General features: G+C 30.6%; 2 protein-coding genes and 1 long non-coding RNA gene across 4 annotated transcripts; 1 reads left to right on the forward strand and 2 right to left on the reverse strand.

Annotated features, from left to right (window-relative positions):
• Positions 1 to 4139: 4139 nt before the first annotated feature.
• LOC129959506 (anoctamin-8-like) lies at positions 4140 to 90973 on the reverse strand. Of its 2 annotated transcripts, none has more exons than XM_056072372.1 (17): positions 90735 to 90973; positions 72954 to 73236; positions 69439 to 69520; positions 68608 to 68711; positions 64077 to 64146; positions 56694 to 57012; positions 54500 to 54606; positions 40411 to 40622; positions 35352 to 35504; positions 30598 to 30634; positions 22557 to 22666; positions 21223 to 21383; positions 14924 to 15095; positions 13559 to 13688; positions 7559 to 7692; positions 6292 to 6372; positions 4140 to 4329 (listed from the first exon to the last, which is right to left on the reverse strand). In XM_056072372.1, the coding sequence occupies exons 2-17, from the start codon at positions 73200 to 73202 to the stop codon at positions 4156 to 4158; spliced, it is 2295 nt and encodes a 764-aa protein (XP_055928347.1). In that variant the 5' UTR covers positions 73203 to 73236; positions 90735 to 90973; the 3' UTR covers positions 4140 to 4155. The 2 variants fall into 2 exon arrangements, with proteins under 2 accessions (XP_055928347.1, XP_055928355.1); XM_056072380.1 differs by lacking the exon at positions 90735 to 90973 and adding an exon at positions 78319 to 78490.
• Positions 90974 to 97037: 6064 nt separating this feature from the next.
• On the reverse strand, positions 97038 to 101681 carry LOC129961913 (uncharacterized). Its single transcript, XR_008783852.1, has 4 exons — positions 101592 to 101681; positions 99914 to 100120; positions 98844 to 99100; positions 97038 to 97516 (listed from the first exon to the last, which is right to left on the reverse strand). It is a non-coding gene; the product is annotated as an uncharacterized LOC129961913 (long non-coding RNA).
• A 27204-nt stretch (positions 101682 to 128885) lies between these two features.
• On the forward strand, positions 128886 to 133395 carry LOC129960242 (alpha/beta hydrolase domain-containing protein 17B-like). The gene is made up of 2 exons (XM_056073509.1): positions 128886 to 129847; positions 133156 to 133395. The coding sequence occupies exons 1-2, from the start codon at positions 129201 to 129203 to the stop codon at positions 133370 to 133372; spliced, it is 864 nt and encodes a 287-aa protein (XP_055929484.1). The 5' UTR covers positions 128886 to 129200; the 3' UTR covers positions 133373 to 133395.
• The last annotated feature ends 1537 nt before the right edge of the window (positions 133396 to 134932 follow it).

Raw genomic sequence — 134932 nt, forward strand, 5'->3', positions numbered from 1 at the left:
TACATTTTCGATGTAAAATCTGTGTACGAAATTTTATCCGTCCGACTCTCCACTTATATTTGACAGATAAGCTTCGTCTGAATGGAGTTTGCACAGAATTTGATAGAAATCTGGAAATTTAGTGTTAAGATGATAAACCAAATTTCATCTGTCGAGCTCAAAGTATTATTCAGTAACCATGTTCACCGACAGACAGATACAATGCAAAAATGTATTTTTTGGATTCTAAGAATTCTGAAACTTGGAGATACGTTAAAATATCGAGTCTGAATTTTTTGACGATTACAATACTTTCTCTATAATTCGTATACAAGAAAGTAAAAAATGAAAAAAATTATTGAAACATTTATGATTTTAACATTTTTATGTTTGAGTTCTGAATCAGAATTCCCAATTTCTACATTTAATAGAATTAATGAGTAACTTCCTATAGAAGAATTGAGACTCTAATTAATATTTTTCGGATGTTTCTTCAATGCATTTCATGTGAATTCTAATTTAAAAATTCACCTCCGGGTAGTCAAAATTTGCATTACAATATAAAATTGTTGTCACATGATAACTTGAAATTTGTGATAGTATCACAAATCATTTCATCATTTTTACACGCTTAATTTTACATGTTATTTAATTAACTGTTTCATGTTGCAAATATGGAAATTTGTGGCCAATTTTTCACTTAGTTTCTAATGTAAAATATTCTAATTTTTTTTCAAAACTTGTATAAGTTAACTGGTTGATTTTAATCGCATTTTGATTCAATATAAGTCGTGCCATTTGTGGGCAAATGTAAGAAAATCGATTTATGATATTTGCCAAAATAAATTATAAAATAAAGTAGGAACTAATAAAAATAGAAAGTTTCTAAAAATAAGCCTTATAAGTGTATTAAATATGAAGTGATTTTATCAAAAGTATGGACATCAAAACAGTTGTAATATCGTAAGTGTCGGAAAATTAAACTTGACCAAATTTTATTAAAAAGATTATGCATTAATTAAAAATTATAAACTAATTAAAATTCCGATTTGCTTAGAATATTTCTATAAGTAGACATGCTTTAGTGATATTGTTTTAGTGTCCATATTTTTGATGAAAGTGTTACTGTTTACTTTTTAATATATAAATAAAAGTGTGCTTTAAAACTTTTTATTACTTTTTTTCCAAACATAATACTCACAAATTTACAAACATTTATTAAAAGTGTGTGAGTTCCCAACACACGCTTTTAAATTGCATTATTTTTTTTTTCTTTCATTAACAAATAAACTATATGAAATTTATTATGTAATGGAAAAGAATGTTTCACCATTTTATAAAAATAACAAAACATTTGCTCTATATGTTTTATTTTATTTTATTTTTTAACTTGAACACATTTTTTTTTTTTATAAAACGAAATTATTTTTAAAATGCACTCTAAATGTTGCAATATTATAGATAGAAATATACTGGAATCAACACATTGAGATGGTATAAATAGCACAGATATTTATGTTGCAAGCTGCAGTTAGCAAAGTTATTGTTCGGTATGAAATATTGTGAAAGTTTTCTTCAAATTTTAAAAATATATATTATTTAAAAGGTATCTTCGAAATTAGCAAATCATTTTCTATCCAGTAAAGTACACTTTCTTATTAATCTGTTTTAAAATGTCATTAATCGATAAGATAAAATATAGCAAGATTCATTCAAAATCTTATTTCGTTTTAATTTCCTGGGTGTTTTATCTTTTTTTTTTTTTAATTTTAAGTAAATGAATATTCATTTACATTCTTTTAAAGAAATATGATCTTTTTCAATCCATAATTTCGTCCAGGGGAAAAAAAATAATTATACACCAGTTTTTTAATATTTCTAAAATATCGGTAAGTTATGCGATAATTGCAAGAATACAGGTAGCGGCGGATTTCCAATTAAGTGGACTAGATAGTCACCTGATACCGCAGTAGGCAGATTTATAAAAAGGAGTTAAAATTAACTTAACTTAATTGTGAAATAAGCTTCTAAAAAATAGAATTTCTATGAATTATAAAATTTTGGTATTATGAATAATTTTTTTAAAGTAAAATTAATCAAATTCCTATCTGTTTCATTACGTTCACTTAATTATTGCAGAACTATAAATTCAATAAGTTTGTTGTTTTATTGAATTGAAATATTGTTGTTTTGAATAATTATTTCAATTTAATAACTGTTGTTTTATAAATTGAATAAAATTGTTATTACCTTATATAAATTGAATAAAATTGTTCAATTTATATAAACTTATTTGTATAAATTGAAAGTTTATTTAAATCGATTTGTTTATAAAAACAAATGTTTCGCAGTCACAAGTCTGAATAATTAAACAAGCAAACAAAACTATACATTTTCTTGAAATCACAAAATTAAGAAGAAAAAAAAAAGTTAACCTAAAATAAAGCATTAGTGAAATGTTTTTAAAAGAGGAACTTCACAATCCGAACTACATAAGGTCGTACAATTCACGAAATCCGCCATTAATTATAGGTGTGAATTCTGATAAGTTATTTTAAAACATGAACCTGGATTCATTTTTCAAAACGGATAGATTTTTTTTTTAATAACTAAGGCTTTTTATGTCAGTTTTTATTTTTGGAATATTTTGGTCAGTTGAATGTAAATGGATGAATATTAGTAATAAAAATTTTCAATACAATCATTATATTCCTTTTCCCATTAGTATGAAAACATAAATTTATGAATAACAAATTCTTCAATTTATTAAAACGTTCCTTTCTGTCTGAGCATTAGAATTATTTTAATGCTAATGTTAATTAACTATTTTTATTAGTTTTTTTTAAAAATGTGAGTGTTTCTAAGAGAAAATTCTTTTGCACGGTGAACGGCATGCTTCATAATATATTTATAACTTAAAATTGAATTTCTTGCAAAAGTATCTTATTAATATTAACATGCTTAAAAACTAAGTGAAAATAATTAAAATTATATACATTCGTACATACACACACACACACACATATATATAATGTGCAAAGCATTAACAGTGACATTTGTCCAAACATTTTTTATACATATTAAGGTACAAATATTTACATAAAAATTTATACAGAAATATTTAAGGAAAATTAAATATAAAAAGGGAGCAAGTTACGAATTTGATTTGAGAAAAAAAGTCATTTAACAGTCAACACTAAAAGCTATAAAATTAAACTGTAACGAAAAGAGTTTCTTCATCAGTTGCCCTACATTTAATATTAAAAGTTTAAATGATCTGAGAAACATGGAATGTATTCAAAATTTTAGCAAAAATGCTTTAGATATAAATTTTTCACTAATGTGCAAGATTTAAGAATTTGTAAGCAGTAAAATTTAGCCTCTGTCAAATACCATAAAAATATAATTTCAATATTTATTTTGAAAAGAAAATCTGATTTTTGAATTTAGTGTTTTTCTAACACTAAATTCAAAAATTTAGTCGGATGGAATCAGATTCTAAATTGTAACTTGAACAGGAAGTTATTATTTGATTCAATAACTTTCAGAATATTATCCGTTCATCAGGAAACTATGTTTTAAAATTGCGAGTAATGCAATAAATATATCGCCGGCAAATGACTTAGAAAATTTGTTGATTTAGAAATTAGAATATTTTTAACAATTTAAAAAAATACATCTAAAAGTATCTTTTAATATTTCCACTCTAAGTCGAATAATGTATTACTAATTTTCTTTAGTAATATTTTTTATATTTCTATAAACATTTTATTAAATAGATATAAACAATATTCCTCTTTAATCATACAAATTTTTCTCCATAATTTACAAATGGCAGTGTCTGACGACTGCTTTGTTATTATAATTATTTACAAATATCTCTTAATTTCATGATAAAAAGTATATTTGGAATAAAAGTATTGATATTATTTTAATAAAATTAAATCTCTTTTTCATGGATTTATAAAACTATTCAAAGATGAAAATTTTCGATCTTTAATTTTAAAATATCGAATTGACGGATGAAGCAATCGCACATTTACATCAGTAAGAGCACTTAATCTATAAGCGATACACTTTTACATTAAGATTTTTTAAATATAAGTTTAAGTTAAATTATAAATTCCGACGAGGTAGATCAGGCACATTAGTTTAGAATATAGCTGTTAACGGGATTTAATAACTCCAACGTGAATTCGACTGTCTACATCCCTTATTTTCGAACACATTCAATTGGACATCTCCATTTTGTGAATTTTCCAACATGGTGCACTCTGCAGATGTTTGAATAATTTCACTATTGACATCTGGATTCAATTTCTTCAATAAATAGGAGACTAAATATCGATCCTGCAAGAAATAATGGCGAAGTGAGAAAAGAAGTAATTTCCAATTTAGTATAGATTGAGTGGTAAAAAATTATTTTATAACAAAAATATACAGAAAAAAATAGAGTGCATATTCCAGACAAAATGTCTAAGGTAAAATAAGAGTATTGTTCTCAGGCTTAATAAGACTTACATGAGCTATGAGCGCAATATCAATTTTCGTCATAGTGTGTATTTATACTCAAGTCGGGATACTGAATGATATATATATATATATATATATATATATATATATATATATATATATATATATATATATATATATATATATATATATATATATATATATATATATATATATATATATATATATATATATATATATATATATATACCAAGGCTTACCATATAACCACTGTTTTCAGAGGCATAGTACGGATTTAACTGAGGTTAGAAGTGTAATTTTTAAATTGCAATTTTGTACGCAACGACACTGTGTCTGGTGCCTTGATATTTATATGTCGAACATTTATAGTTCTGTATCATAATAACTAATTAAAACTTTCCTGCGGTAAAAATCAGTTCAAACTCGTTTTCTGTGATTGTTACCTCAATATTGATGTTCCTAATGATTAACAGAACCAAAACTTAACACTCTTAAATAGAACATGCAGGGTTAATCAATAACTAATTTCTAAAATGCAAAGAGAAATGTTAGCTCTTGTTTTTGTGACGGATAGACAGACAATATTAACCATTTCGTTCTTAAAGGTACAATGCAATATTGTTACGATAGTAAACATCACCATGAATATTGAATAATATAATGATAATATTTTACCACATCTTTGCGACACTGGAGTATAGATGGTATAGATATTGTTACAGTTTTGCTACTCCATAACAATAAATATACTGCTTTTTTTTTTCTATACCTGGCAGTACAGCTATTTTAATCTCCTAAATGGAATTAATAAATTGGAGATTAACCAACTTGAAGATAATGATGCTTCTCTGTTCCAACTGTATCAGTCCATATGCGAGTTCTAAATTTATACCAATGAGGAGTTTGGTTTAGTTGAAAATTTATATTAATTTCTCATGTTGAAACAACACGACAGCTATTTTAGAACGAATTTCATCCTCTAAAAATGTGATGAAATGACGTCTGTGTAGATTTCCCTCTCGTTATGCGTTTATGCCACGTCAGCGGAAGGATGTAGACATACATGGGGGTTGAATTCAGGATTCGAATATTGAAACCTGCAATACCGTAGCAGTATATTACTACCAATTCGAAATTTCATCTAAAGTAAGCTTAAAGCCAATTACCTATGTGTCTACTACCTTCCCTCAATAACATACCATCTAATGTGTATGCTATACAATCTTAAAATCTAAATACTTATGGTATATAAAAATAACAAATATCTGAATGAATTGATGACTTTCAGTTTGATTCTAAAAGCAAAGCCTAAACCTTAAGGATAGATCAAGTATAAATGAATAAATCATTTTTTATATTAAAAAAAAAAAGGAGTTGCAAATACAAAGATAGGCGAGGGATTCATTATCAGTAAATTCAATAAACAAAACAACTGATACGAGAGATAAAAAGTACAATACAGTATTAGTGTAATACAAATTTGAAACTGCACAGTAATAAAATTACATGAATAACAAGGAAATTAGCTTTAGATATCAAATCTTTTTTTTTTAAGTACTCCAAAAGTCCACTATTTATACCCATCCTATTTGACACTACTAGCAAGCAGCCTTTGGGTGAAACCATGTTTTGTGTTTACTTTACTTGCTTTCGTGTTTCCTATGTATTTTTTAAAAATGATTTGTTTCTATTTGCTTATATTTAAAGTTAGTTCCATATTTTTAGAATCAGTCTATATAGTTCTTTTATAAATTAAACGAATGTTAAAAAATATATTTTTTATTGTCATTAAAAAGGTATTAAATACAGTTAACTTACCTTCTTTTGTGAATTCTTAACCCATGTTGGCACATCCGGTATTAACAATGATATAATAAATTTCATTAAAAATATAAAATGCTGTAAATAGAAAGAGAACGATAATTATGATTTTGAAGCAGAAATACAATGTCTGTGTTAAATGTATCCAAAAATAATAGTTTAAAGAACCCCAGGTGTAATTAAATAGATCAGCCACCGATAATGAATTATTTAATTTTTTAAAATCTGTTTTCTATCAGATTTTAAAAACTAAGATTCTTGATAATCTTAAGTTTTTTTAGATCTGATAGAAAATAAACCCAAGATTCGTGATTCGGACAGTGGAATTATCAACTACAGTTGCATGGTATTCATAATTAACAATATCTGCCTATCTTCTCAGATCTCTGAATATATCACCATCGGAATTTCTTGCTAGAACTTTCATTATAATGACAGCGAGCATTAAAAAAAAATCTCGCTTTAGATGACTTGAAATAGTATATCTTTTCAAAAAATACACACAACACAAATTCTACTGAATGCTTGCAAAATGATTACAGCTACGACGTGAAGAACCTCAATTAGTATTCATATTGATTTTTCAATGAAACTTGAAAAATTGCCCGCTTAATGCAATTCACTTGTAATTTAGTGATTCTGACAATAAAAGCTACAACTTAAAATTTATTAATACTTTGGGATACATATAATTCATTTCAATGTTTGTATACAATATACAATGTTCAATATGCAAAATAATAAAATATGCATTAAAATAATTTTATTATTTTAATTGTAATTAAAATAATAAAAAATTTATCTTCTTGAAAACAAATAAAATTTTTCTTTGAATAAAAGTAATTTTGGAGAAACAATTAACATTCAAATCAAAGCCGAAATCCTTTTAAGATTTCTCAAGTGTGACATTTTTTTACCAAATATCAGAAAAGTTAAAACTGCTTTATTTTCTATAAAATATCTTTTTTAAAACTCATAAATAATTGTCAAAAGCATATATTTCATTAAAAATACTAGTTCCAAATTGCTTCAATTATTGTTTGAAACAAACAAACATTTCAATCCATTTTCAGCCAAGTAACAAGAAATACCTATTCTTTTTCTAAATTTCTATTAAATCTGACCATTTCTAAATTCTTGATAGTACGAGATAAAAATTATTTCACAATTTTAGTAATAATTATTTAAAAAGAAACCGGAAGTAGTACCAAAATTAGTTCAGAATTTTAGTAATAATTATTTAAAAAGAAACCAGAAATAGTACCTCGAATCCTATTATGATAGCAAATTTAATCTCATAAGATCTATCACGCCCCAGTTTCGAGTTGAATGCTATGAGGAAAGCATTACTTATGACTCCACACACATTGATGAAATCTATGATGTTGAACCAAATTCCTGAAATAAACAGATAAAGGTAATTAAAACAACTGAAGCCAGACAGATCCATTGTTTTTTGGTGCTTTCCATAAAGATAAAGAAACATTCACTGACTACTAATAGTATTAAGTTTTACATATTCTTCAATGCTCACAATATGGCAGAAGTATCAATAACAATAATCTCTATCCCTAATAACAGCAAAAAGGAATATGTGTGTGTTGGCGCTCTATAGCCAGATTGTTTGATCTAGGACTATCAGACTTGGCATGTAAACACTTTAGAGGATGGAAATGTGTACATCGAAGCGATTATTTTTGCAATTTTAATTAATTAAAATGAAGTAAAATATGGCGTTTTGCCCTGATAACTTCTAAAAATATTATAGAACAAAAATTATTTTTGCATCATCTTAAAATTGAGAAAAATTATCTTTTCTCTGATATCAATTTAATATTTGTAAATTCTTTTTTCTGAATTTCGACATTTTGTTGAAATTTTTGTCTAATTCTCAACAATATATTATATTGTTACTCTGTGGTTTAAATCTTTTTTATTGTTTCATCAAGTATGTAATCGCGATGTTCTTTAACATTATTAATTTTTTTTCTTTTTTTTTGTATACGTAGTATAGAGAAAACATAGTAATGGTCAAAATATTCGAATTCGAGATTTTGACGAATCTACATCTTTTAGACTACCTTGAATTCTAAAAATACATTTTTGGAAAATGTCTATCTGTCTGTGACAAAGATAACTCAAAAACGCCTTCAGCTAGAGGGATGAAATTTGGTATACGGTCTTTTTTGTAGAACCAAATTTGCAGATTTCTACCAAATTTTAACCAAAATCCGTTCAGAGAAAGTCTATCCGTCCGGCTGTTCGAATATAATTTAACACGATAACTAAAAAACGAAGAGAGCTAGATAGATAAAATTCATACACGAACATGTATAATCTAGAGACCTATTACATTTTGAGTCAAATCCAGTCTGTTGATCTTTGCTTTTAAAAACGTATAAGCAAGGTAATTCAAAATTTCAATGACTTAAATGCATTAAATTTTGTGACTATGAATGTAATTTTGTGTTAAATCTTTATTTCAATCGGTTGGAGAGAAACGTGTCTGAGACAGTAATTCGATTGTCGAATACTATTAACTGTATGTCGAAAAATAACTTGCCAAAGATGACACGACAGATTCAGTTCACGTCAAAAGTTAATATTTCGTAACTATTGAACGACAGTACTATGAAAGGCCTTCTCTGGGATGACACCTTCATTAGAGAGTAAGCGAGAAAGACCACTCCCACTGGTTAATATTTATAATTTGCATGACGACATATTTACGTTTTTAATAGAACTATGGAGTAATTAGACCAATAGAAAAATCCAAGAAAATAAACATAGCATATGTAAGAACATTTCATGCTTATAAATATTTTTCTGTCGAAATTTATAAAATACGTTTGCTACGAAGTTATACATAAGATATTTAACTGATATTAAATTGAACCCATATCTCCGTTGAACCAACTGGTCGCCAAAAGCGTCTAGTTATCAATAAATAAAGGAATTATATATATATATATATATATATATATATATATATATATATATATATATATATATATATATATATATATATATATATATATATATATATATAACGAATTTCAAAATGTTCAAGGACTGTACAATTATTCTTTAACCTCTCTCTAACTCAGCTTTCATGTCATCATATAACCAAAACAATGCAGTAAAGAATATAGAGACCTTTGATACCAGCCTTGGGAAACTTAGATAATATTCATGAATGCACTTTGCTTTTATAATAGCAGAAGTCGATAAATTAAGACAAAAAGTAGATATTTGGCTCTGGGAAGAAACATTTATCTTCTCTACAATGCTGTACTATGTGATACTCTAGAATATTACTGTCAGATAATAACAATATTGCAGACTAGTAGCATTACCCAGAATATTGATTTTACTTCAGATAAATCGTTTGATATAACTTCATGTCCATGATTCTAGCCTTATTTTAATTGCGTTACTTAAGTTATATTTATTGTGTACATGAACCATCCTAATGGAGGCAGTACCATGATATCAAAAACGTATATATCCGATTCATCTATCTTTTAATTTCGCGATATTGTAACTTCACTTTTTTATTTGTCTTGTAAACTATACAGATATTAACAGAAGCCTTCTTCTTTTGCTTTCAGCACTGGATAAAAATCACGAGATTTAATATTTGATTGAACAATGAAAGCGATATCAGTTTCATTCGCAACAATGAAAGTATTGCTTTGAAATATCCTTAAAATATGTTTAAAAGCTAACTAAATCTAAACAAAAATACTTTACAGTAACTAAATTAGCATTATTGAAAAGACAAAATTAAAACAGTGTAAAAAGAAATTTTGTGCGGGATTATTTTCGGAAATTATGTTAAAAAAACACACCAAATTGTAACGCACTTTAAAATTTTTAAAAAAGTCGCTCCGAAATGTATATTCCCATTTTCCAAAGTATATCTGAGCTAAATTTGGTAGCCCTCCTAGGTTAAACGATCTGGACTATACAGAGCCACCACATACACACACACGTATTGATTTGTGTTGTGTTGTGACTTATGGCACTTTACAAACTCGCTGACAGATCTGTCAGTGATTTAAACCGAGTGTGAGTCTGTTGTTTTTTCAGTAGCGCCAACTAGGGCCAAGAGTACGACTTAGCTACTTCGTGCGTCACAATCGCTTGCACAACCCCTTTTTACGGGGGGGGGCACATTCACACACCTCACAGATAGAACACAGAAGAAGAACCATGCCCGAACCGGCACTCGAATCCGGGACGCCCACATCACTGGGAAGACGAGCTACCCCTATGCTAGGACACCGGCACCTATTGATCTTTATTATGAGTAGAGATAAAAACCATGATTGACAACTCTAGTTCATTTATTTTGTTCATTTTAGTTTCGAAAATAAGTTTAACTAAATAGCTTGTCTACTGTTGGCGCATTTTGCCGCTAAAGGAAAAATAAAAGAAGTAGAATTTGGAACACTAACTCTTGCTGATGACACTAGTTCTTAAAATCCTGAAACTTCCACATTTCAAAAGAAAAATTAAACCAAGGAAGCATAGAAGGAAGGAAATCCAAACTGTGCAAAAGCGAACACAGTATTCATTCACAAAATAAGGAAGAACAAAAGATTTCTCTGAGAGATACGTGCTATCTACGATCAGAGTAAAAGCCGCACCCTTATTAAACAAAACATCTCAATAACATCCTTTCCCCCAGGCAAAAATGATTTTGAGAAAGAAGATAGTGCCAACTGCAAGCTTCCTTTTTTTATAATTATACTTTTACGTTTATATGGTCAAGTCTACTTTCAAAACTAAAATCTTTATCATATTCTAAATCAAAATTTAAAAAAAGTGAAGATATGTTCCGATATGTTTTACTTTCCCTATCCTTTCAATCTGGTGATTAAAAATGTCAAATTTATATTAGAATTCAAGAATACAAAAATGTGCAGAAGTCAGAAGAAAATTTTTAAAAGAATCATTAATTCTTAAACGGATGAAGATGTCGGTATCCCTCCCCTTTTCGAAATCATAATTTATTGGCCGGAATATACAATTCAAACCAACGCGTCATATTCCAATTCTCAGAGTAATGCGTTGCTTTGGATTAGTCATTGTTCGGAGTAATAACGGCTTACAAATATTCAAAGTACAATTCTTCATTTAGGAACTTAGTTACCAGACAGGAAAACACGCACTTTTAGCAGTACTAAACTTATATCTGATGATGTATTAGGACATTAGCCTAATACATAATGTCACTTGCTACTGCAAAAAAATGTGATTTATTTCTTATCTGACATTTGAATCGTAATTTAAACGGTGGACTACACACTGAATGTTATAAGCCATTTCTCAGCACTTTTGATGAAAACACGACACTCTATAAGTGAATACAAAATTCATACATTACAAAAGAAAATATTTATAAATAAGTATATGCTCAACTCACACAGTAGTCCACAAATCTGGGCCTGAAACAGTTACAATTTGATAATATTTATTTTATTTTACACAAATCATTCTCTCTTGCACAGAGAAATGATCCAGAGACTCTTCTCTTAACAGCGTTGTTAACTGTGCCCACGGCAAAAAACAATATATTTTCGCCTCTCACGAGTTTCATTCCTCGATTTTTGATTGAAAGGAGTAGGAATAATCACCCAGAAACTTTCTCGCATATTCTCTAATAAAGATAATGTCCCCCCCCCTCTCTCGCTTAACATTGTGGACTATTGCCTTAAAAGAATTCAAACAGTTAATTCATTGCCTTAAAATTGTTGAGCAAGGCAATGAACACCAAGAATGCTCAGATTTTTATTTTCAAAATCCAGCATATAAGATGTGCATGCTTCTTAATATAGTAAAGAAAACTGGTACTTATTAACAGCATGCCATCGACGAACCATAGTTATGAAAGAACCCATTATTAGAAAGCAATCTTTGGCGATTAATCGATTGCTAGCATATGATTACAACATAAGTACCAGAAATTCGAATATTTATTTTGGACAAAATGAAATCAAAATTTGAAACGGAACTACAATATCAGTAACAAGATTACATAATAAATTTCATTTATCTAAGTCGTAACGTTCTTGAATTATCATGTTTACATACGTAAGAAAAAGCCTAACCGTTTGAGAAATTTGGTTCAAAATTTGTTAATGGTCTATAGTAAAGCTGTTAAAACGGCATATTAAATTTCATTTATCTAAATTGTTGTGTTTTTGAGCTATCTCGTTTATTCGTTACGATAGTACAAACTGACAAACGATCAATCCCTAAGCAGATTTACCTCAATCCGATACAGATCTATACTTCAGATGCCAAATCCGTGTACGGAATTTTATCTATTTGGTTCTTTACATTTTGTAGTTACTATGTGTTCGTTTCTATTCGGACAGTAGGACAAACAACTTTCTTTTGAATGAATCTCGTTCAAAATTTGATAACGGTCTAGAAATTTTGTTTAAATGCCACATACAAATTTCATCCGCTAACCTCGAGGCGTTTTTGATTTATTGTGTTCATGGACAGACAGACATAATTCCAAAAATATGTTTTTTTTTTTGTTTTTTTTTTTTACTTAGGGGGCGGGGGTGCCTGAGACGTTAAGATTCGTCAAAATCTCAAGTTCGATTTTTTTTTTCTAATTATAATATCTTATTCTTGTAAACTTTGCATATGAGAAAGTGAAAATGTAAAATAAATTCGAAAATGTCGTCTTCTTGGCCTCTCCCGAGACTAGCCCCTGGAAATACATATCCTTTGCGCTTAACAATTGCTATTACTGGTTCCTGTTTATAATATAAACGGAAAAACTGAAGAAGGAGCCAATCTAATTATTTTTATGCCCTCTGGTATTTAAGATTCCAGATCCTCAATTGTATTCTGAGCTAGATGCTGTTGTATAACTTGGAACCAATTTAATACTTTAAGGATTTAGGGTTAACTACGATATATTCTATTTAAGTATGTGTAATTTGTTATGCAAAATTGTACTCTAACGCTGTACATTAAATATAAATAAACTTTAGAAAAACATTGCAAGTACAATTTCTCTGAAATATTTTATAAAGCAGCTTTACATTAAAATAAGCATTTTGAAGCTGTTTCTCGGCTAAATTTTGACTTGTTTCCTGACATCTATTTAAATTCAAAATTTGAAAATAATGACAGTAATGTCAGTTTTAAAAATGAAATTCATTCACAATGACATAGAATTCTAGACAAAACTGAGACGACTGAGATTTTACTTAGCGTGCGTTAAGATCCTACTTACCTATATCATTATCTCTGTAAGGTGTTGGCCTCCGATTCCACCATAATAATCTGCGGGAGTCTACTCTAAAATCAATGAGATTGAAAATTAAGGCAAGTGCTGGTGCTAATGGAAAAGAGGCAGCAAACAGCTGAAACAAAATAATTTGAACAGTATTATTATTAGTTAATAAGGGTGTTGAAATTAATTTTAATTGATGAAACTAATTTAAAAATAAACTAACAGGTACATGCACAGTAACGGTTTCATTATTTATAGAGTTTCAGCGTTATTTCTAAGAAATGCGGAAACATTTGGTGGTTTAAATGGTGTTTTCCTTCTAATAAATTATGGGTTTAAATAAAAAGAAAATATCTAATTTCATTCCATTCTCTCTGCGATAGTCAATCTTGGCGACCAGCTGCTTAGCAAGGAATATTATTCGCGTTTAATTTCAATTAAATCTTTTATGCATAATTTGACTTTTATGGTTGTCCAAAAACGTATTTTTAAAGCATTATATTGCGATAGACGAAAAAGCCGAGACATTTTAATATCCTTCCTAATGACTGCTCCATTTATTATGCAATGAAAGTTTCTAATGTAGTCCTTACTAATGAAATCCTATGGTATCATAAGTTTCCATTAAGAACTTAGGGATCTTGGGATTCTATCTTCGAATTGCGTATTGTCTTTCGAGGTATCGCCACTCCACTTTCTTAGTCATGCGCAAATAATAAACAGAAATTTATTTCTTTAGTTTTAAACAATGGAAAACAAAGCATGTAAAATGGCTTTAATTTTATTTGAAACAATGAAAATTATGCAGAAATATATAATTTAAAAATGTATTAAACATTCAAGAAAAGTTTGCATTGCAATTAAATTAATTAAAAAGACAATTTTTTTTTTACGGTATAATGGTATAATGATCAGTTATTTGCAATAATTCTTTCGATGATTGCTGGCATGCACAAATTCTGTTATGCTCAAAAATAATTAAATAAGTAAAAAAAAAAAAAAATCAAACGTTATTCATGAATAACTTGGTGAATCAAACATTATTCATAAATGACTTGGTAAATCAAACATTATTCATAACTTAGTGAAGCAAATATACAAAAAAATAGCACCAATTCTAAGTTAAATAAACGCCTTCATCCACTGCTCACTTTTTAAAACTTTTTATGGATTTTAAAGAGTTTAATGCCTTTTCGAAAACTTTTTGTCGTGTTAATAATATCCATAACTTTTCAAATTAGTAACATTCACTGATAATTTTAATTGAACTTTCAACTGCTTGATTTAAAGTTAATTTGATACTGTTTTCCTCGAAATTTATTTCACAAAACCCTTTTAAAGGAAAGAGAAAAAAAACTAAGTTACCATTAGATATCCATATTGTATGACTTTTTCGGTAAATTCACCGAGCCTGAAATCTTCTGCGGAAGGTTTCATCATTTCTCTGAGTAGATAACTTTGCTTAGAGATTCCTTCGTCAGTGGTGAAATCATCAATTTCGTTCACTTTGCAATGGTGAAGGGCTTTTTTCAGACATCTATTGAGAGAAAAAAAAAACGTTATTTAAAATCATGAGCAGTAGGAAGAAAATATACATTTAAATGAGACACACACATCTGCAGACACAAATAGCTCTTTATCATTTAAACAGATGTGCAGTATTAGCAGCTAAAAGAACAACTAATTCTTTTTTCGCCTATTTTTTGATCATTTTTTGGGGGGTACTAGCTGTTTTAGACAATTAGTAACTTTGAGAGAAATATTACAATCTTACAACTTTTGGAAAGCCGGAATAGCTTGGTTGGTAGGGCGTTGAATTCATGCCCCTAAGGTTGTGAGTTCGAGCCCCGCCGACCGAAGACTCTCCGTGTACATGGTGGCTGGTGCACGTACAAATTTGTTGCAGCAACAAAGTCCTCCAAGTCGAGACAATACAACTGGGGGTACAGGATCAAAGGTGATCGTTCTCTGATTCAGGTCTAAATTACTATCTGTGAATGAAATGTATGAATAAAATCCGACCATGAAAAGGGCTGTGACGCATGAGTAGTTAAGCCGTACTCTTGTCCCTAGATGGCGCTACTGAAACAAGAGACGCTTAAAACCGCTGACTTCGTCGCAAGAGTCATAAGCAACAACAGCACAATTTTCGAAGCATTAGGACAGTTTCATTTCTTGCATTCATGCGTTTTCCTGATCAAACTCTGTTATGTCTTCTAAGGTTTGAACTTTAATATCAAACCAGCGGGAGTGGTTTCCCCAAAACTTTCTCGCATAATCTCTAACGCACTCGTCATGTCAGAGAATGCCTTAATTGACATCGGTGTAAAATAGTTACGAAACATTAACTTTGGATGTAAATTTAGCATCTATGATGAATCTTTCCCGTCATACTTGGAGAGTTTTTTTGGTGATTAATCTCTGGCATGTGATTAGTATTATCCAAAAATCGGATTTGCGTTTTAGACACGTTTTTCTCAACCGATTGAAACAAACATTTGACACAAAATTGCACTTATAGTCATAAAATACCATACAAAATTTAATATATCTAAGTCATAGCGCTTTTTAATTATAGCGTTTACATATATCTGAAAAAAACAGGCTTACAGACTGCCAACCCGTGGTTGGATTTGGTTCAAAATTTGAACAGGTGACTATATTATAGATGTTAAATCAATGTACCGACTCTTATCTATCTAGTTCTCTTCGTTTCGTATATGGATGTTCTTCGCTTTACTTATATTCTAACAGCCGGACAGACAACCTTTCTTTGAACGGATGTTGCTCAAAATCTGATAGAAATCTGCAAATTTGGTGTAAAGATCGTGCACCAAATTTCATCTGTCTAGCTCAAAGCGTTTTTGAGTTATTTTTGTCACAGACAGACGGACATTTACCAAAAATGTGTTTTTCAAACTCAAGAAGATTAAAAACGTGGAGATTCCTCAAACTCTAGTTCGAATTTTTTGACGATTACTATACTTTCTCCATACTAAGCACACGAAAAATCCAAAACTAATGATGCGGAAATTATATTCCTGAGCGTCAGCAAAGTTGAACTATGAACATAAAATAGAACAACAAAATGATATATACCGGTTATATTTCATTGTTGAATATAAGTACCTCAAAAGAAATTTATATACATAGATACAATAAAAAAGTAAACTTGAAGAATACCAATAAAGACATTTAATATCATCGAATAATCTCAATTATCCAAATCCCTATCAACTGAGCTTTCTATTAACCCAGCCAGTACCATAAAATCGAATTGGGAATTCATTTATTATTAATTTTTATTGAATTTCTAAATCGGAATGACAAGTTTTACTTTCTCTTATGAGGCCGGGATAGTCTGGTTGGTAGAGTGTTAGATTCGCGTCCCTAGGTTGCGAGTTCGAATCCCGCCGGCGTGCTTGGTGGCTGACGCGCGTATAAATCTGTCGTGGTCACAAAGTCCTCCATGACGAGAGCAATACCACTGGGGGTACTGGATCAGGGGTGATCGTTCTCTGATTCAGGTCTAAATTACGATCTGTGGATGAGTGAATAAAATCCGCCCCGTAAAAAGGGTTGTGACGTATGTGTAGCTAAAGTCGTTATCTTGGCCCTAGATAGCGCTACTATAGAAATAAGAGGCGCTCCCCCTCAGGCTTAAATCGGCTGTCTTCGAACAGCGGGCTTGTCCGTGGCAAGTGCCATAAGAAACAACAACTTTCTCTTATATATATAGTATAGAGATAGTATAATAATTGTCAAAAAATTCGAACACGAGATTGTGACGAATGTCCTCGTTTCAGAACTCCCTGAGTTCGAAAAACACAGTTTTGGAAAATGTCCGTCTGTCTGTGACAAAGATAACTCACAAACACTTTGAGCTAGACAGATGAAATTTGGTGTACGATCTTTATACCAAATGTGTAGATTTCTATCAAATTTTAAATCTGTTTAGAGGAAGTACGTCTGTCCGGCTGTTCGAATAGAATATAACACGATAATTACAGAACGAATAGAACTCGATAAATAAAATTCAGTACACAGATTTAACATCTATAGTGTAGACACCTGTCAAATTTTGAGTCAAATCTAGCTACGAGTTGATTGTCGGTCTGTACTTTTAGAAACATATAAACGCGTTAATTCGAAAACGCAATGACTTAAATATATTAAATCTGGTAAAGCATTTTGGGACTGCAAGTTCAGTTTTGTGTCAAACTTTTGTTTCAATCGTTGTGAAAAACATAACTAAAGCACAAATTCGATTCTTGGATACTTTGAGCGCACGCCAGGGATTAATCGTCAAATACCTCACCAAGAATGACACGATAGATCCAGTAAAAACACTAAATTCACTCCAAAAGTGAATATTTCGTAACTATTGTATGCCAATGTCATGTAAGGTATTTTCTGCCATAGAGTTTGCCAGAAAGTTTGGGGGAGACCAGTCTTGCTGGTTTTTAATAAAGTCAGTTAATAAAATCAGTCATTTTTCTATATAGACAATTTTCGCGATGCGAATACTGTACAATAGCGTTAAAGGAAAAAAATGCTTCATAGCTAAAAAAAAAAAAAAAAAAAAAGGTATTTATTAAAGGAAAAAAATAAAATAAAAATGTAATCCCATTCTCCAGGATTTCAGTAGTGATGTGAGCAAATTCCTTGCACTTTCAAGAAAAAGGGAACAAAACTAGCACAGTTTGCGAAAATGCAAAAAATAAATAATAATAATCTATACTTATAATAAAGCTCAATGTGCGTGTGTGTGTGTTGGCGCTCTACAGGCCAGACGGTTTGACCTACAACTACCAAATTTGGTGCCTGCATACCTTGGAGGTCGGGATTGTGCACCTGGGGTCCTTTTTATTTTGAACTTTTAATTAGAATTTTAATTATTAATTAAAAACTAACTTTCCCGCCAAAAACTCTTTTCATTTACCCATCGCCAAATGAGTAAGGCTTCAATTTTTTCCCCCACGCTAACGAGGATAGGCTTAACACGCTTTCAAACGATTATTTCAAACGATTCTGTTTATTTTCGTAATGTTGGATGCATTTAAAATGAAACATTATTAATTAATACATTTTTCGGATTCATTCTGAAGTACTTTTGAATTAAAATAAAACAAACTAAAAATTCTATTCTGCATAGCGTTGCCCCAACTGGCGTAGAAAATTCAAGCATTTGCGATACCGTAACTGGCGTTGAAAATTCACGCATGCGCATTGTGTTGTGATTGTTGACAACAGATTTACTGTTTTGTTTTATTTCAGGTACACACTGTAAATGAAATGTTTTAGATTAGTTGTGTGTTTTTGTAATTAAATTGTGAATTGCTGAAAATGCGTTCGACCGATTCTGTTTATTTCTTTAATGTTCGATGCATTTAAAACTAAACATTGTTAATTAATAGATCTGTTCATGATGAATCAGAGAAAATTTTGTTGAAAAATTCTTGAGATATTACATAAATTAAGAAAGATATTCTTTAGTTTAAATAAATGCTCAGTGACTCTGTTTGCAGTGATCATATTTTTAAAAAAAATGCTTTGTTACAGTAAAAAATGGTCTTATATTAATTGCAGTTTATCATTTCCACTTTAATTTAAAGCATAAAGCTAACAGAAAATTAGAGATATTCATATTACGTTATGGCTGAAGGCCTTTATAATATTATGAGTGAATTATATGACTTTCAAAATTTGAAGTTTTAAAATATTTTGATGAAGAAGCTATTAAAATAAGAGTTACATAAAATCTTTAATTATTAAAATTTTAACGAGCATTAAGATGGGCGAACCGGCTGGTCGCCAAAGGCGGCTAGTAATAAATAAGTTAAAAACGGAATCAATAGCTTACATGGATTTTTTTTATATAATCGGTCGATCCTTGAGTTTTTAAGAATGTTATACCTAATAGTACTTGTAGATTATTTAACTATTTTACATTTAAACACTTTTACTAACTTTGTATGTTTCAGATTTCTAAAGACGGAATTTTGCCATCAATTTTTCTTCCAATTCTTCATGTGTTAGTTTTCTGAAAGTTTATTCAGTTAGTTATATCAATAGAATAGGTCAATAGAGATCATAGAATGATTTAATAATTTTAAAACTCTTAATTATCAATTTATTTATTTATAAATGTATTTCTCATAAGAGGAGTTATTTGGAAATCAATTATAGAAAGATTAATTTTTTAGATTCTATAGTATTTATAATCAAGAATTATAAAATCTATTAATGGCTAAAAGGTAGAAAAAAAAATTTAACATGTTTTTGTTAGAGTAATAAAAAGAAGAGAATAAAATATTTGATTGAAAATTCAGTAATATTTAAAGAAAGTAATACTTAATGTAATCCCAAGGAAAAAATTCTGTATCTTCAATAAATTTTAAAATATATTACAAATAAATTAAAATTCTAATTTACATAAAATATTTCAATCAAAATCTCGTAATTCTATGGTTGTATTTTTGCATCCATATTTTCGATAAAAAATAATTAAAAGTAAGATATTAAGAAAATTAGAAGGTAGAATTATTCTTAGAAAAAGAGAACTAATTCGAACTAGAATATTTAATATTCTAGTAGAATGTTAAAAACAGATTATGCACGAATTAGAATATTTATTTTTTGAAGTTAAAAATATTCGGATGTAACTTCCACTCAAAGATGAAAATTTATATTATTGTTTGGAATATGATACGAACTTCCAAAAAAACGCCCTCTGATTAAAAATAATTATTCACACTCAATGTTTGGTTAAGTCTTGTGTGCTTAAAAGAATAAAAGTATCTAATCAAATAACTTCCGAATTTTATCATCAGGTAGCGTTAGTGATTATTATTACGCACGAAAAAGAAGGAATAATTCTTTTAATAAAGAATCTGAAAGAAGAAAAAAAAACCGGAAGTAGTAAAAAGGCACAGAAAACAACATAAGAAGGCTATAAAGCCACAATAAATACAAAGTTCCAGCCATTCTTATGTAAAATTTAAAATAATAATAAATGTGAGTTCGATTCAAATATTCTTAAAGCTTTTCTTTTTGTGCAGATTTTGCTGTTTTGGTTTCTATTTCCGGAATTTTGATAAAAAAAAATATTCTTTCTTTTTAATACACTAATGAAAGCGTGTTTTTTAATACAAAAAGCCTTTTTTTTAATATTTAGTATTATTATTTAAATAAAGAATAATGAAAAATCTTATCTTGAAGAAAGAAATCAAGAGTTAAAATTTAATTCCTGTTAACAGAATTTTTAACTATCTAAAATGGTTATGGTCTCAATCTGTCCGAATAATCTAGATACTGTTATATATAGAACTGAATTAATACAGTCGACCACCCCGCCACCACTGAACTAAGCAGTATCGACAGGATTTGTTATGGCCGACTGCTGTCCTTTGCATAACCCGTCCATAACACTGGCCGATTCACCAAATGGATATCCTCTTCAAGGCAGTTGGCCCCCAACCACAAAGTGGCCAATCTCTGACCTTCCTCCTCGTCTTCTTGTACACCTATCGTCCAATTAAATGAGGAGCAGGCCGTCACAAAATTCTCAATATTCCTCCAAATTCCCGTTTGAAAACTAAAAAAAAAAAAAAAAAATCCAAACACTTAAAACTTTCAAATAGCTGGTGAATTAATAGACTCACGGGAAAATGACATCTTTGGCAAATTTTGGAAATGGTTTGACGATCATCAGCACTAAGAGTTGAAAGGACAACAATGACATACAATTGTCATTATCTTTATGTCCACAGTTATCTGTGTATTTTTTGTCCAGTCCTAAGATCCCTTTTGGACCTCCGAAATCCTAAACAAAAGGAGAAAATTAGCAATGTAAGTTATTGCCTAAACAATTTCAAATACAAAATTACTATTAATACATTTAATCATTTTTATGTAACATACCATGGCTCCGATGCTATCATTTACATGATAAAGATGGTGTTCTCAACATTTTAAAGTTTTATACAATTTTTTTACGAATCAAAAATATATGTACCGTAATAAAGGTATTTTTCCAATTAAGAATCAATGTATCATAAATGAAATATTTATAATAAAAGAATAAAGCTTTTTAAATTGATACTATTCATTAGATAAATAAGTAGAGAAATTTTCACATCAGAATAAAATACAGATATGCAATGTATTATAATAATGCTTTAGTAGCAAATATTACGATTTATTATTATTAATGAGCATTAGTACAATTATTGGGCCTGTTTCATTATGTATACAGATTAAGGCTCATTAATTCATTAATAAGAATGTCATATTCAAGTTGAAATCGTGTTCAATGTTTGTTTTTAATTATGATAATGGAAGAAAGTATAATTCCATAAATATATAATTTGTTGAAAGGCATTAAACATTTTATTGCTTTGTCGGAATGTATACTTTCATTTTTTTTCTTTTTAATCGGAAATTGCAGAAATGATCCTTTTTGAATTTATTCATTAGACATCTGCCATAAAAATATTTTAAAAAATGACCTCTTCCTTGAGATAAAAAATAATATTGCACAGAATCCTAGCAAATGGTCTGTGGGCGCCATCATAAGGGACAACAGTAAAAAAAAAATGATGATTAATCTAAAAACATAAATGAATCATAAATATTGTATCAAAATTTAAAAAAAAATGCTTTCCAAATTCATTATGAATATACATTAAAATGTTTACAGTAAAAGTATCACAAAAAATAATGTAATATATCATCAGTAGTACATGAACCATAGTTGACAACCTTTGCAATAAAGAGTGCTACATTCATTTTAAAAATTTATAAAAAATTTTAAAGTATCACCAAAAATAACGCAATATAACATTAGTAGTACATGAACCATAGGTTGACAACATTTGCAATAAAGCGATCCACTTTTTTAAAATTCTCAAACGAGCTTTTAAATAAATATAAATTATTATATTAGAATTTTCAAAATGATCATAAAGATTTTTAAAACGTTTTTTCAATTACTCACTTGTCTGAAAAATGCTGTATAAAACAATGATGCATAAGTATTCGCAAACTGAAATGCAAACAGCTTTATTACCAGGGCATCGTTGTATTCACTTTGTGTTTGATGGTTCTCTGGAAGAAATAAGAAATAAATTGCGCATCGCGCGAATAGATAAAAATCTGCTGGCTTTCTCTTCGACATTTTTATGAATTTGAACAAAACAAATCTATCTATAATCTGTGACCAAACAAATATAAAAAACTGTGATAGTCCAAAAAAATTATTGTACCATTGTATTCCATAAAAATATTCTAATAGGAAAGGCTTTTTCCATTAATAGTTTACCACTAATTTTTAGTTTTTTAATTTCGATGTTTTCGGAAGATAACTCATTTGAAACTTCACTTAAAGTAAATGATTCTAGCGCCATTTAAAAATCCGATTAATATAGCAAGCACATCAATAGAATTGAAATTACTACCACTTTTTTAGACTATAATTTTAAGCATAAAAGTTTCAACAGATAAGATTACATATAGGAAAAAATGTCGATAAACAAAGATATATCGGTTGATGGACGAAATCTTGCAATAAGTCATTGGAAAAATGGAAAATCAGGTCGCTGTATAGGACATATCTTGAAGTTGAGTAAGTCGACTATTTTTAACATTATTCACGTGTCCAAGAAAGCAAATAGTGTTCAAAACAACCAAAGATCAGGGCTTCCAAGGACATTTAATGAACGTGAAGAGAGGTGGATTGTGAAAAAAGTTCATTTTAATTCAGAAACTAGTGCAGTAAAATTGACTCTGCAATTTAAAAGTAGGTTCGGAAAATCTATAAATCCTGAAACTGCCAGAAATCTTTTAAGAAACATATATCATGGCAGAGTACCTCAAAGAAAGTCCTACATTAGAAAAGCAAATCGACAAGCTAAACTGGCATTTACTAAAATGTTTAGCAGATTGGGATGAGCGAGGATAGACCTGGACCTTGTGGTTCGCAGTCCAGTAACATAGCCATTATGCAAAAGCAATTGCTCGTGCAGCGTGGTTGTTAACTGGCTTATATGCTATTCACCACAGATTCTCCCTCCAGTGAGTCGGAGGTGAGACGAACGATATCACTGTTGAGTGGTGATGTATTTTAGCTGTTGTCTAATGGGCCTGTACCCAGTTGAGTAGCGAGTGTGTGTGGGTGAGTGGTTGCTTTCTTCAAGTGAGTCTGACGACTTTGGTTTTTGCTGCGTCAAGTGAGTCTGACGACTTTTGGTTTTTGCTGCGTCAAGTGAGTCTGGTAATTTTGGTTGCGGGTAGATGGCGCCACAACAGCTGTACGAAGGTTGAAGGTTCATCGTCCGAGGTCACCAATTTAAACGGTTTGAGATGCGCGGGGATAGAACCTGGGACCCTGTGGTTCGCAGTCCAGTAACATAACCATTATGCAAAAGCAATTGCTCGTGAAGCGTGGTTGTTAATTGGCTTATATGCTATTCACCACAAATGTATGTAAAGCAGATAAAAGAATTTTGGGAAAATGTAATTTTTGTTGACGAAAGCAAATATAACATTTTCGAATCGGATGGCAAGCACAACATTTGGTGGAAATAAATACAGTTATGCATGTCAAATATTACGATCTACTGTCAAATATGGAAGTGGAAATCAAATGGTTTGGGGCTGAGGGGCTAGCACTGGTATCGGGAACTTACATTTTATTGATTGTACAATGAATAAACATATCTATCTTTACATTCTGAAGTAAAATTTGAAGCAAAGTGCGAGCAAGCTGGGAATCTCAAGACATTTTAAATTGTACCAATATACTGACTCGAAGCATAGGACACATCACTGATATTTGCAAGTAATGGATCCTCCAACACTGTCCTAGTGTTATTAAGACTTTTGCACAAAGTCCAGATCGTAATCGCATTGAGCATGTGTGGGATTATTTGCAGCCAAAATTATATGAACATCAAATTTCTAACAAACAGGATTTAAGAAATCATATGATCGAAGAATGGGCCAAAATCGATGGATCATTTTTCAAAAACATTTGTCCAATCCTTCCCAAATAGACTACGAGAGATCATAAAAAGCAAGGGCGGTCCAACAAAATATTAACTTTTAAGTTTGCATTTTTTTTCTTAATTTATTGAAAAGTGTCTTAATATTTTTTGAGTACGTTTTTTTACTTGATTTCTTTTATTTTCAATTATAACAATAATTGCATTAATATTAGAGTTTTGTTTGAATTGTTATGATTTGTGTATATCAAAATAAGATTTACTTCTTTGCTTTGGTTTCCTTTGTATAAGTAAAATATTATGATAAAAAATCTGTGAACATATACTGCCCCAATACTTTTTTGACAGACTGTATATATGTGTATATAATTTTCGTCTACTGTTGTACTGTTGCGGAGTTTGAAAATATCTCCTTTCATCTCCTGGTTACAGACACAGTGTTTTTATTCGTTGCGGATAATTTACCGTCACCGCTCGCAGAAATCAAACACACGGCGCAGTAAAATTTCTGTCGCCTTCGTATCTCAACACACCGGAGTTTTTTGTTTTTTTTTTTAACTGCGCGAATAAACCTAAGCACATAAATAATAATTATGCTGATTTATTATTTTCTCCATTCAAGGACCAAATTGACGGTTGCTGCTAACGTTTTCTTCCAACCCCTTTTTATTTTGTATTTTTATTGCATTTTGTTTCTCTTAATGGATCGCTATTAGTTTCAAGCCGATTTTAATTATTATTTTTGATCTTCTTCTTCTTCTTGCGTACAGCCGACCACCCCGCCACCACTGAACGTAGCAGTATCGACAGGATTTGTTGTGGCCGACTGCTATCTTATTATTTTTGATCTGAATGATCGTGGAAATTATGAATAGAGAAGATCCCATTACAAGGAAAAAAAACTTTTAATGAAACTATATATTTCCATCTAAAATGTACAATATATAATATTTTTTTTTCTTTCATAAACATTTTACCAATGTACATGAGATTTTCTACTGTAAATTTTGTTAGTTAATCTGTGACAGTCATATCCTAGATACTGTTATGCGGATAATAGCCTGTCCAGACGGGTGCATCGTCTGTTTTTTGAAATAAAAATCATGCTACGTATGCAACATTTATCTTTATTGAAAACCAATAATGTAAATATCAAAAAGTCCAACTTCTGTAGCAATAATCTGTTTTTTAAAATATTTGGTTACACATCGTTTCCATGGAGTCTGTTATTTTCAAGCATAATGGAATATATTTATTGATTTCTGATACCAAATACAGTTTGTCCACGCATATGTAATAGAAAAGAACAAGAACAAACAATTTCCAAGTTTTCTCCTATTATCAGAAAATGATTTTATGTAAAAATTCTGAGCATCAACCACAGCCATAAAAAATGCGAATGATGCTTAGCTACAGTAATCTATTTCGAAGGATATTGAAAACAATGAATGAATGAAATTTGTTCTTTCTTCCACAAAAATACTTCGAATCGTGGTAGTAATGCTATAAATCTGATGAGATATGATTTCATTATATAAATAATTATAATTTTGACAAAATGTTTATTAAATGTTTTATAAAATGTTATTAATTTTTAAAATAAACTATGTATTCTGATTATTTGTAATTAAAATATAATAAATATTATATTTAATATATCGTGAACATTTGATGTAATACTTTATTAAATTTTGATATCAAGTTTTTACAACATTAAGTAATTATTTATGTAAGAGAAAGACGCAATGCCCATCCATAATTATTAAAAGTAAGTAAATTTAATACCTTTAAAACCAATGTTTTTTCCAATAAATATAAATTTAAAATATTTAAATTCAAAGAAACTTAATTTGAGACTGTATTTTATTCTTTACTTTTCAATATACTAATATAATACCGGTTCTTTAGTGATAAATTTCACAATATCAAGAAAGAAAATTGAATATGCAAGGTGATTATAATTAAAGTTACGATTTCAAAAATTGATAGTTTTAAAACTGCCGGTTAGAATGACTTGATGTTTTAGCAGAACAATCGGGAGGCAGGAATTTTGTTTGGCGAAGGGAGGGGGGGGGGGGGAGTTCCAAAATGTGTCGATAGATGGCGCTGTCAGGGGAAATACCAAAAATGGATTCGTTAAATACAGGAATATTGTTAGCCAAAAAGAAACAATAGAGTTCAGGGGTTTGCTAAAAATTTGTTAGCGATAAGACAAGAATAAGAATACATGTTTATAGCTACAACAGTGATAATGGCAAAAAAAAAAAAAGGGCTTCTTGAAACAAACACCTTACTGATGGGTGGTTAAGGCATAAGTTCTTCAATATGCCTTTCGTCTTGTTCCACTACTAACTGGAAGCGCAAAACGGTATGCTTCATAGCAGATCGGAGGGCATCTGTATTGATACAATGGATGTGGTTTGTGATGCTTACCTTCAAATTCTCAATCCGCCTGTAAACAACATTCTTCAACCAGTACCCCCAAAGCAAAGAATCACACGGGTTTAAGTCCGGGGTACGTGTTGGCCACGTTGTTGGAAAATGGCGGCATGTGATCCTATCATCTCTGAAATAAGCACTGAGCAGCTGCTTCATAGGAGTAGCAATGAGCGGAGGAGCGCCATCTTGCATGAATATTGTGCCATCCACATACTGACGCTGCTGATGTGCCGGAAAGTTATGGTTACGTAAAAGTGCTTCATACCGCTTGCCAGTAACGGTGCAGGTAACGGGACCCGCAGGTTTGATCTCCTTGAAGAAAAACGGACTGACGATAAACGCTGTAGTTATTCCGCACCACACAGTGATCTTTTCAGACTAAAGAGGTAATGGCTGTAGATGGAACAGATTTTCGGTCGCTCATATCTTACAATTTTGCATATTTACAGAACCAGGCAAATGGAAGTGAGCTTCGTCAGTCCAGAAAATGTTCCGCGGCCATCCGTTGTCCGCTTCCATCCAGCAAGAAATCGTAGTGCAAAAGATTCACGTGCTTCCAAGTTAGCAAGTAGTAACTGCTGCACATGAGTTATCTTGTACGGATAACAGCGCAAGGGGTTCCGTAAGACTTTACGCACCGTGCTGATCGGCATATCCAACATTCTGCTAACTCCCCATGCATTGCTGATTCCAGCATCACTGTTAATCTGTTTTTGTAATGCTGTAGCCACATCTTCCCCTGCCGCAGCCGAAACTGGTTTCCTTCCTCTACCTAGTTTCACGCCAAATGAACCGACCTCTTCGAATTTAGCAATCATTTTTTGCAGACCATTTATGGTTATTGGACCCGATTTTATGTATTTTAATGTCCGAAACTTACTGATAGCTGTAAGTTCACAGTCATCGTTCTTATAAAAAAGCTTCAAGAGCAGAGCGCGATACTTCATAATCAGAGTCATGATGAAACATTCAGGCAAAGAGCTGATACTCTGCATTTTTGTGGCAGCTATTTGCGGTGCGTATGCCACATATAAGTAATTCGCATATCTCCAGATAATGTAAACCTTGATAGCGCCATCTATCGGCATATTTTGATTTTTTTTCTTTCACCAAACAAAATTCCATTATCTCACGATTGTTCTGCTAAAATATCAAGTTCTTCTGACCAGTAGTTTTAAAATTATCGATTTTTGAAATCGTAATTTTAATTATAATCACCCTGCATATTTTGAACGCCTTAAATTTGATCTACTGTTTTGATATCAAGACTACATCACAAATTTCATTTCTTTTGCTAGTTAAAATTGTCAATTTGAACATTCGCACACCAAGCAAACAAGCAACAAGCTATTGGCAGATATTCTACAAAATTAAACACAGGCAGTGGCGGAATTTGGATAAGGTAGACTAAACGGCATCCTAAAGGTACTAAGTTCAGCAGGACTGCAGCTATTGATTAACCAGTTGGAGTGATCTACCCAAAACTTTCCTGCATAATCTCTAATAAAGGTGTTATCCCTCATCCCTCGGAAAAAAAAATTGTGGACCTTTGATAGGGTCGAAAACACTTTGCATGGCATTGGCATAAATAGTAACGAATTAGCGTGAATTGAGTATTTTTTAAAAATAAATCTGTCATAAGATTCTAGTTTCTTTTGGCGATTAATCCCTGGAATGCAGTTAATAGTATTCGAAAATAAAATTTATGTTTTAGACGCTTTCTTTCCTACCGATTGAAACCAAAATTTGATCCAGAAATATAATTATAATCTCAAAAATCCCATACCAAATTTGATGCATTTAAGTTATCGTGTTCCAATGCTTGTGAAAGTACCGGCCGACAGACGGTCAACGCTTTAACAGATTTGGTTCAAAATTTGATACAAATCTACATTTTTGGTGTTAAATCTGTGTAAATCTGTTAAATCTTCTTTTTGCAGTTATCATGTAAATTTATATTTGGAAGGCCGGACAGACATCATCTGAATGGATTTTGCTCAAAATTTGATAAAAAAATATATAAATTGACTTTCTTTCATTATTAATCGAATTTACATTATTAAACAAATATTGAATAAATATATGTATTATTTCAATCATTGGGAGTGGTTCCCCTGAAACTTTCTGGCATGTTGTCTAAAGAAGATCTTATCCCCTCCCCCCTACATAAAATTGTGGATGTTAGGGAAAGTAGCGAATGCTTTGCATAGAATTGGCGAATATTAGTTGTGAAATATAACATTTTTACTGAATCTGTCGTGCAAATATGTATTTTGAGAGTTTTTTTTTTTTTTTTTTGCTGACCGAATGAAACCAAAATTTGACACCGAACTACAGATGAAGTCATAAGACCGAATTCCACTGATTGAAGTCGTTACGATTACATACATGCGGAAGTTAAGACCAACAGACAGTCAACCCTTCAATAAATTCGTTACGATTACATACATGCGGAAGTTTAGACCGACAGACAGTCAACCCTTCAATAAATTCGTTACGATTACATACATGCGGAAGTTAAGACCGACAGACAGTCAACCCTTCAATAAATTCGTTACGATTACATACATGCGGAAGTTAAGACCGACAGAGAGTCAACCCTTCAATAAATTTGTTACGATTACATACATGCGGAAGTTAAGACCGACAGACAGTCAACCCTTCAATAAATTCGTTACGATTACATACATGCGGAAGTTAAGACCAACAGACAGTCAACCCTTCAATAAATTTGTTTCTAAATATGATAAGAATTTACATTTTAGATGCTAAACCTGTTTACCATATTTTATCCATGTAGCTCATTACGTTTTGAAGTTAACGTTTTCATTTGTATTTGAATAACAAGACAAACAGATTTCCTTTGAATGAATTTCGTTCAAAATTTGATAAAAATCTACAAATTTGGTCTATATATCAAATTTTATCAGTCTAGCGTAGAGCCTTTGTAACCTATAATGTTCTTAGACAGACGGGGAAAAAAATGTGTTTTTCGAATTTAGGTTGGTTTGAAATGTGGAGATTCGTCAAAATCTCGCGTTCGAATTTATTTGACGATTGCAATACTTTCTTTATACGAAAAATTAAAAAAGTTGCTTGGTTTAATGAATTTTATATTCATCATTGGGAAAATGACTTTACGTTAGTGAGTTCTTCTCGATAGTTCAAAAGTTTATATAAATTTAAATGAAAATATGTTGAAATACTAAATACTTCAAATATATTTTTAAACATATTATTTAATTTGAAATGAATCTTATTTATAAAAACAGAATTTTGCAATCGATATTTTACTTATTTCCTTAAGTGCCAGAATGTTGAAATATTGTGCAATTCTATGTTCTCGATGACAATGCACCATTTAAATATTTTAGATATTAATTATTAGTTGATCATTAAACTTCGATGCCTTGATAGTGAGTTTGAGAAAAACTTGATATCAGATATAAAAATTAGAAAAAAATGAAAAATGAAACATTCTGCTAGTAAAAGTATACTTTCATAAACAGTTTTAATTATTATTTTATATCAGTGCATTTAATTTTCTTACTATAATATATTTTACTTCTGAATCTATATTGAATCGAATGTACTTACCCCATTCAGTGAGCTTCACGGCGATGAATTCATAAATCTGAAATACATAATACTGTTTAGTTAATTCGGACAAAAAATACAATTATGTCAATTAAAACCATAGATTATACACACAAACCCTTTTTCCCTTTCTAAACTTCCACATTTCATCAGTGGGAAACTTTCGATTCCCGATAAAAAAATTTTTTAAAAAATCCTACAACATGAAGGTTAATTTGGTTGTAAAGAGGCTAATGTCCAAATCTCCCATTTAAAAATTCTGTCATCTATTATTTCAAAATGATGAATGCAGTAAGAACTTACTAAAAATTAAAAAAAAGTTAAGTAATGTAAAAAGTTTAATTAAGTAAAGAATTTTGAAAAAAAAAAAAAAAAAAACTCATCTACGATCAGATTAACCACCTAGGGCTGTTAGGTAAAAAGGAAGCTCCAAGCAAGTCCATTAAAAACTTTATATTCCTAGTTACCAAATAAATAAGGTTTGTGAAAAATTCTGTGAAAATTATAAAATATTAGGATAATATTGATACTTATCAAGTATAATTGATCAAGTTCCTGTTTTTCCCATTGCATTAACTTAATTATTAGAATATTTATAAACATAGAATCTCTGCTTCAATAATCTATGCAAACGTGAAAGATTAGGCAAATTGGAATTACAACTGATAAAGAAAAATATTTTTTCGTTACAGACGAAAATAAATTATTAACATATTAAAAATGTATTGAAATATGAAATTAAATTGATGAACTTATTAAAAGAGGAGTCTCATAATGCGTACTGTTTAAGGCCACAAAATACTTAAATCCGCTACTGAATTTATCAAAAATATAGATATTAAAACAAATTCGTTACAGTTTCCGGAACTCATAGAAATAATCTAAGAAATTAAATAAATATATTTTTATATACTTTTATAATTTTATATACTTTTTAATATATTTTATATTTTATGTACTTTAATAATATATTTTTAATTTTTGATCAATATTTAGGAAAATTTCTTTGTTATATTCATTGTAGTCTAATTTCTTCATAGATCTATTTTCAGCATCTCACGCTTTTACTGTTTTATTTTCAAATTCATTTTAAATTTAAATTACCTTTTTGCTTTTTAATTCACTAATAAAAAGAGAACGTTTGAAACCTTTTATGTTTATTATTTTCTACTTTTTGATCTCGAATTTATTTCATAATTCGTTATTATAAATATTTTTAAATGATTTTTAATTTATTTAGTTTTAAATTCGATTTTAATACAAATTTAAGAAGACAAATTTCTCAAATTTTATAATAGATGGCGCCATGAAAATTGGATCCAAATGAGTCGATTAGCTGATAAATAAGTTATGAAAACATAAATTTATTGAGCTATCATCTAGAACACACAAAGAAAATTTTCAGATTCCTTATGCATTAGGAAATAAATGAAACATTAAATGCAAAAATGCAATCGAGTTGCATGAATTTATTAAAAATAGTTTTCAAAGACATATCTATTTATGTATTAAAGTTTTTTTTTTTTTTTTTGCTTTCACTATTTTTCACTATTTAGTATTTGATTTATAATTAATTATTATATTTATTATAGAATTTTCTCAAACTACTATAAAATAATTTTGTTTAACAAATTTGCTGCAGAGGCGCCATTTGTATGCTACCGGAAATTCCATTAAATTTCTCGGAACTAAGCTCTGAAACTTTTAAAATGTTGTGTTCTCTTCAAGAACACAAAAGTGTACAAAATTTCAAAGTTACAACACATTAATAACTGAAAGAAAATTAGATTATAAAATTTCATCCTTGCAAATATGAGACATGTCAAGTTAAATAAAAGCGTTTAGAAAAGCATTTAAAATGACCAGTGCCTTCGTTTTAGAGATAAAATGAATAAAATTTGTTGAATAACTTGATTTACATTCGCTTAATAAATGTTTACTCAGAATAGGCTAAATTCAAATGGACTCCTTTCTTTCTAAACAAGGTAACATCCATTTATAGAATCAAGTGCACATTTAAGAGACGCTGTTTTCAAAATATGAATTAATCATTGTCGTTACTGAATATTCGGTATATACAAATACCACATCTTTATCAGAGCAGTAAAATGGCGATTGGATATTTATAGCCCATTTCCATAAGAACTGTGACCATGCTATTACATACATAAAAACTTGCGAGTGTTTGTGTTTGAACATTACTTTGTACGCTGATCATATGCATTCTTTATGTCTATATTGTTTTCTTTTGATTGAATAGAATGGCAATTTTCGCTTGATAATAAATGAATTAGCTTATAATATAAAGAACGCATAGGTGCGTATTTGCACCTAGTTTTTTCAGAAAGCAATTTTCTATACAGGTTTATTTTTCTTTGGGAATAGGAATTTCGAAGCTCTTCTGAATTAGATTTTTACTGGAATTTGATAACAGCTTGAACAGAAAACGGCGATGCATTATGAGATTATTTACGAACAGTTTTATTGAATATTTTTTTAGAAATAGAAATAAATTATAATATTTAGGAATGCAAACTATAGATACGCCATGCATGCATAAAATAATTTCATCTTTTAACTGGTAAATTAAAATTAAGTAAGTCATTCTTAAATGATAATTCGGTTAAAAATTCAATGAATCAAGAAACATTTCAAACATTTTATTAATGGAATTAAAAAGCCAACACATTTCTCTAACAGAAAATATCATCTAATTAGAACATAAAGAAAATGAAGCATATAAGTGGTTAAAATTCGTACATGCATGTCATTTTTAAGGAAAGGGTAATTACAGTTTTTACTACAATTCTGAAATTGCTACATCATCGAATTGCTTTAAGATATAAAATAACATAATGTCAGAGCATTTGTTCATTATTCCAATGTTCTTTGAATATAAACAATCAATAATTAACTATAATTAATTGATTGATTTTTTCATATTAGATTCTGTTCACATAGCAAGCTTCACATCAGAAAAATTTCCTTTTTGAATAAATGTTTGTCTGTCAGTCTTTATGTTTAGAAATATGGAAAAGCGATAGCTCAAAGACGCAGATATATCATTTTGTACCTGTAAGAGTTGTTTTGTGTCAAATTTAATCAAATTCAGTCGGCCGAGGAAAACGTGTCTAAAAAAAAAAAAAAAAAAAAAAAAAAAAAATCGATTTTTGCATACTATTAACGCCTGCTAGGGATTAACCGCCAAAAAACTCGCCAAGGATGATACGATGGATTCAGTAAGGACACTAAATTTAGGCCAAAAGTTAATATTTCGTAACTGTTGTACTCCAATGCCATGAGAGACATTCTCTGGCTTGATAAGTTTATTATAGAGAAGAGTTTGGGAGACTACTTACGCTGGTTGCTTTTTTTGCCCTTTCTACTTTTTTAAAATCAGCTCTAGACAAATTATAAATGTGGTCAATCTTAGATAACTGTACATAGATGGGAACATCATGTATGCATGTTAGAGATACAAGAAGAATGAAAAACAAATGAAATTAAACAAGACATCGTAAAACAGCTTAATAAATCAGTTTGTGCGTATGTTACAAAAGGTGTTCAAAATGTGAGCAGTTCGATTGCGATGAGCAAGTGTAGATTATAAACGATCCAGTTTCCTTTAAATTCATATGCAAACAGTGCTTGAAAAGATAATTTTATTTTATTTATTTATTTGCGAACATCGCCGCTCGTTATTATTATTATTATTTTAGTGTTTCTGTAAAAGACTTCGGCAGGTAAATTAAAAAGTAAGTTACTTTCAAATCTCCATTGTCTCCCGTACTTACTCGTCATTACTTTGAGTTGATCGTTCGTTTAATACTGCTGTTGTTTCTTATGGCACTTGCCATGGACAAGCCCGCTGTTACGAAGACAGCGCTTTTAAGCCGGTGGGGGAAGCATCTCTCTTTTTTTTTTTTTTTTTAGTAACGCCAGTTAGAGCCAAGAGTACGACTTTGCTACTCACGCATCACTCATTCGCTTGCACAACCCCTTTTTACAGGAGGGCACATTCACACATAGAACAACCATGCCCAAACCGGGACTCGAACCCAGGACGCCCAGATCACGGGGAAGACGCGCTATCCCTATGCCAGTACGCCGGCTCGCTTCATACTTAAACACAGAGCTAATGAATCGGAATTGGATGTGACTTTGCCTATCTGATAGCTACAATTGATAAGTAAATTAGCAGGGTTTATATATTCTAATATTTCTTATGAACGATCAGCCTAAGTATTAGCTCTTGTACTTGTGTCCGTACTCGTAGCAATTGCCGCTATTAATAGTGGTGAAATTGTATGATAGTGTCGTGTAATATAGCAGATGCAAATACTTTTGTTTTTATATCAATATTTTTAAATAATTCCTCCTCTTCAAATCCTATCTTTGATAAGTTCTATCTACTTTAGTAGCCTATACTGCATACTAATAGGTCTAGTGACTACCCATACTGAAAAAACCAATAATGATTATGAATTTTGCTCGCAACATTTCCCATACAAAAATAAATGTCTATCATCTCAAACTTGCAGAATAACATCATATTACTTTTTCTACAATATCCAGTCGAAATTTCACTTTAAGCTAAGCAATGTCCCCTGAACATTTCTGCTCACAAATTCGTACGCAAAAACGGTTTGAGTTAGATAATCTCGAACTGTTTTTAAAATTAGTTTGAACCCCTTTTGAATCACCCTGCACATTTTCAAGTTACACCACAAGGAGAAAATTCAGAAGTACCTTACCCTTCCTAATACCATGATGGAGAGTGTATTGAGGAGTGTGGCTATGATGGTGCCGTGAAGGAGATCACAAAAGGTGTCGTCGAAACAGAAGGAGATGGTCATGTACACGCGGTAGAGAATCACAGATGTAACGCTGATGAAGACCAGCATAACCTGTAGGGTGAGATTAAAGGTGAAGAGTGAGATTGGAAAACATATTTGAAACGTTTCAGATAATATATTTATATAAAATAAAATATACATTTTTATGAGTATATCTTGATAACAGTTTAAAAAATTATATAAAAAAACGTTCGCGTTGAAAATATTTCAGACATATACACAACGAACTTAAAATTTACTTCATACTGTTATGAATCTTTATCATTCCTTACTTTCGCAGTTAATTTTATAATAAGGAAGAGAGCATTTGCAGATAGATTTTAACATATGTTGAATGGATGCAGTGTCATTAAAACACCAACTTTGACGAATTGAAGGCTATTATGTGACAAAAAAAAAAAAAAAAAAATGAAGGTTTGCTCAAAACTACAGGAATTTTGGCGATGTCTCAATTAGGAGACGATACATAGGACATTCTAGATCTTTCGATGCCCTCTCACGGAAGCTATTGTGGTGATGTTCATGTAGAGTGTAGTATAAAGTATTTCATCGCCATTAGAAAAATAAACTCTTTATTACACTAACAACTATCCGAACATCCTGCTTAGCGCACGTATACACAGAACGGGGATTCCCCGGGAGAAGTAATAACATAGATTGTATTAGGGAAAGTAGATAGGTAGCGCTTTAGAATGACATGATTAAAGATGGCGCTACGATCACTACACTATAAAAGTTAAGGCGCACATATGAAAACTAGTCAAATGCAGGATATTATCAGTATAGGTTAAATCAGGACGACCACAGAGCGAGCGGTGGAACGGCAATTTTAGTGAAAAATATAATACCCCATTATCAAGTAAACCCTCTAACTCTGCATCATGTTGAAGCGACATTAGTTGCTATTACCCCCAGAAATAGTGATCCCATAACTTTCATCTCAACTTACGTCCCCCCAAGTGCCGACCACAACTTATTCATTTTCGACATCGAAAACCTGCTACAAATCAGTCCAAACCCCATCATCTGCGGTGATTTTAACGCGCACCATATCTCCTGGAATTGCACCCAAAATAACCCCAAAGGAACTGCCCTCAGGAATTTCGTCGATAGTGCAGGGCTTGAAGTCCTGGCGCCTAGCGAACCAACCCGTTATGGACCAAATTCCGCGTCAACAATAGACCTCACCATAATTAAAGATTTCCTCTTCCCGTATTACATTCAATCCCTACCTGAAATGAGTTCCGACCATAATCCGATAGCCCTCACCTTCTATTTCAACTATTCACTACCCGAAACTAACTCAAAAACTAGAGTAAATTGGAAAAATTTTGTTAATGATCTCAGAAAGTCGCACTTCCAAGTAAACAACCTTAATCACCCAGAAGGTATAAATAATCTGGCCGAGGAAATCGAAAACGCAATAGTGACCAGCAAAAATATTAACTCCCTCCCCATTAAAAATAACCAGCCGTACATAAACCCCCAATTAAAAAATTTAAATGCAGAAAGGAACAAAATAAGGAAATTGTACCAACTAAATAGATCCCCAGCGACGAAAGCAGAGCTTAATAGACTCAACAAACTAATAAATAAATTAGACAGTGAACTGAAAACCAGGGAGCTATCCGATAAGTTAGCCAGACTGAACAACGAGAACGGTGAGCTGTGGGCCTTTGTGAGACCCTTCAAGAAGAAAAAACACCACATTCCGACCCTTAATGGTCCGGCTAGTATTGCACAAACCGACCTCGAAAAAGCAAACTGCCTAGCGAACAGCTTGGAGACACAATTTAATCTAAACAATCTAAGCCATGAGGGAACCGAAATCGAGGTCGAAGAAACTTTAAGTCACTACCGCGACACCCAGATGGCGCCACTGAAACAAACATGCCCCGTATCTGAACTCCCGTTACCATCTGAAGTAATTGAAAACATCCATAAACTTAATGTAAACAAAGCCCCCGGAATTGATAACATCTCCAATAAAATTATTAAGAAACTACCACTAAACATTATCATGATTTTTACCCTGTTATTACAAAAGATTTTGGAAGTAGGCCACTTCCCAGCAAGATGGAAGACAGCAACGGTGGTTCCTATTTTTAAGCCAGGAAAGGACCCCACAGACCCAACCAGCTATAGACCAATTTCACTACTTTCAACCTTAAGCAAAATTGCTGAAAGTATCATACTCAAGAGGCTGAACACACACCTAATAGAAAACAACACCCTGCTCCCAGAGCAATTTGGTTTTAGACCTAATCTCTCCACTACACACCAACTTGTCAGAGTAGTAGAGTACATAACAGAAGGATTCACTAATAAACAAAAGACAGGTGCTGTCTTCCTGGATATACAAAAAGCATTCGATCGAGTGTGGATAGATGGACTAATTTACAAGATGATCCAAAATCGGGTTCCAGGCTACCTGATTAACATCTTAGAGTCCTATCTCACTGGCAGATCCTTTAAAGTCAGGGTACAACACGAATACTCAGACACAAAACTTATTAATGCAGGAGTGCCACAGGGCTCCAAGTTAGGCCCAGTACTCTTCTCACTGTACATAAACGACATGCCTAAACAGTTTGACACTATGCTATGTTTATTCGCAGACGACACAGCGATACTAGCCAGAAATAAAAATATAAACTATGTACACATCGCCCTCAATAGACATCTCAAAATCTTAGAGGACTGGTTCCTAAAATGGAAGATAGAAATAAACGCAAATAAAACCGAAGCAGTACTGTTTCACAAGGGCCAGCAGCAACCGAACTTTCCCAAAGTAAAAATTAAAAACAGCCTAGTGCCGTGGTCTCAGGAGGCTAAATATTTAGGATTAATACTTGACTGCAAACTAACTTGGAAAAAACACTTTTTATCTATTAAAGACAAGTTCCGAGCTTTATCCCGTAAATTCTACCCCCTATTAGCTCGAAACTCCAAATTGAATAGGGACATGAAATTGCTTATTTTTACAGCCTATTTGCGTCCAGTACTCATGTATGCATGCCCTGTCTGGGGTTATGCCGCGAAAAGCAATATTAAAATTATACTTCAACAATATAATAGAATCATCAGGAATATATGTAAAGCTAAATGGTACATGAGAACGGCAGACCTTAACAAAGCCCTGAACTATAAATCCTTCCACGAAGTATTACATAAACTGTCTGTAAACTTTTTCAACAAAATTGATACCAACGACAATGATGCTGTCAAAAGTATCCCCAAATACCCTCCCAATATTAAAATAAAAAGACCCAGAAATAGCACCATCTCTCAGTAAATTAGAAACACACCCCAACTAACTTGATCCTGTACATCCCACCCGAAATAGACCTGTACCCCATTGGCTATCAACGAACAATAGTTTCCACGCAGCTATAAACCACTCAACCACGAACTAATGCACACTTCCCAGGTTTTGCACACGGCACTAGCTTCTCACACCTCTTCCACACCTGGCTGAACGAGACGTCCCCATTGGTCAAGAGATCTCACCCCCTCCACCACCCATGCTACCACCAGGAGACCGGACGCTGAAGAACATCACTCAGCAGATTGCAGCAGTACAAGGCACATCCGCTGCCAAGTTTACATCCTACCAGGAAGGAGATAGCCCGGCTCCGCCGGGCGGGTGCTCCATAACCCCAAATCTTGTCCCAAATCTTGTGAAAACTAGTCAAATGAATTCTCTTTTTTTGGAGAGTTGGTTTCTAGCGAGTTCTCTTTAAGTACTTTGTGCTGTTCGGGTTAGAATGTTTTGTTGTTTGTGTGTATATTGGTTTTTTTAGGAAGCGAGTAGATTTTTAAGTGCTGTCTTTGTGTGCATTTCTGCTTTGTTTTGCCTCCGGTGAGTCGGGTTTTTTTGTAATAAAGTTTTACAACTTATTTGTCGTGGCTGGTTCGTGAGTGCTTCGAAAAAAATTAGGCAAATAGAAAACTTAACAAATTTATTGCAGATTCGTTCGAGTTACTCTGCTCAGTAACTCCTTCTCCTCCAAGAGCCAACACTCGAATGACATCACTCTTTTCATTACACTCGCACTAGTTGCCTAGCGCCATCTATGAACGTTTATTTCCTAACGCTTCAAAATCCAATCACTACATTATTATTTAATTTATTGGATTCATCACCGCACACCATTAGACCAGTATTATATTAGTATTTTCAAAAATAAAGAGTAGAGGGCAGCCGTTGAAATTAAAAGTTTAAAATTAATGTGTATTGAAAAAACTGGGTAATATATATATAATACCCATTTTTTCCCCAGACAGAAAAAAAACAGTAAAACATATAATTTAGCTTCTTTTTTGCGCTGATTTTTTTTAAATAACTAATTATTTTATTGTTCATAATTTATTTCAATATAAACAGTAAAAGTTTATTTGTTTGTTGATTTTTTTTTCATTCGTTCCGATATTTTTCTCTCTTCAAGTCCCTAGAGCGTTCTTTGATTGACATTAGGGAAATTTAAAACATTCTAACTTTAACCAAGCATAATTAATTTTAACTAAACATTTCTAGAAACTTGAAACAAACTTGTGACATTTATTGAATGAATAATAAAAATTACTCAAAATCCCCTTTAAAGAAATATTGAAGTATTGTAGAATTCTCTCCTTTACATTCAAGAACTTCAAAATGCGGTGGGCATTTTCGATCAGCAATATGTAAAGAATCTTTCAGCTGCAAATGTAATTCTAAGCTCTTATTATCTCAAAAAATACATTTTTATGCAGAAAAAGATGACTAAATGGTATGTTTAGCAATAAAAAACGTCTAGTATAAACGATATCCACTTTTATATAATTATGATTTTTGTGGAAAAGGACGACCGAACAATGGTGTTTTATTTGAGTTTCTTTTATGGAAATAGACACTAAATTTGGAGACAGAGTGCTATTGTTTTTGACAAGAATGATTGTTATTTCGGACAGCACTTACCATAAGCAACAGGACTGAAACAGAAAGCATGTGCTTCATGAGCCTTTTGTGGAAGGGGTAATATAGAATCGAGGAACGAGTGAAACGGTTGAACTCCCGTTTGGTGCCATAGAATTGGGGTCTGTCTGATTCCACTTGATCGAAGTTATCTACGTGCCATTTTCGAGCAAGTGCTATCTGTTTTCTCTTCCAAACTTCCATAAAAATTGTACCTGATAACAGAAAGAATTTAAGGGCACTCATTCGAAATGTGAAAGAAATATTAAGAAAACAGAAGATGACAAAGGAAATATTTGAAGATAAATTTCATTATAGTTGAAATTATCAATCTTTCGAAAATCTTTGGAAGAAAAATATTACAAATTTCTCATGACTTATATTAATAATATATTTAAGTATTTTACAGCCGTAGGCTATGTGTATTCGAAGCCACTTTCTAAATAAACTGGTCGATCTAATTTAACATTCCAAAACATTTTTGACATATTAATAATATATTTTAAATTAATTATTTTTAAGATTAAATTTAAGTAAATGTCTTTGTTTTTATTGATCTATTATGATTCCAGACTGCTCACAATTCGCGTATACAAAATATTATTGAAGCAGACGCTCGGAATTCATAAATACTCTAATAAATAAATAAAATTAATAACCTAAATACTCGAAATAATTTAATAGCACAATGAGATATGCCTTAATCGGCTACTCCAACCCCCCGGGAAGGTACACGGAAAAAATTGAATGACCGGACCGCCACAACAGCAGCACTGGCGGGAACTATGGTTGAGTCCTAAGGGCCATCACTGGCCACGGTACAACCCTTCCCGTGGGAAGAACGTCCCTTCAACATGAGAAATAAAGGAACCTGGTTAATTATATTTGATAAAGCGTTAATATTATCTTAATATTTTCTAATTAGTATTTTTTACAATTATTTATTTGGCAGTGAAGAAGACGGTCTTTTAATTGATCTGCCTGCGGCTTTAAGCAGTTGGCAAGTCGGAAATCCGCCACTGACTCGAATGCATGCAAAAATACTAATGCTGGCAATAATGAATTAACCCTTTAAAGGGCCATTTTTTTCTAGTCATATTATGTTAAAATATTTTTAGGCTTGAAATTAGAATAAGAAAAAGGATTCATTTAGCTTATTAGATAAATTTAATTTTATTAATTAATTAATTTGGTTAATTAATAATTAAGTAACTAATCAAGACCCATCATTTTGTCTGAGATAAAGAGCTGAAGCATCTAAGTTTCTGACTTGCTAAAAAAATTCGTCAGAACTTATGCCAACCTACATAATTTCATACAAAGATTGATTAATTTGGTGGGAAGCATACTTCCTAGAGAGGGTTAATGAGTATTTAGGGAAAAGAGTATTTACTTTTTCTTGAAAATATAATTGATTATTTTTTTATGAAGGCAAGAAAAATTGTAACTTTTCCTCATTCCACTTCCTCCCATTTGTTGTACTTTAGTGTTTTCAGCCTATGGTACACATATCCCAAGGCATATGTAAAATGATTTCGGGGCGAGGGGTAAGCGGAAAAGTTATATTGGTTGCCATTTATGGGTATGTTTATAATTGTACATAATGGAATAGTGTGTGTTACGTGGAGCATGATGGTAGGTTTGGGGGGGGGATGTAGGTAAAAAAAAGTTTGATCGTAAAGCATATATTATGATATAAATAAGAAAGAAACAATCGCTATAAATCACAAGCATTTAACTTGTAGTTACTCTGAAAAGACAACCATTATCTTATCTAAGCAGTTATTTATTAATAACGAAATTTATTAGAAAGACACTTCATTGCGCAGCTTTCATCATTAAGTTTAGAAGACATTCCAGACGAGTCGAGGAATACACAAACAGCGAAAATTTATTCCTGACGAAAAACTAAAATAAAAATAAAAACCACATCCTGGATAGTTAATTTTTCTCAAGCACATACTTTCTGATGAAATGCACGCTTAAAGTTGACTGACTGATAGAAAAGGTGGCACGGTGCCCAACATCACTTCGTACCTCCAAACTTTTTTAAAAAAACTCCTGCGAGTTTTTAAAAAAATTTTAAAAATAAAAAATAAAGATAGTATTAGTGGATAAAAATATACAACTAATTTCAGTGATGTGTATTCACGAGAAAAAATTCGAAAAAATCGGGAGTTATCTCTCATTCACTTTCTCGTAAGTTTTCTCAGTATGGTGTATTTTGTGGTTATCTTCGTTGAATATTGACAAGAATCAAAAAGGCATTTCGGAAACAGATACTGCGGACCAGTGTAGTCTAAAATTTGATACATATCTTTTTTCCGTGTAAGAATATCACTTACCTAATTACATTCATTTAACGTGTGGTTTTGATTTTTCCAATTCACATGAATGGACAAACAGTCTTTTATTCGATATATTTCGCTTAATGTTTAAATATCTTAAATTAAATTAAATTAATTAATTAATTAAATTAAAAATTATTATTAATAATTTTTATGTTAAAAAACAGATATACCACTTCAGTGTAAAAGCCGTACACACAATTTCATTCGTTAGATTGCAGCATTTTTACGTTCTTGATATTGGATTTTTATTTTCTCGGTTATTAGTAATATACATAAAGAAAATATCGTAATAATAATGTTAAAAACCAGGGGGCGTGGTCTCCCCAAAACTTTCTCGCATACTCTCTAACGAAGGTATTAGTCGCGAGAACGCCTAAGAGAGCACTGGCGTATAATTAGTTACGAAATATTAAACTTTGGCGTGAATTTATCAATTTTACTGAATCCATCGTGTCATCCTTGGCGAGTTATTTGGCGATTAATCCTTAACATGCGATTAAAAGCATCCAAAAATCAAATTTGTGTTTCAGACACATTTGAAATAAAAAATTTTGAGACAAATGTGTACTTGTAGTCACAAAATCCCATACTTAGTTTAATATGTTTGGTTTAGTTTAGTTATATTAACATCCCGTTGTAAAGCAACACTAAGGCTATTTTGGGGCAGACCTCGTAAATTTGACCCGCGGTCAGATGACGAGGACGACACCTGAGCTGGCACCCCTCTCTCCACACCATACCACACCAGCGGGAAGACGTTTGGTCTGACGGATATAACGTGCAACAGACCCTTACACGACGGTTTTTCGGTGGAATCGTGTCTCGAACTTGAAACACTACGGCTCACAAGCCGAAACCTTACCACCAGGCCACCGCGGCCTCACCTAGTTTGATATATTTAAGTCATTGCAATTTTGAATTATCGCGATTACATGTTCCTGAAAGCACTGACAGACAGACGGTCAACCCCTTATTGGATTTAGTTCAAAATTTGAGAGGTGTCTACACCACAGATATTAAATCTGTGTACCGGATTGTATTTATATTCGAACATATCCGTGTTAACTTATATTCGAACAGCTAGACAGACGGACTTCCTCTGACCAGATTTTTTTACTCAAATTTGAATTAAATCTCAAACATCTCAAAAAATAGAAATCTCCAAAAATAGAAATCTGTAAATTTGGTTTAAAGGCCGTATACCAAATTTCAACCATCTAGCTCAAAGCGTTTTTGAGTTATCTTTGTCACAGACAGACGGACATTTACCAAAATTGTGAGTTTTGAACTCATTGAGGTCTGAAAAGAGAAGATTAGTCAAAATCTCGAGTTCGAATTTTTTGAGGATTACTATAATTTCTCTATACTACGTATGCCAGGAAGTAAACATGCGTAGTCGAGTTTTTCGTGAATTTACACACGCCATCTTCCCGAGTCCATGAAACATATTTTTGGAACTATGCCTATCCCTCTATCGGCCTGTGAACACGAAAATTCAAAAACACTCTGAGCTAGACGTATGAAATTTAGTATCTAATCTTTGCCACCACATTTAAAATTCGTAAGACTCTATCGAATTCTGAACGAAATCATTTAACAGGAAGTCAATTTGTCTGACTATATGAGTAAAAGTGTGAACAATAACTACAAAACAGAAACGGCTGTATAAAATTTGCTACACAAATTTAGCATCTAAAGTGTAGCTTTCTTCCAAACTTCGAATGAAATCCGCCAAGGGATTGTGCGTCTCTCAGTTTGTACTTCCACACGAATGCTAATAATTAAAAAATGCACTAATTTAGATAAATGAAATTTCATACATAATTTTAGCATTTAAAGCTCAGATTTTTCTCATATTTTGAATGAAATCCGTAAAAGGGTGTTGCCAGTCTGTCGATTGATACATTCTCAAGCATGAAAACGCGGTAACTCAAAGGTGGAACAACTTAGAAAAATGAAAAGTGGCATATGATCTTATTACTACAATTGTAATTTTGTGTCTTAATTTCAATCAGTCGAGACCAAATGTCCTTCTGTTGGTGTGGTGTGAAAGTCTGAAGAGAGGGGTGCCAGCTCAAGTGTCGTCCTCGTCATCTGACCACGGTTCAAATTACGAAATCCGTCCCAAAATAACCCTAGTGTTGCTTTAAAATGGGGCGTTAATATAACTAAACTAAACTAGACGAGAAAATGCTTTCAAAACGCTTCGTTGGTTACCTCACTTTTTCTCTGAAAATAAAAATCTGAGCATTTGTGATATTCAGAGCCTTGTTCCATAAAATTCAACAGTTTAGTACGGAGGGTGAGGGTATATATAATATAAATAGAGAATATCTCTCATACTTCTTTATTAAGGAATATACGAGAATGCTTCAGGGGGGGGGTCACTCCTACTGTTAAGTTATCATGATTAGATGTACAAGAATAGACAGGCCTTCGGTCGACGGATAAGACCTAAAGTTTCATACAATCTACAATTTTTGTGTAATGATTCCATGGCAGATTTCATGTCGGTAGAAAGTTGAGCATTTGAATTATCATGTTCGCAGACACACAAGGAGAGAAAGACATAATTCCAAAAATGTTTTTTTATCCAAATAAAGGAAATTTTAGTCTGATAAAGTCTTTATGATCTCATAATCAAAATCTCCAGTTTGTTTTTTCAGACAATTACAATACTTTTTCTTTGTATAAAAGAAGAAAGGAACTTATTTATATTACATGAATTTCGTCGAAATGATTTTTTTTCAATTGGTTATTTAATGCTACGATTATCTTTAGAATTTCCTTCATGTCTACATTATTTATAAACTCTTTGAGCCAGATTCTGGGGCAAAGTATTGGCAGGTGTCCCTCCCCCTCCACATTCATGATATCTGTAATAAACCTCTCTCCTCATGACATAATCCCCTTAATTACGTATCCGATTCTTTTAATGTTTGATTTCTTGCGTTTATGTTCTATTTATTGGTTACATTCAAATATTACAGAACTATAAATAAAATAAATTGAAATTTTATAATAGCACAAGCTTAAACAGTTTAAAAATAACATTCTTGTATGATTGTATTATTATGATTCAATGTTGATTAAAACAGTATTAATGAGTTTTTAACTTTGCTTTTAGTAATATTCACTATGTTGTTTCTTATTCAGTTTCTTATTTCAGAAATATTTTAGAATTTATTTAATTATATCTTGGAATTTCAATGCTTACAATAATATCCCATTTTATTACAAAAAAAAAATCTATTTTTTTTTTTTCAAAATTATTGCTGAAAGTGGAAGTACTTAAAGATTATATGAGAAAAATTCAAATGAATTGTCTATCTAGTTCTGTATATAAAACAGAAAAGGTGAAAAATCACAACAAAAGATTTCATTAAGGATCAGTAATGAAAGTAATTTGCAAGAAGTAATATTAACTGAATTCACTTAAGCGCAAATGTAGTGTCGTAGTAAGGGGCTCCGACCTTGCTCGCCTATGCTCACCAACACCTAGGAACTGCTAATGCAGTCCCTCTCGGATCGCTTCGCTCGCTCGCCATCTACTATCCCACGTTAGTCAAGTCAACCTTCTAACTCTCCGACCCGCCTAAACCATAGAACTGAATGACCGGACCGCCGCAACAGCAATTGGCGGGAACTGTGGTTGAGTCCTAAGGGCCGCCACCGGCCACGGTACAACCCTCCCCGAAGGAAGTACGTCCCGTCATCGGTGGGGGGAGTCAGATCCCCCACCTATTATTGTACCCTCCAGGGTGGCGAGATCCAACCACCATGCCGGAAGCATCTCATCCTCATTTCGAGGTGCCCCCCCCCGGAGGGTCCCCACGTTAGTCAAGCAATAGATATATTCAGATTCAATTTATTCCAAAATATGATAAAACAATGAAAGAAATAAAAAATGTAAAGAAAAAAGTACACTCGCAAAAATCACCTGCATCAAAGGTCTTTGAAACACAAATAACCTTTCATTTAAATAACTATATACATCCACTAAAGAAACAAATTTAAAAAAAAAATTGTGCTTTTCTCACAATTTACAAATTTGGGAACTATACCACAGAAACAGAATTAAAAAAAAATATTGATATTTACAAACAAAAAAAAAAGTGCTCTTTTTAAAGTTGTTTAAATTTGGAAGCTACACTACAGAAACGGAATAAAAATTTGACATTTACAAAAAAAAAAAAAAAAAAAGATATCTGAAAGTAGTTATATTTAAATTCGTGCATTTGCCACTTGAATTTACTTCTTTTTCCCAGTAACGTGCCTGGCAAAAAGAACAGAGTCCTGACATAGTTCCACAACTGCACCTGTAGTTCGGAAACTTTGCTCGTAAACGTTTAACCCTATCTCGTTCATTACGACTGGATCGTCTTATGAACGATTCTTGAGCATATTCATTCGACCTGTTTCCTCATTTTCGACGATCGATACGGCACGACTTAAACTCATCGTAAAAAATTTCGTCCGTTTTTTGACCGTTAATTTTTTTATTTAAAAATTTTTCAAACCGATACAAAAATAGCGTTTGCTTGAAATCTTATCAAACCGCGTGTTGATGTTCCCGGGCAAGGTCGAAGTGTTGCCAAACGGCGATTAACAAATTTGGCCTGATTTTGATCCACGTAAGCGTTTTATATATATAGATTTTTGAACTAGGTAGCAGGTAGCTGTCTAGAATCGCTAAGCTGAAAAGGGGTCATAAAAAATAAAAATGAATAAGTTTTATGAATGATTAAAATATTAGGAGAATGTTAACACATAATCATAGGTCTTATTCATATATACTTCAATATGTTTAATTAATTATTTATTTATAAATACCGAACGTCTGCTTCAATAATATTGTCTACAAATGTGATTGGCGAGCAGTTTGAAGTCAAAATAGTCAATTAAAGACAAATAAATATTCACAAAGTTAAAGCTAAAAAGTATTAAATCAACAGCATATTAAAAATGTGCTAAAATGTGAAAATAAATTGACTATCTTAATAAAAGAGGCATCACATAATCTATACTGTTTAGAACCGCAAAGTACATAACACACGTCATTGCGCAAATGCCTAAAAACAATATATAAACATTGCGCAAATGAACAATAAGCATTCGAGACTTCTCTTAACTTTTCGACTGCGCAATAAATAGGTGAAGTGACATCCATGTGTCCTGCGTGGCTGGATTTGAAATGTGTCTCTAAGCCCGCGAAAATATTTTCCTCTGCGGTAAAACGTTTTCAATCCCACTTTTAACATCTATAGAACAGTATTTCCTACAATTCTTTCTTTTTATCATACATTGTGAAGAAAATGAAATTCGTTTTATTATCGTAAATGTACAGTTGTACTAAATTAAAAGGTACTACATTGAGAAATTTTTTTCTCTTATTAAGGGAAGGCATTCCGCTTCTCTCTAAGCTTTCCCTGAGGATGGAAATTTTAACAAGGAAAAATTGTTGCGTTAAATTGTAAATAGGTGTAAATATTACACAAAAAATGAATTAAAATAGTGATTTTATATATGAATTAAAAAGCTTTTGAAAGGACTGTAGTTCCGTAGTGCTTGTGTATACCTGCCTCCGGAAATATCCTTTTTAAATACAAATTTTGATAAAAGCAAAGAAAAGCACTTCTATACTAGATAAGCCACTGAGAAAATATAACGGTCTTTAAAAATTTTTGCCGAATTATGAGAATAATGCTATCGACAGAACGATTATAGTAGAGAAAATCATAACTGTAACAGTTTAATGGTACAAATCTTGCATCACCTATTTACCAACACGTCACATTACTTTTATGAATTTTGAGTATCTTCCCATTGAGCAACTGAGTCCAAGGTGAAACATAGATTTCCAATTTTGATGAGAAAACGAAATTTCATTCCTATAATTTGTTATATTTTGCACTGAAAGTTTATACCTTACTCACAAAATTGCTTATTAACGACGATATTAAAATTATTCTGCGAGAAGAAAAGTTTTGAATGACGAAATTGCGAAATGAACATTACAAAACAACTTTACCAATATTCTTTCATAAATTACGATCAAAGCAAAAGAGAAAATTAAAGAAAAAGCGTACAATAAAAAGTTATTATACAGCTATTAATCCTTTGCAGACGAAAAAGTAATTCGATGTTCTATAAAAAGACTCCACCTAATTCATTCGACCCACCTAATACAAAGACTTCTTCATTGTTTCGAAAAATAAATATATATATATATAAAAGTTTTCAGGTGAATTTCCCCAAAAAACTAATCTATATCGTCTTCTTACTCTGTAAATATTTTTAACAATCAAAATAAATACTGTTCGTCAACGGATTCTGAGACGACCACATTTCGACTGGTATTCCCTTTGGCCTTGGATTCCCCTGTTAGAGATGTTTACATTCCCCTAGTAAATGTAAACATCTCCTCTTTTTATCTTTCCTTTCACTCCTATTTTGACGGATTAAACGCATCCTAACGCATGCGCAAAAGCGCGGAGGGTTTTACAATCCGTTGTTGAACAGTAAGTGAAACTTCAAAATGATGCATCATTCTGAATGGTGCCTGAGAGGAGGCATCCGAATGCAAAGGGTTAAGCATAAAATATATAAAATTTTTAGATAAAAGCAATTGAAAGAGAAAAAATATCATTGCAAAGGAGAGTTGTAAATAAATAATCAACAACAATTGTAAAGTATTGTTATTGAAGATGAAGAATTACTGTTGATTTACAAGCAGCATTAAATAATGGTGCCTAATATATGCAATACATTATTTGCTTAACATGCTTAAAAAATGCGTTGCATTAATTACTGTCTCAAGAAACATTGAAAGCATAATCTTCCATTCTCAATGAATAACAAAAATATATGTAGCTTATTTAGTGTAATACCACATCTTTGATTTTATGATGCATCAAATGAGTATCTAAAGTTAAAAAAATTCTCGTTAGGGTTTAGTTAATATGTTTTAAATTAAAATTATTAACATTATTTATTATTTTTATTAACATTATTTTATTATTAATTATTATTTTATTTATTATTAACATTATTTTGAAAAATTACGCTTTAAAGACCGTTTAGAAATTTAACAAAATAAAATTAATGCCCGAAATTATAAATTCAAGATGTGATTCCATCACCAGACAACAACTGAATTCTTCCCACAGAGCAATTGAAATCTTCTCACGAGTTCTCAAACTTCTTCAAAGAAGGGAAGTTGGAATGCCAGTTCGGGTGCCATACACGTCATCTAACCAGGATTCAAAGTATAATGTGATGCTCAAATTATAATGAGCACCATGTGAGCTTAAACTAACGGCCGCGGTGGCCTGGTGGTAAGATCTCGGCTTGTGAGCCGTAGGGCTTCAGGTTCGAAACCCGATTCCACCGAAGAACCGTCGTGTAAGGGGGTCTGTTGCACGTTAAATTCGTCATGCCAAACGTTCTCCCGCTGGTGTGGTGTGGTGTGGAGAGGGGGGTGCCAGCTCAGGTGTTGTCCTCGTCATCTGACCGCGGTTCAAAATTACGAGGTCCGTCCCAAAATAGCCCTAGTGTTGCTTTACAACGGTACGTTAATATAACTGAACTGAACTGAAAGTGAGCTTAAACTAAATCAGTAATTTGTCATATACAAATTATTAATCTTCTTTGGTTCTAAATTTTCTCTTAAAATGTTGCACATGTGTTTTGGCAAGAATATAAAATATTTCCTTCTTTTATTAAAGATTTTTTCCCGAAAGAAAAAAATAAGTTGAATTTGAACGTGAACTAATGTTTTCTTTCTTTCATCGTTAAATTATTATTTTGAAGCAAACAAACAAGAAAAAAAAATGCATAGTCAACAGATATGCATTGACATAAAAAAGAAATAAAAAAAATAGTGGCTGTAAAGTTTAAAGAACGTTATCTAGCACAGGAATACCTATAAACTATTTTATTTTCAGAATCTTGAGACGCTAATTTTTAGGAAAAATTAATATCGATCAAAAAAATTGCATATATCATTGAAATTTATATCATTGTAAAGGTAAAATTTTAAATTTTAAGATAGTGTAAAACTTATTTTCTGGGATAATTTTTTCCGAAGTTATTATAGAAAACAGTACTAATTTTAGTTATTCCTCATATTTATAAATTATAACGTTGCCTGTTTCGGACAACAACTACAAACAAAATCTCAATTTTTGTTTTTCTTTAACATGATAATGTTATAAAAAGTTGTGAATGCGTATAGGTGCCCCAATGCAAATTTTAGGGAGCGCCATTTATTAAAATATTTGCGCGTTTATATCATCTTTAACCTAATCGAGACGGTGCATTTTTTTATTGGTGCGTTTAACCATTCGAGACGGATTTCACACATGGTATTATGCAATCCGTTTGAAATAAGTTAAAATAAAATATAGCGAAAGGATGAAAAAAAAACTTGCTCTGGGCGCTATTTAACCTTGTTAAACCGCTGATGATGACCGAGGGCGAAATAATCATATTATATTCTGAGTGCCTCGTACTTTCGTTACGCCACAGGATTTCAAGCTGATATAATTTTAGTAAATTGCGTGATATAAAAAATCTTTAAGCATGAAATTCAACGGCTTATGCAGCCAAGTCAGACAAAGACAAGATTGAAGAAGAAAGCTTTAAAAAATATCATGCTTCGATGTTCCGACCGAGAGGATCAAAATTTAAATAGATTTTCTTTAATAAAAAATGTGGAAAATTTTCATAATCATTGGCTGTTGAAAAATATAAATGAACATAAGACCTGAAAATATTTATCCTACATTTCATATTTTAGTGAAAATCCAAGTATGTCGACAATTTTAGTATTCCGTAATTCGTAGGACAACTTACTGAGCAAGATATAAAAGGAATGAGAAGGTTAATAAAATTAATTAGCTAGCACTAAAGTGATCAGAAGTGCTAGATTAACCGGGACAGTGCAAAATCCTGATTGCTTGTCAAGGATTGGAAGAGTACGCTGGATTAGTCCAGAATATATCATAAAAATAGTTCATATAAAAATATTCAGTAGATTTCAGGCTTTGAATATCAGATATATACAAACAAAAACAAAAAAATTACATTTCGAATTTAGTTATGCATGCAAACTGATCGGAGCAGCCAGGACAGTCCAATTTTTTTGATTCTATGTCCTGGATTCCAAAGGTGTTTTGGAATTGATTAACTACTTCTTATTGACCTTGTTTAGTTATCAGTAGGAGGTCGCGGTAGCCTGCTGGTAAGATCTGAACCTGGGAGCACGGAGAGCTTCAGGTTCGAGACCAGATTCCACCGAACAACCGTCATGGAAGCAGGCCTGGTGTACGCTAAATCCATCTGGGCGAAATGTGCACTCCTGGTGTGGTGTGGAGTGGAAGTATGGTGAGGGGGGATGCTACCTTAGGTGCCGTCCTCGTCATTTGACTACAGCTCAAAATTGTAAGGTCCGTCCCAAAATAGCCCTAGTGTTGCTTTAAAACGGGACGTTAATATAACTAAACTAAACTTAGTTACCAATAAACAGCTCATATTTAAGAAAAGATAAATTAAATGTTCTAGGTAGATTCAGATGAAATTTCATTCTATACATTATTATCTAACTAATACTGTCACCCTTATAAGTTCAATATGGATAATTCAGATAGAAGAAAGAATAGCAAAATACAGTAAAAGCCGGTTCATACATTTCTCATTTATACGTACGTCGCTTATACTTATATGTCATCTCGTCATAATCCCGATTCAGTCGTTAACTAATGTAATAGTTAAATACTTCGTTTACAAGTTGTATAGGAAGCAGAATTTCGTTTGCGAATCGGTATTTCCCCGATTTATAAGATAACTTTCAAGTTAGTGAACTGTGATACCGATATCATGACTTTCGAATTATTCAAAATTGATGAAATAACAAATGAAAAATTGCCTACTGATAATTAAGAAGAACGTGAAAAATTATTCTGCTTTTATTTTAAAGACATAATGGATTCTATAAAACGTATTTTATTAGTCAAGAGAAATATCCAAAAGTCATCTGAGAAATATTCAATGAATTTAATTTATTGCATAATGTTATACTTAATAATATATAACCAATACACCAAAAGGCATTTTTTTTGATTAAATGTTTACCTGCATAAATCGTATAAAATAAGAAATATATAATTAGTATTCAAGATAGGTTATTAAGTCGTCATTTTTCCTACTTTTATGAAAGATATTTAAAAGTTAAAATTTAATAATTATTTTTTATATTTAAAATATGTAACCGGACAACTTTTCCAGCTTGCCACCTAGCGGCCGCTTGATAAAACTTGTCTGTGCTCTGGAGTCATAGATTTAAGCGTGATGTTTACCCCCGAGAATTGTACTTTTTCTTAAATGTTTGTATTAATTGTTTGTCCTATTATTGTTTTTCGTGTGTTATGTCCTTTAATGTTTCATTAAAAAGATTTAAATCATTTAAGCTTCTTTCCTTACGAGTTTTGATTTTCCCTATCAGAAAGAGTTTTTGGCGCCCAACGGTAACTAGTTTTGTTTAAGGTTACAAGTGGTATTATCTCAGCAATATTTAACTAGTACTGTTCTAGCTGTAGCTTAAAAATTTAAAGTTATTCCTTTTACATGAATTTGCATTGAATTAATATTACATTTCATTTATTACAAATTTAACGTTATTCAAATAACATAAAATACGTAATAATTAATTATTTATTAAATTTTCTATTATATGTAAATTTATTCATTTATACTTAATTTTATAAATTTATTTATTAATTTATAAAGACGTAAAAATGATGTTATTATAGAGAGCAGCAGTGGACTGATGGTGCGGTTTTCGTTTCGAGACTGGAGATTTTCAGGTTCGAAACCTATTTTGTAGACAAAAGATTCACTCTCCGGAGTGGTTCAGAACTCTGAGAGGAAGGTATCGTCCCAGGTGGTGTCCTATTTACCCGACCACGACTCAAGTTTAGCTATATTAATGTCCCGTTTTAAAGCAATACAAGGGCTATTTTGAGACAGACCTCGTAATTTTGAACCGGTGTCGGATGACAAGGACGACACCTGAGCTGGCACCCCTTTCCAAACTTCCACATCGCACCAGTGGGTGGTGCACCAGACCCGTTTACACAACTGTTCTTCGGTGGAATCGTGTCTCGAGCTTGAAACCCTCCGATTCAAAAGCCGAGACTTTACCACCAGACTACCGCGGCCCGGCCACGGTTCAAACTTACAAGGTTGGTATTAAAACAGCCCTTTTATTGCTTCGAAACGGGATTATAATTAAGCTTTAACGCATCTTGTTTATGTATTTTTTCATACTTTCTCTTTTTCTTCGCTTGATTTTTAAATAGTTTACAATTTAATTATTTCGTTATTTTTATTTTATATATAATATTTTCCATCGCTTTTGAATTTTGTTACATCCTCTGTAATACTCTCTTTAACTAGCTCCTCGAATTGAAGTTAGAAAATATAATCAGTTAAACTAACATAAATTTTCTCATGAAATATGGATGGAATTCTTTTTTATCTATATCAGATTAGAAAAACCACTGAACCTCTGCATATCGTTTCTTTCAACTCTTCATAATTCCGCAGGCAACGAGACATAGTGGCGAAAGGTAGAAGCTCAAAAAATGCAAAATAAACAAAAGGTGGACTGCTGCAGGTATCTCCTCATCTACATGCATCATGCAATGCAGCGCATGCGTAAACAGAATCATTTATCCTACCCCACAAACATATGATTGCGGCGAATGCGGGTGTAAGATCGTTATCACTGGATGATTTTACTATCTCAATCAAGCGCTTGAGTCCTCTATCTTCAGACTCAGCCAGTCTGGAAGAAAAGATTAAAGTCTCACAAACACACACAAAAAAGCACAGAATTGCTAAATCTTTAAGTGCATACAGGGACAAAAATGTTAATGATTAAGCTCCCATCAAATCACAGAAAAAGAATATTTTGAAATTATACCGAATATCACGATGTTAGATCTGCAAAATAAATAAATGAATAACAGAAATAAAATAACAATAAAAAATAATTTTAATTAATACAGATAAAACTTAAAATTGAATAAAAATAGTGGTAATTGAAATAAAATAAAATAAAACAAATAAATATAGTAATAAAAATAAATAAGTAAATATGAAAATAACAATAAAAATATGAATAACTCAAATCAATAAAAAATTAAATTAATTAATGGAAAGAATAAAAGCAATACAATATATTATTAATAATAATTAAAATAATTATAACTATGAAAATAACAATAAAATTATAGAAAAAATATTAATAAAAAAGTGAAATATATGATCGGAAATTTGAAGTTATCATGTGAGAACATTATTATTTTTTAAATCATTATTTGTCTTAATTAATTTAAGTCATTAACCAGTTTAAACCGGTTTGAAACAATCACGAGACTTCTCTATCGGTTTCTATCCCCCCCCCCTCTCTCAGTATATATAATTTTTTTAAACTTTCATTTTCAATTTTTCTAGCTGGCAAACGAAGTTTTGTAGCTCGACCGATTTTGAGATGAAATAACAGCTATGATGTCATAGTTCTAAGTCAACCTTTTAAAAACGCATCTGCTGTCTAAGAAGCATACGTAATAATATAGCAATACTTGTAAAAGCAGGTCAAACATTTAAAAACGCATCTGCTTTCAAAGAAGCATACATAATAATATGGCAATACTGGTAAAAGTAGGTTAAAAAAATAGATGCGATTAAAAGATGATGATGAAAATTGCCATTTATGCTTTATTTATTGCCTACGCGATTTCTAGCTTCAAAATTCCCTAACCAAAACAACATCATGTTCTCACATGATAATAAAAATAAAAATTTAAAATATACGCTTTCAAGAAAAGTTTTAAATTTTATCTTTTAGGAAATATAGTAGAAAAATGCGTTATTCACTTCTCTTCATTATCATTTCTTTGGTGATTCTATTAAAACAAAATATTTTATACAATTGGAATCCAAATTCTTCAAAAAAAATTTTTTTTGAAAAATATTCAAGAATAACTTAATTTTTTTAAATATACATTTTTAATTTAAGATAGGTTTATATTTGTATAAGAGTTAAAATATCACATTAATATTTTTGACAACATATCATAAACTGAAAGTAAATGCTTAAAAACTTTAATAGGAACATTTAAAGCAACAGTTTTAGTGATGCATATACGATTAAAAATTTATTTTTGGAAGTTATAATTTTCCAAAATATTTGAATTTTAGGAAAATGGGAAGAAAGAAATATATGAAAATAATCAACCAATTTCTTTACTAAAGATATTAAAATAGTAAAAAAAAAAAAACTTTAATGTTAACTTAAGATAATGTTAAATAAGTAGTGTTAATTTTAAACTTTAAGTAAATGTTATCAGTTCACAGATAATAACAGATACATAATAAATGGAATTGCACATCTGTCATCTAGTGTATAAACGCACGTAGCTTGACGTTCTATTGGGATAGCATTACTTTATCTTGCCGTGTTTCCTATTGCATAATTAAAACGAAGTAGTGTACATAATGTGTTTAAATGACCCTGAAATAATATCAGTTTATAATTATGGGATGTATGACAAACTTTAATGGGAGGAATCCTTTGGATATCGTATTAGAGAAAAAAATGAATTGATACCCAGAAAAGGCTAAGATAACGTGAAATACATGTGGTCTGTAGCATCGTATGTCATTGAGACATCTGAAGCGTCGTCCTAAGATTTGAATTTATAACAATCTTCCTTCACTATTAAAATGGGATGCATTCAGATCCTAAACTCATTTTGGAAATAATCATTTAAGCAAAATGAACAGCTTCGAAAATGTTAAATAACAAAAGAAGAAACCACTTCAGAACAAGGAAACATCATCAAAAATTGTACATCAAATCAAGAATACCTGTCACACACTCCATAAATGAAAATGCCAAGTCCTAATATAGCTGGTATCCAAAGCGATGTCATAAGAGTGGATACCCAAGCAAAATAGAAAGCTATTTTTTCGCCGAAATAATTCCTTATGTCATGAATGGGCGAATTTCTGCACAAACGTCCCCACTTCTTGCTCAACACTCGTCTGAGGTCCACTTCTGGCAAGGCATCATCGAGTCCTTGATTTCGCCCTGGAAGTTCGACCAGACTCACTGGTTCTAGAGTTGAAGGATCATGCAGGCAGAATCCGTCTTTGAAAGCCCCAACCATTATTAAGTATGTCAGACCTGAAGATATAGTAAAACATTTCAGTAAATAATTGTAATATGCATCTATATACTTTAATATTTAAATATTAACTCATAAACATTGTTTCTTAATTATTCAAAATAGCTGTCAATAATATTAAAAAAAACTGATGTCTCATATATTTTGAAATATGGAAAATACAATCTAAGCATTTACATATTATACAGGGCCGGGATAGCCTGATTGGCAGAGCGGTTGAATTCGCGTCCCTTAGGTTGCGAGTTCGATCCCCGACGGCCGAAGATTCCCCGCGTTCTTGGTGGCTGACGCGCGTTAAATCTGTCGTGGTCACGAAGTCCTCCATGTCGAGAGTAATACCACTGGGGGTACTGGATCAGGGGTGATCGTTCTGTGATTCAGGTCTAAATTACGATCTTTGGTTGAGTAAATGAAGTCCGCCCCGTAAAAAGGGTTGTGACGTGTGTGTAGCTAAGTCGTTCTCTTGGCCCTACTATAGAAACAAGAGGTGGCCCTTAAGGTGGCTCCACACGAAGCCAACTATTGCGTGCAATAGAAGATCACGCCTACTTCAGGAAAATCACGTGACTGCAACAGGACAATGGCAAATGGTTGTCCCGTGGGGACAGCTATTAGCCATTGTCCCATCGACGTTGTCTCAACTGTTCACACGGAGACAATACAGGGACAATAGCAGAGAGACAACAATTGCGCGCAACTGTTATCCTCGTGTGAATCCACCTTCAGGTTTAAATCGGCTGTCTTCGAACAGCTGACTTGTCCATGGCAAGTGCCATAAGAAACAACAACATATTATATGATATTTAAACATTACAAAAAAGTAACATTTTATTTTTAAAGAGTGTGAAAATTGTTCGTTTTTCTCATTTCGAATTTCAGTTTGTAGAAATTTAATTTTTAGCATACTCTCCCACATCTTAATGATTATAGTGAAAACGTTAGTCACATTTATTGCTACCATCAAGACAAAGAATTAACATGGAGAGACGTTTACAGTACTTGTTGAGAAGTCCCAAGTAGATATCGCCGTTTGGTTAAGAGTATGGAATAGTTGTGTTTACTTATGAAACTAATTAGAGGCTAAAGATACCATTATCAGGAAGACAATCTAATATAATCGAAGAATTATGGCATCTGTAGATAATAAATACGCAATACTAATTGCTCGATGTAATATAGAGGAAATGGCTGGAAAAGTTTCTGCAGTCAACAGGATGCCCAACGAAAAAGGACCTTTAAGTCAGGCCAGTCATTCATAGTATCTTTCCCATTAAAACATTGGAAAACAGAATCTTTTATTTTTTTGCATTAAGAAATGACAATCATGGATGCAATAAAACTGGGGTCATTTCCTTATTAATGATGGATTAAGATTAGGTACATCGAATGGTTCTCGGCGATCTTTATTTGTATATCTCAATACAGTAGGATATATTACTTTTATGGAAGTCGAGCCCTTGAGTGTGGAAGAATTGTATTAGATGTATTATGCCTCTGAATATGTTTGCATTTGAGTTTTGCGACAATAAAGTGAGGTTCTCGAATTTAAAGTGACGCTTTTCATGGGAAATGTTGATGACAATTTTATTTTCATGTATGATAACGAGACGTCACAGAGAGCTCTGATAATGGATAATTTTTTTTAGGAGAAAAGAGATATTCTTCCAATGATGTGATAATTGGAATGACGCAAATCTCTCTTAGGATCTACAGGATTTTAAATCTGGCGGATGAAGGAACAGAAATATTTTTCCAGCAAGATTTGATCTACAACTTTATTTCCAGTATGAAGACCTACTATAAGACTTTTAAAATACACTTTTTATTAATTGATGATGAAAATACCAGCTATCAAAATTCAGCCAATTTTAGCTTTATTTGAATATTGGAAATATTTTTGTATCTTTTTATTATGATTTTATTATTAGATTATTGAGCATACATGTATAGAAAAATTTATAGCAATTAATCTCTTATTATTCCATATATCGCATGCTTCATATTTCAAACATAATTTTTGTACACCAGCGTGTAAATGTTGTTTTAATATCTTTCTTTGAGCTTCATATTTCAAACATAATTTTTGTACACCAGCGTGTAAATGTTGTTTTAATATCTTTCTTTGAATTTAAATATTCGTTATTTTCTTTTATTAATTATCTTCAATTTATTAGAAACATCATAACTCTTAATAAAAAAAATACTGTAATCACCTGTTACATCAAGAAAATCTTTGCGGCGAAAATAAAAAAAACAAGACTTGGTACTGAAATGAAGGTTGAAACGTATCTGGAGACTAATATATACTTAGAGATTTCTTGTCAGATTTAATAACATATGAAACGACCACCTATTTCAATACCAAATTATTATTTCGAATACAAATACACCTAAAAACAGCTACTTCGACCCACCCGAAAGCACAAGGATTAATCTGAACAAGAGGACGTCTTAATAGCATAGCGGGAACTAGGGATTGTAATACCGGTATACCGGGATACCGAATACCGGTATTTTGAGCTATTTGTACAATTTTGTAACACCGGTGTTCACAAGTTCAAATACCGGTTTTTAGGTATTTACTAGAAATTTTCAAAATTGTCTCCACTATATGTTCAAGGATCTCCAACATAGCAAAATAGTATTCGTTTTTGTTTTTATGTCTCCCTAACGGGTGAAATTAATTAGCTAATTAATGGCTTAATTAATTGTTTAAATCTAAATTAGCAAAACATTCACTAACCTTGAAAGATATTGTATACATAAAGACTGATGAAGCAACAGTTATGAAATTAATTGGAAAGTTGATTGGTGCAAATCAGCAATTGTGCCATGCTCATGGAATTGAATTAGGAGTAATTGAATATTATACCAAAAAAATAAAGGAATCTAAATACTGGGGATATAGAAACTTCGGATTCCGACTTTGATGAGAGTGAGAGTGATATTGACAATGAAGATAACGACAATGTAATTGTTGAAGACGATATTGCTAATGAGGATGAAATATTAACCCATCGAGAATTGCTTCCTATAATTTATAAAGTTCGAAAAATTATTAAGATATTTAAACGTCCCTCTACAAAAAATGCCATATTACAAAAACATATACTAACTGAAAATAAAATAGAATATCTGTTAATATTAGATTCTAAACACGTTGGAACAGTTTACTCCTAATGATGGAACGATTTTTGAAACTGAGAAATCCAATCCAAAAAGCAATAATCGACTTAAACCTTGAAATTAATTTTTCAGATAGTGAATTCGACTTAATATCCAGAATTGTATCAGCTCTACTTCCAATAAAACTGACTACAATACAATTGAGAGATTCTAATTTATTAACAGCTAATGCAACAAAAAATTTCATGCTGCAGTCACTGAAAGAACAGCACACATTACTATCTGAAGAATTATATATTACATTGAAAAATCGCACAGAAGAAAGGCATACCGAAATAGAAAATGCTTTATGGTATTTACATAATTATAATGATTTTAAAAATGAAAATGGGAAATAAGAAAAGAAAATAACCAATTCAAATCTGATTAAGTTTATAGTAAATTTTCTTAAATTTTTTTACCCTCAAACCTATCCACATTCAGAAGAGTTCAGTTCAGTTATCGAAGATTATGATGATACTAATGTCGATATTGAAAAGGAATTGTCTCTTGAACAAAAATTAGAATTAGCGATAAATAAAAAAATTCAATGAACCAAAATACAGTACAGAAATCAGCTATATCCAAAACCATCCGACGGGAAATCGATTTATTTGAAGATGAGGGATTTAGAGGTTAATACTTGGAAAAAGTATATCGCGCATTGCTAACAGTACCACCAACTAACATTGATGCCGAAAGAGCGTTTTCGACAGCTGGTAATTTTTGCACAGAATTACTTTTCAGGCTTAATGACAGTACAATTGATGCATTATGTTTTTTAAGATCACTTTTCAAAAATTTGTAATAGTACCACAGACTGAATAATGATATTTACACTTTTTTGGGATTTCAATAAATATGTCCCTTTACGTTTTTGTGATTCTTTATATACTGTTATAATTTATAGGTTGCAAATTATTTTTTTGTGATATTTACACTCTCTATTAAAACCGGTAAATAAAATGAAGAAACACCTGTGTTTTCTTTCTTTTTCTAAAATTTCTAATACCGGTAATTAAGATCTAAAAAATACCGAATACCGGTATTGAAATTTTCGTCCGATATTGCAATCCCTAGTAGGAACTAAAGCTGAGTCCTGAAGACCATCACTAGCCACAGTGAAACCTCTCACTTCTACCTCTCACTCACGTCCCATCATCAGTTGGGGTTAGCTGATCTCACACCATTTCTGTACCTACTAGGGTGGTAAGAACCAACCACCACACCGGAAGCTTCATATTTCCATGTCTGAAGTGCCCCTCGCTGGAAGTAGAATATAAAGGTAGGAAGTTTGAATTAGAAAGAATGTCATTTTCTCAATGCATATACAGATGCCAGAATACAAATGAAAAAAAGATAAAGCTTATTTGGTATTTGAAAGATAATATGTGTGTTTTAAAAGTAATTAAACACCTCTTGCAGTTACATTTTTTATTTTTGAATGTTGAAAATGTATCCTTTTATGAGTAATTTATTTGTTTTCAAACATTATGAAATCTTTTTGCATAAATTACATAACATGTTTCATTTTGTTTTGGACTGAATAACAAAATATTCTTTTCCCTTTTTAAGATGGTCAGCAGCTTAACTTAAAATGATTTAATAGCAGATTGCTACCCCTTTTGAAGATTTTAAAAAAATGCGATAATGGAAGACAGTACTGATATTCGAAATTCATCAGTCCAAATCGTTTTCTAATAACAGCAAGAAATCTCAGAGGTAATTGTTGAAGTACATTCTTTGGTGTATATCAATACTGCATTATTTTAATGCTGTCCTAAAAAATTAATAGTCATATTGTGATAGAAAATTAAGAAATTTATTTAAATTTGTCATAAGAATTATTCATATAACGTAATTCCTATTTTTAAAAATGCCTGCATATACTCCTTTTTCTTTAAGATCGACAAAAGAAACTATTTTTTGTGCTCCAAAATTAATATTACCATTTTTTCTTCATACTCTAGAATATATTATGAATGGGGATTCCATGGAAATGATTAAAAGTTAAACTTGGGTATTATTTTTATTTAAACTATATGTCACTTTGCCGTCAAAATGTATGCAAACGCATGAAATACAATGCAAAAGAGTGACTTGTTGTTCTTGGAGTCAAATCAAGCACTCTTTTGCTATCGCGATAAAACAAACGAGCCATTTTTTTTTTTTTTGAATTTTTGCAGCATTTCAGGAAACCTTGATGAAACATGAAGCAATTTATTTATAACTAGCTGGTACGCTTTGTTGCCACAGAAGAAATAATTTTGGAAATATCGTTTGAAATTTGAAATAGCTATCTTGTATAATTGAGAATGATAGAAAAAATAATATTTATTTTCTTGTCGACAATGGATACATTCATTGAAATTGAATGATATATAAAGGAGAAGTACAAATAATATTTATTCTATTTTTATTTTACTTTAGAGATAATAATTGTACTATACATATAACGTCCGATGAACGTTACAGCAGCGTATAAAATACGAACCAAACAAAAATTCTTTTTATATATTAGATCACAATAATTTAAAAAATAATTTATTCATATTTTATTTATTATAATAGCATATCATTAGCGAATGAAAGTAGCGTATCCTTTATGTAAATAATGTTTTCACCTGTTATTATAAATATAAATTAAAACTTGTGAATTATCAAAATAGCTCTAAAAAAACTTTTTAAAATCGCAAATGTATTTAGACAAAATGGATCATGTCCTGAAATAAGAATTTTTAAATATTAATTTTTATGGCAAAAGATGAAATTTTTATTTATATATTTAAAAACGCTTATTATAAGCAGATATAATATATATATGTGAAATAAAAAAATAAGGGGAAAACTAGAAATTACATCATTGGAAGTTCTCTTATCAAGCATATTTCCTATTACAAGAAGGCAGAGAAGATTAGAGGGAATTTACAGATTGCGATATTATTATTGATAGTACACATGACTGACTTCCGAGAATACGAAGATATTATTTACAATTTTGCTGCGGAGAATAAGAAATAATTCTTAAAAAATTATTGCATCAATTTATAAATGGATAATGAATAGAAACTTCGATATCACGTTAACATAAAAATAATTTATCACATTCATAAACGTTTCTAAAAGAACTTGTTAGAAATAAAAGACCTTGCTCTTTAAAATAGAATAATGCAATAAAACTAAAATTTGCTTTTTTATATGAAATAATTTAATAAATGATCTTGAAAGCGATAAAGTATTTAATACTATAAATATAAAGAGAAATATATGTATGTAATGATGTATTTTAATCTAATTTAAATCCTAATTATTTTCAAAATATTTATGTTAAATTAGCCCATGTTAACTTCATTCTAAAATGTTCTCTTATTTTTTGATGCAATTACCACTTTTTATTTAATTATTGTTAACACATGCTTAACAAAATTACTGACTCCGCCATTTCCACACCAGGGACGAAGGAATAAAAATTCTTAATACCTGCATATCTTTTTAAAAAGATACCTAAGATTCCCTTGCCTAAATCCACACTGGAAAAGAAATCCCTATCAGAATCTAAAATCACTGAAGGGAAAAATTTCGGATACTTTGTTCTTACTTCGAGATGTAGACTGACGCATCTCTTATTGCTTTTTCTCTGTACATAATACGACTCCCGTGGTGAAATAAATCGAAGTGAAAAGTTCAAACCTTCTTTTCTTTTCATGGTAAAATATTTTAACACACACACACACACACACACACACACACACACACACACACACACACACACACACACACACACACACACACACACACACACACACACACACACACACACACACACACACAAACACACACACACACAAATGCAGAAAACTTAAATCTATATAAAATTATATTGAAATATTACAATTACCTATTTTCTCTGGCAGCTCTCCGTTTTCTTTGTATCTTGATATATTAATATTGCTCAATATATTGTAAACCTATAAAATGAGTAGCTTATAATATCTCAAATTTAAGGTCATAGAAATCATTCAATAAAGAACTAGAATGTCACACAATAAAACAAGATAATACATTTTGTTTCTTCATTTATTTTTGCTGCTGATACCTGAAATCAATGAACCTTGAATTCTCCAGAGAAAAAAATCATAATTCCCAATTTTCTACGGATGATAGCAAAAGCATCACTGTGGAATTATGTAGGGATTATGTTATATTAACTAAAAAAATGTCTTTCTTGTTTCCGAGATATTTTAAGAATGCCGTGAAATCCGACAAACAGATGACTGCTTGAATAAAAGCAAATCTGGATTACTAAAATATATTTGTAATATCCGATCATGTTTAGACATTTGAGTTCTAATGTCTGCTCTTCGGAAAGATACATATAATAAATTCAATTTATCACATTGTTAAAATTACTCATTGTTGTAACCAACTGTATTTAAACGTAACACTAATTTCTGATTCCCGCAGGCATTTTCAAATTTCTCAGAGTAAAATTTTAACCATCCAATATTAGGCTGCAATATCACATGGAAGCAGGGGCAGAAAATAAATGTTTGCTAAGTTAGATATATAAGCTTTGAATGCGTCCATAAATCTCATTCACTTGGTGTAGTGAGTACATCGCTTTAATAAAGAAATTTTGAAAACATGTTAAAAATAAGACTTTTGCAGAGAGTAATCTACTTCCTGATCATGGATTTAATAAAGAAATTTTAAACAGCGACTAAAAATATCAAGCTTAATCATGTAGAAAAAGAAAAAAGCTTTCATTTGAAGAGAAATCATTGGATGCTCATTTCCCATAAGTTATTTGTACGTGTGTATCATGAAGTAAAAATAGCCGTCAGTAGGATTTTTTTAGAATTTCATATATAAATAGAAGGATTAACGATAAAATTTTCATATACTTTTAACACGATTAAAAAATTGTCAAATTCTAAAAAATCAATTTAATCAAATCAGAATAATAAAAAAAATCGCATAAAAATCTCAAATTTATAAAATAATGCGAACAATAAACAAAAAACAAGTTATTTAATGCTTAAGAAAATTTCCAAATTTACGCTTCATGACATCATTTCCAAATATAAATCTCTTAGGCGTGCTCACCAGTGAAATCATCTACTTTCCATTAATTCCATAAAAATGGCGGGAATCGTTTCATACTCTTCTTTTTATAGGGTGAAGAAAAGAAAGTGCAATTCATGATGCAACAGAGAGTAGATTCTTTCATACTTTGTCAACTGTTGCACGGAATTCTTGAATGCACCATCGATCACGTGAAACGAAAGTTGGTTTTTTTTGGCGGTCAATGAAATCTGTGGAAATGAATGACCTTCAGGTATTCTGTTTATTTTGCTTCGGTTCTGCTGCTGCTGAATTTGCCTTCAAGAATTGAAATATGTCGGAAAGTTCTTATTACGAGCAAAACTGGCTCATACAAAAACGAGACTTGGTAAAGAGTTGCTTTGCGGCGGGTTTTGAAATAATTTTCATAAAGCAAAATAATAATTTACTAAACTTGCCATTTATTGCATTGTATTGAGTAGTCTGATAAGGAATAAGAATTATATAAAAATTATAAATGTTGAAATTGTTTTTATAAAATTAATATTTAACTATACGAATAATGATTAATAAATCAAATAACAAAAATGCATCATAAGTTTATTAAATACAATTTGGCACACGAATTATTATAAAAAATGTAAAATGTATGATTTTCGTTCAATCTTCTTATAGGTTTTATAGAAATATAGTTTATAATATCATCATAATTTACTTTTCTTTGGTTAACACGTTGACTACCGTGGAAGTCACTGATGATCGGCGGAGCCATATGAATGACATTGTGAGAAATTTAGCCCGGCAATCAACGTATTAATTCGAATCTGATAGATAAAATGTATAAGAATTGAAATCTTTTTTGACTGATGTTAAATCGCAAGCAATTTTTATTGTTTGATCCGCAATTTGATTTTATTGCCTCTATTACTATTTTTTTAAATTTTGTCTTGAGAAAATTCTTTTTAGCAGATTTGATGGTAATTGATTATATAATAATGCCATTATAGAGATCAATAATAAAATTTAGATAAAATTCAAGTAACAATTTTGAATACGCACTGTAATATTTTTATTATCGTAATCCTAGAAGGCAAATCTCTCTGTTAAATTTCTATTTCATTAAACAAATCAATATTATCAGTTTCGTCTTGAAAAATGGTATTTCCCTCTTTTTAACGCTTGAATGATCGTCTTCAGTCCGTGTTTATAAACCGTATAATGTCACAATTTCTTGATAAATTTTCGAATTTCTAAAAAGAAATAATGGTACTGTGGCGGATTTGCGATGCGCGAGGATAGAACCAGGGATCTTGTGGTTCGCAGTCCAGTAACATGACCACAATACAAAAGCAATTGCTCGGGTAGCGCAGCTGTTAATTGGCTTATAAGCTTTCACCACAGACTGTCCCTCCAGTAAGTCGGAGGTGAGACGAATGATATGGCTGTTGAGTGGTGATGTAGTAGCTGTTGATTCAAATGTGCCTGTACCCATTTGAGTACAGCCAAGCGTTATGGCTAGCGTGTGTGATTGCTGATGCTGTTGCTGCGTCAAGTGAGTCTGACGACTTTGGTTGCGGGTTGATGGCGCCACAACAGCTGTACGAAGGTAGAAGGTTCATCGTCCGGGGTCACCAATGTAGCGATTTGGGATGAGTGAGGATGGAACCTGGGAACTTGTGGTTCGCAGTCCAGTAACATGACCACAATACAAAAGCAATTGCTCGGGTAGCGTAGCTGTTAACTGGCTTATAAGCTTTCACCACAGTACTTTTGATTATGAGGTATGAAATTAGGATTCGCAGTCTGCAAGCGTGATGAGAGAGTAAAAACACCCTTGTTTAGATTGGTGAACGTGAATTGTATACAACTAGCGGAATGATATTTAAATACATGCATATTTGAATTTAGAAAACACAAGAAGATCCTTTTTCAAAATCACTCAGCAACGCTGGGCGTTTTTGAATTATCATGTTCACAGACAAAGAGACTGATAGAAGGACATACTTTGAAAAATATTTTGTGTTCTTCGAGCTCAGAAAAGTCTAAAACATGGAGATTCGTCAAAATTTCCAAAATTTTGGACGAATACAGTAAGTTCTCTTTGTGTAATTTCGTACACAAGAAAGTAAAAACTAACTAGGTAGATACAAAACTTACAAAATTAGAAAATAATACATTTATGCATCAAAAAAATTCAATACTTTGAACAATATTTTGACTTTTGAAATACGGACGCATCTTTGCTTGTCATTTGACAAGTAATTTTTCCCTTAATTCTGAGAACAAAATAAGTGTAAAATGAAATTAGCTGAATGAATGAAATTGCATTTAAGGGCCTATTACCAGGATTATTTATCTTTAATAAATCTTTCAACAAATCCATCAATCAGTCAATCTGTCATGTTACGTATGTAAACTGAATAACTCAAAAATGCAGCAAGCTTGATGAAGGATAATGTGTCATGACAATGAAATTCAAGATATGCAACAAATATGAGATCTAATCGGCCAACCGGAAGAGGAAAAAATGCTTGTTCAATTGTTTTCTTTATGTCCTAGTAGCATTCATATATTAAACAATAATAATGCACAATAATTAATGCACGATATTAAACAATATTGTTGATTATTGAATAAATGACACCTCACATATTGGACAGTATAGTGCAACTATGTTTTCTACGCGGGAAATGTATAAGCAAACGATAAAGTAGAGGGAAGAGCACTCCAGCTGATTACCTCTTGATTTATTTCACCTGCCACACTACCAGCTGCCGTTAGTGGATGAGTTGAGTTACACGTCTGCATTGTTGTGTATTTGCCAAATGACAAAAAAACACAGAAATAAGAGTGAAGCAGTAATTTGTTTTGGAACAGTTTAAGTGTGAGACAGTGATGAAGAAAAGACGTTAAAAGGTGTTTAGCTATAATTTAAAAAAAATATTTTTTTTCTTCTTATGTATCGTAAGTGCCAAAACAGAGAAAAGCAGAAATATCTGCCATCGCTCAGAAACTGACAAGAGAATGAATAAAAGAAGTCAACTCATCTTATCAAGAATGTTTAAAGAAATATTTAACCCTCTGACTAACAATTTTTTAAAAGTCATTATTTAGATACAACATTTCATAGCAAATGCAAATATTTTTAAAACGATTAATATAGGCTACTATTTACGGCATGATATACAACTCTGAAACAGCGAAAAATAAAATATATTAGCTAGCGAAAATAGCGGGGTGAAACAAAATATAGATTGATTTCTAACTTGCAAAAATTGCGAGATAAGCAATTGGAGGTTTAAAATAGAAAATTTGACGGTGTCAATGAAACGTGTGCCTTAGAAAGTAGAAAAATTGAATCTCACCAATAAACATCTAATAGAGGACCACAGGATAGGAGAATCATCATATTCCCTTCTTTTGAAAAGCTCAATAGAATCTCTTTGAAATGGAGCCGAAACATATGGAGCTGTAAAATATTTACAAAAATGTAAATGGCATATTTTTTTTCAGAAGTACATTCATTGACTCAAATACAATAAAATATAATTCTTTACGTCGTTTAGACAATTTTTCTAATTGGAATTCTATTCTTATCTATAACTAGTTAAAAATTAGTTATTTGATCAGAGTAGGAATTCCAAATGCTGTCATATAAAGAAAGTTTATATTTCTGACCTATATTTGAAGTTTTGAAAAAAATTTTATAAGGTGATGATGCATTTAGTCATTGAATGTTTTTTTTAAAGTAAGAAGTACACAATTTATCATTTCATGTTTTAAAGTAATTTTTAGAAATATAATCAAATGTTTTGTTTAATTTCAAAATCAAGAATAATTTTAATGTAATTTTTGTAAGTAAATAGAATTTTTAATATCGATTTAAAAAAACACATAGCTTTGTTTTGAAAGAAGCATTTAATCAAAACTTCAATATCTACAAATAACTATTTTATTACTTATTATATATATATATTTTTTACAAAATCAAGTATTTAATCTTGTACAAAATTTTTACTTTGGTGAAATCATCGCTTTTTAATAAACATAATTGATCAGATAATATTGATTTTGATGTAGCTTTAATAGAATTCGCAAAAGAAGTCGAGTATAAATCAACAACAACAACAAAAAAAAAACACATTTTAAAGCATATATTGAAAATCCTTATTTACCATTGTTAAATGATTTCTTACTTGTTTCGATATCTCTAAATATCTTTTTCATGTTTTTTTCGAACATTGCCTCCTCCATTTCAGCTGGATTGTCCAAGTTTAACTGAAATATACAATAATAATGGAATTGTGACTGAAAACATAAGGATTGAAAGCTTAAAAGTTACAACCATATAATTCCATTTGATATAATGTTTGAAACATTTATAGTCTTTCGTTATACTGTGCAATCTACCAATAGCTATTTGAGCCGTAAAATACTTAATGAAGAACCAATCACGTTGACGCTTTGTAGAACAATCTATCGCCTTTAGAATATTTACGACAGTTCGGTACTGAATGCCTTGAAATGGTTTCTTAACTTGGAAATCAAATAAAGTTTCCATTTCTGTTAAGTGAAAGGGCATCAATTACGTTTCAGTTTTCTTCATATTTATGTGCTCCTTCAGACTTTCTTACTTTAGTTATACCATAACGATGTACTGGGGGGAAGGTGATAAATCTTGACAGCACAACATTGGATTGTGTACGACTTTTTAATCCGCATCGTAGTACCTAGGTCCAGCCCATTTACTAAGAAGTGGGTTAGAATTAAAATTAATACGTGCTATAAGCTAAACACGCCGATTCTATCAAGTTGATAACTTAATTGTCACACTTAAATTTTTAGTTCTTTTAAATTATCAATGCTATTAAGACAAAACCTGCTCACGCCGATTTCATTTTTAAATCCACTGCTCATCTTGTAGGAGAAAACATGAGGTCACGGCTCAGAAAAATGTATGGAGATAAGCAGTGAATGTTAGGTTGCTTGACTAAATAAGTTTAATGAAAATAACGCCATGCTAACTGATATTATTAACATGAATTAATTCGAAGAATAAAAATTAAATGCATTTACAAAAGCAGGATAGATGCAAAATTCTAAAATAATTTAGCCTTTAACTGCTATGCACTATCAGATATTTGGCTATTTTACAGCCAAAATTTATTCCACAGATATACCATCAGACAAGAGTGCCGATTGTTTAAAATTCTGTATGGTTCAGTAAAAAGGATATTAATAGTTCGGGATAGATTCTATTAGATCAGAAGTTTCCAAACATGCAGTATCAGTTTCCCTGGCAAAAGCATAAAAATAATGTTAGTAATAGCGGAAAAATAAAATAAAGGATAACCAAAAATTAACGCAAGATTTGAATGTGCCACCATTCGTACAATAAAGTGTTGGCAACGCTATTAAAAATAACCATTTGACAGATGATAGTTTAGAGTTAGTAAAAAAGGAAAGTTACACTATAGAATAATGTGTTAATGCAAGATTCGAATTAAATAAAAAAACACACAGTTTTTTTGTTAAATTGTTATATTTTTATTGAATCGTAAAGTACACAGGATAGGGTTATGTTTGGAAATAACACATAGGGAAATAGACCTCCACGACTCTACTGCGCATACGCGCTCTTTTGTCGAAATACTCCATGACCATTTTGCATAAATGTGACCGAATTTCGTTGATGCGGTGTTGAATTTACTCCTTCAATGCACGCGTGCTTGTGGGCTTATTGGCATAGAACTTTGACATCAAATAACCTCATAAAAAAACCCACTGGTGTTAATTCACACGATCTAGGGGGCCAATTCTCAAATTTTTGAACTGTGGCTGCCAGACTTTCATTATTTTTAAAATATTGTTCAACAATGAAAATACGTTGTTCTATCGTGTAACGCTCTATTTTTACTACCCTTAATTATCGGCTGCCAAGAGGTTTGTTTTAATAGGGTTGCCAATTCTTTAATGTACGAATGGTGGCAAATTCAAAACTTGCGTTAATTTTGAGACACCCTTTATAAAGAAATAAAATAAAACTAAAAAAAAACTTAATAGGCTTTTTTTCCTAGAAGTGCGTGAGAAAAGTAAAAGACCTGAACTAAGTAGCAGCAAATAAAGTTTTCCAAAACCTCAGAATTAAAGCAATAAAATATTTAATATCTTTCACGAATTCAGGAAAGAAGGAAAAACTCGCCTTGTGAAATATATATATATATATATATATATATATATATATATATATATATATATATATATATATATATATATATATATATATATATATTGCAGTAAGTTTGGCGTAGCTCCAGACACGATTCTTTCAATTTTCATTTAAAACTAATTTTATGAAACTTACCTCTATGAAAAAGCTGAAGGATTGCACTAAAGTTGTCTTTCATTTGAATAACGGAATAAATCGAAGAATAATTATTAACTTTAATCATAAGACAATGTGAAAATATTTCAATTAGTTCACTTGTTAGAGCATGGAATTAATAATGTTATGAAATATAAAATTAGGTGCAAAATTAAAAGTAAATTATACAAACGTCATTAAAGTTATTCATAGCAGTTTTAAAATTAACAGAAACTGCTTTGCTTGAAGGGATGATTGGTAGTGGCGGAAGGGCATACTCAAAAATTACTAAAGATTCATCAGGAGATATGGAAGGAAATAAAGGCTGAAAACCGTTGGATTATACATTAGATTTTGAAATGCTGAAGGTACTTTCAAAATATCTGCATTTCTCTTTTTTGACTTCTGAATTAGAATATTGTTTAACATTTTCTTTATCAAATATAACGATTCATGATTTGAAACATATTATATTATATATATATATAATTTTTTCCGCTGTCTGTCACAAAACAGTCATTTTATCGTTTAAGTAGCAGCTTTTAAATCATCTCATATTATTACATAAAAATAATATATGAAAAGACAAAAAACTATTGCATATATAACTAAATAAATATTTACAGAGACGGCAATGCACAAAGTATAAGCGCACACATAAATCATAATGCAATAAGAATATTTGCAGACCAAAAAATATTTTCTAATCATGAATTATACAAATATACAGACGCTTTTGGTATATACTAACTAGCCGCCTTCAACGATCCGCTGTTTACCTACCATATTAATGTTATTAACTGAGTTTTGTCAACCAACTTTTTGAACTACACCTATTATTATAACAAAAGAAACTGCTATTTCAAATTAGACTTGCGCAATAAATATAGTTGATTAGCTATTCTGACAAATTGGTTAAAACTAACTGCTATATCACTCCAGTTGCTGAGGTTTGAGATTCTGTCAAAGTTTTACTTTGTAAAGGTGCACATTGGGGGCGCAGTTTCGATATGAAATAAAAATTGGTAAAGTCGACACAATGAATGTTTTTGAAGTATATTATAAAGTCATTTTTTATAAAGAATATACAGAACTGTAAAATAGTGTTATTGGGATTTTTCTCGAAAATGGGGAGATGAGACATAGAGGCGATACGATAACTGATTGAGATTTAATAAACTTTCGTATGAAATAAAAACTGATGAAGTTGAACTAGTAGTTGAGGTTGGGGAACGAGCTTTTTGGTTTATTTAACTATATATATATATATATATATATATATATATATATATATATATGCTTTTCAGCTGTCAGCAAGTAAAATTTCTTAAGTTCAACTAGCCTCACCCCATACAAAGGCAACTCGACTCTCATGTTTTCAGCCTCCTTGTACTCCCTTTCTAGAGGGCAGGACACTTTCACGAAGATGTGCTTTCCAACTCTCTCTTCCATGACGGTAAGCGTTTCCTTACGTATGGCCACCAGAAAGCGGCGTCTAAGATTGTCCATCTTAATCTGAATACTCGTGGGTTCTTGGCCATTCTCAAGGCTGTACGTAGGATCGACGTATACGAGGACGTAACTTGTACCCAGCATCAGGAAAGCTTCGAAGGATCGATTACATTAGAAGCTAAGAGGTAGAAAAAAAATTAAATCAATGTAATGGTCAGGATAATTCAGTAGCTTCAGAAATCTGAAACACTTTAATAAATGAATAATTATCAAGCGAATGAGCATAAAAAGTTGTTGTTTGCATGTTCTGGTTCTATTAAAATCTTGATATAAAGTCCAATTTTTTTTAATCACGTAATTAGAATTATTTGTTCAAAGTTTAAAGCATGCAGATTGTTCAGAAGTTTTGGAAAAATTGTAACATTGGATTGAATGACGACATGTAAATATTCAATGTATATTCATTCATTTTGGAGTAGAGCTATCAAACAATGGAACTTGATTTTTCACAGCATTACGCAATATCTCTCAGGGCATACATAAATGGAAATTGTATCTCGCTTTGTGGAATCATTGATGACAAATATATAATAACAAAAATAGATATAAAAATATTACAATCTAAAATAGTAAAAGCATATAGGACAGAAATATAAAAAAATAACAGAAAAAGGGAAAACTATAAATTTATTTTATTATTTTTTTAAATTTAAAAATGAAAAAATAAGTAAAAGTCGAGCAAAATAATAAATATAGAAATAAATAAAATTAATATACTGGGAAAATATAAAGTAAAAAATAAAGAAGTTTACAGCGGAAATAAAATAGGAATCGTTAGGAAGATTCTCCAAATATTCTGAACTTTTAATCAAAATACCTCTATATCAATTTTATTGAGCACGTCTTGAGAAAAGTCCATAATACTTATAGTACTGAAGTTCTTTAGAAAACATTTCTTATGTTATAACAGAATAAAAGCAAGAGCAGTATTGAACATCAAATAATTAAGTTGTCGTTCGTGTCATCATTATATAATAATTTCCTAATAAAAAGACCAATTATATCATTATATGCTATATTGAAAATTATTAATTTATTACTAATTTACAATTTATTTTGTGAATTTGCCATCTATCTGCAATTTTTAATCACTTTTACATATGAATTAATAATATATAAATTTACTGTCATCAATAATTTTTCTTAATATCACTGAAGAATAATATGCGAACACATTTGAGACATATTTTCAACAAAATAAGATATTTCTAATATACAAATAAAAATTTATATCAGAAAATACTGAATTTCCTTAGATTTTTTTCTTTTATGTTTAAATATTTATTTAGATGGTTTTAATTCTTTCATAAACATTTTCAATGGTTTTCATAATTTTATCTATTCAAAGTACGACATTCAGACACAACAAGTATGCAATACCATTGAGTGAATAGCTGCAGGCTAAATATTGCTTGTATTATGCATAAGTGTTCAACCAGAAGCCTATTCTCAAATGAAGATTTTAATACCCTCCTTTCGCCTCAAATAAACCTGTGGACCAGAGGAACAGCCGTGAGAGCCACGCGTGCTCAAGTTTTTATTTTGAGGTGAAACTTACAAGCCAGATAACAGCCACAGGGCGCGAGTAATTACTTTTGTCTTGTAGTCTTGTTACTAGGCTACAAACCCCAGCATTGCGAGTTCGATCCTAAGCCAATTCCACATATGAGAACTGTGAGATTTATAATATAGTAAAGAAAATGGGGTATGCATTTGAACATTTTTTTTGACCAACTGAAACCAAAATCTGACACTGAACTACAGCTGAATAACAAGATCACATAAGAAATATAATTTGTTTAATTCATTGTGTTTTTCAGTTATCGGGTTGATATACATGAGAAACCTTTGGGGAGATTTAGTTGGAAGCCCGATATTAATCTACACTCCAGATGAAAATTTTGTGTACCAGTTTTTATTTATCTAGATCTGAGCTTTGTAGTTATCGTAATTGGACAGCCAGACACGCTTTCTGTCAAAGGATTTCACTAGAAAATTTTATGGAAATCTACAAATTTGAAATAAACTTTACATATTAAATATCTTTCATCTACCTTAAAGCGCTTTTGAGTTTACTATCTTCACAGACGACAGACAAATGGACGGACAGATGAAATTCGAAAAATGTATTTTGCCGACTCACGGAGGTCTGAAACATGAAGATTCGTCAAAATTAAGGATTACAATACTTTCTCTTTAAAGCGAAAGTAAAAAAAAAAAAAAAAAAAAAAAAAAAAAAAAAATGTTTGTGTTCTGAAAATAATCAATTTCGGCTGTTTAATTTATCTCTGAATAATCATTTTTAAATGTGTTGATACATTATCAAAAAGTAAGCAAGGTCTCACTGTATATTATCTGATTATATAGAAGACTACAGTTAAGAATCTGACTTTTCCATTGTGAATACCAGCAAGTTTGACAATTCCAGAAATCACTTTAAAATCTTGGCTATATCTGACACTACAAAAATTTCTTAACATTTTCCAAAATATTAATCGCCCTTCAAATCAATAAAATAATTTTAACAATAATATAACATATTTTTTATTCATGGGGGATTTTTTTTAATAATTGCTGTTCAATTTCCCATAATAATTAAAACTTAAATTTATTTTTAAATATACTATATCAGATATAAATCAAAATTTCTGCTTACTGAAAATTGCCAATACGTATTATAATTCATAAGTATAATGCTATTGACCCTTAAAAATAAATGTCATTTCAATAAAATCTGTACAAACTGTATTCAGATTTACTTAAGTTTCTTTTAAATGTATTTGAAATGAGAAGAAGAAGGACAGTACTAGTATTCATTTGTCAATCCGAGATAATATGATCTTAAACCTAGACGTGTACTGCTCTTTATATTTATTCAAACATGTTAGGAGCCAAAGTACTGGCATGATACTGGTCTTATACCCTATGTTTATATATATATCTTTATCGAATCGAATAATAAAAAATGGCAAATTTGAACTTTTCTTCCCTTATGTCGATTCAGTTATATCTGCAGTGGCATAAAGAGAGGTAAGGGACATCATATGTATTCTGGAAGCCAGCGTTACGGGAAGATAAATAATTACAACGCTTATGCCAAAATTTAAAGTTAAAATTTATATAGGGGATAAAAAATAATAACAAAATTCAAGCGTCATTTATTTTTGCTAAGCCACTGATAACAGGGAGAAAAAAATCTTATCACGCTCCGCATGGCATTTATATTTCTTATTCCACTACGCACATATTATCACTAAAGAAATCCTTGAACTATCTTTAAAGAAATAAAAACGGAAATATTATTTAGAATGAAAAATTAAATGTTAAATTTAGTTATATTAATTAGATAAGGTTAATGAAGTTCGAATTACATTTCCTTCAGTTAAAAAAGTAAATGATTCTTTGATTAATTAAAATCTTAGAGCTATCATTTTCATTTTACATAAGCTACGTTTATACATTTTTTCTACTTCTTTTTAAGTCTTTTAGACTAGAACACTTTTTATTGTATTAAATGTATAGAATTTTTTATATATGTAATTAATAAACGTTTAATTATAAAATAATTTTACGAATTTCTACACAACAAATTATCTTAAAAGTCCATACGTACTCTGATTATTTACCATATAAACAATTAATAGCAATACATCAGAGACTCAATGTTCAAATTAAGAAGTACAAATATAAATCTTGTCATTTATTATAGTGAGTGTAGTGATTTCACTAATTAACATTTTATTCGATCTAACATATCTGATCAAGGACCAGAACCAATGACGAAAGAGAAGTGGCTCATTTTGAAGTGCTCAAATTGACCTTAGAGCATTTAGATGCCACACAAAGTAAAAGTCTGCTTTAGTTCCAGTATACGTACCAATAAATTATCACTATGAAGAAAAAGATCCATATGCTCATTGTTTTAAGGAAAACTTCTAGTAGCCTATTGCGGCGAGCATTTCATTACCAAGACGCACATCCATTTAACATTTTAAAATAATACTAATTAGAAGCTCAGCCAGAACATAAAATTCATTATATACTTCCTCAGATTCAACATATCAGGTCTTTAGAGGAGCATTCTTACCGAATTATTTGTCCAGGTATTGTTGAAACATCGATCGATTGCGTTGCGCATGCCACTAAATGTAGGAGATGTCATTTAGGAACATTCTTCTGCAATGGTAATCGTTAAATGCGATTGGTCTTGAATAATAAACATAGTTTTTTCAGGTGTCAGTGCAAAAGGTAATCCATCAGAGGAGTTTAGCACTGTTCATTTCTCCTAACCATTTGTTTACTAGAATTCCACTATGTTAGCCTTTGCGTTACATTGGCAATCTTCTCATTTGTTAATTGAAGTGAATGAAACTTTGATGTATGTTATTAATTGTTTATGAAACATTTATTCAAAATGTATACCTTTCCTGAAGATAGTCGGTAATACGTCTATTTTGGGTCATCAAAAATCTTGCATTGTTGAGAAGAAAGCATAAAAATTTCGTTTTTTATGTACAGAAAAGTTATTACATCCAATTCCCGAATAACTTACTCCTAAATTTTATTCAACACGAACAGTTTCCTAAATTTTATTTAACACGAACTGGTATTTAAAAATTGTTGATACATTTAAAAACATTATTATACAGAATGATCATTATAATTATTAAAATGAATACGAAGCATATAAAAATAATTATTAAAATAAATCAAATATTTATTTGTGATCAATTAATACATGATGTCTCATATATGATAACCATACCATTACCAGCTATTTTTATTTTTATTATTAAGTTTATATTTTCTTAGTAAATAGTAAATAAAAAATTCTATATGTGTGCAAATACAACAAAATTTTATAAGTGACACATTAACAAAAGAATTCACGAGCAGAAGAAACTGATAAAGGCAATATGATGAAAATTTCAATGGATTGATATTAAATAAAATCACATGATTATGTTTAACGAATTAAAACAAAAAAATGAATCTATCTATAATATTTGAATCTCGTACTTACAAATTTTAAGAATAAATTAGGTTTATCGACGGAAAAATCAAATTTCTTGCAATGATATGGATATTATAGTTTGAATATAATAAAGAAATCATAATGATCGAAATCTACTTAGAAGGAAATTAAAATTACTTATAGTTAATTGATTACCAAACAAACAATAAATTTAATTTTACTTACAAAAATAAGAATGTTTTTGAGATCAACAGTTTCAACACTTTTTTTCCCTGCGTAATACGTTTTCAAATTGAATGAACTTAAACTCATTAAAGGGCATGAAATCAACTAAGCTGTAACAATCCTATTCTAAGTCAAATTAGGATCAAAGAAATGCTGATGGATTTTCTTTTTATAAATCAAATTGCTTGATCGATAGAAATACAAGAGTTGGAAACAATCATCATCTCAAAGAAGTAAGGAAGTGTAGTCTTACAGACCAGGAAGTTAAACTGAGATTTAAAAATAAACTTCCACTATCATCAACCTACTTATAGATTTATTTGACTTTGATGGCTACTTCATCATCTGATTAGAGAATAACAAGATACATAGTTCTTTCTTCAATTAAGAAAATAAGAAAAAAAATGAAAGTCATAAGCAAACGTGATGTTACGGTCAATCGCATTCTTTTAAATGATAATTTACTTTATGTTCGTTATGTATTAAAAATTAGTTAATTTTTATTGTTCTATTCTTTTTTTTATAAATAGGAGTAATTAATAATTTTTAAATTTGTTTTGAATTTTTTAAAATCAGTATACCGTATCGTTACTTTTAGCAGTTGGAATTTTAAAAACGAAATGAATTATATTTTTTTTACCAGGAAAAGAAACAAAGGAAATAATCAACTAAATCCTCAAACTCTTAATAGAAAGTATAAAAAAATATTTCTTTCAGTGATTTGTGAAGGAGCACAATATCGTGAATTAGAAAGTCACGTGCTCACAAAGCCTAATGAAGGTTTGTATTAAAAGTCAATATTTTTTTATCCATATCTTTAGCATAGAAGTTTCAGAAAATGGGGTCTCCAATACCTCCATTATACATTGTTATAAAACTGTATTAGGAAACAACGTCAAAACAAAATTGTCTGTGTTAAATTCATTTAAATCAAAAGCAATAGTTTTTTAATCAGTTAATATCAATTACAAATTCTTAAAAAAAGGATTCAAATATCCAAATGTAAGCTGATAATAAATTATGAATTCGATTTTTGAAAGCTTATCTATTTACTTCAATCACATTCTATTTAGAGTATTATATGATTTTCGATGAATTTATGTAAATCTAGTTTTCGAAGGCCAAAACCCAATACGAAAATATTATTGTGCAATTCTGAATCAAAATGTTTCCTTTTTAATTCAACAGACTTCGACTTGATCCCTTACCAGTATACTTTCATAATACTTTTTTGTACTAAAATACTAAAACCAAATAAACATTCATGGTTATTAAGATATGTGAATCTGACACGATACGTAATTTTCATCTTTTGCATGTTCTGATATTTTTTTATTGCAAAACATCCTTTGAATTAAATGCTTCATCATTAGGTCTGACCTTGACTTTACTTACTGTTTTGATGCCACCAAAAGACCATGAAAAGTTCCAGAGAGCTTAAATAGCTGATTCAGGTCACCAAGTCTTCACGCTCATTATTTCAAAGTCATCTAAAGAACTATTAATGTTTGTTTTTTTCATAAGGGCCTGTCATTTCAGTCAAATCAAAAATAAATAAATAAATCGAAGTTATCCAAACTTTTTTCATCCTTAAATAACTAATAGAATTATAGCTTCTCAATTTGAAAACACTTTTTATCGATACCTCCTATTTCTTCTAGATCATCAGATAACCAAGCACGAATCTCTTGGGTTGAAATAAAAAAAGTAGAATGCGTATAATGAAGTTGATAACGCAATATCGTGACAAGAAAATATGTTCCCGCCATCGATTGTCATTCACATGAAAAGAAAGCCAAAACCTTTCAGGTGGTTTAAATTATTAATCAATAGTGATTTATAATGTGATTTGGTAGAACAGATGTAGGATCAATAAAATGAAAATGGTTCCAAGATATTCTATAAAAAGAAACGCGTCCTTCGCCCTTTCTTGCAAGTTTTCGCAATATAACTATTTCATATACGAACATTATGAATTTTCATAAAAAATTGCCTGTCCATATTTTGACATTAATAAAGAGAGGATTTCTGTGTGGCTTTTGTTTCACGAAAAGAAAAAAAAAATAGATAATTATATTTTAATTGTCTGCATCTCGTATTTTGCTGACATTTATTCAAATAATAGGGCATTTATTCAAATAATAATTACTTTGAAAATGCAACTGCACTAAAAAAAAATACGAGTCACGTCTTCAGAAATTAATTTTCCTTGTAAACCATGAGTAGAGAGTTATATTTCCGAATGATGACAAAAGTATAACCATAGTTCATATTATTAAATTTATTAAGAATTTTGATTTTGAAATTTTTTTATCATATTTGGTACAATTTTTACATTTTTTTGATAAGAAAGTTAACGCTAAAATTTTTTTTTTTTATCTTCAATACATTCAATTTTAAGATTTTGATTCATTATTAGGCTTTAGACCTAACTAAATAAAAAATATTATTTCAATTATGTCTCTATTTCTATTTATCTATAGGTATATGGGTTAGATAATCGTAAAACACAACACGCTGAAAGGATGAAATTAGAATTATAAATCTAAATTGTAGAGCTAAATTTCATTGTATATAGTGAAAATCCTCAAAACAGTACCATATTTACATATATATGTGTAAGCATATCTCAAAGATGCGTGAAGAAACTTCTGAAAATTTTAGCTTCAATTTTAGCATAATTTTCATACAAAGAATAAGCGATGTGTCAGTCTACATCGCGACACCAGAGCAAGAGCGGCAGAAATTTTCACCTTCAATGATTTTAATATAAGATAATTTTAATAGGGATTTCTTTGCTATTTATTGATTTAGGAAAGGGAATCTTAGGTACCTTTGAAAGAAGATTTTAGAATGTAATTAACTGGGCTAAATTAAGATAAAAATTAGGAAATTAATAAGGATTTAAGTTTGAATAAGAGATATCTTTACTCAAACGCACATATATATGTGTGTCCGTTTATGTATGTTATTTGTGATAATTTACCCTTTAATTAGCTTAACTACAACCAAAATAAGTTTTTTGAAATGCATAATTTTAAGACTCCGTAATATAAGGCATAGACTCCGTAATATAAGGCAGCGCCATAAAAGAAATAATTCTTAAAATTTTAAAACTGTGAAAAAAAAAAACTTTTTCGCATTGAAATCTTCGAATATTATTGCCAGTAAAGTTAGTTGTGAAATGAAAAAGCATTAGTAACACAATGGAGATTGAAAAGATAATTCTGAATATTTCAGAGCTTTCAAATGATGCCAGTTGGAAATTTTAATGGAACTGGGACAATCGGAAACTTAATATGCCGACAAAATAAAATGTGGTCACACGTTGTCAGCAGCGTACTTATATTGATTTATATAAATCAATCAATACAATAAATCAATTTATACAACAAATTAATTGATTTTTTTTTTCAAGAAATAACTAAATGCGCGAGTTATTAACGATCTTTAATTTCCGGCCCAAGATCAAGGTTACAATATGTAGAAGGACACGATAAGAAAAAAATTTATTCGTTTCATTTATATTTTGTTATTTTCGTAAATGTAAGAGAGAAAAATGCTTCTGGATTTAAGCATTTTGCACTTTAGATAAGATATAAACATCTACATGTGATAAAAAAAACTGCTCGAAATTTTATGAATAATCAGTTCGTTCTTTGTGATATTATGTCGAAAGATTATAAAGTAAAAGTGACTTTTTTTTTTTTTTTTTTACTTTCGCTTATATAAATTATATAATTTGAAAATACAGTAATCGTTAAAAAATTTTTAGAATTAAAGTTACAGTTATTAAATACAGTTACAGTTAAAGAAGATATTGATGATTCTCTTTAAAGATAAAAAATTGGAATCGTATCTGTTAGTAGTTAGTGAGCACACAAAATAAATAAATAAATAAAAATCTACATGTTAGAATGTTAATAGTTTGCATGAGGTCCTTTGACCACAATATGTTACCGAAAAGTCTCTCTCAGTCTGTCTATTCATATATATACGACACACAGTGGTTCAAGAACACAATAAACTAAACAGATAAAATTTGGCATAACTAGAATTATAAATGTGTATTAGATTTAAGAGCCAATCATCGTCCTTCAATACGCAATTTTAGCGTTTATTTGAATGCGAGAATTTAAAAATGCATTAGTGCATGAATATGATAATTTAAAAATACATTTAGTATAAGATATTAATACAAAAATTCTAGCTTGGCATCAAATTTGGAACAAAGTGGAATAACGGAAGAGGTTCAAAAGGCATACTCGATTGTGACTTGATGAAATTGTGCATGTTGAGGTTCGAACTCGCAACGTTAGGGTTCGTAGACGAGTAACAAAGCCACTAGACAAAAGTGTACACTCTTCTCCGGAAGTTGTTAACTGGCTCATAATGTTACCACCACAAAATCAAACGCAAAACATGCCGCCTGCTGAAGTATACGATAAATTGAGTGCAAAACACTTCCGCTTATTTAAAATGAAGTTCCAAGAATAGGGAATGAATAAATAAAAATTCAAACAGTTTCTAATAGCGAGAAACTCATCATAATTTGTATAGAATAATTCTGAAAATTTTTTACTTTAAGAAAATTTCAGTGCTCTGTAACCGTAACTTTTAATCAAAAATTGCTATTGAGTCATAAATTGATTCCTTCAAAAGTAGTATTTTTTGTCACCATTGCAAATACATTTATCAAAGCAAGCACCCTAGAGAATAGTAGAGCTAGTGCTTAATGCCCCTACCAGAGTGAATTGATCTATTTGGAATCGATGAAGTATAGATAAATTTATTCCGTGACATGAAAGTTCAGTCTAAAAGACTGATATTTTATTAATTGCTATTGTTGGAAAAACAGAGTTTGATATTTTGATGGTTTTCCAAGTTTTAAACTAATTAGGTTAGATGAACATTTTTTTTTTTGGATTTGTTTGTCAGTCTGTATGTATACTTGAATAGATATATTATATGATATATCGACAAATTAAGAATATAAGTTAAATTTAGTATTTGATTATAACACTAAATTTGTAAATTTCAGTGAAATCTACGTTTCTACTAGCAATTGAGAGAAGTGCATATGATAACGCTATACAAGTAGACCGTTTTAACCCTTTCTAGGGCAGTTGGAAGTATGCTTCCCACCAAATTTATCAATATTTGTATGAAATTACGTCGGTTGGCGTAAGTTCTGACAAATTTTTTTAGAAAGACAGAAACTTAGATGCTTCATTTCTTTATCTCACACAAAATGATGTGTCTTGATTTGTTATTTAATTATTAATTAACCAAATTAATTAATTAATCAAATTAAATTTATCTAATAAGCTAAATGAATCTCTTTTCTTATTCTAATTTCAAGCCTAAAAATATTTTAACATAATATGATTAGAAAAAAATGGCCCTTTAAAGGGTTAACTAAAAATGCCAAATATGGGCTAAATATACTTTGGAAAGTGAAAATATACATATTGGAGCGGTTCTTTTATAAATTTTATTTAATTAAAAAATTAACGCAATTTTAGCATTTTTCAAAGATAATTTTTGGAGACATAACAGAATAAAAATAATTTCTGCTCTATTTTAAAAATAAATAAATATATTTTTAATGTTATTAGTTTTATGATAGTGGGATTTTAATTTTGGAATTTTAAAAACATTTTTTACTTTATTCTCACCTGTATTTTTCACTGTATCAATGAAATTTAAATCATTTTCATTGCTTCATTAAATATTTAATCGTATGCTTTGTTTCCAGTGTAGAAAGCTAAGGAAGAAGAATTCTGTTTATTATCTGCTGGACCGATCCAAACAAAAGTACGCTTTGGAGAAAATTTGACTTGCGAGGATTTCGAACAAATTTTGTACAGTAAACTAATTACCTTTCGTTGTTTATTACACTGTAGAAATTGACGTAGAAAGAACTTAAAGAATGCACGACATTATAAATAATTAAATTACTTTCATAGAAACATTTTAATTATACACACACTTGATCATAGCTTAAATAAAATAATAGTTGCTTCATAAATTTATATTAAATACCATTTGGTGTGCAAATTACTCGAATTACAGGGCAATATATGATTTTGTTTCTCTTTCTTACATTCTTTTACACAAAAATACTTAGGCCCGGACGAGCAGGACAAGGCTTAGCTCTCGAGGGCCGTGTCAACGTTTAACATTTTTTTTAAAAATTATTCTTTATTACTTAAAGTTGTTTCGTCCCAAGGTTATCAACAGATTTCTGGCAATACTAAAAGCCTTATTACACTTCTTTTCCTCTTTCGTCTTCCCTCCCTTGTAGCAGCACCTCGAATACAAAAAATGGTAATTCAGCAGTTAAATGCATTGCTGTTAATTACCAGTTGTGAAAATCACTTTTTACACCTCAACTGCTTTGTATTTTTCATTACTTAATTGGATAAAATCTCCCATCTCAAGAAAGTTTTATTCTGTTGATTCAGTTGAGAGTCCACAGAATACTTGAGGTAATCGTAAATTATATGTAATTTTTACATCGTGTTATAGCTTTTTAGAATAATTTAGTGCTAGTTTATAAGTTTGAAAAGTGAGAATTCGATTGAAGTCCGAAGCTTAAGGGGCTAAGAAGAGAGATATGTACAAATCATTAAGGAGATACATTAACGTCCATTTTTCCTTAATTAAGTCCAAAGAATTACAGAAACTTTTCTGCATTTGTCTCCCCATTCCTGCGATCAAAGCCTGTTATTTGCGAATATAGTCTGGCCATAAGCTATGCCATAGATATCTACATTTCTTCAAGTATCTAAAATTGACAAAGGAATTCAAAACATGGCTAGCATAAAAATCTCTCTAACATAGAAGAGATTTCTGACCGAATTTGTGCAAAACCAAAATTATCGTTAAAATACTCAAATATTAGAGGATGATACAAAGTTTAAAATCTAGGAGCTTTCCTTTCTAAAATTTTGACTACCTCTTTGCACTTACTTGGAATATTGCGTAAAGTTATGAAAAAAGTACTTCTTAAAGAAGAATCAGTTTTGACTCAGGAAATCACCAGTCAATTCGAAGATTTAAGTAGTCATCCTTGAAAGATTCTGACCACTATGGCTGAGAAGAAATGGGCAATACACTTCATTATACCATTCACTTTAGCAAATTTACCCGGCGTCTGGTACCAATCTGGTGGAACAGGGTGAAAGTTTTCGAGATCAAAATAAGAAACCTAGAACAGTTCTTCCCTGCTTTTCAAAATCCAGGCCCAGAATTTTGAATCAATCTGGTTAAGAGCGCGATGAAGCAAAAATATCCAATATAAAAACGTAAAACCTAATATAGTTTTTCCAGGATAATGAAGACCTGCTTTTCTCAGAATCAGGCCAAGAATGATTTCTTTAGTTTCCTCAAAATTTATCTCACTTGTATGAAAGATTCATCGATATTCCCGAACTTACTTTTCCAAGATATTAACCTCTACATCAAATTCCAAGAACCCATTGTTCCTCACCAAACATATTATATTTTGTGAACGCAATATGGTATATTATGATCTGAAATGTAGCCTTCAACATGTGTTTTTTTCGTTCATTTTTTTTTCAATAAATTCTTTTGCGTAAGTCTATTTAACTGATAAGGAAACCAGAGGTTCCGAATTCTAGGTGTAAAATGTGGCAAAAAACAGTCTCCCCAAAACTTTCTCGCATACTTTCTTATAAAAGTGTTATAGCAAAGAATGCCTTGCAGGGTTTTGGTGTATAAAAGTTACCAAATAATAAACTTTGGCGTGTATTTAGCATTTTTACTGAATCCATTATGTGATCCTTGGCGATTAACTCTTGGCGCGTGGTTAATTGTATCCGAAAATCGAACTCGAGTTTTAGGAGCGATTTATTGGAACAAATTTGAACGAAAATTTGACACAAAACTACACTTGTAGCTACAAAACCACATACCAGATTTGATATATTGAAGTCATTACGTTTTTGAGCTATCGTGTTTACATGTGTCTGAAAGTACAGACCAACAGACAGTCAAATCCTTGTTGGATTTGGCTCAAAATTCGATATATGTCTACAGTATAGATGCTAAATTTGTGTGTCGAATTTTATTCATCTAACTCTCTTCGTTTTGTAGTTATCGTATTGACTTATATTCGAAAAGCCAGATAGACAGACAGATTTGCTCTGAACGAATTTTGCTCAAAATTTAATATAAATCTGCAAATTTGGTGAAAAGACTGTATACCAAATTTCATCCGTCTAGCCTAAAATGTTTTTAAGTTATCTTTGTCACAGTCAGACGGATAGACAGTTTCCAAAAATCTGTTTCTCGAACGCAGGAAGGTCTGAAACGTAAAGATTCGTCAAAATCTCGAGTTCGAATTTTTTGACGATTGCTATATTTTCTTGACACTGCGTATATGAAAAAGTAGTCATTCTTGATATGCAAATGATACAGCAGCTTGACTTCAGTTTGCAAATCGGCGTTTAAAATCCTATCAGTTGAACAAGTGGAAGAGGCACAAATTAGTTTTTACAGGGATGTGAAATCCGAATTGCTTAATTACCCGTAATTAAGTAAAAAAAAAAGAAACATATCAAAGATTCAAAGCTCTAAAGCAGTTTCTTATATAACCTAAATTATTTAGAAACCTTTATTTCATAAAAGCTTTTTCGATCATTCTGACTTATTTATGGCCAACAGGATATTTCTTTGATGTCAGGTATGGGCAATTAACTTTTGAAACAAATTCAATTTCCTCTAGAAAAACTAACATAACTGCATCTACATGCGCAATTCATTGTCTGATAGCTCTAACATTTTCCTCCAGGTCAAACGAGATTTATTTTTTTACTCAATGCAATTTAGATGCGTAGTTCTGAGTATACAGTCGTTTCTAAATGAAAAAAAGTATATCAACGATTTCTTTTGCCTACAAATAACAATAAATTATTTAGTCGTTTAAAACATAAGATATAGCTTTAAACATTTCAAAACCGATTATATAATTTTTATATGCACATTATTTCTTCTTAACCTTCATTATCTGTCGTTTCATTACTAATAATATTCCTATACAACAGAAATATGCCACTAAAGTAAAATACATCACAAGCAGTTGGGAATAAAATTACTGTTTTTCCGAAAAAAAAATGTATAGGCAAGTTTATTATTTTTTTCAATAATTTTGCTATTCTACAATTTTTTAAAATTTAATCAAAAATAGACAACATAATTTTTTAAATCAAAAAACAACACATTCTTAATGAATCATGATCAAAGATAAAATATTATAGATTTACATTATTTAATTACTATCCGCCTTTGGCTACCAGCTGCTCCGCCGGGGAATATTGGTTACATATAATTTAAATTAGATTTCTTATTCATAATTAGAGGTACAGAACATAATTGAAATTTTAAAAAATGAAATTATAATATATATTAAAACCATATCCTTTTAATAGCTTTACACATGCATAAATGAATATTCTTAATGGAGTAATGTTCAATGATATCACAAAGCTATATAAAAAATAACTAAATAATACATCCCCAAATTGCACGTTGTCTTTCATGATAATGTAATCCGCTCATCAACTGTCAACACAGTAGAAAATTTTCATTAGCTTTCGACATTGGAAGAAGATCACGCAATTAAATATTTAATGAAATGAGGAAAACTCTTTAAATTTCATTGCAACAATAAAAAGTATTGTTGAAAATAACGCAAAAGAATATATTAATAAAATGTTATTAAAATTGAAGGAGAAAATTATGCCACACTTAAATAGAGATATTTACAAGGATAGGGATTCTTTAAAAATTCTTGTTACAATTTGATCGTTAAAAATAATATTTTGAACAAATGGCGGTATATATATGCCATAGGTTGAGAACTCTTATTACAGAAGACATTAATTGGAATCAAAGAATTAATTTTATATCAAAGAAACCATTAATCTCTATTACTGAAGAAAAATTCTTCTAATTTGTAGTTTTTATCGAATTTTTAATTAATTATATAATTTAATATTAAAATTAATGATATATCATTACAAAATTTTACATATTTTCGAGATAAAAATTAATAATAACCAAGATAAAAAGTTAGTACGAAGGAAAAAAATTACACACTTTAGAACGCCTCCTAGATTTGAACCTTTATCAGAATCAACTGTATCAGATAATTGGGGAACAATTGTAATTTAGAACAACTGTAATAGACATTTGGGGGAATAGAACCACTGTATTAGATATTTAGGGTGTGAAAATAACACATGTTTCAAAGATGTAAACTTATAGACAACATATGTAAATGTTGTTTTAGGAATTATTTTTTTAAGAAAACTATGTCTGCGCATATAGTACAATTGTTTATATTAAGTAGTTACCAAAAACGGTTCTACGCCGTATATATATATAATTATTATATCCTTACAGAGCAAACTCTTTTTGGCTTTAGTTTATTATAATAATTTTATTAAAGCAAGCTAAAGATAAGTTTTTGGTTGTTTTTTTTTTCGCCTAAAAGTTGCTCAGTTTTGAACATAACCAGCTACTGGAATAATTCAAATCAAGGGAAATATTATCTCAATTTAGAGAAATAAACTATAAAGAAGTTACAATAACTAATAATTCTTATAAATTGGAAGAAGAGCAAGTCAAAGAAAAAGAAAACAATACAGGGACATTAAATTCATCAAATATTGATTCAAAGAGAACAATAAAAAAAAGACTCAGTGGTTTTGTATCGTATGCGATAAAACAAAGAAAGAAGAAATGATGTAGCGTATAAAATGTCATAACTGAGTTGATACGTCGTACTTTTACGTGGATTTGTGGAATGAAAAATATTTTTGCCTTAATTGTGCTTTAAAAAATTTGATGGTTTAACGATGGATTCTTAAAAAGTTAATTACAAAAAAAGTCTTAATCTTCTATTATTAATTTCCTACCACAATATATTATTTAGTGTTTAGATGAAATGAGATAACTTTTCTCTATAATTCATCCAAGTTTTAAAAATAAGAATGATAAATATTTAAATGCACCAACTCGAATTATTGGTTTGTTAAAAGTATTAATGCACACCAAATGGCATCAAAATGACCAGAAAGAATTTCCTATATTTTTAGTATAATGATCAATTGGTGTGCAATATTTCTGAATTAAAAGTATTTCGTACTTTTTTTAATCATAATAACTTAATTAAAAAAGAAAAGTAAATGGGCGTTCTATTTAATAAATTAATATCATCACAAAACATGTTAATGTGTTTAATTGAGTATCTATAATTAATTTATGCCCCAATAACATTATTTATTTAGGTGGGGAAATAGCTTATAACTTATTGTTTTACTATATTTCGGAAAAAGAATAACTAATGAAAAATCCTTTATCCATTTTTTTTAAAAATTGAGATTTCATATTTTATTAACCTTAAATTGTTACTACATTTTACAGAAAGAAGAAACATCAATTAACTGTAAACGGAATTTTTTTGGATCCATGTTAGTAATTTTTATACTAAAGATTTTTAAAAATCATTGAACTATTAAAATTTAACGACAAGTGCACAGTGAATTAAATTAAAACTTTATGCAATAATAGTTTAAATCAGGTAACCAAAAAAAAATATTTCTAAGACATTCGTTATATTACTTCCGGATTTGCCAATACTAAGAATTTAGTATCAGATTTCAAAGATTTCAGGATTATTTTATTTTTAAGCCTTCTACACACTTGATAACTTCTATTTTACGAAATTTTAAAATAATCGCAGAAAATTCAGAAAATAATTCACACTTAATAAAACTTTCTTTTGAGAAATATCAGGATTGTAATGTGGCATAATTAATATGCCAAAATCTTAAAAATACCCTAGAAATTTTGTTTACGATTTGAAATTTTCCTAAACTGCATCCAACCGATTACTAAATGGAATAAATTTATTTATTACGAATTGGAATTTTTATCTCTATTCGTTTCTAAATATCAACAAAATCTATTTTATTACTTAAGCGTGTTAATAGAAATTTTTAATTATAAGCTTGCAACTAGACATATACACGTTTTAAAGTCATTCAACTCGCCCTATATTTTCAGCAGCAATACGTGACGAATGTACAAATGAAGTCATATAAAAGTCATTAAACTGTACTTGCGCTTCCGCAGTTTTGAAGCTTGCATTTTAAGTTAAATAATTGATTTTATTGAGGATTTTATTAAGCTTGCAAATGCAAATGAACAATATAATGCCATTGTTGTATTTATTTCTGCAGTTCCTGAGGTTCGTACGAAATTAATAAAGAATTTATTCGTTATTTAGTACAAAATTATTGCGGGAAAGAGCAGTTAACTTAAAAAAGTAGATTACGAATTCAACTTAATTCTTTAAAAGAAAAGAGCAAAAAATTCATGCTTACCTTCATGAAAGATAAGTGTATTTTAAAGTCAACAAACTGTCAGTTCTTTTTCGGCATTTTAACGATCAAAACAATCTTTAGATAAAGAACAGGCTGTTGATATGCTTCCGGTTATACAGTAGGATATATACGACAAAAGATGTTGTAATGACTTTTGCGCAGAACGATTCTTTATTTTTTCAATTCAATGTTGTGTGTATGTTTACGTAATCACTTGCTAAAAGCATGTGCGAACTGAGTCATTGCAGCATCAAATGTTAACTGTATTCAGCATCCGCGGCACGGCGCTTCCCATTCATCGATTCCCAGTTACCATGGCTACGAGGTCCGCCATTTTTTGGTCACGTGATATTACAGAGACCATATGGCCTCATTCCAATTTAGGCCGTGGCCCACTGACAGGTTTAATCCTTCGTAGACGCTAATTTATTTATTTGTACATCTTTTTATAAGCTATCGAAGAGGGAGAAAAAAAAATTAAAAAAAAAAGAGAGAGAGAGGAAGGGAGCGAAGAACAGAAAACAGACAGGCTTTGTCCGGAACCTCGACTTGGGAATCGTAGCTTCCGCTGAGTCTATTCGAGAACTGACAGAATACGAGATGCGGAAGCAAAAAAAAAAAGAATTGGATTTAGAAATTTTAAAAGTTAGCATTCTGTGGTTACATGAAGAGCATTTTAGGATGAATGACATGGCTAAAATGACCAGACATCCTTGATTGACCACGACAGTATTATTTTTCGACTTAGTTAGGATTTTAAAAAATGCCTCATGTTTGCCCCGGTTTTGAATAAAATGCCTCGAATTATTGTACTTATCTTCTTGTTTCAACAATTCAAATTAATCAGTAAAAACTTTTGCATGATTTAATTTTTTTTTAAATTGCATCTGAAGAATAATTTCTTAACTATAATTAGAATTAACTCTTAGTAAATAATCCCGGTTCGTCAATGTTATTTCAGTAAATTGTGTAAATAGTAAATTCATTAGAATCATGGACAGATGGCTTTTATAAATCACGATAACACCGGTGTTCGGCTTAAACGTGGCTTAATTCACCTTGAACTTATTTCCACTATGTGTTTAGAATAGATTCATATAATTATTAGTAACGTATTGAATAAAAGTATGTGCTAATTAGTATACTGAATAGCTTTCAAATTTGCACAAATTTTTTGAAATTAAAAAAAAATTGTTTCTACATTAAAGCTTTTATATAACATGAAATGTCCTTAAAGGATGGTTAGAAGTAATTTTTTTTATGCTAAAAAGTTAAGGAAACGACAGTCGCTTGATACGTTGCATCTACGTAACCCGCTAATTCCCAGTTCACAAGTTACTTTTCACTGTAGTTTAAGCCGTATCATTTTTTTAAATCTTTGTACCATTTCTAGGAAATCGATATATATTCCCAAACTATGAAGTAATTTTCAACAGCATGTACTACCCATTTAATTTGAAATCAAATGTTGCTTACTGAAATTTATTTTTTGAAGTAAGGTACTGAAAATATTTGATACAAATTATAAAAATATTTTAAAACGTCTATGAAAAATGACTTTTCATCGATTAAAAAAAATTGGAATTTAGTTGCATTTCACCATCACAGTTATTTCACCACCACAATTACCTTAATCTTAGTAATTTTGATTTTATTTTTTTAAAATTCGTCCTTTAAATTAACCGGTTAACTATTTTTGACGAGTATACTCGTCATGGGAAAAAGTACAACATTTTGGGTTATGACGAGTTGATTCGTCAGGAAATCGCGTCTCTTCGGAAAATGCGTATCTAAATTGCGTCGCAAATTGTCACTACTTATTACTCCAGACAAATAAACACGTTATAATGTAAAATGCACTTTCTCTGATGAGTATACTCGTCAAAAACAGTTAACTGATTAAGTTGAGCGTTAACGGATAGAAGAATCGATGCATCCGATCCAAAGGGCAGGGATTCTAGTCAGAGGCTAATTTCTGTCTAGGAAACTGTCTAGTGATCCAAGACTGAAGAGAAGCCGTAGATGGGGCAATTAAAGATTTATTTTAGTCTAATTGCTGCATAAACAAATTTCTAAACGGTGAAAATTCTAAAAATTCTGAAATATCAGGCCCATAACGTGTGCTTACATTGAATTATTTACAATATTTAACAAATTACAGTATTGGTTGCATTAAATGTAGTCAGTCTACCATGTCTTGTAAAATGATCTTTCTAATTTTCTTGATACTGAAATAAATTCTAACAATCTTTTATAATAATTAAATTCTATTATTTAGCATTGTTACCTAGCAATTATAATAAATCTTTCAGAAGATTTTTAACCCTTTTTATTTTCTCGCATATGAAGTGAAGAAAGTATTGTAATCGTCAAAAAAATTGAAACTCGAGGCTTTGACAAGTATGCATGTTTTATACCATCCCGAGTTCAAAAAAAGGCATTTTTAGAAAATGTCCGTCTGCATTTGACAAAGATAACTCAAAAACGCCTTGAGGTAGACAGTGAAAAGACCACATACCAAATTTCATCTAAATTTACAGTATTTATACCAAATTCTGTGCAAAGTCTGTTCCGAGGAAATTTGTCCAAATATAACTCGATAACTATAACACGACAGCAAGATGGATAAAACTCGGTACGCATATTTAATATCTGTGGCGTAGAAGTCAAATTTTGAGCAAAAACCAACAAGGGTTTGATCGTTTGTCAGTCTGTACTTTCAGAAACATAAATGCGATAAATCAAAAATGTAACGACTTAAAAGTATCAAATATGGTGTGCGAGATTTTGCGATTACAGGCGTAATTCTGTATCACTTTTTTCAATCGATTAGGAAAAACGCGTCTACAACACATTCAATTCTAGGATACAATTAACCGCATGCTAGGAATTAATCGCCAAATATCAAACGGTCGATTCAATAAAATTTCTAAATTCGCGCCAAAGGTTAATATTTCGCCAATGCCATGCATGACGTTCTCTGGGATAGCATTTCTATTATAGTATGCGAGAAAGTTTTCAGGAGGCTACTCCTAGTTAAATAGTTTCAAAATAAATGCACAAAACATGTTTTCACTAAGTTATTAAAATAAACATATTAAACGAAATCTTATTAGCACGTTGATGTTAAAATGTGAAACTAAATTTATCAGTTGTTAAAATAAAGCCTCATAATGTGCACTGTCTATGGTGCAAAATGCATAAATCCTCCATCGATTCTACTACTTTCACCGGAGCTAGACTTATTCCACCCAGGGCTGGAATAAATCTTGTAGAACCTTGGGTAATGCCAGTTGGAGACAATTTGTCTAAGCCTAGATTAAAACTACCAACAATCTATATAAGCGGTTTAAGAAGAAACATTGCTATAAATTGAAATAAAACATGTCTGGTCTCATTCAAGAGAGCTCGTGTAAGTGCCATTCGTAAAATTTAATACTTTAAATATTTTTTTAAAGTAAAAGCGTAAAAGTACGTATTAAATTCCATAAAAAAATTAATCTAATTACTCTATCAAAGTTGAATAGAATTGTTGACTTATGAGTTAAACTGCAAAAATGTTTTAATAACCGATTTCCAAGCGAGATAATTCTAAGAATCTTTCATGTTTTTAAAAGTTATGTTTAGTTATATTAACGTTCCGTTTTAAAGCAACATTAGGGCTATTTTGGGACGGACCTCGTAATTTTGAACCACGGTCAGATGACAAGGACGACACTTGTTAAAAAGTTGATATTTAAACTATACTCATTTTAATTTCAATAAATTCAAGCACATGGTCGATGCAAATAAATGAATGCAGACGATTATATTACCCTAAAAATTCTGCAAGCAAAATCTCTCAGCCACCAAAGTTATGGACCTCCTATTTTGTTTGACAATACGGCCCTCCCGGTAGCGGTATATATTGTATTTCACAATAAATTCCTATGTAAAATTGAATTCAGAGTAATTCTGACTTCAATAATTTGCAGGTAATATTTATCTTGTATCATTCTTTATAGTTGTGAAAAATACTTAAGAATAGCAAATTGTAAAATTTTATTGAAATTCGCTCTTCAAAGAGAAGTTCGGAACAACTCATTAATTATTCCATTTTCCGGTTTCGCTTCGGAAAAATTCCTGAAGTGTGGTAGCAAAAATTCACAGAGTGGAGCGAATTTAAGAAATTTTTCTGGAGGGGTCTTAAATGTAAGAAAACTTTTCAAGCGGCTTAATTTCTGTAGCCATAAATAATGAAACTGGACAATTCATGAAAAATTAAGTACAATATTTTGAATTATAATATTTTATTTACAAGTTAACTGTACAGATATTCAAACATGGTTTCAAGGTCGTTATAGAATTTGAAACTGCGCTATATACATATATAATTTGAAGTGAATATTCTATACAAATAGTAAAGTATCTCCAAAATCTTTTTACATTTCATTTTTAAAAAAATCAGAAAGCGTAATTGAAGAAACACATTCTTCTAAAGATATAACAAAATAATCATTTAAAGAAATCCAATCCACAACATATCTGAATATTTGGCGATAGATTTCAAAACATTAGAACAAGATTTGTAAAACAGACAAGTTCATATGATAAGAAACTATCAATCCATAAATAAACAATGTGCAAAAACACCTATATAATTTTTCTGAATCTATAAAATAATAAAATATAAAATATCTTTTGATTCTTTGGCTATTAACTTAATATTTATTTCTAATTTTGGTTAAGTTCATATGATTTAAGACTTGACATGTATGCATAAAAACTTATTCAATAAAGATTTGGAAAAATATTTACAAATTTAATGTACCTTGGAAACAAATCTCGTAAGAGTTTCAAACGTTTTACGATGTCAACAATTACAATTAATCAAGAGAAACTAAAGCAATGAGGTTGATTCTACTCTTGAGCTATTCTAACAGCTCGTTTGTTTCTAGATATCACTAATAATATTTAAACAAATCGCAGGATACTATACAAAAAATACATAATTAGTCCAAATTGAACTTTACCAAGATAAAGGCGTGAAATAAACATTTTGCATAATGCGAATCTCAGCTTTTTTCTAAATAGATGATCAATACGTTTAACCACACATATCTAAACATTTATATTCGTAGGTAGATTAATATCTTCTATGATATTGTATAAAGTCCAATAAATTGGTTATAGCCAAGATGATATGAACATAAAAAATCCAGTTTTATCTTCAAGTACATTTCATGAGCAAATGAATATATAATGGATTACATAACTGTGGAAACAATCTGAAAGTGAATCAACCCCAAATACTATTTTAAAAACATCAGTTAATTTTTTTAAAAATTATTCTAGTAAATATTTCATTTATTGCCTACTTAATATTTAGTACCCAATTACTTAACGTTACATAAATATTTTATTTAAATCTCTTTTATAAATATACTATTAACTCCCCACTATGGTACCAAATGTACCGCCACTGAGATCCGTGAACAAATTTTCAACACTTAAAACACTTCAGGAGATGAATGGAAAATTGATTACAATTTCTTATTTAAATTTTCATGTTTATTATAAGTGAAAAAATAACTTAAATGAAGTCTATATGCCATTGTCATTCACCGCATCCATTAATAAAAATCTCTGAATAAAGAATACACGTTTTACTTATAATGCAATTAAGAGGGGGGGGGGAGAATTAGAGAATCGCGTTTTCTTTTGAAGCATATTGATCACCATGTTGATCAGACATGATAGTCAAATAATGCTTGCCAATGTTCAATGGATCCCGATTGGTTGGCCGGCCGAACCATTCGGTATCCTTTTCTGAACAAACTATGAAGGCCGAAATATAAAACTGTTAATTAATCTCTTATTTCAAGTACTTAAAATATTTCTGGCAATTTTAAACTTTTAAGGCTATTAAAAGTTAACTAAATGTCTAAACTAATGCATTTGGATGGCAATGGATGCAATGAATGGGCATTGTTTTTAAGATTTAAATACTGTAGAAAATGCTTTTAAAAAATTGCTCAAATTAGATATTTTACCCGGATAATTACAGATAATATTTCAAACAATAATTGCTAGGTATTTTAATTCGTGATACGAAAATTCATGTAAAGTAAAAACATTGAAAAGTATTCAAAAAATATAAAGTAATTACATTTTTTTAGAAATTTATAAAATGTTAAATGTAACTTAATGAGACATTTCAAAATGTTGCATCTTGTTAACTTACATTTTATCATTGGATTTTCTTTAGCTGTAATCCAAGATTTAAAATGCCAAGATCTTTCCAGCAGAGGTGCAAGTGCAGTTTTTTTTTTTTTTAAGAACATTTATTTCGCTATTCCATTTGATCTTCTCTCTTTATCATCAATATGTTTATGCAACACTCACGCTGTGATACAATTGAACACTATGCACAGGATGAGCAGTGGCGGATTTAGACATTGTGATCCAAGCAGGGCATATTAAGCAGGGAACTTTAATTGGACAGTTTAATGTATTTCAGCCTATTTTTAACTTGCATTAACCAGAACGTTGATGATTTATGTTGTTAACTTTGGGAAAATTTTGTCTTAATGCTTCACATCCAAGAAACATGGCATGTCCGACATCTGTTTACTGAAAGAGATTTCTAATGATAAACACCTAGGCAGCTGCCTAACTGGTAATCCACCTCTGAAGCTGAAAGAGTCATGTATAACACTTCAATGCATAGTTCGTAGAAAAGCGATAGGAGTGAAATTCTGATGGCCAATGCACGAATAAGGGATGCGAGGACAAAACACCATCTGCAAATGATCATAAAAAAAATTAAAAAATGCTCAGAAAATTGAATTAATAATTAGCAACAACTTATTTCCCATATGTGTCAACAGACAAGATTTCCCGATGAAATCATTCTGATATTTAATTTTTTTCAACAAAATTACAGTCCGATGTTTATAATGCATAAATTTCCTTGCTCATTTTACTCGTAATTTCTCGCTCCAAACATGCTCATGGTTATTTCAAGGCAGATAAATACCAAATGTTATTTTATAAGCATGGTCATGAAGTGAACTATCAGAATATTTATGAATTAGAAATCTGATTTAATATTGGCAATATAATTCAATCAAGATTTAACAAGCAGAGTTTCAACATCCTTGAACTTAAATCAATAGAGTTCTTGGTGATGCAATAATTTACCATTTATTCAACAATTACCCAAAAATAATAGGCAACAATTTTGCATACTTCTGCCTACAAAAATTTCAAAAGATTAAGAAATTTCATAAAATTTCCCTCACACACAAAAAAAAATAATAGTTCACATACTAATTTCCAATTTATATCGGAAACTATTTAAAAAAAACATTTTTTAGAAATTGTTTTTTCACGCTATGTTTTTAAAAAGAAAAACCTGCAAAAAATTATGTCGATGCAATGTAATCAAATTTAATCGCATAGTTATAAGCAGTTTTCCTTCAAATTTCATTTTAAAAAATCAGCAAAATATTTAAAAGCAGAAAAAGAAAACATTTCAATTTTGCTACCTGTTGCAGATCAAGTCTGCCTTGATTATAATGGAATGATCAACGAACACAAAATGGTAGCGGAGGCTACGCAGGGAGTAAATAGCTTAAGAAGTGTATCATCGTAATCATATTTTTGTAACTGTAACTATAATTTCTGCTGTTTCTCTTATCTTTCGTGGAAGTCATGAATTTCATGAGCAGCAGCTTTGTTATTCAGCATTTATAAACGCAAGATATAACTATTACAACAATAAAATATTTAAGCTGTTTTTAAGTCGTATTTCATGACCAAGCTTGATTTTTCTTCAAAATTAAATTTAAATCCAAATTAAATCAATAAGCCTTTCAACAATAATTTTAGTTGAAACTACCGCAAATGATCATGCTAGTCTAAAGTTCTGAACTCTGATTTCAACGTCTAGATCTTAAAATCAATGTTTGCACGGCATCACGTTATGCTTTCAATATCAGTTGATCGTAGTTGTACAAGTCTATAAAAATAAGATCAAGAAAAATTATTGAATATCACTTTTCTTTCAAATGATATTCAGTAGACAACATATTTGCAAAATATATAGAAATTAAAAATGTTTCATACGATAAGATTTCCTTTATGCGGATACTTGTTATTTCTTGAATCTTCTGAGCATTAAAGTGTTTTAATCTTTGTTTTCAACTTGAAAATTTTGTAGAGCTTAGATTATTCAACAGCTTTAGGAGACAACCGTCTTGTAATTTTTTGCGCCTTACTGGGAAATTCTGGGAAGTGTTGGCGACAGCTGAATGCAAAATTCCCAATCAGGTTCGAAAGATCTATCAAAGGTTGAACTTAATACCATCATCGAGTGGCAAGACCTGTAAAAAAAAAGTAAGGAAAGTTGTATTTGTAGGATCAGTTTTAAGTGAACCGAGAAGTTGTACACTATTAATGTTTCTCGAAATATATTACCCAATAGTATATCGTGAATCCCCAGACAAGAACGGAAACTAATAAATTAACCGTGTAGCTTCACAATAAGCAATTTTGCCTACCACAAACAGTACCCATGTTTTCTTGCTTTGAAAGTCAGAATATCGAATATTAAGTCAATGCATTAATATCAAAATTAAAGAATTCAAAACTCAAATACGATTAAGAATGATTACGTATTTGTTTGACGGAATGGTTAATTATGACGTCAAATCTAACGTGGCAGACAAAATTGTTTATATTATTTAACTATAGATTCTTTCAATCTTGCTATGCCATAAAATTTCTCTTCAGGGAAATACATATTAGAACCTAGAATGAAGTTAGACATGCATTTCAAGAGTTTAAAGGTAATCTGAATATATTATATGCCTTAGATTTTAACAATATTTGATTCTTAGAATAGAAATCTGCCTTTTGAGCAGTAAATGTATACCATTGCACTAATAAATTTACTCAGTTTTTCATAGAAGATCAAATAATTTGCAATAAAAATGTTTAATAAGCACACAGTAAATCAATTTCTAACCATAAGTAAGATGCCATTAATATTCATTTGAAATCTTTCGATGAGTCAGCATTTGAAGAATTTGAAAGTTACTGTCACTATCGATTAATACTTTACAAAAGGATTAATGTCAAGTAACATACAACTTCGTTTGCAAATACGATCTAATTGGAATTATTTTAATACTTACCATATCTTTTATTTCTAGAAGTTTAATATTCCAAAAGACAATATTTCCTGTGCTCCAGAATTGGTCTCGACCGAATATGGGTTAGGAACTCAGATGGCAAACACTCCATAGGTGGAGAAAGGCATCGTAACATTCTCCACACAGATGAATTCCTTTACCGTATTGATCCAACATCTGCAACTCCAGATGAATTAATCTCCTTGACATCTGTCAAAAGAATGATGGATGTGAAGAATCTTCATTACACATCTAAATCTTTATTTGCAGTGCTTGAAAGGAACCAGAACATCATTAATGTGAACAGAATTTCAGTTAAAATTTTCGTTTGGATACCGAAATCCTACAAAAAGGGAATGCTGCAAGAAATTCATGAAGTGTTACGAGATTAAATAAAAGTTTCAAAATAGAATGTAAAACGGGTGATTTTTTTTTTGGCAATAGAGAGAATAACATTCATAAGATACATGTTATTAACACTCAAGCAATTAATACAATACTAATTTTTAATAAGTTCCAGAATTTAAATCAATTATTTCGTTTTTAGTATCTACTATAGTCACTAATATTTATAGCTTGAAGTTTCAAACCCTTTCTCACTCTTCATCGTTTTGACCTATGCAAGTTTATGATTTTTATATTTATTAAAATTAAATATTAAAAAAGCATTGAATGCGACAGTTCTTGATAAACTATTTAATAATTTAAAATATAGAAATAATAATGAAATAATAGAATTATTTCATTTTTGTCATTTCAAATTAGATTTCATTTTATTTGCTGCAATTACTGCAAACCGTTAGAAATTTAATTTATGGCTAATAATATATTATATTTCTGTTAGTATTTAAGCTCTAAAATTTCATGCCCTTTTGTCACGCATCGAATTATTTCTCAAACTTATTAAATCATTCCAAAATGTAATTTTTGCATCAAATTACAATATGATTCACGGGCACTTAAATTATTCATTGCATCCGCAATCGCATTAATGAAATAGTATTTTAAGAAACGGAAGATTTTAGACTACAGAGGAAAATAGATGAGCGAGTTAAACTTTCAATCTCTTACATTTCTTAATTAGTTAAATTGGCGTCTTTTTCAGCAACTATAAATTTTTTGGGAAGGTTGCCATATTTTCGAATGCGAGTCCAATACAGCATCCATCGTAGAATATTTAATTGCAGTATGCCTGAATAAATGCAGAATAATGCGAAACCACATTCATCTTTTGCTATAAAACTTATTTCTTACCTAACATTATTAACACTTTCATCGCGGCAGTAATATAGAAATAAAACTTGCAGAAATGTTGTCAGGACAAAATATTAGGGTCTGCTATACGCTAAAATGTCGATGAAATAAGTCGCGGGACACGCTGCAATAATATAATATATGAATAGAAGACGAGTTCTCATCCCTCGCGTATAGCGAATATTCCTGGAAGACGAGTTATCTCGTCCCTCGCGATGAAAGTTAAACAATTGCTGATTCTGATGATGCGTCTGGAAGATTTATGCAACTTTACTTGCCTTGTATGACATTTCATCTTTTGGAACGGATATCCGTGTAGATATTTACAAGATAGAAAGGAGACAAAAACTAATTCGCCTGCTATTTTAGAAATACGAATTTTGGGAAGTATTAGAGTGCAAAAATAGTTATTTATTGCTATACATACCTCCACATTGAGTTGAAGATTGAAGCTACTTGACGTTTTATGTTTCACTTTTCCTTTCCTCTGAAAACTGTCAGAACTCTTTACTATAACTCTATTTGGATATCTCCAATGACTCAAGGGCAATTCAATTCCTTCAGTTTCTTCGACTACATCAAGCAAGACCACAATCTAGTAATATTAGTATAACGGAGCGTTTCTAATGAATACTAATCTTACTTATTCAAAATAACTCAAACACGGTTACAATGCATTTAAAAACATTTGCGATATTCAAAACAAGTTAAGAAAAATGTTAGCAGAAAAGTCAGGAAATCACTCAAATTACTACTTAAAATATCAAACTGTAAAGTATTTCAATTCTTAAAAAAAGCTGAATATTTCTCCAATAATTCACGATCAAACCGTTCTATGAATGTTTCAAAGTTAGTTTTAATTTATTCAACATAAGTCAATTTCATTTCTGGAGCTTATTAGACAATGCTACTGATTTTTGAAACTGAAAACTTCTTGAGGAATTAAGTCATAACATTACTTGATATTGATGCCTGTCACGCCTATCCACTTTTGATTAAACCAGGGAACAAATTCATAAAATTTTTAGAAAAACCCAAATGCATGTTCCAAATGATGCTTTTACATCGCCAGGAGCTTCGCATTAGTTGATTTTTTTTTTACTTTATTCACACATAATTCAAACATACTCATTCGGTAAATATTGCCATTTATACTTCATTCCAAAAATGGGAAAAAGACGGTTCAAACTATCAAATGGCTAAGCAACTTTTTAGACTTTTCACAATAAAATTGTGTTTTAAATTTCATAAATAAAAATATTCGTTTTGTGATAAGCTAATTCTTGAAAGATTCCTCCACATATTCTTATGTGCACGAGAGAACAGGTGGGAGGTTAGTAAAATGTACGGGATCAAAATATTAGGATTACAAGAAATGAGTAATCTCATTTTAAATTGCACCAAAATTACGAAAAAGTTCCAATTATAAATGTAACATGCATCAGAATATTTTAGAAAATTCCAAAGAAATTTTACGAAAAATCAGCTATCTCAATTCCCAGTTACAAAAATGAATTAAATATTTAAATGTCAACTCATTCTTTTAATCCTGAATCCATTTGGTGACAAAAACCCGGAATTGCAATTCAATATCGATGTAATTTCTTTATCACCAACCTTTTGAACATAATCCTATGCACAAAACTTGCGAATTAAATATCGATTTTTGGTATTTGTTTACAAAATTTATCTTTAGATTTTAGACAAAAGTCATGAATTTTCCAAACAGATGCCGTATATCTTGAATTCACCATTACTTTTAATTGAAAATGCAATGCAATATGCAACTATTTTACATTTTTTGCAGAGTAACAAGAAAATTATATAATGCTGTTCATGACTAAGGAGTTATTCATCAGACAGCTAAAATGCCGATTTCATTTGCTATTAAGACGGATTGTGTTAAGAATACAATTTAATCCATGACCAACGGCTGGTGTAAAACAAATTCTGCTCATTTCTATTCAGGATAACATAATCCTGAAACGCTTTATTATTTATAAAGCGAATTCATTCTATTCCGAATTTTCAATATCATTTGCCTAACATTTAGCAGTTGTAATTCTATGATAACTAGTTGCTGAATTTTGTAGTTTCAAGATTTTATAATGAATGGAAATTTAAAGTAATATATATTGTAAAATGTATAAGTATGAAATTATTTGTTATCTATATTTAACCTCTTGTAATCAGAAAGGAATATTAGGGAAGTTTCTTGAAAGTAATTCATGATCACTATCGGAAGATGAAACTTTGTAGAGCACATCGAATAATTTAATAAGCGCACTTACATTTCCAATTATCTAGAATTATAAACAAATGTCGATGCTTCTGTTGAAAAACCACGGAAACAAACTTCCTTCAGTTTTTGTACAAATTCTAAAGCCTTGAAATAAGTTCGAAAACGATAGAATAAGGGAAATAAATCTCCAAATCGGTAGTATTTCATTTGGCAAGCGCAACATTTTTTTCACGGATCGGATAATGAATTTGCGATCTTAGTTTCAAAAGGGACACGAAAGAAAATTTTCAACATTTACCAGACAATTAAATATTCCCCTTTATTTTTAAGAATCCGAGAATTAAAAAAAATGAACGTTTCAGCGCGAAAAACCAGTTATTACATCCATGCAACAATTCTGGAACATCAAAAAATGCGAATCAAAGATGAAAATCGCCATTTATCAATTAATTTATACTTCGAAACGAGCACCTCATTGAGAAGGGATATATTCGAATAATCGAGGAATTTCATTTTATTTGGCATAAAATGTAGGATACATTTAGTTTCCTCAATCATTTTCTTTAAACGTATTGTTAGAAACTGAAATTATAGGTATCTTGGAAATGTCTCCCGATATGAAAGTCCTGTATAGCCTTAATCCAATACTGGAAATTTTCTATTCTAAATCGCCTAGGTCGGGAATTATTAAGTCCCCCTCCTCTTCTTGTTCCCGTACTTTCGGAAATATGTTGAAGGCCCCCACAACCAGGTTTTTGAATAAACATCACATTCTGTTCATCCATTACTTTAAAATTTCTACACGTCATACAATGAGGAAGGTTTATAGCAGAATTCCGTCTATTAATATCCTAACATAAGACTGCGATGTTAAAAGGGTTATTGAATAAGTTTTGGCGTGCTTAGCTTTAAAAGTTTAAATTCGTAAGTTCTTATAGAACAGTAACATATCAGTTGAAGATGCTATTCAGGACTGCATACAAAAGCACAGCTCTTTGCGTAATAGAAAGGTCCCTTTTATGATAATGCCAAAGAAACCTACTACATTTAGTTTTCAGAAATATAACAGTAGAGAGATTTCTTTTGTTCCAAGAAGCATTTCAAAATTTACATCTCCACACATTTCCCATTCCAACAAACCCCTCAGCCATTCCTCGCACATCCACACGTTTCCCATTCCAACAAACCCCTCAGCCATTCCTCGCACATCCACACGTTTCCCATTCCAACAAACCCCTCAGCCATTCCTCGCACATCCACACGTTTCCCATTCCAACAAACCCCTCAGCCATTCCTCGCACATCCACACATTTCCCATTCCAACAAACCCCTCAGCCATTCCTCGCACATCCACACATTTCCCATTCCAACAAACCCCTCAGCCATTCCTCGCACATCCACACATTTCCCATTCCAACAAACCCCTCAGCCATTCCTCGCACATCCACACATTTCCCATTCCAACAAACCCCTCAGCCATTCCTCGCACATCCACACATTTCCCATTCCAACAAACCCCTCAGCCATTCCTCGCACATCCACACATTTCCCATTCCAACAAACCCCTCAGCCATTCCTCGCACATCCACACATTTCCCATTCCAACAAACCCCTCAGCCATTCCTCGCACATCCACACATTTCCCATTCCAACAAACCCCTCAGCCATTCCTCGCACATCCACACATTTCCCATTCCAACAAACCCCTCAGCCATTCCTCGCACATCCACACATTTCCCATTCCAACAAACCCCTCAGCCATTCCTCGCACATCCACACATTTCCCATTCCAACAAACCCCTCAGCCATTCCTCGCACATCCATACTCTGCCCATTCCAACCAGCTCATAAGTCACATCTGGACATCTATCTATCTGGACAAAGACATCTGGACTGTTAAGAGTAACTTTGTAATAGCGTATTAGATAATTCCTCGCCATTCTATTCAAAGCTATTGTATTCTTATTTCATTTCATTAATCTTAACCTCTTGATGCAATTGAAATAATCGAAACTTATTCGCTTAAAATAGCGCTTAATAGTTGATTGGCTTACTTTTTTGCTTTCACAGCATTTGATATTTATTGCTAACCCTTATCAGAAAGAAGTAATTGCGTTCGCTTAAAATTCCCAAGATCAAGAAATCAATTAAGTTTCTTTTAAATGTAAAATTTGTTTAAATGAACTCTTGCCAAACTAGAAATTTGTTGACCTACGTTTGTAGTTACTCATTTCCTCAATCATTTTCTGAGAATTCATTCAAATAAAGTATATGAAGAAACGAAAATGTTCCTTTTTTTATGTTAAATACGACGAAATTCTTAGAATATTCGAATATCTGCCTCCTATGAAATCCCTTTTCTGAAGAATGTATAGATTTATTGATAAATTTAGATTTTCAAAGGCAATTCGCATCCTAGATATTCGAAAATTGTTGCATGGATGTAACAAACGGTGTTTCGCACTGAAACGTTGACATTTATTTTTAACTTGCAGATCCTTGAAAATTGAAAGTTGCCTATTTAATTGCCCTTTAAATGCTGGAAAGTTTTGCATCTTATTTGAAATACAGACTAAAAAATCTGATATGCGAAAAGTTGCCCTTGCCGATAAAATACTACGATTTGGAGACTGATTTTCCCAGATTTTGTCATTTTCAAACTTGTTGCAAGCAGTTTCAAGGCTATAAAAATCAAGTCATTTTAGAATTTGTACAAAAATTGCAGGGAGTTTGTTTTAAGACTGCGATGCTAATGAAGATCTGAAATATCAAGATTATTCGATTTATGGGTTTTACCTGATTTGGATATTTACAGCTGAAAAGTTGACTCCGTTTATGACATCTGGATACTTTCTCAATATTGCAAAAATACTTTATGTTTGTCAGTTTTAAGTAAACTGGCTTGCAAAAACTTCAATTCCGGTATAATGCTAGACAGACTAAAAACTTCTGGGGTTTTTTTATATTGTTGCGTGACCAACTAACAATACCGAACTCCAACTGACAACTCGGATAAAAATTACTTGCTCATTAAAATAAAATATTCAATAAAATTTCCAAAAACAATTCATTTCTTAAGTTCTCTTGTTATTATATTTATACTATTCAGATAAAATATCTGCTTAATCACCTGAGAAAAGTTATGAGGCAAGCATTTTACATAGTTGACTAGACTGTTAAGGCCCATTTGTCCCTTGTACAATCTTAAATTCACCTGAGCATATACTTTCCACCCATTTCTTTATTGTAAGTATCCACAATCCTCACTATGTAATTTAGAATATAGGATTTATCTCAAATATCTTTAAGGCATAAAGTGAATGTTTATTTTTGCTTTGTTTATGGTTTATTTCCTCAGAAATTAAATTGAAACAGTTCAAATTACTGAGAGCCCTCTACAATTTAGTTACTCCGAAGGAATTTTAAATTGGCCATATCCATTGAGGTGGAAATATGAATGACTACATGTACCGAATATGCTCATATTAATTTAAATTAAAATGGTCTAAATGCTTGGGTCAACTGAACTAAGAATTCTAGCAAAAAGTAGAGCCCCAGCAGAAGCTCCTGGAATTGTAAATGCATCATATAGAGCACTCGAGTTAGAAGTATTCTTTCATAAATTTATTCTTTGTTTAACTGAATAGAAAGAATAGGCGGATTGTCAATCTAAACCTTTTGATCTATATGAACCGAAAGTGAATTTAATCATTGAAGTGTAGTTAATAGTTAATTAAAAGTGAAGCGATTTTCTTAATAAAGGAAAAATATCTATCAATTGCAAAGAAATTCATTTTTATCCTCGGATATTCTCTCCATTTTAAAGTTGTCTCGTTATTTTCACGAGTCGAAAGAAGGTTTTCAGTCATTTTGAAACACGCAAATGTTTCTATAAAACATTTAGATTTAATCCTTCCTTATTTCAAATAATTTTCAAATGTCCCAGAAAAAGTTCTATTCGGTAGACGTTACAAAATTATATGGTCTTACTTGATATAGTCCAATGTGAATGAAAACAGATTCATGAAACATGGATGTATCGACGATAAGCACTTCGCAATTAACTTGCATTCAATTCTGCATTCTGAGCTTACAGCAGAGAAGATTGGCTTTTATGATCTACATATCCAGTGGTTTGAGCTGTATTGAGCAAAAGCATAGAATTGAGATGCTTCTCACTTTTTTCTTCTGCGGAAAAACAGAGCTGAAATAAAAAAAATAGATATTAGAATTGGGAAGATATTAGAAATGGAAGTACTATTTTTTTACATGACATTAGTAAAAGGTGATAAGCTAATAAATCATAGGAAAACTTGTTATGTTGGGTATATCAAGACATGCGATATCTGAAATATTCTTGTTCTGATACAACACCATCGCGACTGTATAAAATTTTGGTATCAAATACTAATGCATTAAAAGTTTGCAGAGCCTTTATCATAGAATTCATAGTATAAATCTTGTTCATTTGGCTTTTCATTCGAAATAATTACACCAGGCAATTAGGCTCCCCCCCCCATCTTTCGAGCAGCTATATAACTGGATTCCAAATCTCCCTTTGTTTTCTCCATCATTGCACTTCCTTGGAACTTGAGAATTGTTACCCCTAGATGAATTTTCCATCTAAAGAAAAATTACACGTGAATGAAGGATATTAGATCTAAGGAATAAACTTGTGGAAACATCGGAATACGACTTTAATTAATTTGATAATATATCTAATAAATGGATTTTAATCCAAGAAAATAAACGTATTGAAACTTAAATTAACCACTTAACTGTTTCATTTTCTTTACTAACTAATAAGATTACACCTGTTTTGGGAATGTTTTCTTATTTTGATTCAAATGGAATCCACTGCATACTTGACTTATCTATGTATTCGAAGTAATTTTAATATTGAATTATAATCGTTATGAATGGTTTATTTTTTTGTTTACAACTATCAAAATTCGATAAATCGATGCACGTATGACACTCGGGTAAAACAGTTAAGCGGTTAAACGTCCATTCAAATCTTTCAAGCCTTTCCGAGAACAACATTGCATAATATAAATTCCATCAATTTTAAACAGCATTCATCTTTCGATTGAGATTTTATATTCAGTCGCCGATATGAAAATTTTAATTCATACATTTTTTCCAGTGGACAGAAAAAAATACCGTTTTCATTGTTATTCCATACGCCACAAAAAAATAGAAATCCACTCCCCGTTATAAAACAATGAACTCTGTACTCAAACTCGGATTCAAAGCTGTGTTTATTGAAAAATTCCCTGTCGAAAAATTGAATATATTCTTACTGTTCAAAATTAGCCCACACAATCTGTATCTCGGATTGTGTAGTCGATTCGTTATAATTATATTTTAGCAGATACCAAATTAAGCCCAAACTAATTTTCACCCTGATAAATAATTTTACCCAAATCATTTAAAACAATTTTACTTAAAATTGACAGAAGACAGTGGAACCTCAATATATCAAATTTCCGCTAACCGAAAATCTATGTTTCGAAATTTTTTTTAGGAAGCTTATATTTTTATTACAAATCCAGTTCCAGTACATCGCATGACGTTTCTTATAGAGCAAAATATTTATTCAAAAATTTACGTATACTTAGAATTAAAAAGCACCTAGGGTTTACGTTCATATGAAGGAATATAAATTAAATTTTCGTCTTCATTGAATTTCTGTTGCAATATGAATCAATTGGAAGGTTGTTTACCAAATACGCATTAGGCTGCGAGTCGTAGGTAGTTTAGATTTTATCCTACAAATTCATTTATTATTTTGAATACATTTATAATTCGGTTAAGCTTTAGATTTCTTATTGTGAAAGTGGCTAATAAACAGAAAGATTTAAGTGGAAAAGCTCAGCTCAGTAAGATGTAGAAAACGGACTTAAAAAAAAGAAACATTGAGAATCTTGATTCGGCATTTTATATTTTTGGTTATGTTGAGCAGGATCAGAAATTTAGTTTTAAAAGATTGTAAGCTAATTTGCAAATTAGATTTGTTCATCTTTAAAAATGAGCTTTAAAGAGTTTGATATCAAAATTATACTTATTTATGTTTAGTAAGAAAATGCAAAGATATTCTTTAAATATTTCAAGGGTTGTTTTTTTTGCCGTGGAACAGCGATTTGATTGTGTTAATATAAATAACTACATTCTTTAAACAATATACATAAAGAAAATGAATTTATAATTGCTGCTAAATAAATATATTTACTTTATGGCGCGATACATTTATATACCTGCAACTTTGTTTCATAGTAAACAAAAATAATGGACTACAGGGGAACATAGCTGATTCAAAACATCCACCATAATAACAATTTTATTCATCCCTAAAATTGAATACTTTAGAGCTTGGTCTAAAATGAGAGCAAAAAATTTAAGGCTAAATATAATAGTTACATTATTCGATAAGTCAACCATCTAAATCTCCGACCCGCCCGAAGGCACACGGATTTAAACCATAAAACTGAATGACCGGACCGCCGCAACAGCAACATTGGCGGGATCTGTGGTTGAGTCCTAAGGGCCGCCACCGGCCACGGTACAACCCTCCCCGAAGGAGTACATCCGCATTATTCGATAAATGAAACCAACATTAATTTCGATAACTTAGATATTACACAACCTTTTGAATACAAAGATTATGTTAATCACCAAAATAAACATTGCAACTTGCATCTAAAATATTAAAAGTTTTTTCAAATGCTAAAAATTTTTTTACCTTTGAGAGTATGTATTGCCCTAAAGTAAAATTTTTTTGTAAATAATATCAAATATGTAATGTTTTCAGGATAACGCTACAAATATCTAATAGTTAAGATAAATTCTTGAAATAATTTTTCCCTAATTCTAGTAGTATTATATGTTGTCTCGTAGGTCTTAAAATCCATACATTTCATTTATAATTACGAAAGATAAAAAGTTTGGGAACTACGCAGTAGCGATTAATTTCCAGCTAGGCAGGCCAATTAAAAGATTTTTAACCTAATTATCAAATTCATAAAATTATACATTTTATTATTTATAAGATCTTAAAACTACAATGTTTGTTAATATTAATTTCTTTAATAAGTCAATATTCATTAAAAGTTGATTATCCTTTAATATTTGTCACTTTTCACATAATAGGTCTTATACGATAACAAATTTTAAATAAATGCAATAAAAATTATTTATAGTCTTTCATAATTATATCCTAATATTTTGCAGTAAGGAAATCATTAATAATCAAGGCTTATTTTTCATGCACTTCATTACTTTATTTTAAGATTTATTTTAAAATTGACAGAACTGCTCAAATAGATAAAAAAAAATCACTCGCGTATAAATGATTTATTAACTTAACGATGTTAAGTTAGTAAAAACGGAATTTAGTCTTATGCATTGCTTAATATTGCAAAACGGCCAAATCTCTCACTGAAACTTCGTTAATTAACAAAAAAAAATTTAAAAAATTCTTAATTTTAGATTCGACTGCGTACAAACACTCGAATTAGATAATTTAACTTAATGGTGATAAGATATTCAAGGCTCAAGGGAGAAATTCTAATTGCTGATGGATCAACAAGGTTACACAATATTTATGAATTCTTCATATACATCAATTTTAATATGTTAATAAACAATAACAAAACTCCAGCCTTCAACTCAACAAACGAAATTTATTTTCTAAAATTTATCATCGTATTAAAGTAAATATGAACAAACAAATAACTTACCAAATTATTATACCAAGCTTGAAATGAAACTAGATAGATTTCTTCTGTTTTAAAAGATATCAACACACCAGAAAGCTTAGCAAGTGCAACACTATCGCTAAAGTTCGTTGCATGAATTCATAAGCAACGATAAAAATGGAATTTGATCAAAAGTTGTGCAAAACATCCACCAACTTATGCAAAGAACATTAAAAGAAGAATGGCGCCACTTAGTGGAATTCTTTTTATAAGCTTGCCTTCCTTCAGTCAAAACCTTTCAGTTTATTTCCCCACAGATTTGTAATTTTGGAAGGTTGCAGATTGAAAATAAAATCATCAAAAAATTGAACATCCAGATTCAATTTCAGAAGAAGCGTATACCATCCTACTGAAAGATCAAAATTATTTCGACAAGTGAAAAAATACATGAAATAGAATATTTATCATAATATTTTAATGAAAAAATAAAACGATAATCCCTCGAAGAGGAATAAAATGAAAGAACACGTAATTTGTTATTCAAGTAGTATACATAGTGGTGATCTCAAGTGTTATCCTCGGGTTCTATGTCAGAAACAGCAGATACTGGTTCAGAAGCATAGAGGTTAATGAAGAAACCATAAAATTGAATTCGAATTCCAGTTCTCTATTCTTGTTTGTTACACTTTCACTTATACAAAATATAAAATGAGAAAATATTGCACTTGTCAAAAATTCTATCTCGACGCTTTAATGAATCTCGACTTTTCAAACGTCCTTGAATCCTAAAATTTTGTTTGTCTATACGTCCATCTTTGAATACGATAGCTCAAGACCCCAACGAACTCATGGCATAAAGCTGTGATAGTGGCCTTTATATCAAAATAACGTATTAACATTTATATTTAATCGATATCCATCAGGAAACGAATAGGAAATCTATTCGTCCCTCCGTGTCAATGTAAACACGATATCTAAAAATTAAAAGAGCTTGATAAATGAAATTAACCAAATATATTTGTAATTAGAAATTATATATCTGTGTCAAATTTATAATCCAATTGTTGAAAACAAAAACCAGAAATTCATTTTTTTACATCACTACAAAGTATGAAAGGTTTTCTGCTGTATTGGTGTAGGAGAGAACACTGTCACTCCTATAAGAGCCTTTAGGTAATGCAAATTACAAACTCCCATCCTCCAACTTCTAACATTATATATTTTTACTTTCTTGTATACGAAGAGTAGAGAAAGTATAGTAATCGTCAAAAAATTTGAACTCGAGATTTTGACGAATCTTCCACGTTTTAGACCAACCTGAGTTCACAAAACACATTTTTGGAAAATGTCCATTTGTCTGTCTGTGACAAAGATAACTCAAAAATGCTTTGAACTAGGCAGGTGAAATTTGTTATCCAGGCTTAAAACCAATTTTGTAAATTTCTATCGAATTCTGAGCACAATCCGTTGGGAGAAAGTCTATATGTCCAGCTGTTCTAATATAACACGATAAGTACAAAATAAAGAGAGCTAGATGGATAAAATTCGGTACATAAATTTAATATATTGTTACGAATCTGTAATGCTGCTTCCCAGCATAGTTGGTTCCACCATCGGAAAGAATGTTTTACAGTCATCTGTACTGGACGGAGTCCGGTGTCGCGTCGGAGGTTCCGGAGCTTGGCAACAAATTTGGCAACCATTTGGCGACTTTGGCGCCAAAATAGATTATACCCGAAACATCGAGAATTTTCCCAATCCGTCCAGTTGGAACGGAGATACGCCTGGAACGTTCCTGATTGGTTGAGAGGTTTCTAGCCCCGCCTCCTGAGACCTATAAAAGGAGTGGCTCCCAGCTGCCGAGTAGTGGTGAATTGAGCCGTGGGCCAGTGGAGTCGGAGAGTAGTCGGAATCGAGGATTAAGAACTGGTCTTCCAGTGATAAGCGGAGCAGCGACGGAGTGAAGCTAGTGCTGAACTAAGCTGTGCGCTACTGTCTGTCCATCTGTCTTGTTATATGCTGCTGTGTATGCTGTTGTTGCTGCACGTCTCGGCTGAAGATAATCGTCTTCTGTGCTGTATATAGTTATCGTCTTCGTGCTGTCCTGTGTGTCTTCGTGTAAATAAACGTCGTTGTTTTATTTTCTACCACCGCCTGGTGATTGAGCGTTCTTCACACCATATATCCCCACTATCCAAACGAACCCCGGTAAAATTTCGTAACAATATATATAGTAGAAATCTACCAAGTTTTGAGCCAAATCCAACTACGAGTTGACTGTCTGTCGGTCTGTACTTTAAGAAATATGTAAATGCGATAACTCAAAAACGCAATGACTTAAATATATCAAATTTTGAGCGTAAAGTTTCTGGGTGACCACTACCGCTGGTTTTCATTGATTTTAAAATAGTTACCAGAAAAGCAGCTTTTTTTAAATAAGAAATATTTTAACAAATTGAAATGAAAAAATTTTACTCGCGGGTTACCTGAATGAAGGTTGAGTTTAAGTGTAAGCTACCGGGAATGGTCTTTTCGGAATTTTCTTAATTCTCTCTAATAAAGGGATTATCCACTTCCACCCATAAAACTATGGATCTTGGATAAGGCCACGAATACTATAGTTAGTTATAGTTATGAAGCATAGATCCTTGGCGTGAATCTAGCATTTTTACTGAATCAAGAGTGCGATATTTGACGGTTAATAACTGGCATACGGTTTATATACAAATATGCGAAAATTGAATATACCGGAATATATTTTTTTCCGACCGATTGAAAACAAAATTTTAAATAAAAATTCTATTGTAATCACAAAATTATATGTCAAATTTAATTTAGTTGTCATTGAGTGATGACAAATAAATGCCTTTTTTGCCTTTTTCTTGACCGATTGAAAACAAAATTTGAAATGAATCTACAATTGTAATCACAAAATCATATGTCAAATTTAATTTATTTGTCGCTGAGTGATGACAAATAAATACCTTTTTTGCCTTTTTTTCGAACGATTGAAAACAAAATTTGAAATAAATCTACAATTGTAATCACAAAATAATATGTCAAATTTAATTTATTTGTCATTGAGTTATGACAAATAAATGCCCTTTTTTGCCTTTTTTCCGACCGATTGAAAACAAAATTTGAAATGAATCTACAATTGTAATCACAAAATAATATGTCAAATTTAATTTATTTGTCATTAAGCAATTGTGTATATTTACATGCGCAAATACAGAGTGAAAAATTTCCAACTCTTTACCAAGTTTAGTTCAGAATTTGATAACATCTACATTTTAGACACTAAACTTTTCTATCAAATTTTATCGATTTAGCTTTTTATGTTTCGTATTTATCGACATCACTTGTACTGGAAGAACCGGATGGGTAGACATTCTCTGAATGGATTTCGTAAAAAGTTTAATAGAAATCTACGAATTTGGTGTTAACTGTGTATGACAAATTTCATTGGTCTAGCTAAGAGCGATTTTAAATTACCGTGTTCACAAACAGATAAAATTCCGAAAAATGCGACTTTTACTAAATTTTTACTAAGACTTTTTTATTTTTACTAAGACTTGGCGTTATCTGAAATGAGAGATTCGTCAAAAACTCGAGTTAGAATTTTTTATTCACGATTATAATACTTCCTCATATAAAAGAAACAAAAAATTTAAAATTCAAATTTGAAGGTGACTCTAAGCAAGATAGTGAAAAAAAAATTTATGATCCAGAATCTAAAAACAAATTTAGTCAGAGCTGTTGATTTGTGAGTCAGTCTACCAATTGCGAAAAATTTGGATCATATTGATCTGTAAGCAGGGTTGAAAACAAAAAAAAAAAAAAAAAAAAAATACTAGAAATAATATTCAACAATTTAGACGATACTTAATCTTAGTTTTAATTAGTATAGTATCATGGTTATGTGTAAAATTAATTGAAAGCATAAAAATTAAACTACCCTAAAAGCATACCGGGTTGTCTAAATTTTCAAATCTCTATGCAGTTTTCTATTTTGCTGATAATCCCGCCTATCTGAATCCACTTACTTCAGATTTTATTAGTATTTCACATATTTGGCTTGAATCTAGAGACATGATTTGAAATAACTTTTGATCTTATCAAAGCATCAAAGCAGCAAGCCGAAATGGCAGAGAACGTTAGATTGAGATATTATATTGTTACGAATTCGTGATGCGGCTTCCCAGCATAGTTAGTTCCATAGGAGGTCCCGGAGCTTGGAGACTTGGCGACGAATTTGGCGACTTTGGTGTCAAAATAGATTATACCCGAAACATCGAGAAGTTTCCCGATCCGTCCAGTAGGAACCGAGATACGCCTCGAGCGTTCCTGATTGGCTGAGAGGCTTCTAGCCCCGCCTCCTTAGACCTATAAAAGGAGCAGCCTGCAGCTGCCGAGTCGTGAATTGAGTAGTCGTAGTCGGAAGCGACAGAGAAGAGGAGTCGGAATCGACGGTGAAGAACTGGTCTTCCAGGGATTAGCAGAGCAGCGACAGAGTGAAGCCAGTGCTGAACTAAGCTGTGCGCTACTGTCTGCAGTAGAGTCTTGTATGCTGCCCAAGCAGCAAGAGAAGTCGCTAAACGATTGGCCAAGCATCGCAGCCATCTGATATACGCCGCCCGTATTTTGCCAATGTCACCTTTGCATTGGCGCGACATCGGATTTTGACCATATTTTTTTCTGTCGCCTCTGAAGATCGCTTTTTCATCGGGGCGAACTCCTACGGCGACTTAGTGAAAAAGACCGGCTCAAAGCAATCGGCCCATAGTCGCCTCGATGTCGGGAAAGTTGCTTTTCCTAGGTGGCGCTATGCGAACATATTTTAGAAATTTCCCATGAATCACCTGGCGTGTATTGGATTTTGAAATTCAACCAGCAACGCATACTGTCATTTCAAGAAACTTGGTAAGTGTAAAGTTTTTATTATTATATATTTGTAAATAATATATTATTTATTCTAAATAGTGAATAAAAAAGATTATTTTTGTTGAAGCCGTTTGAATTCGTTGCTTACCTGAAACATGGAGTTGCACGTGATATTATTAGCGTTAGGCGTAAGCGACCATTATCATTTCTTTTCTTGTTTGTATTCTTTTCAAGTTATTTTATTTCCTATCTTTTTTTTTTGTGTGTCTGTTCTTAAATTATTGCAGATATTTTTCCATTTCATTTACAATGCCTTTCCTTTTGTTAACAACAATTTCTAATGAAAAAAGTTTTTTAAAAAATATTAAATTGCGTTCTTATGTTTTGATTTTGCAATAACATTTGTGTTATTATTTTTATTTCGACATAAGGCTAAAAAAATAGATTAGCAGAATATATTTATTGTAAATTTCAAAAAAAAAAAAAAATCTTTAAAACTTGCAATTATGTAGTTATATTTGAATACTCTTATGTGAATAGTTTATAATTATTTCACCTTTCATAAAATAGTAACATAAATTTTACACCCATTAGTTTATATTATTTTTCTCTATTGTCCTAAACATTATTATAATATTTGCCTATATAGTTCATTATCAGATTGAAAACATTATCAAGCTTATGAAGTTCTATATATCTATTTTACTCCTTAATTACATATCTCCAATTGTCAACAAATATTTTATTTGTACTTTTAAAAGAAGTGAAAGCTCAATCATTATTCTAATTAAGGAATATGTTTTTTAGGTTCATCAAATCTGCAAAAAGAAGCTCTTCTGCTTGTTAATTACTCATCTCCAATTGTCAACAAATGTTTTATTTGTACTTTTAAATGAAGCGAAATCTCAATTACCATTATAATTGTTTTCTAGGTTCAGCAAAAAGGAAAAATGAAATGTATAATTTTTTATATGTAGCTGAAGATTCAGTTATACATATATATAATATTTATATAAATGTGTGTGGATTTTTAGAAATTTCAAACTCTTCAAGTATTACATAATAAATAAAGTTTAAATAAATTTTTTATAAATTACTTTGTGTCAATATTATTTATTCTTCTAAATTATAAGTCATAGTTTCAGGATTTTGCTTGAATGTATAAGTCATTACAGAAAATTCAGTAAAAAATTTCAAGTAAATTATTATTTTACTTTGTTTTTCTAAAATATTATTTAATGAAGGTCTTTGTAAATAAATTGTTTTGCATAGTTGTTTTTCTTTTCTCCTAAAAATAAAGAGGGGAAAATAATAATTAAAAAAATATTTGTCTAAAGAAATTTTGTATAATTGAAAGTAGTGTTTACATTTTTAGGTATGGAGTTTTTGTGAAATATTCAGAGTTAATCATAGATCAAATTTGGTTCTTGTGCCATTAAACAAAACCAAACTAATCATAGATTTTTAAAAAAATTAGAAATTTGAAGTAAATTGTTAATTTGTGCTTTTAAAATGTTATCAATTGGACATTAGCTAACACTAACATTTGTAATGAAGTATAAAATTTCTACACCATAAAGAAACTTTGTAAGTTAATAATAAATAAGATTTCGCATAAGTGAAAGAAGTGTATTTTTGTGCATGGAATTTTTGTGAAACATATTTTTCACATATTCAGAGTTAATCATAGATCAAATTTGGTTATTTTGCCACAAATCTAAACCTCACTAAACATAAATTATGAAAATATTAGAAATTTGAAGTAAGTTATTAAATAAGAAGTAAGTTTGTGCTTGTAAATTGTTGTATTGAATATTAGCTAACACTAACATTTATAATGAGGTTTAAAATTAATGCAATATGAAGTAACTCTGTAAATTAATAGTAAATAAAATTTCCTATAATGGGAAGAAGTGTTCCATGTTTGGGTATGGAATTTTTGTGAAATATTCAGTGTTAATCCTTAATTAAATTTGGTTCTTGTGCTACAAAACCAAACAACTAAATATAGATCAAGAAAATATTAGAAATTTGAAGTAAATTATTAATTTGTGCTTGTAAAATGTTGTATGTTGGACATCAACCGACACTAACATTTATAATGTGTAAAATTTCTACAACTTGAAGAAACTTTGCATGTTAATAGTAAATATAAGGAATTTTGTAGAATTGAAAGAAGTGCTGCATTTTTGTGTATGGAATTTTTGAGAAATATTCAGTGTTAATCAAAGATCAAATTTAATTCTTGTGCCATAAAACCAAACTAATCATAGATAATAAAAAAAATATTAGAAATTTGAAGTAAATTATTATTTTGTGCTTGTAAAATGTTATCTATTGGACATTAGCTAACACTAAAATTTATAATGAGGTATAAAAATTTTTCATGAAGTAATTTTGTAAAATCAATAGTAAATAGAATCAGTAAAATTGAAAGAAGCGTTACATTTTTGTATATGGAATTTTTATGAAACATATTTGTGAAATATTCGGGGTTTAACATTGATCAAATTTTGTTATTTTGCTACGAATCTAAACCTCACTAAACATAAATTATGAAAATATTAGAAATTTGAAGTAACTTATTAATTTGTGCTTGTAAAATATTTTCTATTGAAGAAACATATAATAGGAATTATATAATTTAGTGTTTTAAACTATTTTTAACCAATGCATTAAATTTTAGGGTGTTAAAATAGGAATTTGTGTTTTATTCATTATTCTTTAGGAATTATTTGTTTATTGCTCACATTAAGCAATATAAAAGTGTGTATAGTAAAAAAAAAAAAAAAAAAAAAAAAAATTAATAAGAATTATATATTTTTCTGTTTCGAATTTTTATAAAATAGCTTTTAAAAACAGATGATATAGGCAATATATATAATACATCTACTTTTAAATTTCTAATATCAGTTAAAATCATACTGATTAATTATATAATTGAAACTATGATTATGTTAACATTTCTTCCCATGCATTAAACAATGAAAATAAATAGGAAATATCAATGAAGGAAATAAATCTTATATGTAGATAGATGTTCAGGGGATCAAATTTAAAATTATTTCAGATAATTTTAACATTTGTTTATTTTTTTTAAAGAACAGTAAAAAAATGTCATTTAAACATTTTATAGGGTAAAATTGTGGTAAAATCTATGCTATAATAATAGTTAAAAAAAAGTTGGAAGAATTGTTAGAATGACATTTTCCATGAATTTTTATCGAAAACAAGTATTTTATGGAATTTTAAATTTATCAAAATAAATAACAAACACTATTATTAATAGGTAAAAAAGAAAAGTAAACTATTCAAAATATCTCGTATTTTCAGGCTTTTGACAAAATTTTGAAAGTATGATAGTTTTAAATATTATGACACTAGTTTCTAGAGTTTGAGAAAATTGAATAACCATTAAACTAATATTTCAATTTGACACCAGCAAGTGTTCAGAAATAAATTGCCTATTGATTGGCATTTGGTTGCCTATTGGTTGCCCATTGCTAAAATACATGGGGAAATGATTGGTATTGGGTCGCCCATTGCTAAAACACATGGGGAAATGATTGGTATTGGGTCGCCGATTGTTAAAACACATGGGGAAATGATTGGTATTGGGTCGCCGATTGTTAAAACACATCGGGAAATGATTGGTATTGGGTCGCCCATTGATAAAACAGGTCGCGAAATGATTGGTATTGGGTCGCCCATTGCTAAAACACAAGGGGAAATGATTGGTATTGGGTCGCCGATTGTTAAAACACATCGGGAAATGATTGGTATTGGGTCGCCGACTGTTAAAACACATCGGGAAATGATTGGTATTGGGTCGCCCTTTGATAAAACAGGTCGCGAAATGCTTGGTATAACGTCGCCCGTGATAATAACAAGTCGCCAAAGGATCGGCAAATTCGTCGAAAACAAGTCGGGGCGACCATCGCGCGGCGTACCGCCGGGGGACATGACCAATGTCGGGGCGAGATCACCTCCGATCTCGCCCCAATCTCGCTCGTTCCGTGGGGCGATGCTTGGCCAATGGTTGGCCAACGATCTTTTGCTGCTTGGGTGCTGTGTATGCTGTACGTCTCGGCTGAAGATAATTGTCTTCTATGCTGTATATAATTGTCGACTTTGTGCTGTCCTGTGTGTCTTCGTGTAAATAAACGTCGTTGTTTGATTTTCTATTGCCGCCTGCTGATTGAGCGTTCTCCACACCATATAACTCCCACTATCCAAACGAACCCCGGACATTTCATAACAATATTTTTACTGATACTAAACACCATATCTATCCTCCATCATATTTATATGCCTACAGAATGTTAATGTATCATTTCATATTTTGTTTGCTAAAACTACAGGTTAAGGCAATCTTTGAACGTCCATTTGTTTTGTTTCCACAACTTCCACTACAATTCTAAAGGTATTAAAATGGAAAATCAAATTCACAATTTATGAACGGGTAAGATGAATGCTTTTTTTTAAACTGGACTAGTGAAATCAAATCCGGTTTTCAAAAGTTAGATAAGTCCGAAAGTTATCAAAACATAACCATGGAAGTATTTAGTTGAAGATTGTTGTTAAGCTTCCACGGTATTTTGAAACACATTTGGTATATGCATCGTAATATTTAAAACCTGTTTCCTTGTTAACATTCGAATAAGAGGGTACAAATTTATCTCGCATAATAAACAAAACCGCGCATCTCAGTTTCCTAAAGCAGAAATTAAAATGAATTCTTTGCTACCAATAATAAATAAGGCGGTGGGGTTTTTTTCTACGTCTGGAGCAAATAAAAATTCTCATGTTTACGCCAGATGCAACAAAAATCGAATAAATTCTTTGTTGTATAAGAAAAATGTGATTATTTTAACTTTCTGGTATATGAAATTGGAAAAAGTATTATAATCGTTAAGAAAATTAGTATTCGAAATTGTGACAAATCTCTACGTTTCAGACTCCTCTGAGTTCGAACGAAAAACACATTTTTGGCATTATATCTGTCTATCTGTGATCCCTTTTTATGCCCACTAAGCTATTTAAGTAACCAAAAGGTTACAGTGACAGGGACATGAAATGCTGTTATGTCGAATACTATAGCTCAAAAAGGCTTTGAGTAAGATTGTAGAAATTTAGTAATGGAATTATGATCAAATTTGTATATTTCTGTCAAATTTTGAACAAAATCCCTTCAGAGGAAGATTTTCTGGCAATTCGAGTACCGATGATTCTTATCCAGTTTTATGCCAAATCTGTCGAAGGATTTGATTTGACAAAAAATAGAATTTGTCGGTCTGTACAATCACATGTATGTAAATGAATTTCGTATATGAACTTCTGACTACAATAGTTGACCCTTGTCAAATTTTAGTTTCAATGGGTCGGCAAAAAAAAACGTCCAAGATACATATTCGCCCGATAGATCTAGTAAACATGTTGGATTCATGTCAAAGAATCTATATTTCTTTACCATTTTTCGCCAATACCATGCAAGGCATTCGCATCCGTACCCAATGCCCATAATTTTATGCGGGGAGAAGTGGATAAAACCTTTATAAAAGAGTATATCAGAAAGTTTTGGGGAAGTGAACACAATAACTATAAAACATAAAGAGCTAGAGAGATGAAATTTGGAATACATGGCATCTAAAACGGCTTTTTCCCTATTTCTTTCTTTTATAGCCGTTGAAGAATTAAAAGAGATGGTTTTGTTTGCTAAGCAAAGATATGTGTTATAAAAATTTTGATAATAAGTAGCATTCAGTTTCTGGATATTCTTTTTAAGAAACGGGATTTAAAGAAATGACATTATTTTTCATTTAATTTTTAAAAACTAAGACTGTAAAGGTGTGTATGACGTTTGTAATTCTATTTGATCAAATATATTTAGCCAAATCAATGATTCAGAAGAAGTAGGAAATTCTTGTTGGTCAAACGACTATGGGAAACACTTAAATAGTAAGTGATACAGAAATTAGATTTATTTCCAGCATATAAGAGACAGGTTATTTTCCTGGAGGAGTTTCAAGTAAAACAACTATTTTTCTCTGATTAATGCTGTTCATTCAAGACACACCATTTTATACCTTTATTTATTAGACCACGAGAGACTATTGTGTTTTTTTAATTACATTATTTCAGATTAATCTTTGTATATCATATAAAATCAGTGTAATATTTAATATAAAAGTGCATTGTCAAATTTATGTAGAGTATTGAATTGTCTATTTTTTAAAAAAAAATCTCTGATATTTCACAGGCTTATAGAATTATTAGTTTTCGTTTATATTTGTGACTTATCACAAATAGTAACGAAAGTTAAAGTTATAATGTTTTAATATACAATTAATTTGATTTTTAATTTGTACTTTACAGATTTGAAAAGATATATCTGCTTCTCAATTCAGAAAATTTAAATATTTAATGTAATAATTAATTTGAGTAGAAATTTGAGTTGTGAAAACTTGACAGATTTGATCGAAAAACTTACATTAATAATTTTTTAATATCCTTTAGATAATGAATCAAATTTATCAGATTAAAAAAGTGTTAAAAGATTTTGGATTTTTCAATATTTTTAATTTGTTTTTATTTGAAAATTAGTATTCTTAATTCATTGCAAGTTATTTCAGCACAAAAATACTTGAATACAGGAAAGACAATAGACATGGCAAAGTGGAAATAAACATTATATCTAACATCAGGGCAAAGAAATGACAAAATGCAGCACTGCAGCCGGAGTAGCTTAAATTCCTTTCTGACATTACATCCAGATCCATTAGGGTAATTGGAGTGAGCGGCAATGCTATCATTATAAAAGTGTTCGTAAGAGACACATTAATATTCAAAGTCAAAGCAATTTCGTTTTATAGTTCTATTTCTTCTTTGGGTAAAATTTCATTTAATTTTCCTTATTAAGATTAAGAAAATTATTTCCATTTCAATAGTTTCTCTAAATGGCTTGGTTTCATTGCGGAAATAGTTTTTAAAAAACCTATTATTCGAAAAGTGGTTTTACATCGATTCGAATCTAATTAATCCCAAACTTCATAGTTGAACCACTCCTAAAATATTACCATGCTATCTTTATATTATATTTAAAAATTTACCCATAATCCTTTAACTGCGGTGCCCGAGTGTGGTTCATGCATCGAATAACTATACTTTTAAATAATAAACTGAAATTAAGCAACTTACTGACGTTAAAATTAGACACATAAATTATGTAGAATCCAAAAGCATCACATGTTCAAGGCACTTTTAGCTAAATCGACAAACTTAAATTCAACAATATATTTCTAAACTTAAAAGTGTCATCTAATCAGAGGAAATAATTACACAAATAAAGGGCTAATTATATAACAATGATAATGTGAACGTAAAAATAAAAATACGTTTAATCACACCTGAAAGCGCGTGAGTATAAATCCAATAAGCAAAGTTAGAAAAGTATGACTATAATAAAATATATTTTATTATAGTACCAAGACTATATAAAGACTATAGACTATATAAAGTATATTTTAGTTATATATAATATAACTAAAATATTTTAAAAAATTTATTATAATTAAAGAAAAAAAAACTATACAAAAATAAAATCATAATCACCGAAAAGCTATTTTTTAAAGTTAATGTAAAAATGGATTTGTGAAACAATATTTTCCGAAGTTATTGAAGAAAAAATTGAGTCTCAATTAATTATTTATAATTAAACATTTAAAAAAAATAATGAAAAAAGTGAGTACTTTCTACCCAATAAGTAAACACTTGTCAAATTAGTTTAATTTTAGTTACATTAACGTCCCGTTTTAAAGCAACACTAGGGCCATTTTGGGACGGGCCTCGTAATTTTGAGCCTCTGTCAGATGACGAGGCCGTGCCTGAGCTGGCGCCCCCTTATCCAAGCTTCCACACCACGCCAGTGGGAAGACGTTTGGCCCCAACGGATCTAGCTTGTGCCAGTTCCGTTTACACGACGGTTCATCGCTGAAATAGATCTCGAGCCTGAAAGCCTCCGGTTCCGAATCTGAGATCTTACCACCAGGCCACCGCGTCCCCAAATTGTGTTCAAATATTGCCTTGTAGAGTGTTTTGTACAATGCATTTCGCAATTACAAATGCTATACTAACCATATAGCTGTAAAAATATAAGTCTTGTAATAGAAAAAGAATGCAGAAGATTTTCAAAGCTTTGCACTGTCTCATATATAACTAATATTTCCAGCAAACCAGTAGGTCGCCTGTGGCGATTAATTGATAATAAAGATTAATGCATGTATGTATGTATGTTAGCATGTATGGAATGCATGTATGTATGTTAGCATGTATGGAATGCATGTATGTATGTTAGCATGTATGGAATGCATGTATGTACATTTGATCTAGAACTTCCAAATTGTGTACATATATTTTATAGGGTGGGAATCTGCACCTCTAAGGGCTTTTAAAAAAAATATTAATTAAAATTTTGGTAAATTAAAAAAAAAAGATATTTTTTAAAAACTTTTTTCAGTGATAACTTCAGAAAATATTTTTTAACAAAAATAAAATTCGTTCTAAAATGTGTTTTTTCTATGAGACCAATTTAATAATTGAGCATATTTTTCTGAATTTACGCAATTTTAAAGATACTTTTTTGTTTAATTTCTACCAATAGATTACATTGTTCCCCTGAAATTGAAGTTAATTTTTATTTTTGCATTAAATATTGTATTACATAATTTTCTTCCGTGATTGGAAATTATAAAAGAAGGATTTTATTTAAATATTGTTGTTTACAAGTTGATTAAAAAAGTGAAGCTATAATACTGCAAAATTTAGATGAAGCTCATTCTTACATTTTTAATAGCCCTATGATGGATTTAATCTCCAATGGAAAAGTTCTTGTCCACAGTGAATAGAGAATATGAAAAAGACTTGAAATAATTTTACCTTTAGTATCTAGCTATTTAAGGATAATTAGATGGGAGATCAATTCTCCCCATTGCCAATAGAATGCCAAGAAATATAGTTGCTAATGTAATTATGCAGTTTAGTAATAATATGTATTCACAACAATTAATTTAAAAAATAAAAACACCTTCAATAAAATCACTTACACTTAGAAACTTCGTATTGTCTTTTCGCCAATTTATTGATACTTTCTCTCATTATAGATCTTAATAGTGTTAAATATAATATCAAATTTACCAAGTTATATCTTGAGACAATTTAAGATTTTAGGGAATATCTTGCTTTAAGTCTAATCAAAATTTCAATTAAAAATTTGCCTTTTAGTCGCTATATAAAAATGAAAAGTATATTCCTGCATAAAACTTTCAAAATGGCAGAGAAACACGAAATTAAGTACTCAAAGAAAGATTGTAAATCATTTGAAATGCTTAATTGAAATAATTACCAAAAAAAGTTTAAAGTAAGTATTTGTTATCCTTTCTTTAAAAAGTACTACTTAGCAGGTAGTACATTAAGATATTTCATCACTGAAAGTGAAATATTTTTTTTTTATTAGTGAGACATGAAAAAGATATATATATATATATATATATATATATATATATATATATATATATATATATATATATATATATATATATATATATATATATATATATATATATATATATATATATATATATATATATATATATATATATATATATACACTCATGTTCAAAATTAAGGTCACAAACATAAAATCTGAGAAAAATGAAAAACTATTCACTGTGTTGCCACGAAATATTTGGCACAGAGGTACACTACAATGGAAGAAAGAACATAGACACATAACAACATGGAAAAGATTATTATTGGGAATTAAGAAACAGGGTATATCAAAAAGTGTTACATTATGAATCAGAGATACGGCATTTATCTCGGGAATAGTCTGTCTAATATGGAGTGTGACCATTGTGCACTGCTATACAGGCTTCATAACGAGCTTTCATACTGTTTATGAGGGTGTCCATAAATGCTTGGGGCAACAAAGCACATTCTCCCAAAAGCGCGGCTTTAAGCTCTTGGATTAGGAGGGGGGTTACGCTGTGCAATGACTCTTCCTAGACCATCCCAAACATGTTCAATAGGATGGAGATCCGGAGACCTCGAGGGTCTGTCCATATGTCGAATATCCTCTTCCTCAAGAAAATCATCAACGATCTGGGCTCTGTGTGGACGCGCGTTATCGTCCATGAACGTGAAGTCTGGGCCAAAATCACCCCGGAACAACCTCACATAGGCTTCAAGGATCTCATCCCTATAACGATGTGCATTGACAGTACACGCATCGAGGACGTGCAATGGTGTACGACTGTCACACATTATGCCATCCCAGACAAGGATTCCTCTGCCACCAAATCTGTCGATTTCTTTTACTAGGAGGGATGATAGCGAGTTCCTCGCTCTCTCCAGATGAAGATTCGACGAGTGTCACTCTGTGCGGTAAATCTCGACTCATCACTAAAAAGTACACGCCCCCATTCTTGCTGTGCCCAAGTTTGATGTGTTCGGCACCACAACAACCGGCCTTTTCTGTTGTATGCAGTCAAATGGACGCACACAACTGGTCTCTGGGCATAAAGAGCTCTCTCTGCTAGACGTCTGCATACTGTTTGTCTAAAAATTCTTATTCCAAACGCAGCAGCAAGGTCACGAGCAAGTTTGGGAGCTGTTGTCAGCCTATGCCGTAGTGCGCTTAATGCCAAATAGCGATCCTGTTCAGGCGTCGTTGCTCTGTGACGGCCTTGGCTGGCCTTCCTGGGTACAGTATCACTTGTTTGGAATTGATTCCACAACCTGGATACCACTTTCGGTGCCACTTGTAAACATCGAGCCACCTCCGCTTGAGACTGCCCAGCTTCAAGCCTGCCAATGGCTCTCCATCTCAAGGAATCGTCTAAACGATTATGAGAACTCATTATCACTGGAAACAGTTTAAATTTTTTGTTTTAATGCAATATTCATAAAATTGCAGGCAAAACTCTTAGATGCCTAAACGGTCTAATTTCAGTAGATCCTCAAAAACTAATGCTAAACCACATTTTTTCCCACAAGAAAGGTTAATATCGTGTTACCGGTCCTTCACAATATATAAAATATAATTTGTTTAAATTTTACTGGTAGCCATTTAGAATTACTTTGAAAAACATTTTTGTGACCTTAATTTTGAACATGAGTGTATATATATATATATATATATATATATATATATATATATATATATATATATATATATATATATATATATATATATATATATATATATATATAAAACGAAAGAAAATAATTATGAAATACAATTTCTGATAAATATCGAAATAATTGAAATTCAGCTTTAAAAAAGGCAATGTTTAAAAGACACATTATTGCGAGTACACATTAAAAGCATATAATATTATATAGAATCAAAGCAAGTTTCCTTTAAGGTTTTTAAATCAAAAGATAAATAAAGTTTGCTTTAAGGTTCTTTTTTTATGTCCAAAGAAAGCAAAAAATTTTTTTATTTCAGCATTAGAAGTGGCAAAATTAATGATTGGAAAGTTTGATGAAAAGTAATGATAATAGTTTCAATTTCACTAAAATAAAAAGAAGTGTTATGAATTGTATTTAAAATTAGTTTGAAAAATTAGAAATAGGTAAGGAAATAAAACTGGTGTCATTTGAAAAAAAAAAAAAGAAAGAAGAAAATCAATTGAAATTACTTTTTGTAAGATTCCAAACGAGTTGTACTATAGATTAGCCAATCTACGATCTCAGTAGAGAATTTTAGCCCTCCTGAATATATCACATGTCCCCTATTAGCACAAAGTGCCGAATTACATTGTTACAATATTCTTCTGACATTGACCGGCCTTCAAGACATCGAATAACATTATAGGAATATCGTACAATATCTTGTGCTAAATGGGTCGTAATTTAGTTGAATTTTCATTTTTTTGGGGGAAAGGGGACGATAGAAATCACAAACCCCAAAATGATATTATTGGTTCATTTCAGTTTCGATTGGCGGTCTGATTAGGAAGGATTTCCGTACTTTGTTTCCCCAACTTAAAACTTCTAATCGGTTATAACGATCATAATCAGGTGGTTACAACACACAGCTAACTTGACATTTACTTGGTTTCGAGAAAATATTATACATTCATCTAAATTGGATTGGGTTTGAAAATACTTTTTGAGACTAAAGCTCACTTCAGTTGTTTTATCTCAAATTTCCCACCGCTATGTTTCCAAGACATTAAAAAATAATAAGTATTATTATTATTAATAGGGGAGGGATTTAATAAATCATGAAAAAAAGGAAAAAGAAGCAAATAAATAAAAAAGAAAACATGTACAATATTTAATATTGTAAGCGACGAGATCAAAAATCCAACTGAAAGAGAATGGAATGCATCCGAACTCTTTTCTTAAAATATTTCAATGTTCTTTGAATTTTGTGCACTAAAAATGATGTGTTCTAGATTTTCATCTTTCTTGAAGTAGAGCATAGTGGAGAAGAAGAAATCCAAATTGAACACTTCATTCTTTGAATTTTAAAACCAAGTGTACAAGAACACTGCTTTAAATTTGTGTAAAATGTCGTTTTATTTGATTGAAGTCGCACTATAACCAGATGTACAATCTTTGAGACTGAATCGAGACCAATTTTACGGAAGAGACAACAGATATTTACAAAGTTAAAAACAAATAGTTCCTGGCATATTTTTTATAGGAAATGTTGTTTGAATGATTCACCATGAAAGCTCTTGAAGAAATCTATGCTTTTGATAAAGCCTTACTCTTACAGTTAAATGCATATTAGACAAACCGTAATTACATTTCAGGTTTTGTTTTACGGTTTTTATTGTAAAAGTTGATAAATACCATCGTATTCTGATAATATTAATAGTTTATTTGGGAAGTTTTTAATTGCGAGTTCAATAATATTTTTTGTCTTATCTATCATGTTTTTTAAAAATCTTCAAAACATATGAGAATATCAGCTGTGCAGCGCGCGGAACCATATCCGCATGACGTCATAAGAGAGCTGAGGTTGTGGGGGAGTGTAGTGTTGTAGATGGATAATTTTTGTATTCTTTTGTGAACTAGTTTACCTAGCATGCGATGTTTCTTTTGTCTAATTACAATTTATATCAAAATTTCGTAGCTATGTGGAGGAAAGATTGTTGATCCTAATATTCAAAATTGTAGATCCTTTTATTTTGTTTAGGAAATGAACGGTTTATCTTTTAGTGAGTTATGTTGTTTATTTTGTTGTCCTCCGTTTCCATCAAGAATAGCTGCTAAGGTTGCATTTCTGCCTCCTGAACCAACTTATTCTTTTGTACCTGATGAAACTGGAACTAAATTTACTCTGAATTTGACCGATCGAGCAGAATGGCAATATTCTCAGAGGGAACTGGAAGGTACAGAGGTTTTCTTCACAAGAACTCCCCGGGGAAACCGAATTGCATGTATGTTTGTTCGCTGCACCCCCAATGCACGATTTACCATCCTTTTTAGTCATGGTAATGCTGTGGACTTGGGGCAGATGAGCAGCTTCTATCTTGGACTCGGATCTAGAATTAATTGCAATATTTTCAGTTATGATTATTCTGGATATGGGATCAGTACGGGGAAACCATCCGAAAAAAATTTGTATGCCGATGTGGACGCTGCTTGGCATGCATTGCGGACTCGTTATGGAATAAGTCCAGAAAATATCATTTTATATGGTCAGAGTATTGGTACAGTGCCTACAGTAGATTTGGCTTCTAGATACGAAGTGGGAGCCGTGATACTTCACTCGCCCTTAATGTCAGGAATGCGTGTTGCTTTCCCCAACACAAAAAGAACTTGGTTTTTTGATGCTTTTCCTAGGTAAGATGACAATTTCTTGTAAAATAAATATTTAAATGACTGCTTTAATTTTGATTTTGAATGTTAAATTAGTACATTTTCAAAACCATCCTATATATATACATTGTTGCTATGGACTTTTTTTGTCTTCATAATTTTAATTTAATCTGAAGATTAGTTCTTAGCAACATTAATCATGTAAAATATAGAACATTATTGTGAGAAATACATCTGTTCTAGCCATTATTATTTAGATCTAATTGCCATTTAGTTTAGTTTTAAAAGAAATACAATTTTGTTTTATTGTATTTAAAAAATTATAGTGATTAGGATATTTTTAAGACCAAAACTTATAACTGCCTATTTATTGTTTTGATGTTCTGGAAGTTGCAACTGTCTTTAGTGTTTTGATGTCTGAAGACTTAATATGGTAAGATATGGAAACTGATATTTTATAGATAGTATCTAGATATTTTTCATTAAATCACCATCATAGAACAAAAATGTAATTCTTGACTAAATTCTTAATTATAAGTATTTTTTATTTTTTTTTGGATCAAATTGTCATACATTGCATGTTTATATTTTTAATAGCAGATACGATTTTGCTATTTTTTGAGCTTGTTATTGAGGGACTTAAATTTAGTATTAGCATCTCAAAAGTGGGATGTAATTAGCATTCACTGAATGTCTGTATCTTTGTTATATTCCACAAAAATATGGATTTTGAGTTGATAATCTCTTTTGTAGTCATATTTGCTTTAAACTTTCAAATACCATTGCTTGTAAAGCTTGACAATGTTTTTTTTAAATAGTATTTTCTGTACTTTAGAGAACAAATTTTACATTGACAATACATTTTCTATACATATTGTGACCTTACTATCCTACAATGAAAGTATTCAACTATTCGTTCCGAGAATGGACAATGTGACAAATCTTCAAATAATGAAAGCTATTCATACAAAATACTTTAGAGGAAAAACTTATGTAAATTTTTCGTTTTTTTAGACAAATATATCAAGTGCAGAAATAAATACTTTGAAACTCTATTATTTTTAATGCTTATAAATAAATATTTTCTGTTATCAAAGAAAAGCTTCCAAAACAGTTTGATTTTTTTTTTTAAATGTAGGTGTCACATAGTTAAGTTTCTTGTTATATTTATGCAATATAGAAGGTATTAAACATTTCAACTTCTCATTTTTATATATTTTGCTTTTTTAATTCTTTTTTTATAATTTTAGTAACCAGAAAAGTTATTTCTAGATCTGTTCACTAAATATTTTTCAGTATGTTAATACATGGTTTGTCAGACTTCGTTTAACATTTTTTTTTTTAGTTTTTTTTGGAATTTAAATTTATACTGATTTATTTTCAGTTAATTCATAAAATTATGTGATTTTAAAAGCACTATTGCATGAGTAAAAGTTTCAAATAAAAAATTACATAAGTTTCTATCTTATTCTTTTTGATTGCAGTGCTTTTGTATCATTATTAATATTTCAGTTTATTATTTTTAATTGAAGAATTAATATTTTGTTTCAAAGCATTCATTTGTGTTCTTCTCATTCCTCCATCAATAAAATCAGTAATTGAAAAAATTTATATTCTAAAATATCGATTAGAGGAGAGTAATAAGGTTTCTTCCTTCCAATAAGATATAAGAAAAGTGAAATAAAGTATGGATTGGAAGTATATATTTGCAATATAGAGGCATTGCATGAAATTATGTTTATTTATTTATTTTTTGTACAATTTTCTGTTATGAATTATATTTAACAATATTTATGACCGTTATTGATAATTAAAAAGTATTTTTAAAGTGATTAGTCAACTTTGCATGAGTCTGCATTTTCTTTGATGGTAGTTCTGTACAAAGAAAATTTATATACATTATCTATAAGATTTATTTTATCTGTTCATGTTCTTTTAAATACTAAAGAAATGATTTTCCATCTGTCTTATAAGCAGGCTTCTTAATAGAATGAATAAATTTATTTAGCAAAACTATATCTTTCTTGTATATTAAAGGGGGAATCATATAACATTTTCTTTTATAGATCTTGGTGCATAATAAATTGAAAAGTGAAGCTGTTTTTGAACTAAGCGATTAAAATTAACTTTACATAATGTATTTTCTATTGAAATAATTTGATATTATGACCTGTTGCCTGCTAAGATACATTAAAACAACTGATCAGTTTTATAAATTAAAAAGAAATTGTAAATAAGAAAATTATATTTCAGTGTTCTTCAAGATTTATTTTATTTCAAGAATGATATATATACTTTTTTATACTCTTGCAGATTTAAAATAAACCTTGGGAAGGGCTTAGTTTAGTGATCTTTATAAATGAGTTGTTAAATTTCTGAAATTGGTATTTTAAGAAATGGTTTATTTTTGAACTGTCAGTTTTTAGCATGCTTTGCATTTATTCTGTACTCTTTGACATTATGGTGATGTTTTTCTTGTCTCCCGTGCTTGTTTTTTAACAGCAAGTAGATGTTTGTTTCTTCTCATTTTTGATACTTCTCCAAGAGAAATATTCAACCTAATGATTAAATAAAGAATAGAAGCACCATTGTCTTAAATATAATTTTAAAAAAATATATCATAGATTTAATCTTGTTTCTATTATATCTTCAATGTAAATTGTTTGTGTGTCTACATTTTGGCTCAGGCTATATTAAATCTTCCCAGTATCAACTTCTTTTGCTTAATTAGCAATATTTTTAAATTGAAACGGAGAATTAGATGTTAATAATTGTCCTTCTGTAAATCTGTTTATTTTTGTAGATCCTAAATTAAAGTATATCATATTTTAACGCTATAGAACGCTCCAGAATAGGGTTTCTATTTTGTAAATTTTGAAGAAAAATATCTGGGAATTCAGGTGATTGTTATTTAAATTTGGATATTTTTACGAAAATTCCATGCTTTGATTTGGTATTGTGACAGTGTTTCAGCTTTAGCATGAGCAAATTCCAGTTTTAAGATCCAATGCTATCATGTATTGAATATGTCAATATGATGTGTGCTGAATATTTAGGTTTAAACTTTGCTTCCTCTTGTGTAATGATGAGGAATCCTACTCATCCTCCAAAACTTCTGTATCTGAACAAAATTATTAAGTTTATTTCTCCAAAAATATCATACAGCTTTAAAAAAATGAACCATACTAATTAAACTAAACCAAATCTTTTATATATGTCTGTACTGAGGTGTATATTTTTCATATACTGAATTCTTTTCTTTTTTACCATCGTATTCCGATGCTTATATAATTTATTATATTTATATTGAGTTCATGTTTTTTGTATTCTAGCATTGACAAAGTACCCAAAGTTACTTCTCCCGTCCTTGTAATCCACGGAACAGAGGATGAAGTTATTGATTTTTCTCATGGTCTGGCTATTTATGAAAGTTGTCCTAGAGCAGTTGAGCCACTTTGGGTTGAAGGAGCTGGTCACAACGACGTGGAGTTGTATGGACAGTATTTAGAGCGACTGAAGCAGTTTGTTTCCATGGAATTAGTTAATTAAATATTTAAAGATAGCTGTGTTGTTGTGAATAAAAATTGTATGATCTATCCAATATTAAGTTGTGAATAAAATTCTCAATTTAATATTGAAAAAGCCCATAATTTAATGGTTAAATAATCAAGGGAGAGATAAACATTGTTTTTTAATTTGCATTTTGAGTTTGAGTTCAAATGGCATTCATTGAAAGTATATGTATCCCAATAATAAAAGCATATTTAAAAAAATTGTATATTTAAATTCTTTCTAGTTTGCCTAATTGATATATATATTTATCCTTTCATTTTGTTATTAAAATTTACAGATTACTTCGTTAATGTATATTTTAGCATATCGTATATATTTCTTTTCTGTGCAAAGTAAGATGTACTGTGATTTTTCATATTTATCATATTTTATACTACAGTTCATCTCTGTGATGCTGAATAGCTTTATTATTTGTTGCATAACCATTTGTAAGTAAAGAGATGTACATTTTTTATGGAAGATCATTTGATTAAAAGAAAAAGAAAATAGACTCAATAAATATGTCAAGATTTTTTTTTTTAAATCTATATTCATTATTTATAATTGTATAGAAAGGAGGATTTTTATTTATCAGAAATCTTTTATTATAGGAGATGCTTTGTTGTAGATATTGGATCTTTGAATATTTTTCTTATGTGTATCTTGCTCTTAGGGTCATTCGATAAATAATAAGCCAACAGATCTGGAACAGTAATTATGATATTATTGTCTAACTCTTTGAGATTTTCTGGGAACCCTTTTTGATTGACTTTCACATTATTACTTAATTGGAATAATCTCTTAGTTTTCTAAAATTCACTGAATCTCTTAAAATCACAAAATGAAAGATTGTAACTGTAAGAGATTGAGGACATACTATTAGAAATAGAATAGTAACTTAAAATAATTCTGGTCATTTTGATTTGATTTGATTACTTTGTAATAATGTCAACATTTCTGCATTCCCCCCTCCCACTGAAACCTCTCAAAATGCTATTCATTGATCTGGGCTATTAAATATAGTGGCTAATTTGAATGGTGCATCTTAATGATTGCTCTGCTTATATCAACCAAATATTCCTAACAAATTAAATCTATTTGTGCAAGTTCTTTTTTTATTTTTTATCTGTATCTTTCATTGATTTCTAGCAACATCTTGTATATTAATGTTTCTTGACAGTATTTGGCCCTCTATTTATTGAATGACCCAAATAAATTTCTATGATTAAAAAAGTATTTTTATCTACAAAAGCTGAAACCTCATTTGGAATTTTGAGCACTACTTCATATAGGAGAAACATATTGAATAATTTTACTTGAATTACTAATATTTCTGTTACTTTTGTATTTTATTTTTTAATTCAATTTCGTGCATGTTTTATTGCTAGATGCGGTTTTGGAATGGTGTCTTTGGTTTTTGGCTTGTAGAATTTACTGCCATTTATTATTTTTTAAGTTTTGCCAATATGCTCAATTTGTACAATATATTTATTATAATTAGTGTTAGTCAAACTTTATTTGCAATATTTTAATAAATGCTATAAGATTTTTAAAAAA

This window comes from Argiope bruennichi, chromosome 2 (genome assembly GCF_947563725.1).
Source record: "Argiope bruennichi chromosome 2, qqArgBrue1.1, whole genome shotgun sequence".
Taxonomy (NCBI): Eukaryota; Metazoa; Arthropoda; class Arachnida; order Araneae; family Araneidae; genus Argiope; species Argiope bruennichi.

Excerpts from the sequence above, each read along its gene's own strand:
- LOC129960242 (XM_056073509.1), top strand. The coding sequence starts at position 129,201 with ATGAACGGTTTATCTTTTAGTGAGTTATGTTGTTTATTTTGTTGTCCT. Across the intron at positions 129,848-133,155 it reads TTTTTTGATGCTTTTCCTAG|CATTGACAAAGTACCCAAAG; the intron begins GTAAGATGACAA and ends TTTGTATTCTAG.
- LOC129959506 (XM_056072372.1), bottom strand. The coding sequence starts at position 73,202 with ATGCTGGGTACAAGTTACGTCCTCGTATACGTCGATCCTACGTACAGC. Across the intron at positions 40,623-54,499 it reads CGCAATCATATGTTTGTGGG|GTACAATTTTTATGGAAGTT; the intron begins GTAGGATAAATG and ends TTCTGTTATCAG. Across the intron at positions 15,096-21,222 it reads GCCAAAGATGTCATTTTCCC|ATGTCTGAAAAAAGCCCTTC; the intron begins GTGAGTCTATTA and ends TTCTCTCAATAG.